This window comes from Spea bombifrons, chromosome 3 (genome assembly GCF_027358695.1).
Source record: "Spea bombifrons isolate aSpeBom1 chromosome 3, aSpeBom1.2.pri, whole genome shotgun sequence".
Taxonomy (NCBI): domain Eukaryota; kingdom Metazoa; phylum Chordata; class Amphibia; order Anura; family Pelobatidae; genus Spea; species Spea bombifrons.
In genome coordinates this window covers 1,776,630-1,914,911 of record NC_071089.1, presented here as the reverse complement: position 1 = coordinate 1,914,911, position 138,282 = coordinate 1,776,630, and the positions used below count along the sequence as shown (strand labels likewise).

At 45.4% G+C, this 138,282-nt stretch overlaps 1 protein-coding gene and 1 non-coding gene across 2 annotated transcripts; both read right to left on the bottom strand.

Annotated features, from left to right (window-relative positions):
* Positions 1-29,020: 29,020 nt before the first annotated feature.
* On the bottom strand, positions 29,021-81,131 carry ZFAND3 (zinc finger AN1-type containing 3). The gene is made up of 6 exons (XM_053459834.1): positions 80,813-81,131; positions 59,307-59,347; positions 44,287-44,466; positions 40,094-40,159; positions 34,449-34,616; positions 29,021-29,561 (listed from the first exon to the last, which is right to left on the bottom strand). The coding sequence occupies exons 1-6, from the start codon at positions 80,881-80,883 to the stop codon at positions 29,407-29,409; spliced, it is 681 nt and encodes a 226-aa protein (XP_053315809.1). The 5' UTR covers positions 80,884-81,131; the 3' UTR covers positions 29,021-29,406.
* LOC128488265 (U5 spliceosomal RNA) lies at positions 62,833-62,949 on the bottom strand. The gene has a single exon (XR_008353693.1). It is a non-coding gene; the product is annotated as a U5 spliceosomal RNA (small nuclear RNA).
* Positions 81,132-138,282: the final 57,151 nt, after the last annotated feature.

The window sequence follows — 138,282 nt, the reverse complement described above, 5'->3', positions numbered from 1 at the left end:
CAAAAAGAGTGATTCTTCAAATACTTTCCCCGCCGGTCTGTAGAGCGAGGAGACCGTTCTGAGCCGACCGCCTTCTCTTAATCGTCGCTTCCGGGAAACTCCGCTAATAATTTAAAAACTTTTACAAATCCCAACTTTTTGTGAATATTTTCTCATTTTAGTTGCACTTTCGTAAGCATTATGTATTTTATTAAAACATTATTATTATTAGAATTATTATTATTAGAATTATTATTATTATTATTAGACTATTATCGTTTTTAACAAACTTACCGGTTACCTTCAGCTTGCGTGCAAAGAAATGCAGCGGAAACGCGTTCTTTCTACAAATAAAATGATGAAAAACATTTGTAAATTATTTTATTACAAAAGTTTCTTTTCTCTCGCGTTCTTCCTCACTGTGGCCCCCACAGGCGTCCCGGGGAGCTTTCTAAACAAGACTCTTATAATATATAACCGGTCGTCATGGAAACATACATTTAAATATACACTTAATCGAGTCACTTGCATTCAAGCAGGGACATCAGCCATAACATACAGAGTGGGTGTTTTTTTTTTTTACTGTCCCTTTAAAAGATGGCGGATTAACTAAATACCGGCCTGCATTTCATTAGTATTTGGAATCTCTTGTGATGTGAAAAATACCCACAAACAATAATTCTCCCCCCAATGCATGAAAGCAGGTGTTTCGCAGATTCTGACCCGAAGAAATGGAATCTTTGTGAATCGGGAATACTCGCGGGACCGACACAATGGAGACGGAGGAATGAATCGTCAGCGAGCGGCTGATACAATCTGGCGCCAGCCGCATGGCGTTCGCTTCTTAATGTCACCGCGGTAATTATCAGGACCTGCAGGTCTTAATGAAAATACTGATTACTCGCTTATTATCCCCATTACGGAGTCACTTTTATGAGTTTTGGCAAAAACTACGTGCCGCAAAACCGATGTAATAATATGTTCCGGAACATTCGCTGTTGGATGCCGATGATGGATTGCATCGAGATCGGGCGATACAAATAAACTCCCAAATCTATAAAATTTACATTTTCTGTTATTAGAATTAAAGTTTTTCCCCCAGTCTGCTTTTTTTTTGGGGGGTACGAAGCGGTCTTGGCCGTAAAGGCATCAGACCAAGTTGCTCGGCGGAATTTTATGATCATAATTAGTGTTGTCGCCATAGCAACCGACAAAATGTGTCGGTTCCTTAAATGTGCTGGCAACAAGCTCCCGGGTGTGAAAGGATGCATTTCATTTGTCGGGACCCTCACGCTGATCAGCCCCAGGACGGGCCCACTTTTAACCCTTTAGACAAATCGAGAACAAAATGGAGCCGCATGGAATTTATGGAGGGATTTTTCTGATGTTTTTCCAGCCAAGAACATTCTATCCTCTGAGATCTCTTTAAAGTCGCTCTCCCGGTTTGATTTATTATCTGTCCCGAGCGCGGCTATTTTTATCCTACATTTTTATGAGATGACGCGGCCTCGTCTCGCAAAACGACTTCTCGCTGTGACCCCAATAAGACCTAAAACAATATCCCGTTATATTTTTGGGCCGTCGCATTCCGCCGTTCGTCTTATCGCTTTATTCTTTTTTTTTTGTTGAATTGCTGACTTAAGTTTTTCCTCCGAGTTTCGAATATTTTGACGGCCGCTCCGAAAACCTTCTCCCGCCCAACGCGTTCCGGTGAAAAAAACGGATTTTGCTCCATTAAATTATGGGTAAAATAATGAATGTATTTCCACGAGGAGTGACGCCATGAAAGGCCAGCAGTAGCCGATTCTTTGGGTTTTTGGAAAGGGCGAGGGAGAAGGTGAGCGTGGATGTGCGACAGGTCTGAGGTCAGGGCAGGACGCAAGATTTGAAAAGAACCAACAAAATATCAAAATCAGAGGCTATTTTGGAGTTAAAAAAGGACCCCCCCCCTATTTAGAGACACAAATGGAGATCCCTTTTTTCTGGGGGAGTTGGGAATCGGTGTTGGGGCGCGATGGGCGCGTAAAGGCCAGTTTTGGGCCATTGGTGATTCCTACACATTGAACCCCCAACTTTTCCCGTACCCACCGAGTGGAAAAATTGGCCAAATGGATAAATTGCTGTCCGTCTTTGTTCTCCAGTTTTGATGAAGACAAACGAAGAGCCTCCTATGAAAGTTCCTTTATGTTTTATTCTACCCAGAAACAAAAAGAGATATCCCCGTAAAGAACATTCCAGCATTCCGACGCCCGACACCCCGGAACACAGACCCCCCCAAAAAATAATTCTTAATACCAAGCTTTTTCAGCGTGAGGATCGGCCCCCGTTCCGCGTTAGATCGCCGTTCTCGCTGTAATTACCACTTTCTTCCACTAGAGGGTAATGAATCACAATCATTTTTTTTTTTTTTTAATATTAAACCGAAAAATTAACTCCGTGACATTTGTTGCGGTTTTTATGAATTTTTTGGCAATTCTCATGAAAAGAAAAACTATTAATCAGAGATTTAATATCGTCAAGTTTTAGGGCAGTTTATTACTTTCAGCGGATAATGCGATTTCATGAGATTTTTTTGCGTGTAATCTATGTGAGCTCCGATTGACCTCCCTGCTTCACCCGTTCCTTACTAAATCTGCAAGGTTTCTGTGCGGCTGCGGAGGTCGGAGCTGAAAGGCAGGAGGGTCAAACAGGGAGTATAAAGGCTACAAATTCTGTCATTTGGGCCTCCCCGGGGGCTTTTAAACCCACAATACCCCCGAATTAGATGTAAAGCTGGTATGTAGACGGCCCCCAGCCTTAACTCGATAAGACTTTACAATGATTTGTTGGGTCCAATCGGATAATAAAGGGGGCATCGAGCAGCCAGATGGCTTTTCCCGGAAAATGACATCAGACGTCTCAATTAAATGACCATTAAACTATTACACGGAATTCCTGGCTGGCCCGCGGGCCCCGAGGGCCGGAGTTGTGCAGCTCTCCCTTAGCTCTTCTAGGGCGGGATGCCTGGGAGCGCTCCCTCTTCTAGGGGAGTGACTTTGTAAAGAGGCAGGGCTAGCCATGTGAGGGGTGGGGTTAATTTATAAAGGGGTGTGGCTTGCTGACAGCCTTCAGTAGGTGGGGAGCGGGAAGGAGATTCGGGAGGAGAGGCCATCTATCTGGAAATCGTCCAAAGGAGAGCAGATGCCCAGTGGGATACAAAGTAACTGAAGTCGCGGCACAAGTCAGGTTCCAGAACTGGAGATCAAACAACGGCAAAAAAGCATGAAAGTTGACCGGTGGAACGGAAAGCCGAGCGCCAGCCTTGTGGTCATCTACATAAATTATTCCTGACATCAGCACAAGACCTCGTCCTGTCTTCTTTGTTAAAAATTAAAACCAAAATATTAAAAAAGCAAAAACCCCCCCAGAAACTGTAATATCTGCGAGTTGTGATTTGCTTGTTTAATGGAGTCATCCGATTGGCCGGTCACCTCGCTGATTAATAAGTCATATTTAGACATCGTGGTTATTCCGGCTGCGGGTCGGAGATAACGGGGTCGGTAAACATCTGGGAGCCCCTTCTATCCCCGTTACACGAGTCACGGGACCGAGCGACTGACGGCAGCTTTATAAATCATTTATCGCGCCTTCGTTTCCGAATCCCTTCCATTGTTTTATTTGCTTTGCTGATTCGTTCGGAATGTTGATCATCGGCGTCAAAGGCAGACGAGAGATACGCCGGGGGGGGGGGCGTCCTCCTGGGTCCGACAGCCCAAGAAACGCACAAAACACTCACTCCAGATGATAACAATCCCATCCCCCCCCAAAAAAAAATAAATCAAAGAAATGAGAAATCCTAAAAATAAACAAAACTCTAAAATTTCCCGTTTGATTAACGTAAAAAATGTGTAAGAATTTGTAAAATACGCAAATCCGGCGACATTAAGTTCCGTGAAGATTCTAAGAAAAACCCCTCGTGAGATGCATTTATGTCATAATCACTAACCTGATACGGATAGGAGGTGCATCCTTGGACAAAAATACCCTCAAAGGGGCAAAAAAAAAGCTCTGAAGGGGTCAGGATCGTACGAATAATAAAAGAGAAGGAAGAATTGAAATTCTGGTAAACAGAAAACAAAGAATCCCCGGCCGGGGCGGAGGGGTCGGACCGGTGAAATCATCCCTTTATTCCTCACCGAATTTGTTTTCCTGTCTTACGCCCCCTCCCGGTGATTTCCCCCACGGCTCGCGGACCCCGTATACCCCTAACGAAGTTTGGATCCCACCTCTCCCCTTAGCTTTCAGCCTGACCGGAAACATCGTCGCTACGCACGCCCTTTAACCCCCTCCAGCCCCACTTTGGGGCTGAGGTAGCTTGGAGGCCGAGATGTCTTTTTCGAGCACCCAGAGTAGTCCAGGGTTCACCTTCACACCCCTGCACTATTGCGCATGAAGAGCACTAATGCCCCGCTACAGAGCACCATTTATTTCACTACTTGCCCGTTGACCCTGAATCCGGCGACAGGGATCTGGCGGGAGACGTTATTTATTAATTCTCACGATTTGCACGTTTCTATGGATACGCGCGACCAATAATTTCACGGCTTTATTAAAAAACAGCGAGAGCAGCGAGTCACCAATCAGTGATTCCTTCCCAGTTCAGCGACACCGGGGGGGGGGGAAGCAGCCGGTAACGGAAAACGCGCCCCCTGCTTTCCCAAACTGCCAAAGGCCTCCTTAAAACGTAACGTCCAGGAACGAGGCTTCTGTCTTTCCGGATAGTTTTATTTATTTCCTCGCAGCCCGGGGATATTTCACAGATTTAATGTATATAATATGATAATGTCTGTATCTGGCGTTTGCTGCAGTATTTATCAGCAGCATAAAAATGATCAGGAAAGAGCTCAATACGTAAAGGACAGGAGGGAAATTATTTCAAAGGAGGAAAAAGTTACAACAAGAAGCCGGAATCTAACACTAGAGAGTCAGAGACTGAGATGGAACGGAAGGAAGTTTTACTTTACTGAGAGGGTGGTAGATATGCGGAACAGCCTCCCAGCAGAGGTGGTAGAAGGTAATACAGTGAGGGGATTAAACACGCATGGGATAGACATACGGCTCCTGAATCTAAGACGAGACCAACGACTGATTAAGGCCTGAGGAGAAACGGGCGACTAGCCGGGGGCCGGATGGGGGCCGGACACTCTGTAGCGTTCGGCGGTTGGTGTTTTCGGTATGGAGCGGAGGGGGGGGTGAGCGGCGCCGGCTCTCTCTGTAGCTTTTCTATCAATGAGACGCAAAACTCATTTTCTGACAGCAACCGAGACGCCGTCCTCCTGAATCGCTTTACAGCACAGGTTCGTTGCTCGGGAGGCGGCCGTTCCCGCTTGGTGTTAATAATGTCGGCTGATGCTTTATGGCGATGCTAATGAAGTCCGTTCCTCCATAGACTTTCATTACTCAGAGAGTCCGATTGGGTGATTAAGACTGAGCCATTCTATTGTTCCCCACAGGCAGTATGATAAGGAGTCGCGGTGTTTAGTAGATCGGGGCTCAGATAACAGAGCGAGAATCATACAAACGGCTGATATGCGGCTGCCTGAAAACTTTATATTATGGGGCAAAAACTGTAACTGGGGTAACAAAAACTGGTAAAAAACTGTGGGGGGTCCCCTTTAACAAAGGCCATCCGAGTTAGCTCTTTAAAAAAGCTTTTTCCTATTTTTAATAAAACTTGACATTTTCATAAAAGCATTTATTTTCATTGTGATTTGGGTAAGCCAAAAAGTGGATTTTTGGGATAAATATATTAATTGTTCATCTTTTGTAATCGCATGAAGTTTCTGCTTCCTGTCGTCTCCGAATCAAAACTCCACCTGACTTTATGGATTTGCTGCTGCAGAGCTTTCACACAGAGGTCCAAAAGAGGGAATTCCCAGGACACAAAGTGTGAAGATTGCGCTTTAACGGTTTATCGGAACGTAGAAGATTTAAATCCATTTTCTGAGCTTTTTTGGATAAAATCCACCGGCGGCGATTTGCAAAAAACATCATTTGTGACGCGTCCATCGATCTGTCCGCTGCTTTACGGCGGTTTCATCTCTAATTAAAGTGAAATGAGATAAAATGAGAAATTCCTCTTTCTCGATAGTTTTCTCGTAACAGACGCCGCCGACATATTAACTAATCGGCAAAATATCATCAAAACAAATTATAACCCCATTTATGTCTAAATTATACTTCAATTGCACTTTTTCATAAAATTAAGACTTTCTCATCTAAGCCGCCAGATGCCACGAGATGAAACGTCTGTAAACTGCGGCGTCCGGTGAGGGAGGACTCTGTCTGACGGAGATTCAGCGTTTGTCTTTAGCTGACGAGTAAAGGGTTAATTGGTGTTTTTTTATAATAATGTTGCTTTAAACTGCCCAGGGCAGCCTCCGGAACACACGGATTTGGTACGTATATATATCAAACCTAAAGAATAAATGGTGCTGTTATGGGAAGGGGGGGGTCACTGTCAGGGGGGGGGTGATTGGAGTATAATGGGGGGGGGGTTCTGTGTTACTTGTGATGTTAATTCTGACAATGACTTTATTGTGTTAATAACTTATTGTGTTTGTTTCCCAGACATATTTCCCCCCAGCCCCCCCCCAGTGATGCACCTGTGCCCGCTCATCCCGAGACTGGGGGTAAAACCCTAAGAATCTGCCTGTTAACCTCCGAGACCCTGAGATACCGGGGTGAAATCCCAGAGAATCTGCAAATTTACCCTGGGACCCCGAGACCGGGGCAAACCTGGTATAGATGGATATTGGGGGTGACAGACGGATAATTATTATTATTATTAATTATTCCGCCGTCCCGACAAGAAATGGAAATCGTAACACGGAACGGAGCGACTTTTTCCGCTTTATGTCCCTTTTGAAATTTAAGTCAATTCTTTAAATATTCCAGCAGTTTTTTTTTCTCTCCGCAGGAATAATAAACGTTCGGAGGATCCGGGGCGTTCAGCGGAGGCTATTTCTGGAAACGTTAATATTCAGACTTTTATCTCGCCGGAGCCCTGGAATCCCAGCCGCGATCCCCGTCACAAGCGCCGCGCAAATCTTATAGCTAGAAATGCTAATTATTGCAAATATTAACTTATTATGTGCCGCCTTTAAATATATCTAACGGGGTGCGGGGGAGGGGGTAAGCAAAAAAACCTTCAAATAAGTATATTTCAGGATATCGCGTTCCTTTGTAACTCTGCTGGGCCCATTAAACGCATCGCTAATTCCAGTGAAATAAATCCTTCTGTCTTCTGTAAAATCATCTGTTTCGTTTTTTATTAGACGTCATTAAAACTGAAATAACAAGAATTCAGCATATCTGCCAACAGTCCTGGTTTCCAGGCACTGTCACTTGTTGCTGCCCCACCACCCCACGTTTATGGGCGGTGGGGGTCAGTTGGGCAATCCCCTGATCTGTAATATCAATGGGGGGTCAGCACTGTTGCCATTGCAGCTCCTACATGGCCTCCCTGATGCGTTTTAAGGCTGAATGCCCTAAGAATTTTTATAGAATATAGAAACCCAGAACCCACTGGCAGATCGGCCCCATCCGGCCCCCGTCTAGTCGCCCGTTTCTCCTGCTGTAAAGACCCAAACCTTAATCAGTCGTTGGTCTCGTCTTAGATTCAGGAGCCGTATGTCTATCCCATGCATGTTTAATCCCCTCACTGTATTACCCTCTACCACCTCTGCCGGGAGGCGGTTCCACTTATCTACCACCCTCTCAGTCTTAGATTCAGGAGCCGGCGCACGTCCGTCTCTGAGATACGCCAGCGTTCTATCATCGGTGCAGAGATCCGGAAACAGTTTAACTCAGAAAGCCGAAAGTGAAAAAAGAATCTCAATTCCTCGAAGCCGCTTCTCTCTTTTGCCGCTTCAGTAACCCCGCGGCGGCCGTTCCTCTCCTGGTAACCTCGTGAAATCATTCTAATCCTGTTATTCCGGGGTGATTTACGCGCCCGGACCCCGTGTATTCTTTTCGCACGCAAACACTTATTGTGTTTTCTTGGCCGGATCGCACGCTATTATCTTTCCGTTTGAGACACGGCGGTCTCTTTATCAGCGCTCGAGGCCGTACATTTGTAAAAGCTGTAAGCGAATCCACCGAATAGGACGTTTCTCCTTCTTTATTATTTCTGTGAAGGATCGTTACTGAAGGGTTGAGTCTCATGGAGGCTGAAGAGAAAATTGAGATAAAATCAAGATGAAAGAGCATTTAATCGCACGAGTGACGCCCTCGCCTCGCACGGACGCTTTTATCGATTTGCGGTATTTAAAAAAAAAAAAAATCCCCCAAAAAAGGAAGACAAGCGACGAGAAAATCACCATCATTCTTTCTTTCTGCAAACGATTTATTAGGAGAGCATTCTGTCGTCAGGGAGCCCTGATAAGAGACGGCGGAAATATCTGGCAATCGGCGCTGCGGATTCTGCTGAATGATTATTTCTCGTTCCCGACCCTTTTGTACGCGGAGAAAAGAATCCCGAGGACGGGAGATAACGGATGAGCTGGATGTTAATCTAAAGGTAATGAGTCCGCGACTCGAAGGTCTCTCTATCAGAGCGGGACGGGAAAGGTTACCCAGAGGGTGCGTTCTGAGATCCGTTGGTTCCAATAATTTCCCGCACTGGCGGAGATTCTGATTTAATGCCCCCGGGTTCCTTGAAAGAGCCGTTCTTCTGACAGGGAACGAGCTGCCGGCGGCGGCCTAACGCCGGTCACTCAATAATGAAAGACCCCTGTAAAGGGTTTCTTACCACTTATTGTTAATATTTAATGCGCCCACCTCCAGACTCTTATCCTCCGTAGTGCTGGAGGAGATCTCTGGGCCTATGGGACCCCGGGGTTTATATCTGGCCCCCCTCCCTGTTGGTTTTGGGAGAAAATAATAAAATAACCCGAGTTCTGCCCCCCTGGGCCGTCACGTCAGAGATCAGCCGCTTCCTCCTAACAAGACGTCTGCTCTTTCTTTTGACCTCTGGGGATGTCCGCCTCTTATCTTTAACCTCGAGGACTGAAACGAAAGGTTTGCCTGCGCTGACCGCGTCTTCTTAGCTGACTCTGATCGCTATTCTGGAGCAACGTCAAGCAACTTTGAGACTCAGGCTCTGGAGCAGAGAGAGCAGAACGGGAAATTCCAACGGACCCAACGAAGAATCCAGTTTGTGACAAATACCCCAGGAAGACAACAAAGCTCGGAAAACTCTTTATGTGAAATGTAGCAGGTTAACCATCGGAGTATCAAGTAACTTAGTATCAGATCTCAGTGTCTGTGAATCACTTCTCGTCAGAACCTGTAACGGCAGCTGGGGAAGTCCATTCAATTCACGAGAGATGGGGGCACAGAGTGCGAGACGTCCTTCTGCAGATAGGGAGCTCCTCATGTAGACAGAGAAACTTCCAGCTTCATGAACAGAAAGCCTCGTCTAGAACTCTGGATAGGAAGCTCCAGCTCGCTCTGCTCCCCCGTTCTCCTTCTACTGACTAACGTCTAGGGCTAGCAACATATCCTCATGGGGGTGATTTGTCTCCACATTCCAAAGTTTTACGTTACTTGAGAGAGTGGCAGATAAATGGAACAGCCTCCCAGCAGAGGTGGTAGAGGGTAATACAGCGAGGGTATTAAACATGCATGGGATAGACATACGGCTCCTGAATCTAAGACGAGACCAACGACTTATTAAGGTTTGAGTCTTTACAGCAGGAGAAACCGGCGACTGGACGGGGGCCGGATGGGGCCGATCTGCCGGCAGGTTCCGGGTTTCCATGCGGTGCGTTTTTGCTTACTGGGTTCCTGCCAATCCTTTACAGCTCCCCAAATCAATGAATTAAAACTCTGTTTATCCGGACAATGGCGAGAGCCTCACTCACAACCTAATATTTCCCCAAACGGTCGCTCTGAGCGCGCGCTGCTTAATGAAGTCATTATTCACGCCGGTAACGGCGCCGTTCGGGGGTAACGCGCTTGTTCGGATCCTCAGAGCAGGTACTTTATGACCTTTGCGCCTGGGTTTCGGAGAGCTGCGGTTAATTGCCTATCCGTGTTCTGCATTTCCGTGAATTGTCTCTCGCGCGGCACTCGAAGTCTCCGCTCCATGAATAAGTCATGGTATTGACATCGGCATTAATAACCGGTTAGGTTTCTCCTCGCCGTGCACCGAACATCTTATCATACATTCCATATTAATGTTTTATTTACCCAACTGCTGCTCGCAGCCCATTCTCCCCTTATAAATAATAACCCTACAGAGAAACTTCTGAAAGAACGCAGCGCAGGCGATGCTTCCTTCCCTCTCGCTATAAGCTGCAGCCTTAGAAATAAACATTAGTTTCAGATTTTGTGTTATTGCCAAAAAAATCCCCAACAATCTCCATCAACTGAAATGCGAGGCCAACGGCGCCAAACGCATTCTTCAGCCGCCAGGAGTCCTGTCCGCGGGGTCCGGTTGGAACCCCTCCAGGTAGAAGATGAACGGACCGAGGATGATCCAGGGAAAGTGGCCTCGCGTTTTCTTGGGTCCGGCCCCACTGGGGACTGAAGATCCAGTCCTGCTTTTGGTAGCTGCCTCTGCTTCCGGCTCTACCTGCATCCGGAGACTTTTGATATTTCTGCTTGTTGGATTTGACCCTTGGGGTGAACTTTGACGCTGGACTAGCTTTGCCTCTTTGTGCTGCGTTCGATTTCGATCACCTGGATTTTGACCCATTTGGCTTCGACTTCTCTTCTGGATCATCCCCCTGGTAAAGTGCTAAAGACCCCCTCTGCAGTCTGCACTCGCTACAGACCCCACCTGCAGTCTGCTCGTCCCTTCCAGTCCTGCAGACTCCTTGGTGCCCTAAAGCTAGATGGCGAAGGCCATCTGATCCGTCACCCGGCCCCTGACAGCCTGAGGTCTGATCGAGTCAAAACACAAGGCTTGTTTTCTATGATATTTCACTCATCTCTGGGCGAGTCCCGACCTGGACCTTCTTTGCTCTCTTGTGCTTAAAGGGTCACAAACCAGATCCCTACTGGCGAAGGTCCATGATGGTCTGAGGATATGCCTTGGCCTGGGGACCAGAACTGGCACAAATCCCACCCTTCACAGGCACCATTTTGAGTTTGGATTCACTTGACACTTCACACACAAAAAACACTACAGTGGAGCTGGGCCCGCGAAGCCTCGGTTTTGGTGGGAAGAGCGCGTTGTGCCCTTCGGCCGCCATTCCTTCCTGAAGACCTCAGCAAGCCTCCTCTTTGGGGAGATCCTAAAAGATCCAGACCCTCCGTAGGCTTAGGTCTGGGAGGAAGGTAGCGGGCTGCATATCCCCTTGTAGGAGCGCGGCCTCAGAAGACGAAGGTTGAGGACCTGGTGTCTACTGTTGGAGGGCCAACCATGACTGGGAAGCATGGAAAACATGTCTGGGGTTCTTTCATGGAGAGGAAACTTGTCTCACGTTCTGGCCGGGCCTTGTGGTGCGTTACTACCGACGCCAAAAGTGTTAATAAAAAGAAAAATTACCACGTTAGGTGACACAAAAAACGTATCTCAGATGACGCTGGAGATAAAACTGGATGTAGAGCAGAGGGGAATTTAGCAATGCAAATATTCCGCGTGTATCCGGCGGGAATCGCCTTAACTTTATGGATCCGAATAAACAATGAACTTTGGGGTTGGAGATTTATACAATAACGTGTCATCCGGGTGACACACTTACCATCTGAAGAGCTTCTGGTACGCGGATAATTACACCAACCGAGCATGGAATTATGCGCAGGAATAAAAAGGCTCCCTCTGTAATACTCAATCATCATTAGGTCCACAAAGTACGGCGAACAATGGTGATATCTGACTCGGGGAGAGAGAAACACAATTAGCCGGTTATTAATACTCAGGATATCCAGAGAGCGACGAGCAGCGCTAAATCCAGAATCCCTTTCTGACAAAGACAAAGAGGCGCCGGGCTGGATAAATTTCCCCCGAGAGCCTCATTCATTCGCATCGTTTCATGTATAAGTTTTTAATGTTCTGCTTTGCTGCAACTTCTAAAAAGGAACGTTTTATCTGCCCCACGGAGAGGCAGAGTCGTGTGAATAGGAATACACAAGCCGAACGGGCGGATTTATCTCCATATCTTATGGGAAAATCCTTTCCAGGGATCTTCGAGGAAATAACAGCGATTTAGGAAGACGTGAGATCCATAACCGATTAATAGAAACAGTCAGACTGCACTCAACACAGTGAATGGCGGTCAAGACGAGACCAACAACTGATTTGGGTCATTACACCATAGAGTAACACACACTCTTACACCGTACACTCACACACATACTAACACCATATCCTTACACACACTCATACACCATACAGTTACACACACTCTTACACCGTACACTCACACACATACTAATACCTTATAGTAACACACACTCTCACACCATACCCTCACACACATACTAACACCATACAGTAACACACACTCTTACACCATACACTCACACACATACTAACACCATACACTTACACACTCTCACACCATACACTCACACACATACTAACACCATACACTCACACACTCATACACCATACACTCACACACATACTAACACCATACAGTAACACACACTCTTACACCATACACTCACGCACACTCTTACACCATACAGTTACACACACTCATACACCATACACTCACACACATACTAACACCATACAGTAACACACACTCTAACACCGTACACTCACACACATGCTAACACCTTATAGTAACACACACTCTTACACCATACACTCACACACATACTAACACCATACAATAACACACACTCTAACACCGTACACTCACACACATGCTAACACCTTATAGTAACACACACTCTTACACCATACACTCACACACATACTAACACCATACAGTAACACACACTCTTACACCATACACTCACACACATACTAACACCTTATAGTAACACACACTCTTACACCATACACTCACACACATACTAACACCATACAGTAACACACACTCTTACACCATACACTCACACACACACTTACACCATACACTCACACACATACTAACACCATAAAGTAACACACACTCTAACACCATACCCTCACACACATACTAACACCATACACTCACACACATACTAACACCTTATAGTAACACACACTCTAACACCATACACTCACACACATACTAACACCATACAGTAACACACACTCTCACACCATACACTCACACACATACTAACACCATACACTCACACACATACTAACACCATACACTCACACACATACTAACACCATATCCTTACACACACAGACAAACACAACAGAAGATTCTAGGTTTCTATGTCAAGGTTAAGCTGTAGAGGGATGATGGGAGATGGAGATCAGGGGTAGCTGCTCATTGTGGGCCAGATGTCTCCATCTGAACGCATACTCAGCAGGTTTCATAGTTTCCGTGGATGGTGGGAATTGTAATCCGAGGAAAGATGGTGGACCGGATGGATGAACAGAGAATCCCTGCGTAGAAAACGTTGCCTCCACTGAATTGGACAGTTTTGTGATTGCGCAATACGTTCAGTGTCTAATTCACTAAACCACGTCCGTACGTGGATCCCGCAAAACAAAAATCACACGAGACGAGGAAAGAGGAATGCGGCTGTCTCGCTCCCCGCTCTCCGAACTCTATATTCAGCTCATCGATCCTCGGCGTAATCAAATTACCTTTGCGGTCAATAAAGATGTTTTATCCTCTTGGGACAAAGTTAAGATCCGCTTTGTTTCCCTGCTTTTTAATGGTTTAGCGAGGCGTTCCGCGTCCTACTTTTCACGCAGATCTCTGGAAGACCAAACGTGTGAAGACAAGACCGTTGAGTCATTAGGTGACTTAGTATCCTTTTCGTTTAATAAATTAATTGACAAGAGGAATAATAGAAACTATTAATTGGAATGGATTTGGGTAACATCAGTTTTTGTTCTTTTTGGTTTGTTGAAACATTCCATATAAATTATTAAGTTCTACCAAACAGAAACAGAATCTATGCATTCTTCCTGATCGTAAACGTTTTTCTCTCACTGAGAGATCTCCGAAAGATGTTTATGTTCCTTGAATGTCTCATCGCTGCTGTGCCTGAAAATTCCCGGAACGTCTAATCATCGGTAACTCTCCGTGTTTCACAATCTATAAACTTTGCTGTTCTTTCTGGCTGTCCATGGTCCTGACTGTCTGTCCAGAGCGGTTGCTGAAAGTTCTCTGTGGCTGTCCATGGTCCTGACTGTCTATCCAGAGCGGTTGATGAACGTTCTTCGCGGCTGTCCATGGTCCTAACTGTCTGTCCAGAGCGGTTGCTGAACGTTCTTGGTGGCTGTCCATGGTCCTGACTGTCTGTCCAGAGCGGTTGCTGAACGTTCTTCGCGGCTGTCCATGGTCCTGACTGTCTCGTTGCTACACTTCCTGAACGTTCTCGGTAACTCTCCGTGTTCTAGAATGTTTAAACATTGCTGTTCCCAAAGTTCTCTAACTGTCCGTGGCCCTGATTGTCCCTGAATGTTCTCTGTAAATGATGCATTATTATTTATTGTTTGATATAGCACCCTCAGAGTCCGCAGCGCTGTACAAAGGGTTACATTAACGCTGCTCCCAGTGACGCGCATGAATGACGGTGATCCATTTCTGGGAGCTCAGCAGAGACGCAGAACATTCACGCACCTGAGCCGCATAGAACAACAGAAAGAGGAAGAGAATACCGCGGCCGGCGCTGGACGAGGTCCAAATGCTGCCCGTGGAGACCCCGATAAATTGTGAACCCCAGAGTTTTTATTTATTTTGGAGTAGGAGGGGTTAAAATGCTCCATTTGTGTTGAGTTGAGTAGTTTGGCTCCTATCTGTCAGTAGAGAGGAGCTGGGTGACCGGGTTGATGAGGAGGCACCATCTGCATTCACCGGAACCTCATGAACGTGGATTTGTTTCTGGTCTCTGTCGGCTCAGACCTTTTAGAAAAAAAAAACCCAACAAAAACGCTCTTTGTTTCAGGGAGTAAGCAGGATTTTGGGGAGGAAAGCGATCTTCTAATGGTCTCCGGCTCGGAATCGGCACAATAAGGAAAGTCGGACTTTGTCTGGAAAGCGGCCGTTAATGGATGTTTTGTTTGTAACTAAAAAGAAGGCTCTGCTCGGGATGTTATTCGCAGAGTTTTTATTATTATTATTATTATTATTATTATTATTTAGGAGCAGATCTTTTATTCCATATTTTAAGGAAAATCTACTTGGACTTTTCTCCTCTTTTTCTTTCATTTGATGTTAAATCATTTTCATGTCAGAATAGAATTTAAAGTCCGGATAACCGAGCCGGGCGGAGGGGGCCGACGCGCTTCGCAGATACGATGGGGGGGCTCGTTTTCCGGGGTATAAATCTCACTTACGCTCTTTTCCTTCTCTATTTTTCCCGTTTTAGAGACTTTCACACCTGACAGACGCGGGAAATCAGCGGCCTGAGAGTCGTTTTACGGCGCGTTTGCTGTTCATATTCCAATTGTCTGCAGGTAATTTCGCAGTTCACCTGATCGCAGCCCAGACAGGCGAAGGCAGAGATGACCCCCCCCGTTACACAGACTGCGGGGGCGACCTCTGCGGCCCCCGCCGGCCGGACGGCAAGCACCGAATCATGTTCCTTTCGGGTCACAAGTTTTCTTTTTAATGCAATTGGGATTTCCATCTAAATCATTAGAGCCGGAGAGCGGAGAGCGACCGGCAGCGCCCGACAGCAAAGCATTCTGATCCTCGCTCCGCTTAAACGAGGAGCTCCCAACATTTTATCACCAAATCAGAATAAAAATACATTTTGATAAAATGTTCTTTTTACCCCAGTTTTAGTTTCAACCAATTAAGGGCAGCTGATTTTCATTGGTTGATGCCAGGCGAGCAATAAAGTCCTTTCATTCTACCACCCTCTCAGTAAAGTACAAATTCGCCTCATACTAATGGCGTTTCCTGCACCGATTGGTTTACTGAGAGGGTAGTAGATAAGTGGAACAGCCTCCCAGCAGAAGTGGTAGAGGGTAATACAGTGAGGGTATTAAACATGCATGGGATAGACATACGGCTCCTGAATCTAAGACGAGACCAACGACTGATTAAGGTTTGAGTCTTTACAGTAGGAGAAACGGGCGACTGGACGGGGGCCGGATGGGGGCCGATCTGCCCGCGGGTTCTGGGTTTCTGTGTATGGGGGGCCGATGTGGTCTCTCAGAACGCGTTGAGTTTCACTGAGTCCGACTAAAGCAGGATTCATAGTAAATCTATCCAAATATCCATTTAACGAGGAACCCGGGGGGGGGGTAGGGGGGTTCTTTAAATACTTCCAGCCAAAGAATTAAATAAAACTAATTATTAAAATGTTGATTTTTAGTAAATATTTAACTTGTTTCTCTACTTTGTTATTTTTCCCTTTTTTGTAAAAAAAATAAAATAATGCAGTTTATTTTATTTTCCAAATCTGTATGAATTATTTCCTGTTTTTATTATCACTGGGATGGAAGAATAAATTAGCGATGAAACCCCCGACTTTGGGCAGAAATCCCAGAAAATTCTTTATGCGACTTTCATTTCTTGGAAGAATCTCCCGCTTCTGAGAAAACGCAGCTAAAAAATGCACCGAAAGCCCTGTGATTGACAGCTGCTGACGTCAGATGCCCCGGACGTCACCCGGGGGGGCGGCTGGGAATACCGACAAATACCCCAGTAACAGAGGCAGAAGGTGGGGGGGTGGGGTCTGTTTACCCCCAACAATGGGGCAAAAAGATGACTTGCTGCTTTCTTCTGTTTAGATTTGCAAGGCATGCTGGGCCGGGGTATTTGCCGAGATCGCCCCCCCCCCGGGGTATAATCAGTGAAGGCGCGGGGGGGGCTTCTTGCCACTACTGGCGTGGAAGCTGGAAAGAAAGGATCAGAGTTACCGAGCCAGGACCCTCCGTCCGGCAGCCGGCAGTCGGAGGAGCAGAGATATTTATCACTAAAAGAATCGCCGATTCGCAAATTATCGAGAAAAACCTCATTTAAAGCATAAAAGTGACCTGCGGCTCCTGCGCGGCTCCTGTGACTCCGGACGGACGCCCGGCGCATGACTTCTCTTCTCGTTATTTTGGCTGAGAACGTCTGGCCATAGCAAAAAAAACATCAGATTTGTCTAAATCTATCCCGAGGGTCTGCAAAAAACAACAATTTTAGAGAAAAGAATCATAATAAATACGGGGGGGGGAGGGGCGAGCGCCAGAAACATCCCGAATAACCTAGAAGTTACTGGAAAGCGAGAGAAGTCGCCGGGCCGCCTGCTCTCTGGATGTTATCCGTTAGGATGCTATATTTGTCTTCTTTCTTTGGGCTTTTGGTCTACAGAGAAGCTGCAGTTTGACGGTGAATCCGGTCTCGTCTTAGATTCAGGAGCCGTATGTCTATCCCATGCATGTTTAATACCCTCACTGTATTACCCTCTACCACTTCTGCTGGGACGCTGATCCACTTATCTACCACCATCTCAGTAACGATTCTAAATCTGCTTGCTCTTCACATTGGCCCAAAGAGGACGCTCTCTCTAGCGGTGCGTCTCGTAGCCGACGGCGATCCCATCCGTCTTCATTACCGGCTCCTCGCAGCACGACCGGCGCTGAGGACAGGCACTTTATTGGTTGCGAAACCTCTCGGTATAAATCATCCAAGGTGATCCGGAGTATAAACCGTCAGCGCTCCGTTCATCACGAAAACGGCTGGAAAGCACGCGGCGCCGTCACAAATCTTCCGGATGTTTTGTTTAATGCATGCGCGGCTCCGGAGAGATAATTATCCATCATCCAGAGATATGACACAACGCGCGTTTTCACTAACAGGGTCCGGGGGGGGGCGCATATCGAAGTATAAAAGACTGCAGTTCATAACAAAAAAACATTCCGGAAAAATGGCCGTTCCAACCCAAAATATAATAATCTCCAAAAACAGTGCAAAACGAAACAAAGTAACCGTAATACATCGCGCCGAGACTTCTTAATAATGAGGATTCCGAAAACAAAAGAACCCCCCCGCCCCCCCCGTTCCCCCCAGGAGTCAAAGTCATTTTGTGCTGTTTATGGAAATAAAAATCAAAGAGAATTAATGAGAAATTTCACCCGAAGAAAAAAAACCTCAATTTTTATCTTGCTGGAACAACAAGGGAAGTTGATTAGCGTAAAATAATTGGTTATCGCGCCCTCAATAATTATGGCGGTCAGTGTGAGAAACGCTCGAGGCCGGGAGATAACTGCAGATTGATGTCATTACGGCTCTTACATCATCGCTAATGTGTAACGAAATGAAATATCAGACGACTGGTGAGAAGCATCGAAGTAACACCACGTTAACCCGGCCCCGGGGAGCAGTGACCGGCCCCTGTATAATGTATAGATAAATCAGTGACCGGCCCCTGTATAATGTATAGATAAATCAGTGACCGGCCCCTGTATAATGTATAGATAAATCAGCGACCGGCCCCGGTATAATGTATAGATAAATCAGTGGCCGGCCCCCTGTATAATGTATAGATAAATCAGTGACCGGCCCCCTGTATAATGTATAGATAAATCAGTGACCGGCCCCGGTATAATGTATAGATAAATCAGCGACCGGCCCCCTGTATAATGTATAGATAAATCAGTGACCGGCCCCCTGTATAATGTATAGATAAATCAGCGACCGGCCCCCTGTATAATGTATAGATAAATCAGTGACCGGCCCCTGTATAATGTATAGATAAATCAGTGACCGGCCCCCTGTATAATGTATAGATAAATCAGTGACCGGCCCCCTGTATAATGTATAGATAAATCAGTGACCGGCCCCTGTATAATGTATAGATAAATCAGTGACCGGCCCCCTGTATAATGTATAGATAAATCAGTGACCGGCCCCTGTATAATGTATAGATAAATCAGTGACCGGCCCCCTGTATAATGTATAGATAAATCAGTGACCGGCCCCTGTATAATGTATAGGTAAATCAGTGGCCGGCCCCTGTCTGATCGCGGCTGCTGTGTTGGATCTGATCGGAGCCGGTAGATGAGATCCGGATTATTATAAATGTTTCATTTCTTGCATCCCCCCCCCATCTTCAGTCCCAAAATCCTGCTAATTTATGTTATTTTTATTTCGCCTGTAAATTTGTGGATCCAACGAATGTCGTCAGAAAAACATCATCAAGAAGAACAGCAAAAAAGTTACAAAACCTTCTTTGCCGCCAATCGCTAATCGTCATCAACGCAGCGAAGCCCCTCCCCCTCCTGCCTCCAGCGCATGATTTACGAGACTTTTGGGGAAAAAAAAGTTACAATAAAAAAAGAGTCAAAACAGCAGAACTTGAAGGGAGATTTCAATAGTTTAAACATTGAGATACAATAACTCATACAGAAACAATCACTACTGAGAGGGTAGTAGATAAGTGGAACGGCCTCCCAGCAGAGGTGGTAGAGGGTAATACAGTGAGGGGATTAAACATGCATGGGATAGACATACGGCTCCTGAATCTAAGACGAGACCAACGACTGTTAGTTTCGGTCTTTACAGCAGGAGAAATGGGCAGATTAGACGGGGGCTGGATGGGGGCCGATCTGCTGGCAGTCTTGACTTCCGCAACCAGATGTGGGACAGATAGTGAAACCCAGAGCCACCCCATTCATACAGTATTTTCACCCTTTTTAACCCCTTAAAGCATGTAAATGAATGGGCTTTGTCGTGAAGGGGTTAAACACAAAAAAATTAAGTAAAATTAAACTAAAACCAGGAAAGGAGTTATTTATATAAACGGAAGTGGAGAATTATTATTCTTTACCATTTACGCTCAATCACAATTCATTAAGTCTGCGATCCGCAAATAAACGAATCACCAGCGACGGAGATAAACGACCGGGACCGCCGCGGAAATATCTACCGCCGCGGAAAACTTCAAAGTCCCAAAGTTGATTTATTTTAAGTATTTTTAATACTTTCAAAGACATCAATCAAGGAAATGGAATTACGCGGCTGCTATTAGCCAAACGTCGTGAAAGAAAGTTAATTAGTGGCGTTAACGAAAAAGAAAACTCTTCGCAAGGTGAATTCACAGATTTCAGGGGCGGAAAATATTTCATTCGGCATCAAAATCCCAAACCCTAAAAATGAATAAATAAAATAAAAAGCAAACGGGTACGGAAGATGTATTTATCATAACACACGGCCGGCGTTATAAGCGGACACTTTAGGAGCGGATAAGCCGCTTTGGGACCGGTGCAGGACTCAGGACGGAGGTTAGAGAAGTTCTTAGAATGTTCGCATTTGCAGGCAGGTTTCTTAACCCCTTAACGACAATGCATTGTGAGCCTGTACATGTCATGAAGGGGTTAAACCTGTTTTTGTATTTATTTATAGGTAAAGGGTATTTGTTCCTCTATTAGAATGCGACATTCCCTGCCTCCCTTACTAATGTGCTGTCCAATTTCTGCTTTTCAGCCCCAAAAACAAATTCTCTGTTTTCTAATAGAATTTTGGAGGAAACTGAGCTAATTCTTTCAGGCCTATGGGGGGCTCCGACTCATTTCGCACGACTCCAATGATAAATGAGACTTCTACCCGATTTTTATTTCAGGGAAGGATTTGGGGATTCAGCAGGATGAGAGATAAGTTACAAACGCGTTCAATGCAGAAGAGTAGGTGGAACAGCAGCTTTAATGTTTCTATGATGTACCCCACGGTGAAAAGACTTCCAGAACCTTCAGCAACGCTGCACGGGCTACTTACAATCGTCCATTAAAATAACATGAAATAGATGAGAAATCCAGCGCAGACGGGGTTAATGCTGTAAATGACTATTGGAGCTGGAAGAGGCGTATTTTTCATGGAATCTCTTTATAGGCGTACAGAGGCCCTTTATCACTCCCATCACTCCTGTGTTCCAATGGCCCTTTATCACTCCCATCACTCCCGTGTTCCAATGGCCCTTTATCACTCCCATCACTCCCGTGTTCCAATGGCCCTTTATCACTCCCATCACTCCTGTGTTCCAATGGCCCTTTATCACTCCCATCACTCCTGGGTTCCAATGGCCCTTTATCACTCCCATCACTCCTGTGTTCCAATGGCCCTTTATCACTCCCATCACTCCCGTGTTCCAGTGGCCCTTTATCACTCCCATCACTCCCGTGTTCCAATGGCCCTTTATCACTCCCATCACTCCTGTGTTCCAATGGCCCTTTATCACTCCCATCACTCCTGGGTTCCAATGGCCCTTTATCACTCCCATCACTCCTGTGTTCCAATGGCCCTTTATCACTCCCATCACTCCTGTGTTCCAATGGCCCTTTATCACTCCCATCACTCCCGTGTTCCAATGGCCCTTTATCACTCCCATCACTCCCGTGTTCCAATGGCTCTTTATCACTCCCATCACTCCCGTGTTCCAATGGCTCTTTATCACTCCCATCACTCCTGTGTTCCAATGGCCCTTTATCACTCCCATCACTCCTGGGTTCCAATGGCCCTTTATCACTCCCATCACTCCTGGGTTCCAATGGCCCTTTATCACTCCCATCACTCCTGGGTTCCAATGGCACGTTTTGTTTGCTGAGCTGAGTTTAAGTTTAAAAGGATAATTGATGGTTAGAACCCTTTTTGTAATTTTGTTACAGCCAGAAATGTCCTTGTTTTCCATGAAATCAGCTGAGTGACCCCAAACCTTTGAAGGCTGCTGTTTGTTTGTTGAGTATAAGCAGGATGGGGTGTCGGGAATCTGAAAATAAAACCAACAGAAATGTTCTTTATGGCGTTTATGAAGCAGCGAGTTTTCCTGGAGTTGATCCGGATCTCGTTGTTTATCTCTGCCGGCTGAAGCTGTAAATACGACTCGGTTTGAGGATTAATAATCCGACCGCGACTATCGGCTCTGAAACGTCTCTGCTCACCGCGTGGCACGGAGTCCTGGGGGGGGGTCACTTGTCTTTTTGTTTCCTGCTCGATGTTTTTTAATTAGTGGGACTTCATCCGCGTCACTGGAAGCCCCCAGATAAGAGCGGAGGCTGGTAATCGTCGCAGATCGAGGTCCCGCTTGATTCCGCGTCTGAGCTAATCCTCACCGGCGGTAACCGGAATCTTTTTATCATCAATGTGGAACAAAAGCCCCAAATCTACCCCGGGTAACAAGGGCAAGTTCCACGACTCTGTAAACTTATCTCGCTGATTTATCTATACATTATACAGGGGGGCGGTCACTGATTTATCTATACATTATACAGGGGCCGGTCACTGATTTATCTATACATTATACAGGGGCCGGTCGCTGATTTATCTATACATTATACAGGGGCCGGTCACTGATTTATCTATACATTATACAGGGGGCCAGCTCACTGATTTATCTATACATTATACAGGGGCCGGTCACTGATTTATCTATACATTATACAGGGGCCGGTCACTGATTTATCTATACATTATACAGGGGCCGGTCACTGATTTATCTATACATTATACAGGGGCCGGTCACTGATTATTTTGTTATTTTGTAACTAAAGGGTTAAATCAGAACCCATTGAGTCCCAATTCCTTTGATGAACCTCTTTATCGATCACCTGCAATTACATTTCATCTCCGTGGAAACGGGTGTGTTTTTAATATCTGGGGTTCGTTTAATGTGATTTGGGGGATAAATGGATGCGCTGGAGTATTTTGAAATGACCCAAAACACTGCAGGTTTGTGGCCGGCTGGGGGTATTGGGACTGGGTGAGGGGCAGAATCCGTTAAGCACCTGAGTCACGTCCATCTCTTGTATCTGTAGCGGTTTGCCCCGAGTCTTGAGGTGAATGAGCAGATTCTCTGGGTTTTTACCAAATCACGGAGCCGACTCCTTCGTATTCTCATCTGAATTAATAAACTTTCAGCGCCCCGATTGGTGTTTTTCTCCCTGCTTTATCACAGCTGGAACCCCTGCTTGAACACAGGTGACTCCATTCATATCTTTTACCTTCTCACAAGTCATGGTTTCCATAACGACCGTCATTAGAACCTCTCGGTGCCTTCCTTAGCGACTCCCTGCCATAAGATCTGTGACAGGCTTTTAAAAGCAAATATTTACAGTTTACCAAAATGTATCTTTTTTTCTTCTAGACGCCTATAAATCGATTGAAAAACGTTGATTGGGGTGGAATAACGCAGACACTGAACCGGCTCCTGCAGAAACTCCCCGGGTTTAGTTCTTTGCCGGGAATCGATCCCTTTAGAGATATGACCAGCGGGGCTTCCGCTATCCGGCCCACGTATTGCGGCATAAAGTAGGGGAATACATCCCGTGTTTAGGTCTCTAACTCCTTCATTCATACAAATAGAAACACGGAATTCTCCGGCACATGAGACCTATTCAGCACATTCCAAGATAAGTGGAGCAGCCTCCCAGCAGAGGTGGTAGAGGGTAATACAGTGAGGGTATTAAACATGCATGGGACAGACATACGGCTCCTGAATCTAAGACGAGACCAACGACTGATTAAGGTTTGAGTCTTTACTAGACGGGGGCCGGATGGGAAATTTATGGAAATTGTGTAAATAGAACCCTCCGGGCCGTCTGTGAATCTCGAGCTGATTGGAGAGATTAGCTGGGAGTTTAAGAAGTAATTATGCGGAATTTTGCGCTCTCGCTTTATCTTCCGACAGCTTTTATCTTCATAGTTTTTAGCAGAGCTTCCAAACCAACAGGTGCCCCCCCCCCCCGGGACATGGGGGGATGAGTTTATCTTTACAAGGACCCGGCCGGAGCAGAGGACAGGCGAGGAGCCGGTGGCTCCGCGAGATATTCCTGCCTCACGCCGCTCGATTAGAAACACTTTCCCAGCTAAAGATACACCGGCTCAAAGCGTTCGCTTCTCTCCACGGAAACGATGTATTTTGTGGCCCGTGCCGAGTAATATAATCGTTCCGCTAATACTTTAAGCTTCACAACACGGCGGCCCCGACTCAGACGGGGCGTTTTCATGAAAATAAGCATTTCACAGATTTAATGCCAAAAAAGCATTAAAAAAATATATAAACCCATCTACATGCCATGTATATACAGGATATATGATATACCGGTATATGATATATAAGATATATATATATATATATATGATCTGCTTCGCCCCCTGCGTTCACCACGTATAACAATGAAAATATTTTTTTATAATTTACATGAAATTGCATTACGGCAGCGATGCTCCTCTTCACCGGTTGGAGGTGACTTTGCAGCAGCTGTAAAGCGAGCCCGCTGACCGCACACAAAGTACAGAGCCGATCGCACGTCCGTCCAAACTACATCCCGTGGTATGAAGTCACGGAATATGCAGGTTTACAATTAAAAGCCATTTTAAGCAAATTTAAAAAAAAAAAAAAAAAAACTAAATTTCAGCAAAATGTGTCATTATGTCAGAAATGTATTTTTATTTTTTCCTTGGATGGGATCTTTATTTCTCACCCCAACTCCTCGTGCTGATATCGGTACAGAATGTGTCTATTAAAAATATTTCACGTGGATTTATCTTTATACACGAGTGATTATTACGACACTATTAATGATAACTATTACTACACTATTACAAATTAATAACTATTATTACACTATTATCAGTTAACGATAACTTATTATTGCACTCTTATAAATTAGTGATCATTATTACTACACTATTATATATTAACACAAGCTTATTACACTCTTATAAATTAATGGTCACTATTACTGCACTATTATATATTAACAATAACTTCACACTATAATAAATGAACGATAACTATAACTACACTATTACAAGTTAGTAATTAATATTACTACACTATTACAAATCATCACTATTACTGCACTATGACAATTTAACAACTATTACTACACTATTACAAATTAATAACTATTATTGCACTATTATAAGTTAGTGATCATTATTACTAAACTATTAATATATTAACACAAACTTATTACACTCTTATAAATTAATGGTCACTATTACTGCACTATTATATATTAACAATAACTTCACACTATAATAAATGAACGATAACTATAAATACACTATTACAAGTTAGTAATTAATATTACTACACTATTACAAATTATCACTATTACTGCACTATGACAATTTAACAACTAATATTACTACACTATTACAAATTAATAACTATTATTGCACTATTATAAATTTGTGATCATTATTACTAAACTATTATATATCAACAAACTTATTACACTCTTATAAATTAAAGATCACTATTACTACACTATTATATATTAACAATAACTTCACACTATTATAAATGAACGATAACTATAACTACACTATTACAAGTTAGTAATTAATACACTATTACAAATTAACCATCACTATTACTGCACTATGACAATTTAACAACTAATATTACTACACTGTTACAATTTAATAACTAATATTATTGCACTATTATAAATTTGTGATCATTATTACTAAACTATTATATATCAACACAAACTTATTACACTCTTATAAATTAACGATCACTATTAGTGCACTATGACAAATTAACGAGAACTATTACTGCACTATTACAAATTAACAATCACTATTAGTGCACTATTACAAATTCACAATAACTATTACTACACTATTACAAATTAACTAATATTACTGCACTATTACAAATTAACGATAACTATGACTACACTATTACAAATTAACAATCACTATTACTGCACTATTACAAATTATCACTATTACTGCACTATTACAAATTAACAACTAATATTACTGCACTATTACAAATTAATGATAACTATTACTACACTATTACAAATTAATAACTAATATTATTGCACTATTATAAATTTGTGATCATTATTACTAAACTATTATATATCAACACAAACTTATTACACTCTTATAAATTAATGATCACTATTAGCGCACTATTACAAATTAACGATAACTATTAGTGCACTATTACAAACAACTATTACAAGTTAATAACTATTACTGCACTATTACAAATTAACAATTAGTATTTCTACTCTATTACAAAGTAACGATAACTATTACTACACTATTACAAGTTATTAACTATTACTGCAGTATTACAAACAACTATTACTGCACTATTACAAATTAACGATAACTATTAGTGCACGATTACAAATTAACAAATAATATTACTACACTATTACAAGTTAATAATTATTACTGCACTATTACAAATTAACGATTACTATTACTACCCTATTACAAATTAACAATTAGTATTACTACCCTATTACACATTAACGATAACTATTAGTGCACTATTACAAACAATTACTATTATTACTCCACTATTACAAACCAACAATCACTATTACTACACTATTACAAATTAACTATTACTATTACTATTACAAATGAACAATTAGTATTACTGCACTATTACAGATTAACAAAAAGTATTACTACACTATTACAAGTTAATAACTAATGACTACACTATTACAAATTAATGATAACTATTATTACTGCACTAATATATTAACAATAACTTATTACACAATTATAAATGAATGATCACTATTATTGCACTATTATAAACGAATGATCACTATTACACTATTCTAAATGTATTATCACTATTATTACACTATTATAAATGTATGATCACTATTATTACACTATTATAAATGAATGATCACTATTATTGCACTATTATAAATGAATGATCACTATTATTACACTATTATAAGTGAATGATCACTATTATTACACAATTATAAATGCATGATCACTATTATTACACTATTATAAATGAATGATCACTATTATTGCACTATTATAAATGAATGATCACTATTATTACACTATTATAAATGATCACTATTATTGCACTATTATAAATGAATGATCACTATTATAAATGTATGATCACTATTATAAATGATCACTATTATTGCACTATTACAAATGAATGATCACTATTTTTGCACTATTATAAATGAATGGTCACTATTATTGCACCATTTTAAATAAGCTCCCCCAGTGCTCCTAAGACGGCTGGCTCACATGACTTCCCTACAAATATCTGTGCAACAAAAATAACAACTGAAAAGAAATCTAAAGAGTTCACATTATATCCAAATTTTCTGCCCCCAAAAAATGACTTTTAAATTCTTTACAAGTTCCCTTTTCTCTTTAATTTTCACTTTCACGCTGAATCCACACTTGGTTGATGGTTCCAAAATTTCGACAACTTGAAATTATTGTTACAAAAGGTAAAAAACATAGGAAAAAAATATTAACAGCAAATCAGGAAGGAGTTCAAACTTTAATCTGATTGGTTTAATTTTTTTTTCAGCAGGAAGGAAAAAAAAAAAAAAAGAATAAAGTTACAGGATTCTTGAATATTTATACAATGTTAAACTAAAACAGCTCTATGCTACATGTGATAAGTAAATCTAGAACAAAAATGGTTAAATAAGATCTCTCAAGATATAAGAACTTAAACTTTTTTTTTTTTTACTCCGAACGTCACAGAACAGATACTGCAAAGGAACAACCCCAGCGAATAAATCAGCAACGTATCGCAAAGTGTCCATAACGCACGTCGCTGCATAGTCCTCTCGGCGACCCCATGGCAACCCCTGCGGCCAATAAGGAGAAGACCCTTCTCTGCTTTTTGTTAACGAGGGAATTGTCTTTAGTGTCGGAATTTCGAGGTTATTCAGAATGTTAGCGTAAGGTACAGGTTGGTGCGAGGGGTATTTAAGGATCTTTTGGGTTATTTGCGCGATGGAAAGATCACAGAAGATCCTCGGATCTTCTTTCACTGTTGGGGGAAGGTCGATACCTGAAAGAAACAAGAGGCTGGAAGGGTTGTTCATCACGTCTACGTCAGCGGGCACCGTTATTACCGTCCGTTACAGATACATCTCGTCGGTCGCGAAAAATGTCCCGCTTCTGGACAGTCGACGTTCTCGCAGATTTAGTCCAAAGTATCTGCGCTGTTTGTTCCCACCGAGGTTCTCCAGATCTTAGCAAACTCCAAACGGCGAAGAGCCGGGGTTTATTTCATCTTTCCGGCTAATGAAGGATAAAAGAGGAAAAGCCCCCAAAACTACGTGTATTAAAGCAGGAGCCCAAAGAGCTCTGTTCACCTGGAGAAGCTTGAGGAATATCACCCGCTACGAACGTTCTCTTATGAACCTTTAAGATACAAAACACAAGTGAGCAGCTTAGGATACATTGTATAACCCTTGGAGCTTTCACACATCGTGAAACCTACATTTACCTTCTCCCTGCACTTACAGAAACCCTGTAGGTGGATGATCTCCCGCTGTTATCTGTTTGGCCACCGTTCCCGACGTCACACGGGCCAACATTTTTCTGATCCCACCTCCGCCAACCCCCCAGGCTGCATAGAGACGAGGCTGATAGCCCTTTAATTTTTACATACATATATATATATATATATATATATTATTTAGACAAACGGGGTAACGCTTAGAGGATAAAAAAAAAAAAATAATCAGGAGAAAGCTCATCTGGTCGTTCCACAACATGGTTCCATCTGCTACAAAAATGTCCTTTTTTTGCCCCAATATACAGCTACAGACCGCCGGTCTGTGAATTAGCCTTGTCTGACCGGATAGAGAGCCCATCACGCGGCAAATTGCAAACGAAAGCCAATCAGGTTAAAGTCGGAGAGGAGCGTGCAGCTAATCCTCACATGTGCTTATTCAGAACCAACACGTTTTGCCCACGGCTTCCGCGTGAAGTATCGAGTATACTCCGTCCAAAAGCCTTCGGCGTTAACGAGCCGGCGATTCCCGGATCCTTCCGTGCTAGAAGTAACCTGATAGGAGACTGGGAGGAAGTTCTGACCAGTCAGATCCCTGAAGCAGTGGAAATAAGACAGAGTCCAACCAAGGAAGGATACGGCTCACTAAATGTATCGTTATAGAAAAAAAAAAAACAACTGAATGATTCTGGGGTGAAACCAGCCTGTCTGAGCGTTTACGTTCATAATTTATTATTGTTATTAGAAGTTACACCAAACAAGGAAGGGAAGGTGACGATTTATTGAGATAAATGACCATTTGGATAACGGAGTCACATTTTCAGTGGAACGGACAACAAAAAAAGTTGAATTACCCTCCGACAAGCCGGACGGAGGGTATCGCACCTCTCGGCCAACTGCCAACCAACCCTTGAATTTAAAAAAGTACCTACATTTTTTTTCCCCCGAAAAAGAAAATAATGGAAAAAAACAAAAGTCCACAAAAAACCCCCAAAAACCTGATTGGCTGTAGTCTGTGACTTGCCCGATAGTGACGGCCCGGTTGTTTTGTCCTAAATAAGGCTAACATTAGTGAAATAAGAGAGCGCGTGGCACTCAGGAGCAGCCCTCGCCGATGCGCTGGCAGGACCGGCCCACTTTCCGGTCCAGTTTCACCATTTTCATGATGGCCTCCTCGCGCCCGCGGCCCATGTGGTCAAACGTGCAGTCGTGCTGTTCCGGGAGGCGATGCAACATACAGAACACGTAACCTGCGCGGAGACAAAGAGAGAGAGCGCTACAGAGAATCATACAACACAAGATCGTCGCGGTCCCCGGCCCGGGGGCGACGCGGAAACCGACGCTCTTATCCACAAATTAAAACTGTACATAAAGATTGGATTTTTGGCAAAACTGATTATAAAGCTCTATTACTTGAAAGGGGAGTAATAAAAACTGTTGAAATCATAAAAGTTCAACAAACATAACCGGAATGGGCCTTGTTTATTGGTGCACATCTTTGGAAAGTGAAGCGAGGAAGTTTTAGTTTATGGAGAGGGTGGTGGATAAGTGGAACAGCCTCCCAGCAGAGGTGGTAGAGGGTAATACAGCAAGGGTATTAAACATGCATGGGATAGACATACGGCTCCTGAATCTAAGACGAGACCGACGACTGATTAAGGTTTGAGTCGTTACAGCAGGGGAAACGGGCGACTAGACGGGGCCCGGCAGTTTGGGGGGGGGGTTAGGCGAGAATGGATTTGCTATAAACGATTGGAATTTATTAAGGACCCCCCCATTACAGAGGCTCCTGTTTCGAGGTCGTTGGTTGCTGACATTTATCTGCTCGGCGGCCTCTTCTCCGGTACATTAAATTATTTTGTCGACGTGAAGTTCTTAATCATTAAACCCATTTCTGGGGCTATTAGAGTCTTTCCGCGATGCGTTATATATTTTTATATATTTATATATATTTATATAGTCTGTGGAGGGTCGCTGGTTTCAGCGGTGATGTCAACAACCAAATCTTCAGGCCTTTTTTTGTTTTTGGGGAGGGGGTTATGATATTAATATAACTGCGGCATTTGTTTTTTGGGGGCATTTCCCGGTTTATAATCTCCATAGTTGTTTAATGAATTTCGCTATTCTTCCAATTTTCAGCATTAAGCAGTGAGAAGTACCGAGCCGCGTTATTAGAGATTTATATAGCACCACCATATTCCGCAGAGCAGTACAACCGCACATCTTACATGCTGTTTAACACTCAAAACTATTAAAAGCCCTCTCTTTATCTCAATTTTTCCTATAAATGACATAAATTATCTGCAGTCCTGGAGCCGCCGTCGCTGTCAGTCAGGTGATATTTTGGGTGACTTTCCCGGCTCAAACACCACACGGAGCTGACGCTTTATGGCAATGCTAATGAAGTCTGTTCCTCCATAGACTTTCATTAGTCAGAGAGCCTGGCTGGGTGATTAAGACTGAGCCATTCTATTGTTCCCCACAGGCAGTATGATAAGGAGTCGGGGGGTTTAGTAGATCAGATAACAGAGCGGGAATCATACAAACGGCTGATATGCAGCTGCCTGAAAACTTTATATTATGGGGGGGGGGGAATGAAGGTTCGACCAGTTATTTTGTTTGTTAGGAAGTGAATGTCGTTTGACGGAATGGCTGTCATGGGACACGCGGGAGAAAATGAAATCTACTTTACTGATTGCGAGCCGATTAAATGCTTTAATGAAATCGCGTTATCCGGGTACCCGGGGCAAATTCTAAGAAACATCCGCAAGTTAAAGGAAAAAAAAAAAAAGTGAAAAAAAGAAAAGCAAAACAAAACACACTGAAAACGCGGAGAATTCGTTATAAGACGCTGAAGCGTGAGATACTCTGCGGGTTTATTCACTTAAACAGGAGCTTCCCACAGAGCTCACCCTGCGCGGCACGTCACGAAGGGCCGACCTCGGACAGCCTCTCCTCCAGGAAGGGAAAGTATCCGAGCACACAACAGCCCGGATCGAGTATCGGGACTCGCTGCAGAACCTCACAAGGCTCGGTCCGGGGACCAACGCGTTTGCATTAAATATGTTTCTAGAAGCAGGTGACCGTTCTCCTCCCTAAACCCCCAGACATGCGCTGCATCGTGTAACGAGAAGTAACAGAAGCCGGCCGGTCATTTTATGTCTCATTCATGCTCCTTGTCACTTACAAACTGCATTAAAAAGGGTTATTTGAGATACTAGAGCTGCCTAGCAACAGAGACTCATCGTTCGTTCCAAACTCCTCCTCTACGTATCGCATCACAGCAGTCTGCCCGCCCACAACCACTCCCAGTCCACTTTAAGCCAACGGACCTTCAAGCAAACGCCCCTTCTGTGATGTCAGAGCAGTTCCGAGGGGACACATGGAGCGGCCCTCATTCATATTTTTTGGCAGGAAACACTTCGGTCACATGACGGAAAAGCAGGCTACGGAATAAACGAGAGCTCCTCGCTTAATTGGGTTTTTTTGTGTGTTTTGGATAAAAAGCAGGAAGGATCGGGGGAGGGGACTCGGTGGGTTCAGGTCTTGTTTGAACTTAAATTACTTTATTAACATGTAGGAAACAAGCAAAAATACATCAGACAAGACCGGCCGAAGCGCTAACTGCGCATGGACTACTTCATTTATTAACTAAAAAATAATAATTAAACCGGTTTCATTCATAAAAATACATGATTTAAATTTGCTGGATGTTGGTATAATAACCAGGTACAGCGTGGACAGGTAGGTACAAGGTGCGGGGGCAGATGGGCAGGTACATGGGGCAGGTACACGGGGCAGGTGGGCAACTGCTCCACATACACAACGTTCCGCACGTTCCACATAACCTCGGCAGACTTTTCCTGGATCCACGTCTTTCGCGACAAGCGTTATGCCGAAGCTTTAACCCCCCACGTGCCGGCAGGATAAAGAAATCTGGGCAGCAAAGGGTGCGCGCGGCTCAGCACGTTTGCCCCAAAAAGCGGCTCCTGAACGATTATCTATTTGTCTCACCAATCCCAGCCGGCCGGCCGAGGACGCGCAGAACTCAGCTTACAAATTGCTGTTTTGAAGATCAAAGGCAGGCGAGGATTGGTGTGCGTGCGCGGCCGAGGAGATCGGCATTTAATGAATTTTCTTTTTCCTCCCCTGTGTGGGTTTGTCGGCGCTCCCGCGGCGGGCTCCGGGGCAGAAATCGGTGCGGGGGAGACGGGGGGCTCGGTGACTGCGGCTCTCCGTGCCTCGGCTTTAATTGGCGCCTCATTAAAAAGTAATGAAAATGACATCTTCTGTTCCCGGCGCTCGAGGCGCCGAACGCTACAAAGGGGGCCGCGCTCCTCGCCACTCCACCAATTTACGCGGCGACGGCTCGTAAGCGTTATTTATGAGCTGTGCTTAATAACTGGTCGGAAAAAAAAACGACTAAAAAGCCCCCGGCCCGGGGCGGCCCCTCCGATGGTGAGAAAACACACAAACCGACGCGTTTTCATTCGCTTTCCTTTCCAAAGGCGGCTTTTTTTCCGCCGCTCTCCCCTTTTCTTTTCCTCGTTAAATGTCACCGAACCTCACCGCCGCTCTCTTTACAGCTCATTTGAAGCGATAAGGGGGAGTCCTCGAGGGGTTAATCGGCAGAATCCTCCGCACCCTAATAACCGGACCGCTCCGCGTTCTAGAATCATCCGGCATTCCTGCTCTAGAGCCGGCAGCGATTGACGAAGAGCATCGCGAGGGGACATCTCTGTGGCCCCCAGAAACCCGGATATAAAGGCGCCCACAATCTCATCTCACATGTCATTAAGGGGTTAATTAGAAAGATGGGTCTAATATAACTTAAAGCAATTGCTATATGTAGATGGAATGTCAGGAACATTGTACTGGTTGCCATGGTGACTGCTCCAAATTAAGAGTTCAATGCAACAGAAACCAACACTGAACGTGACAGCGATGCAAACGCGGGAGCTGGAAGCTGCAGCCCCTCTGCTGATACCAGACTGTCTGTCTCTCTCCTCGTAACTCGTTTTATTTCCAGAAATACTCATCGCGGTCGTTTAGCCGGGAGCCGGGATCGTATTAACGAGGCGCTGGAATGCCTTCTTTCATTTGCTATGTTTATATCTATAACGATATATATGGTGCCACCATATTCCGCAGCGCAGTACAATGAGATATATAAACGGGTGAGTGAGGGGAGTCGGAGCTTCCGAGGCTGGCCGAGGGAGCTTTGATTTACAAAGAGAGCGAGAGTGAGAGTGAGAGAGATCGATCATCTGCGACTCAGAGGCAGACGGAGGAGAGTATTTGGAGGGTATTTGGGGGAAACTCCGGACCCAGTGTGCGGACCGGAGGGGAATCGCTTCCAACCTGCAGCTTCCCTCACCAGAAACACTCGAATTTTACTGACACGGGAAACACAACGATACTAAAATATTCATCTTATACCAAAAATCAATACCCGTTCCTAAAGGGGGAGTCCCACGACTAGTAATATAACCCCCCCCGTGCGATATACTGTAATATAACCCCTAGGCGCTATATACAGTAATACAACCCCCCCAGGCGCTATATACAGTAATATAACCTCCCCAGGTGCTATATACAGTAATATAACCCCCCAGCCCTATATATAATAATAACCTCATATCTGCAGACCTAGAGACGCCGTTGCTGTCAGTCATGTGATATTTTAGGTGACTTTCCCGGCTCAAACACCACACTGAGCTGATGCTTTATGGCGATGCTAATGAAGTCCCTTCCTCCATAGACTTTCATTAGTCAGAGTCCGGCTGGGTGATTAAAACTGAGCCATTCTATTCTCCCCCACAGGCAGTATGATAAGGAGTCGGGGTGTTTAGTAGATCGGAGATCAGATAACAGAGCGAGAATCATACAAATGGCTGATATGCAGGAGCCTGAAGACATATGGGGCAAAAAACTACAACTGAAGTTGGAAATGATCGATTGCTTTCTTTTTCAGGCTTAGAAACAAAAACCCCATAACCTTAAATAAAAAATAATTAAAAAAAATTATAAACTGAATCCGGAATATATTTGTGTTGTCCCCCCCGTTACCCTTTCAGCTCCTGATGCCCCCCTGGCCGGGTTATCCAGTAAGTCCCGCCCCCCGATCATTGACTCACCGCAGCGGCACGATCCCAGCTCCTGCTGCACCAGCTCCAATTTCATCTGGCAGCGGAAGCAGCGGCGCCGGCTCTTCTGTTTGGACCGGCTGCTGCTGTCGGGTCTGTCGCCGTCGTCAAGTAATCGGGGCCGCTTGGTAGGGGAAGGGTCGTCTTCTGACTGGGAATCTGGAACGGGACGACACTTGGATAATTATACATCTGACAACCAAAAAACATCTTTATAAAATAAATGAGCAATTCATTATTTATATATATGCTTCAAAAGTTTGGGGTCACAGCTGTTTTCATGGAATACGAGGGCATTTCTGTCTGTAACATAATCACAAAAGGGTTCTAACCATCAATTATCCTTTTAAACTTAAACTTGGATCAGCGAACACAACGTGCCATTGGAACCCAGGAGTGATGGGAGTGATAAAGGGCCATTGGAACCCAGGAGTGATGGGAGTGATAAAGGGCCATTGGAACCCAGGAGTGATGGGAAAGATAAAGGGCCATTGGAACACAGGAGTGATGGGAGTGATAAAGGGCCATTGGAACCCTGGAGTGATGAGAGTGATAAAGGGCCATTGGAACCCAGGAGTGATGAGAGTGATAAAGGGCCATTGGAACACAGGAGTGATGGGAGTGATAAAGGGCCATTGGAACACAGGAGTGATGGGAGTGATAAAGGGCCATTGGAACACAGGAGTGATGAGAGTGATAAAGGGCCATTGGAACCCAGGAGTGATGGGAGTGATAAAGGGCCATGGGAACACAGGAGTGATGGGAGTGATAAAGGGCCATGGGAACACAGGAGTGATGGGAGTGATAAAGGGCCATTGGAACACAGGAGTGATGGGAGTGATAAAGGGTCTCTGTACGCCTATGAAGAGATTCCATTAAAAATCAACCTTTTCCAGCTACAATAATCATTTACAGCATTAACCCCGTCTGCGCCTGGATTTCTGATGCATTTCATGTTATTGTAATGGACAAAACTGCCCCCCGTGACGTCCAGAAAATCTATAATGGCGCGTGTGCTTAATGTACATTTCTCATTGGTGTTGGGGGAGCGGGGTGGAGATGCGCGCGTTGGGGACGCCACGCCGGGGGCTGTTGTTTCTGAAACACGCCTAACAAAATGTTCCCCGCAGGGCACGGAGGAGGACGGAAAGTCCCATAAATAATGCGGGGCGGGATAGGAAACGGCATCATCGCGGCTTATTGCTTTATAGGGGCCTGGCGGTTCCAGCTAGCCAGAGCGCACGCTCCTCAGGGGAGTGGCAGAGCAGGGCGAGTCGTGCAATGAGTGTGGGTGTGTCTAAAAAAAAAACAAAAAAAAAAAAAAAACATACACCCACAACCCAGAAAATCACACAGAGGTTCTGGGCAACAGCCAGAAAGTTCCCAAGTATGATGCGCTAATGACCCACTACAAGGCCTGCTCTGGGCTGGATGATGGGAACTGCAGTGAAAAAGGAAGCCCGCTAGGTGGACGCCTCGAACGGACAACTCGAGGCCAACTCATTTATTAAATCCTATTTCTGCAGTTTCCCGATGTGAGTGGAGGAGGGTAAATGTATCGGTGAGGAGGGGTAATTAGACAATCACAGGCTGAAAGCCCCGCTATGACAACTAACCTCTCTCTGCTCAGGTGACAAAACCACCATCTATACCCCCGCCCCCCCACTGAAAAATGATAGGAACCCAGAACCTTCTGGCGGATCGGACCCCCTCAGCCCGTCTCGTTGCGCAGACGCCGTTAGATCTCATAACTTCATTACATTTTCAGGATTTTTATTTATTTCTGTGACGGGGGGGGTTAAGGGGGGGTATGCGGAGCAGTTTTTCGCGGGCCCCCTGAAGACGCGGGCGTGGAGAAGAATGGGAAGACGGTAATTAACATTTACAGAATTTATTCTCGTGCCACGAAGATGGCAAATGACGGAATTTGTATTCAAAGCAGACTCATTAGCGAGATGAGACGCTGGAGAAGATGCGGCTCGAAAATGTTACCGAGACGAGTCAAGAGCCGCTGACCCCGAGCCGAACGCGATTCCGCGGATCCATGCGGCCGGACACGGGGCGATGGTTAACACTTAGACTGCTGCGACCCATTCACTTAGAAAGCCACCAACCAAGAAAAAGCAACGCGATGTGATTCAGAGCCACTGGCAGACAAAGAGTTAAAATGCATACAACAAGCCTATGGTTTAACAGCCCCGTCTACTTAAAGGGGGCCATCAAAACTGTTATTTTTATCGTACACCATTTAAAAAAAATCTGCGTTTTTGTATTATGCGGAAACTAAAATTAGCCCCGTAATATAATGTTTTCTTTTTTACCCCAGTTGTAGTTTTTGCCCCGTAATATAAAGTTTTCAGGCAGCCGCATATCAGCCGTTTGTATGATTCTCGCTCTGTTATCTGATCCCTGATCTACTAAACACCCCGACTCCTTATCATACTGCCTGTGTGGGGAACAATAGAATGGCTCAGTCTTAATCACCCAATCGGACTCTCTGACTAATGAAAGTCTATGGAGGAACCTCCGAAGCAATTAGGAGGGTTTATGGCGGACGCTTCTGATGTTAATGCACTGCGGCCCCCGGCTTTTCCCCGTTTCTCCTGCTGCAACGACTCAAACCTTAATCAGTCGTTGGTCTCATCTTAGATTCAGGAGCCGTATGTCTATCCCATGCATGTTCACTGTGGTTCCCTCTACCACCTCTGCTGGGAGGCTGTCCACTCATCTACCACCTTCCCAGTAGAGTAAAACTTCCTAACACCACACCTAAGCCTCGGTACCAATAAAAGACGGGCATAAGAAACCGTATGGGTGGCTTCATCGGTGAGGACCCCCGCTCTACCTCTGCGCAGCTCTCCCCGCATTTACATTTCGTGGCGGATTAATTTTTATGTCTGGAAGTTTGAGACTCATTAAGTCTCCCGGCAGACAATCAATGCTTTCTACACCCCGCCGGGTGTTTGTGAACCGGGTTATGGGAAAATAACGAGATAAAGAGATTGCAATCAATACCTGACCAGATTATTAACCCCCCTGCGTCCAGAAACACAACAAACAAAAAAAAAAGAACCAGAAACAGGAAGTTTCATTAAATAGAATGTTGGGAACGCAGACACGGGGGCTACTTCTGCGTATGCTGGTTGGGGTGGCTTTATTGCCCCTGCAAATTCCACCGATCAGCTGCCAGCCACAGGAGGGGCAACATAACGGGGAGGAACAAGTCTTGAAACCAGCACAAGATGGCTGCCCCACCAAGTATCTGGGGTTGTGTCGAGAAGCCGATCTTTTATTTACGGATAAGACTATTCGCGTGATAAAAGGGAGGCAGATTCCGTAGTTTGGCCGCGCGGGGGGCTCACGGACCCGGATCCTCTCTTGCGCCCGCTGACAGTATACACGGCAGAGACAATCACCCTTCTTTCATCCGCTAATAGAATCAGAATGCTGAGTACAGATGATTGCAATTATAACGGTGATGTGAATGGATAATGTATGTAAATGGCAGTGATTACCCCCCCCCCCCACGGGGGGGCTGCGAGGCGACGAAGCCAAAGGTGACCTCCGCTCAAACTTTTGTCTGGAGGTCCTGGTGGTCAGAGCTTTACTGATTTTACATTCCGGGGACAAGGTACGTATGTTTGAATACATGCGAGCATCAATGTATATGTAATGATGAATGAGTGCGCGTGCGAATGAATGCCGGCGTGTGCGAATGAATGCCGGCGCGGGAACGTGGAGGAAGAGAGGAGACAGATACAGGAAAGCTAAGGTGCACAATGACTCCCATCACTGATGGCCCTGCACCGGCACTAGTTTACTAGGCTGGGGTGGCTCCGGCAGCAGGTCTCGGAGCCCCTGGAGTACAAGGAGTTAAGGCTAACACTAAAAGCTTAAAAACATTTAAGACCTAACAGGGCCGGTAACATAACATGAAAAGGCGACCCCCCCTTGGAGCGCTCCTTTAATACCCCCGGCAGGGGAAGGTTCTCCGAGCGGGGCAGACTGATAAAAAAACAACAAAAAAAACATGCTATGAGAATGTGTATCGCTGCACGCGTGCATTAGATAAGCATCCTGAAATGGAACGGGAAGCAGGCTGCGCATGTGCCGAGCCAGTCCTGTACTTTATTTTAAGGTCATTTGTAACGATACACACGAGCGCCAGGGTCGCCCCGGCCGAGGATTTGGCAGAACGTCACATTATCCCAAAACGGCCATTAAAATAATGGAATAAACTCACTGAGAGCAGCCAAGTATCTGCCTGGTGATACGCACAGCTAAGTGCTCGCTACTGATGCTTTTTATGGGAGGTATCGCGCAGGCACAAGCTAGGCAGATTTATCGCTCTGATCTTTTGGTACCGGTTTAAAAGGTTGCGGGAGCCAAAACTCGGGGGGGGGGGGTATATGCCTAAAATCCAGAATCTTCTAATTCAGTAAATATGGTTACAGTGTGAGGGCCGCCGCTCTTTCGCGGAGGCCAGAAATGGTTTTAGGGTCAGTATCTCCCAGGAGCGCAGCGCTCCAATCATGTGACCCTTCCTATGAATTCTCTATATTGCTGGTTGGCGGGATATAAAGAGTTAACTACATTCCATTAAAGTTGCTGTTCCACTTAGACACCCCCCCCAATTTTCCCTGCTTTTGTATTCATATTATAATAAACTTATTTCCGTTGTAAATCATTGTCCTGTTTTCCTGCAGTTTCTTGTTAAAAAGCGGACCCTCTTAGTTTGTCCCCTCTGCCCTGCCTGCCTGCCTGCCAATCACTCAGCACAGAGCGGGCGTTTGCTTCAACGTCTATTAGTTTAAGGTCTGGGAGCGTTTGCTTCAACGTTTGCTTCAACGTCTATTAATTTCGAGGTCTGGGAGCGGTTGCCGGATGTCAGACTGCTGTGATGTAATGCATAGGGGAACGCTTTGGAACAATGACACGTCTCTATTGCTAAGCAGCTCCGGTATCTCGATAAACTTTGTAACGCAGCTTTTAAATGACCGAGATCAATGCGTAGAAAAAAATAACGGACAGATATGGTACCGGGGCTCCAGGGGAATTCTCTCTTTTTGAGGACCGCATAGAGCAGGGGTTCTCAAACTGCGGCCCTCCAGCTGCTGCAGGACTACATCTCCCATACTCCTCAGCCAGCCCCTTAGCTGAAGGAGCATTATGGGAGATGTAGTCCTGCAGCAGCTGGAGGGCCGCAGTTTGAGAACCCCTGGCATAGAGTTTTACTTAATTGTTTCTACTTTACTTTTTATTAACTTTATTTTATACACAAAATATTTATACAATTGTAATATATAAAATAAAATTATGTACTTTTTATATAATATATAAAAATAATAGTATTACTATAGTAAATATTTTTCATTATGTTGTATTATACGGACCCTGCTTTACAGGTGTAGAAGAAACGCAGTCCATACTGCCAGGCAGATTGGTTGGACGCGCATGCGCAAAACGCATTCCAGACTGGCAGGAGTCTTGTGACATGGGGGGGGTGTCAGATGTTAACAAAAAATGTGTTAACCATGAAAATTTATATTTAGAAGAGAAATAAAACTGGCGGCTAACGAGTAAAAAAAAAAAAAAAAAAAAAAAAAAAAAAAACACTTTTCAGAATGGGTTGTTACCTGAGTCGCAGGATCTTTTGGCTGGCGTAGATAAGGAGACGTGAGAGGGTCCTGTGCAGGCCCCACCTGGAAAGGGAGAAAAATATTAGCACACATTTTTTTCAACCCTCCCATCCCTAAAAAAAAAAAAAAAAAAAGGAGGGGGGATATATATATATTGGAATTGTAAAAAACCTTATCCTATTTTGGATAATGTGACGAACGCCTGCCCTGCACTCAGCATGTATGATAAAACCTCACGTGCTTTCTGCAGCCTCCTGACGCTGTGCAGACGCATTCATCACAGATTATTATTCACATTCTCACGGATTGGATTCATTCGCCAGCGCAGGACAGAGAATTAAAACCCCTCGTGGCAGTTGCTAAGGCGCTGATAAAATAATGATTTTTATGGACTCGAGCTGCTTTTTGATATGGAAAGTCACGGCTTTGGTAAAACGCATAATATATTTTATTAATAACAGCCACATAGATTTAACGCGGTTGCGAAACCACGCAGGAGCCGCCGGGAACCGGGAGCACAGCTGCTGAACGTGGAGCCTGCGGCCGGCGCCGGGGGGAGAGCGGAGGTCGCGGAGCTCACGCAAAACTCGCATTTAACGGTATTTGTCAAATTATGGATTTATTCCCAGGGTAAAGACATTGGAAACGAGAGGCACTGAATCTGATGACTTTTGTTAACCAACATTTATATAGCACCAACACGTGCCGTAGTGCTGTACAACGGGTGGATAGCACTAACGCTGCTACGCTGCCGAACGTAACTTTTTACCGACTAAAGAAGACGTCCGATTGTTTAAAGTAATGCGTTTGGATTGAGCCGTCCGGCTGGCGGTACTCGTTATTAATGATCCTGCGGCGAGGCGCGCCGGGCCTTCCCTAAAGACAGACGGATTCATTCTTCACCGGAGAAATTAAAAAAACGGCTTCAACAGAGGCGGGATCCGACCCCCTGGAGCATTAACGCGGTCCTAGAGAGAGCCGCCAAAATTACCATATCCGCCTAACGGCGGGCCCTCGCTCTACGCCAGGTGTGCTCCCAAAATCCTAGCGCTACAAGCCTGTCAATCATCTCTAAAAGCGGGAAAACGTAAAGTAAAAAAACAGAACACGACCCATATAATACGATACCCCTCTTTCCTCCCCTGATGCCCCTCTCTCCCCCCTGATCCCCCTCTTTTCTAGGAGGTCAGAGTGTTTGCTGGGTATGAGGGGATCGCAGGGTTCTACAGCCCTAAAAGCCCCGATAATGTGTATAGAAACCGCAGGAAACGGCTTTAGAAATTAAACGGGGTAAATAAACCCCATTATTCTTCTTCTAAATGCCCCATTCAGATACCCGGGGATAGGTACAAAGTTGAATAAAAAAGTCTGGGGTAAAGCTTTAAAAGTAACCCTCTTTGGCCCTTCGTGGGGTAACTGTCTCAGCGGGCCGACACACAATTTGTTTGGGAGGATTAAATAACGGTCTCACAGGAAGTGAACAGGGAGTGGGAGGGACTGAGACCATCATAGGGGGAGGGGACAGGGAGTGGGCGGAGCTTCCCCAACAGAACGCAGAGGACAGGGAGGCTACATTTATTATGTGGATTCCATGCAGCATTAGTCTGAGATTGCAAAAACATTAACCCATTCCTGTTAATCCCAGTTACAGCAACACACCGGCCCCTGCATAATGTATAGTGATATCTGCGAGCCGGCCCCTGTATAATGTATAGTGAAATCCACACGCGGGGCCCTGCATAATGTATAGGGAAATCGGCACCCCGGCCGCTGTATAATGTATAGTGATATCGGCGAGCCAGCCCCTGTATAATGTATAGTGAAATCCACACGCGGGCCCCTGCATAATGTATAGTGAAATTGGCACCCTGGCCGCTGTATATTGTATAGTTAAATTGGAAAACCGGCCCCTCCCTGTACAATGTATTGATAAATTGGCGAGCCAGCCCGTGTAGCGTGTCGTTACATCGGTGACGGTTACGTGACGGCTGTCGTCCCGCGGTGCGTTGGAACAGAAGCCGTCTCTTTTAATCCCCGTTACATTAGCGTGCGGACGGCTCTCCCACCCGGGACCTGCGCAGCCCGCAGCCTCTCTCCTCCGTGGCAGTATTCAGTAATGAGCGCTGGCCGGCATCCAGCCGATCCCCCGCTCCTCCGGCACGTCCGCGCTCTCTGGAGAGCTTGTTAAGCCGGCGGGCCGGCTCGATGACTTCGGGGATGCGCTGCGGATGGGTTGAGATTAATGGATACCCCGGTAACCGCCTGCGTGCTGCAGCTTTGATAATTGGGACGGCTTTTGAAACAAGCAGACAAATTAAGGTTGCTGTTTAACATGTCAGGCGCCGGGTAACTTATTCCGCGCGAGGTTCCCATAGCAGCCGCTAAGACCTCTGCAAGTAACGTCACGCCAAGAACACGGGATGAGCTGCAAAAACAACACGCACCGGGTTTTAAGGCTTAGCCAGAGAAACGGCTTCCATTCGTAGGAACACCCGGGACGGCGGCTCGCTTGTGATATTTGGGGTCACTATTTCGATTGCACGATTTGATCTATACATTGTGCAAGAAAAGGCACCGATCAGGAGATTTTGTTTAAAAGTGTTCTTTCATTAACCCCTTAAGGACAATGGGCGGTCCCTAAACTCATTGAAAACAGTGCATTTTGAGCCTGTACGGGCTTTGTCATCAAGGGGTTAAATTCTGCATAAAACCGCGGGTGACGCTGAACATCTAAACGCCTCCCAGAAAAGATTTGTTAATTATGTAAAATTTGGCCTCGCTCATAATATTTCAGGGAAAGCTTAACTGTCGCATGACACGAAAAGAGGCACTGATACGTTGTTGCCATAGACACAGAAAAGGCTGTGTGATTAAACCGTTGCTGAGACGTATAGGATGCTCGTATTTTCTTTTGGTAAGTAACAGAATCCGGTTGAAGGTTGCCGCTCACGGTCCGACTCGAGGACCCAGCGATGTCCAGGAGCCGCCAGACCACAACCCCCATCATCTTCAGCCACCCGCTGAGACCCATTCTGCGCAGAGTCAAAGGATCTGGGCTCTCCAGCGCCACCCGGTTCGCAATCAGACAAAGGTTCTGCCGAGATTTTAGGATCAGTATTGGGTCCTCGTAGTCCCTCTGACCGGACGTAATGAGAGCGAGGGGAGACAAACTGTAAAATACATCGAGGATTGCGCCGTCTCCCTTCCTGTTCTGCTCCTGGACCTGCGCCGGTCTGCCCGTTCCTCGTGTTATCCGTTATTTGCCCCCCCCCTCCGTATAACCCCTGGCCCAGCAGGACGAGTAATCAAGAACATTGCGGTCAAGCCAATCGAGGAGATCACCGTGGTCCCTGCAGGCGAATACGCAAAGATTTCTACATATTAACAAGAACAGCCATGAGCAGCGAAGGGCCAGGGGAGACGTGATGTAAAGGACTGAAAACGTAGTAGACTCCATGAACAGACATCCGGCAGTGAAGGTAGCCTGTAAGGTCTGGCATGCGCTTAAAGCTCTCCTAAATAATTCATGGTGACAGGCCGGGCTGCTGCCTCTTGTCATGTAATAGGCCGATATAAATACCCCCCACAGCTGCAAAGGTCCTGATGTTGGGTACGATTTCTCGAACGGTCCGTACGGCACCCGCCGCCAGCCGTCCACTCGGCCCTAACGAGATCAAAGGAAAACGGGACCCCAGATGCTCTGCAATAACTCTCTCCGGTATCCATGCGCGACATTGCACGGGGCGCTGCAGATTTATAGGGCTCTCAGAATTCTCTTAATTAACATGACATTTACATAACAGCAGCTCGTTAATTCCAGGCTACAGGCACCGAGGGCTAATTAGTAATGCATTACCCCTTCTCAAACAGGTTGTCAGATTTGTTCCATCATCAACATCATCATCGCGAGCGCGTTCACCATTTACCTATCCGGCAGCTAATGCCTCCGATTAACCCTTCCTCTGCCAGAGACCGCCTCCGGTTCCTCTGCCCAATCAGCACGCTGCGGCAGTAACCCCGCTTCCGCCGGGCGCAATGAATATAAACAGCCTAGAACCTCTAGGACTTTTAAACAGGCATGTCGGAATATACGTCTATATACCCAAAGCTGGTTACCCCCGTGTAACTGCCCCCCTTGGGGTTTTGGGGGTATGTCGCGGGGTCCGAACGCACGCCCCGTAGGCACTTACATTCGTCTTTGCTGGAGGAAGCTACATTCAGGTCTGCGGGGAGCTGCTGGGTGGGATTAACAGTCGGAGGGGGTATCGAGGTATTGCCGTTGTCGCTGTCTGTCTCACTGGGGAACAAATCTGATTGGCTGGTGCCTGTGCTGGGGGTGGGGTCCTCATCTGGCTGCTTCTTCTGGAAATCTACAAAACAAAGAGGTGAGATCTGGTTAGAAACATAGACCCTGTCGGCAAATCGGCCCCATTCGGCCCCATATAGCCTGATGTAACAACTCATACCTTAGTCTCGTCTTAGATTAAGGAGCCATAACGCCTATCCCATGCATGTTTAATGCCCTCACTGTATTACCCTCTGCCACTTCTGCTGGGAGGCTGTCCCACTTATCTACTCTTACAGAACAGAACCTTGCAGCAAATCTCTCCATCACCCGCCAAAGCCCAGATATCTGTACCGTATCAGAGAAACATTTTCGGTAACTATCCATTTCTGGACGAGAGCCATCTTTATTAAAAGTAGCAGCCGTTAATGAACCGGCTCCACGCTTCCAACGGAGGCCACGAACATTCTTTTAACAAATCATTTCCGCGTTACCGGCCCCGAGCAGATCCGCCATTATCAGTTTATAGAAACACCAGCAATGCCCGTTTCCCCTTCCGCCGACGGGATGCCCCCCGGAACGCCAGCGATCCAATCAGCTAACAGACTCCGGATTTCCCTGCTGCAGAGCATCAGACGACGCGGGGTTAAAATAATAAAACGGAACGTCTCGGGGCTGCCGATCGGCGGAGAATTTAAAGTCACTTAAACTAAACTACGTGCAATTAGCGGGAGGAGAAGTGCGGCTCCAACAGCTCGCGGTGAGACGGAAAAGCCGCCGTCTCCGAAGCGCGCCGGTATCACAGTGCGAGCCCAGCCCGTGCCGGGGCAGTAAAACGACTGCCCAGAGTCCATATCTGCGCCGGGGGCTTGGGGTCCCCCCCGTCCTCCACGCTGTAGCTCTGCGGGAAGGGGAACCTGTAATTAGGGCCGTATCAGGCCCTGCACGGGCAGTCTGTAATTGGTTCAAGGAAGCTTGTGATACAATGTTCATAGATTAAAGAATAAGAGGCCTCGGAGGTCCCTTCCTCAAATGTCTGCTCCTGGACCCCTGTACACAGAAAGGAATAAAAGTCTCTAGATATCTTTCAGAAGCCAAGAATCTCAAAGCCTTTCAACAAGATGTTAGCCGTCTCTCAGAGGTCTCTCGGTGGATGTGGAGAAAGTCTACAGATATTTGGTATCGGAGATGAAGACTCCGCGATCAGCACTAAGATTTTTTCTTCCTATAGAAAGGGAAGTTCAAAAACTTTTCCCCAGAAAATCAGGAGACCCTTCGTGTTCCGGGGCTATTATAGTTTTATACAGACATCAAAAACGCTGCAGGAAGAGTGGCCACCGCCCAGGAGAAGACAATTTACTCTGCAGTGGCCACATGGACTCGCCGGGTTTTCTAAGGGTTAATCCCGAGCAGGGGGGGGATCGGACACGTCTCCGCGTGTATTTTGGTTGGAGGGATTAAGGGTCGGACTGCGCTAAACCCTTTTGTCTCTCCGCCCTGTATCTGCGGGAGAAGCACTGAACCTGCGCGATGGTTGGGTTATCATGGCGGTTCCCTCTTGGCTGATCGCAGTCTGAGTCTTGGGAGAGTCGTGGGCTGAGTGAAGAACGTTACTTAGAGCGTCTGAAGTGTGGAGAGTTAGGGCCAAGTGCGACACCGAGGCAGCTAAGTGGGGCTGTTGGGTTGATTGACCAATTCTCCGCACGGATGGAGATCAGACATTGGGGGAGAATAACCAGAAGTCTAGGAGATGTGGAGCTTAAGGTATCGGACATCATGCAGAATGCGGCTTCGGAGAGACTAGGCCGGGGGGTGAGTTAGAGGGTAAGAGGTCACAAAAGGAGAGGTAGCAGAGTCCTTGGCACAGAGGAGGTACCGGATATTCGTTATCCAAGGGAGGAGGTGCAGAGAGATTTAGAGGATCACCAATGGAGGGCAGTAGGGGAAGCGAGCCAGGAGGGGATACTAAAGCCGTAACGCGAGAGAGAGCGGTGACGGATGTCACACGGATGAAAGGCTCGCAGGAGAAGCGCCGCAGTAACTTTCCAGAGGATAAGTAAGGAGAAGTGACCTTTACCTTCAGCAGCGGGGAGATCGATAGTCATTCTGGCGAGGGCTGTCTCGGTAGAGAGTTACGGATGGAAACCAGATTGTAAAGAGAGTTAGAGGGAGGAAAACGAGTTAGGCGACCGAAGATTAAATGTTCCAGTGGTTTAGAGGCCAGGTGGGGATGGGAGACGGGGCGGCGGGGCGAGACGGGGCAGATTGGGGATGGGGCGGTGGGGGGAGACGGGTCGGCAGGAGATGGGGGGTCTGGGCGGCAGAGGGGAGATGTAGGCTCCCTCGAAGGTTTCTTTTAAACGGGTGACATGGCAAGATGTCTAAAGGTGGAGCTGAAGAGGCCGGTGGAAAGAAAGAGGTTAAAAAGCTGGGTTGGGGCAGGTTGACGGGCACTTCGAGGAGCGGGATGAGCAAAAGAGGATATCACGAACCTTCTTTGGGGTGACCGGAATAAGGGCGTTGAGGGTGGCTGATGACAAGGAGAGGGGCTGAGGTGGCGATTAAATGGCTTCATTGGGGTGGATGTGATCTCTGATACCCCTTAACCCTTTCACCATCAGACTGAGTAATGCGGATTTCTGATCCGTGGAATGGAAGCAGGAATCCGGCCCCCCGTCGGCCAGGTCTGCGGCATTTCTCTGCTACGAAGGACTAGCCTGTCAGGGAACATCCTTCATCCGGAGCTCGCCGCCGCGCATGAGGAAGGCCTCGACAATCCACCGAGAGAAATTTCCATACGCTCGTGTATCAAAGTATCAAAGTGTCAGGAAGCCGACTCCGAAACCGAAACCGACCCATATTTATGAACCCAAAAGGTCAAACGCTGAGACAATCTTTTCCGAGGACTCGGAGGGTAAAATAACCGCAGAGCCATTAAACATCTGGCGTGGGGCGGAGGAGCCGCGCAGGGACATGCCACAAACCGAAAAAGGACACAAAGATTACCGGCCACCCTGTAAAAACGCGCCCAAAACGGTCTAAAAACCATCTGCATCGTACCCCTCTCACAGGGGGGGGGGGGCTGCTGGGGCAACACATTAAAGCCGCGGCTCGGGATCCCACAGATCTCTTCATTACAGGCAGCGAGTTGAGGTCTCAGAATGGCTGCAATCCTTCATTATACATATATTTATGGACAATGCATTGCAGAAAGAGTTGTGTATGCATGGAATAGCTGTCCGGCAGAGGCCGGCAGGATAAACACATAATACTCTTTTTTATAAAGACCCAGGCTGACAGGACAGGCCACCATCTACGGGGTTAAACCAGGCTTCTCTGAACAAACAGGGGCTGGCATTTAAACAATATTTACGCATCGCTATGGGAACGCGCGGCAGAAAGGGCGACATTCACCAGCACTGCGTTTAGTGAATGAAGCCCCTCTCCGGACGCACAATGCCCCCCCCTGTGTGAGGTAGACTCATCTGTGGGTTAAAATACATGACAGGAGGTAATTAGAGATTAACCCCTTCTACAAATTAACCCAGAAAACGCCAGCAGGATATTGAAAAGGCCCAGTGCTTATCTGCAAAAGCAATATCCACATGGAACCGGGACCTTTAAACATTAACCCTCTCAGTTCACACAGTTTCAGCTGGCATTGCGATGGAAATGCTAGATACGTAAAGACCCACGGCGCCCCCCCCCCGAGTATCTGCCACGCGGCCCAAAACCCTACACAGGGCCGGCCCACGGACCCCGGAATAAGCGGCTGTACCCAATATAATGCCGCTTCGCGGGGTCATTTAGTGAGAGTAGACTTTATTACCGAACATTACATCAAATAACTCCATCCAAGTAAAATAACAGGACAGGTTTTCTCAGGCTGGGGGCCCCAAATTCAGCGCCCGGAATTCAGACAGCGATACGGGGGGAATCTGTAGTAGTAACCGGACCATCGCAGCGTGATGGATCATTATCTGCTTATTTAGTGGACGTGCCCCCATGTTAAAGGGTCACTCCAGCCACCAAAGCAAATATCAGCTCCACGGCCCCTTTAAATTTTAATGCGGCCCATTTTGTAAATGCATAGGGGGGGCTCTGCAGAATCCCCCTCCCAATACACATTGGGAAGGATTTTTTTTTTTTTTTTTTAAATAGAATGTGCCGTCCTACTACTTAGAGGTCACAAAAGTCCCTTTGTTCCGGGGAAATGGTGAACGTCAGTCACCAAATCCATTTCACCTCCTAGTAAAAAGCATCTACATATACATAAATATAATGAAAAGAAAAATGTAAAGAGGGGGCTGGGGGGCGAGTCAGTAATTAAGTGAATCCTATGGGGCAGGGGGGTTATTGGATCTATACAGCGAGAACTTCCACCCCCTCCGGGCAAAACAAATCAATCTGGCACGAGCATCCACTGCAGATTTTACATGCGAGATGTAAAGTTTAGGGAGATATCTGCGGCCCCCGGGGCCCCCAACGCTCATCATCTAAATTAATTGGAAGAACGTAGATATAAGCATGTTTCGGATTAACTCACTCAGTGCCAGGAGGGCGACTCAAATACATTTATTAACCCATTAACATTCTTCACGGCCGCCGTGTCCTCGATGCTCAGACGCGCCGGTAAACAGGATCTAAAGTCTTTCTACAAGCGCCGGATCGCAGCGGCGTCCGCAGGCATTCCAGGCAAGCAACGGGGCTGGAAAACCCGATTAAACCGGCATTAGGTTAACGGCTTCAGGAGCCGGCGGTCCCGTAACCGACGAGGTGCATCAACTCTGACCGGAGCTCTGCTCCAAGGAACAAAAACCAGGGAACTCGCGCACCAACCGGCCCCCCGGTGAGCCTGCGGCGGAGGCAAAGGAATGCTTAAGATAAAGATTAGTAAGGATGGAGCGGAACCGCGGAAGCTCTGACTGCGCGAGTATACTGAGTGTATACGGGCGGCCCAGAGACTGAGCGTACACGCGGGCGGCCCAGAGAGTGTATACACATCACAGGTTTAGTAATTGTAACAATGTTACTGATGACCACGTGCAGCGCTGGTCTCATATCGCAGTACACCACTCAGCCCGACAGAGGGCAGCGCCGCGCTCTATATGCACTCGCTGGCCCCTATATTAGGTACACGTTGCTAGTACCGGGTCGGACCCCCTTTTGCCTTCATTCTTCTTGGCAGAATTTCTACAAGGTGCCGGAAACATTCCTCAGAGATTTCGCTCCGTATGGACGCGATGACATCACGCGGTCGCTGCAGATTTGTCGGCTGCTCATCCATGATGCGAATCTCCTGTCCTCCACATCCCAGAGGTGTCTGTTGGATTGAGATCCGGTGACTGCGGAGGCCGTCGGAGTTCAGTGACCTCGTCGTCATGTCAAAGAAACCAGTGTGAGATGATGTGATTTGTGACGCGGTGCATTATCCTGCTGGAAGCGGCCATCAGAAGATGGGGACGCTGCGGTCACAAAGGGATGGACACGGCCAGCAACAACACTCAGGTGGGCTGTCGCAATGTTTAAACAATGCTCGATTGGTACTAAGGGGCCCAAAGTGTGCCAAGAAAATGCCCCCCCCACCATTACACCCCCAGCGACCTGACCCGGAATGTCTCAGCCGGAATCGAGACTCATCAGACTCGGCATCGTTCTTCAGTCTTCCATTGTCCGATTTTGGTGATTCTGTGCGAATCGTAGCCTCAGTTTTTTGTTCTTAGCTGACAGGAGCGGCCCCCGGCGGGGTCTTCTGCTGCTGGAGTCCATCGGCTTCAAGGTTGGACGTGTTGTGCGTTCAGAGATGGGATTCTGCAGACCTTGGGTGTAACGAGGGGTTAATTGGGTTACTGTCACCTTTCTGTCATCAGGAACCAGTCTGCCCGTTCTCTGCTCCGGCACCAACGAGGCATTCCCGTCACGCAGCCGCCGCTCACCGGATATTCTCTCTCGGAGCGTTCTCAGTAAACCCTAGAGACGGTTTGGGTGAAAATCCCGGCAGATCAGCAGTTTCTGAAATACTAAGAAGTCACTGAAATCCCCTTTCTGCCCCATTCTGATGCTCAGTTGTCTTGACCGCGTCTACCTGCCGAAATGCATTGAGTGCTGCGATGTGATTGGCTGATTAACTATTTCTATTAACCTGTCCATCCCTGCAAGAAAGCGACGGCCTGCAGACAAAACGCTCTGTAAACGAAGCTCAATAAACGCATTCCCCGCCTGGCTCGGTCCCTACGCGGCACTCAGCTACGCGGCACTCAGCTACGCGACTCCTGGCACATCGACGGCCCTCGGCCTCTTCTGGGCCACAGAAACCATGACAAATCCGACCAAATCCACAACTGTGCAAACAGAAACCCAGAACGTCCCAGCAGATCGGCCCCCCGGCGGCCCCCGTATAGTCGCCCGTTTCTCCTGCTGTAACGACTCAAACCTTAATCAGTCGTTGGTCTCGTCTTAGATTCAGGAGCCGTATGTCTATCCCGCGCATGTTTAATACCCTCACTGTATTACCCTCTACCACCTCTGCTGGGAGGCTGCTCCACTTTTCCACTACCCTCTCAAAGTAAAACTTCCTTACATTCTATCTAAAAGCAGCGGATTGATTGCCTTGGATGATGTCAGCGATGAGATCAAAGTGTAGCTTTAAACATTACATAAACAAGTTTAAAAGGAATTAACTGCCCCCCCCCACGAGCACTGAAATCCCTCTCCCACCTTAAATTAGCGCCATTAATATTCATGCGCAGATGGCGCGTCTGCCGAGATCTCAAGGCCTCAAGGTGTTTGTGAAAATCGTGCAAACCTACTAAGCATTAACCCGCCGTTGCCCTGACTGTAGCGCCGACATATACTTGGCGTTGCACAATGGGTGCATTTATCGGGGTGCGGAGGACAGTCACAGTATGTACAGCATAGGGGGGGTTACTACAGGAATCACGGGACAGACGTAGCGTCCAAGGGGTTAAAGGGGCCCTGGCTTTCGCTCTCTTTATTTGCCCCTGCGTGATAATTACCCGGGAGGAGAGCGGAGTCCGGGGCAGCCGCCGCAGTACACGCAACTCACAGCAAATTAACTTCATTTCTTGCTACGGCTTTAACAACCCGGCAGCTCGGCGGCGGATCGATAGATTTCATTATCTGACGGGAGGAGAACTCTCCGCCAGAACACAGGGGGACGCCCGGGGGGGGGGGGGGATACACGCTGCCAGAGCCCCCTGTCTGACACCTGTGTCCGCGCCGGGGATAAACTACTCCTTGAGGATATACACCCCACCCCCCCAAGCACTGTATACAGTAATATAACCCTCCCTAGCTCTGTATATATTAATTCAACCCCCCCCCGGTGCTTTATATGGTAATACAACCCCCCCCATGTGCTGTACACTTTCCTGGCTTAAACACCGCACTGAGCTGATGCTTTATGGCGATGCTAATGAAGTCCCTTCCTCCATAGACTTTCATTAGTCAGAGAGTCTGAATGGGTGATTAGGACTATGTCACCCTATAGTTTCCTATAGGCAGTATGATAAGGAGCGGAGGGGTTTGTCTAGCGTATAACAGAATGTCTGAAAACATTACATTATGGGGCAAAAACTACAGCCGGTATAAAAAACAAACGGCGTAATATTTGTGAAAAAAATGTAATCTGATTCTTGGAATAAAAAATTACTTTGATTTGAGAAGCCATTTTTTCCATGTTTAGTCCGGCAGCTCAAACTATTTCCGTGACGCTTCCCGCATGCGCAGCTGGTTATGTTGGGACCCCCTGTGCCGTCCCCGGGTCCGTTAGGTGGAGCCGGTGTTGCGGAATACACTTTCTCCAATTAACTGCCCATCTGCTATCTAAGGGTTTAGCAAATCCAGCCCTAAACACGAGCCGGCACATTACATTCTCACTCCATCATCCCGCTATCGGTGTGAAGGGAAGCCGTTACCGCCGCGCTAATTAATAGGAAATTGCAATTAAATGACACGGGTGTAATAACCGTTACACGCAACACCGCAGTAAATCACGTATGTGTTCTCTTCCCCGCAAACAGGAGCCTCGCAGCGTCCACGGGAAATAAATCAGCCGCCGCGTCCGGCTTATCCGCCGGAACCAACCTCGCTGGAAACTAGAATCCCACGCGCTGTGTATCGGGAGCAGGAGGTCAGCGTCGGGACTACAACAAGGTTATGAAGTAACTGCCCGCAGGAAACAATAGAATGGCTCGGTTTTAATCACCCAGCCGGACTAATGAAACCCATGGAGGAACGGACTGCATCAGCTCAGTGTGGTATCCTGGGGGGGGAGGAGGCCTTTACCACTGTATACAGCTCGGGGGGAGGGGTTTATATTACTGTATACAGCGCTGGGGGTTATATTACTGTATACAGCGCTGGGGGTTATATTACTGTATACAGCGCTGGGGGGTTATATTACTGTATACAGCGCTGGGGGGTATATTACTGTATACAGCGCTGGGGGGTATATTACTGTATACAGCGCTGGGGGGTATATTACTGTATACAGCGCTGGGGGGTATATTACTGTATACAGCGCTGGGGGTTATATTACTGTATACAGCGCTGGGGGGTTATATTACTGTATACAGCGCTGGGGGTTATATTACTGTATACAGCGCTGGGGGGTTATATTACTGTATACAGCGCTGGGGGGTTATATTACTGTATACAGAGCTGGGGGTTTTATTACTGTATACAGCGCTGGGGGGTATTACTGTATACAGCGCTGGGGGGTATTACTGTATACAGCGCTGGGGGGTATATTACTGTATACAGCGCTGGGGGGTATATTACTGTATACAGCGCTGGGGGGTATATTACTGTATACAGCGCTGGGGGTTATATTACTGTATACAGCGCTGGGGGGTTATATTACTGTATACAGCGCTGGGGGTTATATTACTGTATACAGTGCTGGGGGGTTATATTACTGTATACAGCGCTGGGGGTATATTACTGTATACAGCGCTGGGGGGTATATTACTGTATACAGTGCTGGGGGTTATATTACTGTATACAGCGCTGGGGGGTTATATTACTGTATACAGCGCTGGGGGTTATATTACTGTATACAGCGCTGCGGGTTATATTACTGTATACAGCGCTGGGGGTTATATTACTGTATACAGCGCTGGGGGGTTATATTACTGTATACAGCGCTGGGGGGTTATATTACTGTATACAGCGCTGGTGGGTTATATTACTGTATACAGCGCTGGGGGGTTATATTACTGTATGCAGCGCTGGGGGGGTTATATTACTGTATACAGCGCTGGGGGTTATATTACTGTATACAGCGCTGGGGGTTATATTACTGTATACAGTGCTGGGGGTTATATTACTGTATACAGTGCTGGGGGTTATATTACTGTATACAGCGCTGGGGGTTATATTACTGTATACAGCGCTGGGGGTTATATTACTGTATACAGCGCTGGGGGTTATATTACTGTATACAGCGCTGGGGGTTTATATTACTGTATACAGCGCTGGGGGGTATATTACTGTATACAGCGCTGGGGGTTATATTACTGTATACAGCGCTGGGGGGTTATATTACTGTATACAGTGCTGGGGGTTATATTACTGTATACAGCGCCGGGGGTTATATTACTGTATACAGCGCTGGGGGTTATATTACTGTATACAGCGCTGGGGGTTATTACTGTATACAGCGCTGGGAGTTATATTACTGTATACAGTGCTGGGGGTTATATTACTGTATACAGCGCTGGGGGTTATATTACTGTATACAGCGCTGGGGGTTATATTACTGTATACAGCGCGGGGGGTTATATTACTGTATACAGCGCTGGGGGGTTATATTACTGTATACAGCGCTGGGGGGTATATTACTGTATACAGCGCTGGGGGGTTATATTACTGTATACAGCGCGGGGGGGTTATATTACTGTATACAGCGCTGGGGGGTATATTACTGTATACAGCGCTGGGGTTATATTACTGTATACAGCGCTGGGGGGGGGTTATATTACTGTATACAGCGCTGGGGGTTATATTACTGTATACAGTGCCGGGGGTTATATTACTGTATACAGCGCTGGGGGTTATATTACTGTATACAGCGCTGGGGGTTATATTACTGTATACAGCGCTGCGGGTTATATTACTGTATACAGCGCTGGGGGTTATATTACTGTATACAGCGCTGGGGGTTATATTACTGTATACAGCGCTGGGGGGTATATTACTGTATACAGCGCTGGGGGGTATATTACTGTATACAGCGCGGGGGGGTTATATTACTGTATACAGCGCTGGGGGGTATATTACTGTATACAGCGCTGGGGGTTACAAGTAACAATCCGTCGGCTGCGCTGGATCCTCAGCGCGTTTTCATTGTCTCTTTAACCTTGAATTCCCTTTCAAAGCCACGGCATCCGACCCCCAGCGGAGACCGGCGCGGGACGTCCTCTACCGCGGTCAGAAAAGGTGGGACGGCCGGAGGGGTTGGTACCGCGGCAAACAGCTGGACGTGTCGGCTTCTGACCCGCGAGAGGAAATCGTTTATGCTCAGAGACTCCCGGGGAGAGGAGCGCGCGGGGAAGATCAGAGCGCCTGCTTCATGAGCGCGGCGTGATTAGAGTGCCAGAGAGTGTCGGGAATGAGACCCGGGGTCGCTGCGAGACGTGCCGGCAGCTCTGATGGAAGTGCGAGAGAGTGCCGCATAACAACCCCCACAGAGCTCTAAGGGCTGAGAGCGGATCAGAGCTTCCTATCCAGTGTACATGGAACCGCGTCTCGCGCATGGACATCACACGGACGGTAACACCGACTGACCAGCAAGAAGCACAAGCTGCGGAGAGAGGCAGCCGATGACGAAGTTATGTAGCGGCAGCGCGGAGAAGCATGCGCGGCCGACGGGGTAGGGAAGGAAGAGCCGCGGGGGTCCAGGACCGGGGATTTTAAACAGACCGCCCAATAACGAGAGAGCCGTGGAGAGAGTCGAGCGTCAGCTCCTTGACTTCACTTCCATCCCCAGTGAGCTTCTTCCGCGGGGCTGCCCTGCGTAATGGATAGTTTATAAATTATACAGGGCCAGCTCTGCCGCTCGCTGGAGGAACCCGACAGTCATAACTCTCCCTTTAGTGAATGAAGCCCATTATTCCGCACACACTGAAATCAGCGGATTCTAAGCTGCAAAAAAAGCCTGAAAATTGTCTAAGAACGAAAAACTAATTGTTAAAGAATCCCGCGGCCCCCCTACCGCCCCAGCCGGCCCCCTACCGCCCCAACGAGCGAGCTTTGACCGGCAGTCATAGTCCCGCTGTGCTCGCTGGGTGAATGCCGCGCGTATCTAAACGGTTAATAAACCAATGAATTGAAACATCGTCCTCGCGTGATTCCATAACGACATTCTAATAACGGGAAAACTAATCAGAAATCATTCTCAGGGGACACGGCCCGGGGGCCAACAAATACAATCAACATACATCACGGAGAGACATTTAAATCCATAAAGGGTTAATAAAAGGACGGGAGGGAATTTATTTCAAAGAAGGAGAAAAATTACAACAAGAGAGCGGAATCCAACGCTAGAGAGTCAGAGACCGAGATGGAACGGAAGGGAGTTTTACTGAAAGGGTGGGAGGTAAGCGGAACAGCCTCCCAGCAGAAGTGGTAGAGGGTAATACAGTGAGGGTATTAAACATGCATACGGCTGAATCTAAGAACGTTCGCGCTTTCACCTAATAAATGGTTATTAAAACGTTAAATATATAAATATTTTTATATATAAAAATATTGCATTCTTTCTCTAGGTTTACAAAAAAAAAGCTTCAGGATATTTAAATGGAAACTTATTTTCCAGGGAAGTTTTATCGGAAGCCGCTAAGCCTCTGCTTTTACGGATTGAAAAGGAAATGTATGCAAATACTCTAAATTACGGCAAATTAATTGGGAAAATGAATCATTTGAGTTATTCTCGCATTTTTCCGCGCTCTCAGTCGGCCTATTTTCTGCCCAAAATCCTCAAAAACCGACAACATTAATAAATGCGAAAAAAAAGATAACTTAAGAGGAAAAAACAAATGAATCGGAAGGCGCTCGCCACCGCTTTCTGGCCGCCTTTCATCATCTCGGGTGCAAAGAGATCGCTGAAAAGGTCGCGGAATTAGTAGAGCGTCTTTAGACTGTTCCAGAGATTTCTACGTGGAACCGGGACAGGCGGACAGGGGGAGAAGGTCACAGGGAAGCGGCAAACCTTAATCAGTCGTCAGTCTCGTCTCAGGAGCCGTATGTCTATCCCATGCATGTTTAATACCCACTACCACCTCTGCTGGGAGATGGAAGCAGCACAGAGCTCCTGTGATGGGATTTCTGTGTAATGCTGTTGGGTCGGAGGGGGTTAAACCCAGGGGGTTTGCGGACCCACTCACAGACTCCATGTATTATTGAAGAGCCGCTCTCTCTATAAGCACTTGTTGTAATTGGAGAGGCAGAGGCAGGTCCCCGGAGCGCGCGGCTCATTAAACTCCCGAAAACACAATATAACGAGCTGCACGGAAAACACAAGTTAAGCATGCGCCGCACGGACCGGCAATTAGACAGCGATACGGAGTACAGCCCGCGGGGACCGGCGCACCGGAGGTCGATCCGTGTGCCTGTGTATAGTAAAGAACACATCAGACACGCGATCACGGAACCGCGACAACCGAGGAAAACACGCTCCGGCGCCAATTAATAGCTGGAGATACCCAGACAGCGCATGCACGGAATAAAGAGAACCGTGATAGAAGCTTCGCCTGTCCAATAATAATAATAATAAATAATAATAATAATACATTAGTAATATAATAAATAGTATTCTTATTACTAGTATTGTATTATATTAATATTGATATATTATTATTTATTATATTACCGCTATATTATAATAGTAGTAATAATAATAAGAAGAATACAGCGGTGATCTCAATAATAATAATGGTATTATTACATTAATAACCGGTATTATATATTATTAATATTTATTATGACACCACTATATTATTATAATAGTAGTAAGAAAATAATAATAATAATAATAATAATAAAATACACTGGTTTCATTCACTGTTGGGTTGCGCTGTTTATGATGTACTATGATGTCATTTTGTGACATCACGGCAGGTGATTTGGTGGATTTATGCCGTGATCCAGGGTTTTTTAGACTCCCATAAATTAAATAACGGGTTCTTTCACTAGAAGCCAGAGCAAGAAAGGATCCACAACCAATCAGCCGCCTAAGAACATGAATATGGAACGCTCTTTGCGTTTCTCGTCGGCCGGCAGTCGCTGGGGGATTAAGTGGATTTTTAGCCGTTGGAGAAAGCAGGAGGCGACTGCTTAGTAAATGTGCTTTAAACTCAAACACTTGCGCCACTCGGCAGACATGCCCCTAACACCCAAATCAGATGTTAGCGTTTGTCTAAAAGTCACTCGAAGACTCCCCAACGGGCAGAGGGGCGAGAAAACCTCCCGCCATCGGATAAGCGGGATTTATCCGGCGTAGAAGTGACCTTTCTCCTGCGAGTTCTTGTAAATACAGCGGAAATGTCACGATAATGTCACGCCGGAGGCTAATATTGTGCGGGGGGGGGGGCAGGTGTACGGACGAGCCATTAAGTTGTTATACAAAGCTAAATGCCCCCTGATCTCACACCTGTGGCGAAGTACAACGCCGACAAACGGGAGATTGTGGATTTATACAGGTGGACGGGGCCTCAGATCACAATCAGGTTCCGCGTCACGGAATCACAATCAGGACGTACGGAGCGCAACTTACCCAAGAAAGCGGCGGGGGGGGGGTATTAGAGGCTAAAGGGAAAGGGCTATAGTAACCGGATAGGTGCCAGTTAGCCAGGGCTCTGATTGGTGGAGGGTGTGGGGACCTGGAGGTGACCCTTGGCCACGGGCGGGATTGGAAAGTTGCCCTTCGCTACTAGCGGGTTCGGGAAGCGGCCCTCGGCCACGGGGTGCAGACAAACACTTGAAATCAACGTCAGGTTAGTGGGAAGGTGAGTTTTAGGTCTTGGGGTGGCTGGGGGTCCCTTGTGATGACCTAAAGCCCAAAGTGCCGAATTAGGAGTGAGTCAAAACTCTGGCCGCTGGGGGCCACAGACATCAGGTTTCAAGATGCCCAAAATATTTCACCGCCGCGCCCTGATAGCATTCCAAAAAGCCGGAGACGACGCGGCACAGAACTGGTTAAAACGGCGGAAGAGCCGCATCCGGGAGCGATCCGCATGCCGAGGCTCTGCGTGCAGACCGTTTTATTCCATCCCGACTGTTTTCAGAGATCGGCGGCTGAGTAATGATATTCCTTTTGCTTCTTGTTACTGGAAATTGCCTAGCGGCGGCCCCCGACTCCCCCGAATAACGCAGTAAAAGTCATAGAACCCCCCCAATCCAATTCTCCGCCGCGACACCGGAAACGTTTGACTATTTTCGGGCAGAATTTGCATTTTAACGGGCAGGATTTTAAGGGGCGCACTTTTTGATATTTTGCAATAATTTCCGTCATAAATAAAACATTATAAAGCCATAAAACTCCTAAAACCGATATTAAAACATCCCGCCTGCCGCAGGAACGCGAGTCAGTAACGCACGGCAAATGAAGACGGCTTTATATCCGAAATTAACAAGAATTTCTTCCTCCGAAGAGGTTTCTAACGAGTTTAACGCCACGCGGGAAACATGGCTTCATCCGAAAACCGCCAGGAACCACGCAAAGGTTTGGAATGTTTTGGGCGTAAAGGCCGGGGGATTGGGCAAAAAATGGAACCCCTTTTGTCCTACTAATACCCCGGGGTACCTGCCCCAGGCTGGTCTATTTACTGTAGGCGGTCCCATTGTACAGCGCTGCGGAATATGATGGTGCCATAAATATATATATAAATCAATAATAATTCTTACCTGCAAAGCATTTGGAGCAGAGATTCATCGTCTTACTGGACCTGGAGCACAAAGAGAGGAAACGAGATTAATGTCTGAAAAATAAAGATCCGTTTCAAACCAACAAGGATCAGGAAGAACTCGACCATCCCCCGCCCGCTGCGAGAGCGCCCACCACCCGCCGTCAGAGCGAGAGCACCCGCCACTCACTGCCAGAGCGAGAGCGCCCGCCCCAAAACCCGCCATCAGAGCGAGAGCGCCCGCCACCCACTGCCAGAGCAAGAGCGCCCGTCCGACACCCGCCATCAGAGCGAGAGCGCCCGGCCACCCACTGCCAGAGCGAGAGCGCCCGCCCGACACCAGAGCGAGAGCGCCCGCCACCCACTGCCAGAGCGAGAGCGCCCGCCCGACACCCGCCATCAGAGCGAGAGCGCCCGCCACCCACTGCCAGAGCGAGAGCGCCCGCCATCCACTGCCAGAGAGAGAGAGAGCCCGCCCGACACCCGCCGTCAGAGCGAGAGCGCCCGGCCACCCGCCCGACACCCACTGCCAGAGCGCCCGCCACCCACTGCCAGAGCGAGAGCGCCCTGCCCGCCACCCACTGCCAGAGCGAGAGCGCCCTGCCCGCCACCCACTGCCAGAGCGAGAGCGCCCGCCCGACACCAGAGCGAGAGCGCCCGCCACCCACTGCCAGAGCGAGAGCGCCCGCCCGACACCCGCCATCAGAGCGAGAGCGCCCGCCACCCACTGCCAGAGCGAGAGCGCCCGCCATCCACTGCCAGAGAGAGAGAGAGCCCGCCCGACACCCGCCGTCAGAGCGAGAGCGCCCGGCCACGCGCCCGACACCCACTGCCAGAGCGAGAGCGCCCGCCACCCACTGCCAGAGCGAGAGCGCCCGCCACCCACTGCCAGAGCGAGAGCGCCCGGCCACCCACTGCCAGAGCGAGAGCGCCCTGCCCGCCACCCACTGCCAGAGCGAGAGCGCCCGGCCACCCACCGTCAAATACAAGGAAGAGACACCAGTTTTGAGAGTGACGTCAGGGACTCGCATTCTGACTATTCCCGAAATCTACTCCGCACCTGCGCGGAGCAGAGCCAGGGGGTTTGGTACGCGGACGCACTACTCTCCCCGTATCATATACCCCTGCCCGCGGCCCGAACCGCGCGAGGACCCTTATACCCAGCGGCACAAAACTACCTGTCGCCAGCCAAAAATGCTAAATAAAATAATTACGCGGATCCTGTATTCACCGATTCTCATTTTTGTTTTTAGCTTCCCGATTTTCGCTTTTCTTGGCAGGGATTGCTGGGCCGCGGCCAACGCTGCGGATTGCCAGATGTTGGTGAATCGGGAACATCAGGGGCTGTGAGCCCGTTCTGGAGAGGATAATTGCTTTTAACCCTTTAATGCCGGAAGAAAATCCTCCAATCTGGTTATACATCCGAGACCTCACACCACCGGGGGGGGGGTGTTTAGGGTTAATATCGCCGAGTGCGGCCGTGTCCGGAGGTCAGGGGAGGACGTTACATTGTGTCGCACCGTTTGGTAACGTCAGTGTCAGTTGTTTAACTTTACAGTGACAGCCCAGTAGTTTAAGGCTGCTGCACCCCTCATACCCTCCTGGAACTGCTGCCCCTTCCCTATAACCCCAGAACGGTCAGCATCACCCCCCCCCAATCACAAAGCAGAACAATCAGCAAAAAGCAATGTATTAAAAATCCCTATATTTATTTACACACACACATAAAAACGCACACACATACACTACCATTCAAAAGTTTGGGCTGTAATAATTACAAAAAGGGTTTCTAACCATCAGTTATCCTTTTAAACTTAAACTCAGATCAGCGAACAAAACGTGCCATTGGAACACAGGAGTGATGGGAGTGATAAAGGGCCATTGGAAACCAGGAGTGATGGGAGTGATAAAGGGCCATTGGAAACCAGGAGTGATGGGAGTGATAAAGGGCCATTGGAACACAGGAGTGACGGGAGTGATAAAGGGCCATTGGAACACAGGAGTGATGGGAGTGATAAAGGGCCATTGGGACACAGGAGTGATGGGAGTGATAAAGGGCCATTGGAGCACAGGAGTGATGGGAGTGATAAAGGGCCATTGGAACACAGGAGTAATGGGAGTGATAAAGGGCCATTGGAACACAGGAGTGATAAAGGGCCATTGGGACACAGGATTGATGGGAGTGATAAAGGGCCACTGGAACCCAGGAGTGATGGGAGTGATAAAGGGCCACTGGAACCCAGGAGTGATAAAGGGCTAATGCGCGCCCATTAAGAGATTACATTAAAAAAAAAAAAAAAAATCAGCTGTTTCCAGCTACAATAGTCATTTACAGCATTAACCCCGTCTGCGCTGGATTTCTGATCCTATTCATGTTATTTTAATGGACAAAATGTGCTTTTCTGTATAAAAAAAAAAAAAAAAAGAAATTCTGAAAAATGTAGAAAAAAAAATGTAGTTATTTTGTTACGTTGCATTTCATGAAATAAAAGCACAGCTTATTCAGTAAAGAAACGTAATTTGCTTTTTAAAGCTATTTTTTTTTTCGCAAATGGGACGAGGTCTGTATATAAATACATTTCAAATATACGTGAGAACCGGTAACCCCGCCCCCTCAAACCCCACAAAATAAACGAAGAAAATTTTTGTCTTAAGCAGCATCGCCAGCGCCAACATTTTGCACCTAAGATTATAAAAAGTACCTAACAAAATTGTTTTTGTATTAAAACTGCGGCGGGAAGAAAACGCACAAAATCTCGGACAGTTCACCATACGGCCTTGCGACGAACGAGCAAAAGGCTCACTAACGGCAGCGCACGGACGACCGGACTCCCCAGCACCGCCACAAAGAAGGAGCGCAGCACGGCATCGGAGCGGCAAAAGTCAATCCAAACACGGCAGACTAGACACTTTGCCAAAACTGAAGTCTGCAACCTGATCTTTCCACACGCATAGAGCTTCCCAACTCGTGTCGGAAAGCTTTTAAACAAATAGCAAAAAAGCTATGATCACTGAACGTACGGAGGGCGCATTAGTCCTTTCCATGCTGAAAACCGGCCCCTTAAGCGTGTGGTGAGTACTTTTTCCAGATGTTTCACTATTGATATTTGAGGAAATGAATAATACGACTGCACATGTGAGGAACAGAGATCTCAATGTTAAACATTTAAGGACAGTTGTTTTTTTTTTTTGGTTTGTTTATTATCATAAAGAACAATTGGGAATATGCTTGAAAGCATATGTACAGGCTTATTTGCATACAGTCTGGAGGGCGTGGTCTAACTCTGCCTCGTTAAAGCATTTCTACAACCCCAAACAGTACATAGCATGACACAGGCAGGATATTTTGCGCTTCTGGATGCGACGCAGCCCTTAGCCAGGACGAAGCTTGCGACTAAAGCAAGCAATCTTTTGGATATATTGTTAACAACAGCAAAGAAGCCAAGCAAATGCCAAGCATCAAAAAATTGATTAACCCCTTAATGACAAAGCCCATACATGTACAGACTCAAAATTCATTGTTTTCAATGGGCTTAGGAACCACCCATTGTCCTTAAGGGGTTAAGACTCACAGTCATTCCTCCCCACGGAAACCTTTAGTAAAAGGCGAAAGATTTATTCGGTCTGAAGAGAAACCAGAGTATACCCAAGCATGCCGCAGGGCAACGGCCCGGCCACAGGCAGTGCTCCTCGAGGTTAAGGTGTGTTTAATTAATCCCACCCAGCTCTTGCCTGATCATTGGAACCTTTAACACATGCGCTGTAGTATGCGATGGCGCTATATATCTATATCAATCAGTAATATCACAAATTGTACAGCGCTGCAGCATATAATGGCGCTATTTACATGAAAAAGAACACATTGTACAGCGCTACAGTATATGATGTTGCTATATATATGCCTAACATCAGACACTGTACAGCGCCGTAGCATTTGATGGCGCTATATAAATCAGTAGCATCACACATTGTACTGCGCTGCAGCATATAATGGCGCTATTTAAATTAATAGGAACACATTGTACAGCGCTGCAGCATATGATGGCGCTATATCAATCAGTATATATCAATCAGTAATATCACACATCCTTCCCTTCATTCTCAGCTTGGTGTTATTATAATGAATATATCCTGCGGCCGGCTAACATTATCCTTTTATGAAATGGTGGAAAACTGTAGCAAATAACTTCCAAAATACTTTAATAATCTATCTATGCTGGAAGAAAAGCTGAAAAAAGTGAATACATTTCTGCACAAAAACCTACAGAAAAAATACAGAGCGATGCGTTGGTGGAAGAAGCCCCAAAAATCAGGTTTTGGCTAAATTTATAGAGATTGGCGGCCAAATAGCTGCCCCCTGATTGCCCAGCGATCCCAGTGAAACCCCCCGGGCTGTCTGCTTTCCAGAAATATATATCTGTTTGGGTGATAAATGCTTCCAACGGCCATGATTCCCATTTCTAATCAGCAAAATAACCATAAAACCTGCAAAAAAAAGCAGCGAGTAACAATGTATCCCTCGTAATGTCTGCCCCATTACTGCCAGAAAGTGAATAGAATTCCGTCTCCTGTGTATCAGGTGCTTCCCAAATCAGGACGCCTCAAATACTACATCTTGGGAGAATTCACTTTAACAACAATTAACTGAACAATAAACGGATCGGCTCCCTAATTCCCTGCAAACGAACAAATAACAAGAAAATAATAATCCTCACAGCGCCCAGCAATAGACTCCGATCCGGCCGGAAAACACCTTAAAGGTTTCTTCTATCTTTACTGGATTTTTATTTTGTATCAAAAGTGTTTTTGTAACATTGCAAACGTACAAAACCTCTATCGTTTCATGACCTTGAGAGCACGGAACACTTGATGCAGCAGAGGTGATGTCACAATGCCCCGATGATGTCATGTCTTCATTGTGACATCACAGGTGCAGTACACAGATACAGCACATCACAGAGCAGAAGGACACTTCTACTGTAGACTCCTAACAGAGAAGATGCGGATCGTAGTAGCTTTGCTATTTGCTATTTGCTGTTTGACTTCTGAGACTTTTCCTGTTCCGCGCCCGAAAGGTAAAGAATCCGAATAACTCGAGATCCGGATAAATCTGGGGAATATCGGCTTTCTGGGTTCTGGGTTCCCGGTGACCGCAGCAGATCAGCGGCAAATCTTTCCATGAACTATTTCTTGCTAGCGGTTATATTGTTGAGTACAAACAGCGGTATAATTCTCTTTGTATCAGTAGCTGCCGGAATCGCTGCCCTGCAGCTGCACTCGAGGCGGTTTGGTAGAAAAAATATCAGTTAAATCCGTTACAAATCCAATGAAAACCGGGCTCTTCACCTTACACCGGACAGCATATGATATTTAGAAATGTTTTTGGGACACAGAGGAATTGCGCGTCTCTTCCCGAGGTTCCTATGAATGAAGAAGTTCGTTGGCCGTTGATGACCCCGGTGTTGTTTTTTTTTGCAGGGACCGACGGGAATTTCCAGCCACGAGAATCCAAGCCAACATCTAATGGTAAGATACAGACGCCTCTCAGATGGGCATCCGTGCTTCAGAAGCGTGTGATCCGTGTTATGTGTGTATGTGTACGATGCACACGCATGATATAATTACCCGTAAGAAAGATGAAATGTGGAATATTAGATAAGAGAGGTTACAGTATCCGCTCCTCATGTAACTGTCATTTGGGGCTGGCTTTATCTGTAACTCGGGGATAATAGAAAGATATTGTATAGAGAACATGCAGCTAACGCTCCTTTTTCCTGTTTTTGTCACAAAGGATCTCTGGCGATCGGAGGATTCCGTTCACTGATTACACGAATGGCGCAATCAGGTACGCTATGTGTTTTCTTTTAACATTAATGATAACCGTATGGAATAGCAAACTACACAATAATAGCAAATGCTCTCATAGTGGAGTAACTGGACCCGGAAAAAGAAACGCGTCATTTCTAACTCCTCTACACTAAGATAGAAGCGCAGCGTTAGAGATAAAAGACGTTCTATTAATGCCTTCGGGGAGAGGAAGGTCTGGAAGCGACAATGTGTCCTACTTTCAGAAGAGGACAGAAATGACCATTTTCTCGGATCTCGTTTAGTAGCAGATCTTATTTTTCTTTAAGCTTTAATATAGAAATCTGTCTGTGTGTTATATAAATATGTATTTATCTCCACATTCTTCTCGTGCTAAGAAATATTTTTGCTCTCTCTACAGTTTATTCACGACCGGTGTTGAGGATCGTGCAGAACGCATTCTTCTGTGTTACATGCGCGACGGTCGCCGGACTGGTGGTCTATTTCTACGTAAAGTAAGTTATACAAATTGTTGGAAATTCAAATGTTGCGGAGAGACATCCAACGCAACGCACTATATAAAAAAATGACCAAACAGCATGTATACTATACACGGGGAGAAACACCCCGATGCTGCTGGAATCCATTTCTTCCTTAACGGGGTTTATTATTCTTATTTTAGGTTTCGCCGTTGTAGACAACAAAAAAACATTTCTGAACGGTATGCAGGAGAAACTGGACTGAGACCACCGGATGAAGAGTCCCTCCGCTTCTTAACTTCCTTGGGTAACATATATCAACAATAATGAATAATAGAAAGAGTATAAGTTTATTTTGACCGTATGATGTCATCAAACTTGGACTTTTAAAATTCATTGCTGGAACTTAACTCACCCGTCTTAAAAAGAAATGATTTCACAATATAAATAGAATATCAATTATTTGCTACTGTTAAAAAAAATGAAAAATAAGGTTGAAAGTCACATTATAGGAAAGATTTCTTTGAAACTTGGGAATCATAGGGTTTTTACGGTTTTTTATGTACACGTTGTCATGGGACTATCTATAACATATTAACCGATTTGCTTTCTTTTATTTTTTGTTTTTTTCTAGTAAGTCCATCAATTTCCAGTCTCCAAGAACAGGAGAGTGAAGAAAGCATTGAAAGGAAACCTAAAACATCCAGCAGTTTCTTTCAGAACTTGATGGCATTGTCAGGAAAAGAGCACACTGACAGAAGGAAAAAGAAGATTTATGATGAAGAGAAGGGTGGAGAGGAGAGTGAAGAGGAGGAATGGGAGAGAATGAAGAGAAAGAAGTCCTATAAGGAAAAGGAGGACTATAAAGAAAAGGAGGAATGTGAGACAATGGAGACAGAAAAGGAGAGGAAGAAAAGGGAGAAAAGGGAGAGAAAAGAGGAAAAGGCGGACAGGAAGGAAAGAGAAAAATGGAAGAGAAAAGATGAAAAGGAGGAAAAGAAGTACGGGAGGAAAAGGGAGGAAAGGGAGAGAAAAGATGAAAAGGAGGAAAAGAAGGAAAAGGAGAAATGGGAGAGAAAGGATAAGAAGGAGGAAAAGAAGGAAAAGGAGAAAAAGGAGAGAAGGGATAAAAAGGAGGAGAAGAAAGAAAAGGAAAAAAAGGAGAAAAGGGAGGGGAAGGACAAAAAGAAGGAAATGAAGGAAAAAGAGAGAAGGGAGAAAAAGAAGAAAATGAAGGAAAAGAAGGAAAAGGAGAAAAAGGAGAGAAAGGAGCAAATGGAGAAAAAGAAGGTAGTGAAGGAAAAAGAGAAAAGGGAGAAAAAACATACAATGAAGGAAAAGAAAAAAAGGGAGAAAAAGGAGAAAAAGGAGCGAATGGAGAAAAGGAAAAAAGAGCTGAAAGAAAAAAGCATCAAAGAGATGAAAAAGATGCGAAAGAAGGTGAAAGCAGAATCTAAGAAAGCCAAAGCCAAACTTCAACGCGAAAAGCGGAAATTGAAGTCAAAGGCAAAAATGAAAATGAAGAAAATGAAGAAAATGAAGAAACCTAAATTGAACGTCGCAAAAAAACTGAAAAAATTTAGGAAATGAAAGTCATGGAGGGCAAAGCAAGCAGACTCTAAACTTGACTATGGTTTCCTAATCATCAAGGAAGCCAGAATCTCGTTTTAATGATGCCCGGCCCACATGCCAACTCTTCATTTCACTTCATTTACCCCCTTTCTCCAGTTGGATAATTCTCCACGAACTCTTCATTTCACTTGATTCACCCCCTTTCTCCGGTTGGATAATTCTCCATGAACTCTCCATTTCACTTGATTCACCCCATTTCTCCGGTTGGATAATTCTCCATGAACTCTCGGACTGCTATCATTTGGAGAGTTTTCTATCCCAGCAGCGCTCCCTAAGCCGACCTCCTTCCATTCGCTCGATAATCTTGTATGTGGATCCGGATCGCCTGCTTTCACACAATCTGAATAAATCACATCCACTGAAACTCTCTGTTCTGGGTTTTACTCAACACTTCATAGAAAGCAATTAATTTCGTCCGGCACGATCTCTGCTTCATAAACCTGAGTTAAATTATAATAAATACCGTATATTCCGGCGTATAAGACGACTGGGCGTATAAGACGACCCCCAACTTTTACAGTCCAAATATAGAGTTTGGACTATACTCGCCGTATAAGACTACCCCTCTACCCAGCGTACAACAACCAGCCAATCACGGCAAGCGATGTACCTTACCGGTGATTTGCTGGTTGATTTGCTGACATATACATACATGCACTGCCCTTACACACACACACACACACACACACACACACACACACACACACACACATATATATAATATATATATCTATATATATATCTACACATATGCCTGTCCATACATACACATTTATACACTGCCCTCACCACACACATGTATATGTATATGTATATGTATATATATATATATATATATATATATATATATATATATATATATATATAATATATATATATATACACACACACACACACACGTGTGTGTGTATATGTATATATATATATACACCAGTGTGTGTGTGTGTGTGTGTATATATATATATATATATATATATATATATATATATATATATATATATATATATATATATATATATATATATATATATATATATATATATATATATTTCTCCCCCCTTTGTCCCTTTCTCCCCATCTCTTACCTTATCTTCTGTCTTCTTTCTTCCATGCAGTTGTGGGAGCCCGATGTCTGGCACTTCAGACCTCGGCTTCCCTGCTCTCTAATCACTACGCGCCGGCAATTAAAGCCGGGCGCCGGGACATGACGGCATCCCTGCGCTCGGCATCAATAGCCGGCGCGTAGTGATTAGAGAGATTGGTGGCTTTGTGGGAACCTCCGGCTTGGTAAGTACCCGGCGTATAAGACGACCCCCCACTTTTAAGAAGATTTTTTGGGGTTAAAAAGTCGTCTTATACGCCGGAATATACGGTAGTTTTTTAAAATTATCCCTTAACCGGCTTCCAAAATGTCCCCGCTACTGCTGGGTCTATAACCACCTGGCTGAGATTTTGGTCTGTATTGTTAGCGCTTCTGCTTTACGCCAAGTGGTTAAGTACCAGAGGGTATAAACCATCCGGCCCCGGGGCATTATCTGTTCTACTTTATTTATTTAGCAGATCTGGCACTTTGTCCTCTTTCAGCCAATCATATGTTTGCTGCCAGCTTTTCTGTAGAATGAATTAGCAAACCTGCAGCCGTGAGTGAATTATTGGTAAATACCAAGAAAAAATATTTAGAATGTCTGCCTTCTCCTGATCTTCACGAACCGGATCACCAACAACCTCCTTCGTTTGCCCCTCAGCACCAGCTGCATAAAGGCCGTCGTGTAATATATAGTTTGAATGCCGTGTTATAAACAGAGTATTCCTCATTTAAAAACATATTCCGCAGGCCATTTCGTTTCAATCTAACACCAGAGGGTCAGAGGCTGAGATGGAGCGGAAGAAAGATTTGCTTTACTGAGAGGGGGGTAGATAAATGGAATAATTGGATCGGCCCCATCCGGCCCCCGTTTCTCCGGCTGTAAAGACTCAAACCTTAATCAGTCGTTGGTCTCGTCTTAGATTCAGGAGCGGTATGTCTATCCCATGCATGCCCCCCCCCACAGTATTACCCTCTACCACCTCTGCTGGGAGGCTGTTCCACTTATCCACCATCCTCTCAGTAAAGTAATACTACCTTCCATTCCATCTCAGCTTCCGATCCTCTAGTGTTAGATTCCGGTCTCTTGTTGTAACTTTTCTCCTCCTTTGAAAGAAATTCCTTCCCCGTCCTTTTTAACCCCTTTATGTATTTAAACGTCTCTCCCACCCCACCGTCTCTCCCCATTTAACGCACCTCCTCAGATCTATTATTTACCCCCGAGCCGGAGACCGGGTTAAAATAAGCCGGTAAACAAGGATCTAAAGCACCTGATATTCTGTGGCGATGGCCGTTAGGACGAAGGCTTTGCTCGGCTCTGGCGGACTCCGGAGCGAGACGCCGTATTATTCTAGTACTATCTGAATGGCGAGCCGGCGCAGAGCGCAGCCGCGAGGGCCGAGCGAAAGGCCACGCATTGTTCTCTCCGCTTCTCGGAATCTTTACCCAACACCAAAGAATCTCCCATCGGCAGCGGCCGATCGGCTTTGTTGCAGCGTATTGTTTGCCAAAAGAAAGATATCTATAGAAATACAGAAATACAGAAATATAGACACAGCAAACCGCTAACCTTTAGGGAACAAAAGGAAGCGGCTCCTGGGGGACGGGGGGACGGCGCGGCCGGTCGGAGGCGACGGTGTGGGAGAGTTAAAAGATTCCGCCGATACGTTTGTGTGGGGGGGGGGCTGCGTCACCAACGTACCCCACGGCGCAGCCACCGGACGGACCCCCGGATCACCCTCTGCTTACAAACCCCATACACGGAAACAATGAAACGCGGCGTGCGCCGGGAAGGAGCCTGAAACCTTATCGTACGCGGCTGGAAGGATGAAACGGCTGGAGGATGATGAGAATGGTAGTCCGAAAAGAGGCAGAGAGAAGATTCACACAAAAAAAAAACCTCCTTGTGGATCCCGGACAGCACAGGGGTTTTAGTTGGAGATTCGTTCTCAGGTGAGCGGCTCAGCTTCCTAAAAGTACCCCGACCCCTTGGAGCTCCCCCTGGAGGAAAGGCTGGGCCCTTCACCCACACATTATATTACCTATACATCACACGGGGCATCACAGCCGCCACTTCCTCGTTTAGTGAATAAACTTGGTGTTTTGGTGCAGTTACGGTTTTGAAGGTTTGGCAGTCAGCCCCGTCCAAACGAGCTCATTAACGGATGGAGACCGCGGAGCTGTCCAGCCAACCCCCCACCCCACAAATGAATCAAAAATGAGACAAAAAGCTGAATTTTCATCCAAAATATGTGGGTCTACATTCACTCACGCCCCCCCGGTATTAAATCATTGAAAGACCCAAAGCTTTTACCCCCCGGCAGATCAAGCGTCTCCCCGCAGAGCGGATACAATTAAAATGACAAAAACCCAGATTCAGAACACGCTCTGGAATTGTATAAGCCCAGGCAGGGGCCGACGGCCCGCCATGAAAAGTAAAGGACTGAAATCCACGCGAGGAGGGATCGCTGTGCCGCGGAGCCACGTTACACTTCAGAGCGCGCAGCGGCCAATTAACGGCAACGGAAAGAAACCCATTAACAGGGGGGGGGGGCGATAATTACAGACTTTATTTTAATAGTTTCCCCTGAAAAACCAGGTAAAGGTGGGAGACGGCGCTACAATTTATTATTTTGCCTCTTGGGTACAAACTGTGCCCATGGGGTATAATCAGGAGAGGGGTATCAGCCCAGAATTTCTGGTGAAATTTGGTTGTTGAAAAAATATGAAAAATAAAAAAATTATAAAAAAAAGGGAGGGAAAAGCTTTACATGTCTGGTCCTTTTAAAAATAAAAAATAAAAAAAAATAAAAAAAGATTCCCCTAAAAAAAATTATAAAAAAAAAAAGGTAGAAGAAAAAGCCAGACGCACTAAACTCTCCTCGAGTGTCCTCGTCACGTCAGGTCCCTCCAAAAATCCGACGTGGTTTGAAGCATCGCTGGGTCGGCTCTCGAGCTGCATACGATGCCAACGATTTCTGCAGATCGGTTCATGAGCCGATTCCAGATTATATGATCAGCAGAGGCGGGCGGCCCGGGGGTCCGGCAGAAACCGAACTGTATCCGACGGCACGAGACGCTTCTCCGACCGGCCCCCCAACACAGTATCTACGTCTGTATCAGTAGAAGTAGGGGGTCCTCGTGTCACCAGCGCAAGCCCAGAGACAGTAATAGTGACAATAGATTGTAAGCTCACGAGAACAGTACCCGCTTCCCCTTCTGTGCCAGCATGTGTTTACGCGCGTTAACGTCCTTGCCATTTTAAATTGTCTTTGTTAAACGTATTCACCATCCCCGATTGTAACATCGCTACGGACTGTGCTGGCGCCATATAAACCCAACGGCGAATATTCTGTTAGCCTTCCAGGCCAAAACTTATAAACACGGAACCATGTATCGTCCATCACCTACGGCGCGCCCGACCTCCCCCCGCTGGCTGCAACTGCCCTGCGGAGCCTGAAGGACAGCCAACACCGGCTTCAATACAGTCCGTGAACCCAGGGACACCCATGCAAAACTTTATGTAAGAGATGGTAGATAAGTGGAACAGCTTCCCAGCAGAAGTGGTAGAGGCTAATACAGAGAGAGAAGGTAAACATGCATGGGGTAGGCATACGGCTCATAGTAACATAGTAACATAGTTCATAAGGTTGAAAAAAGACCAAAGTCCATCAAGTTCAACCTATATACATATTGTGTCCCTACCGTGTTGATCCAGAGGAAGGCAAAAAACCCTTATGAAGCAGATGCCAATTGCCCCATACCAGGGGGAAAATTCCTTCCCGACTCCAAATATGGCAATCAGAATAAATCCCTGGATCAACGTTCTGTCCCTATTAATCTAATATCCATAACTTGTTATATTATTGCTTTCAAGAAACACGTCCAGGCTCCTTTTAAACTCTTTTATTGAGTTTACCATTACCACTTCCTCTGGCAGAGAGTTCCATAGTCTCACCGCTCTTACTGTAAAGAACCCCCGTCTGTGCTGGTGTAGAAACCTTCTTTCCTCCAGCCGTAGAGGATGTCCCCTTGTTATAGATACAGTCCTGGGTATAAATAGGTCCTGGGAGTGATCTCTGTACTGTCCCCTTATATATTTATACATAGTTATTAAGTCCCCCCTAAGCCGTCTTTTCTCCAAACTAAATAACCCTAATTCTGATAATCTTTCTGGGTACTGCAGTCCTTCCATTCCCCTTATTACTCTGGTTGCCCGTCTTTGAACCCTCTCCAGCTCCACTATATCTTTCTTGTACACTGGTGCCCAGTACTGTACACAGTATTCCATGTGTGGTCTGACTAGTGACTTGTACAATGGTAGAATTATTTCCTTGTCATGGGCATCCATGCCCCTTTTGATGCACCCCATGATTTTATTTGCCTTAGCAGCAGCTGCCCGACACTGGTCGCTACAGGTAAATTTACTGTTAACCAAGACTCCTAAGTCCTTTTCCATGTCAGTCGTCCCCAGTGTTTTCCCATTTAATACATATTCCCAGCCTGGATTTTTCTTCCCCATGTGCATAACCTTACATTTATCCGTGTTGAACCTCATCTGCCACATCCCAGCCCAAGCCTCCAACCTATGCAGATCCATTTGTAATCGTGCCCTGTCCTCTATTGTGTTAGCCACGCTACAGAGCTTAGTATCGTCTGCAAAGATTGATACTTTACTATACAATCCCTCTACAAGGTCATTAATAAATATATTAAAAAGAATAGGACCCAAAACTGACCCCTGTGGTACCCCACTAGTCACCCACTCAGAGTATGTACCATTAATAACCACCCTCTGTTTCCTATCACTGAGCCAGTTACTTACCCCCATACACACATTCTGCCCCAGCCCAAGCATTCTCATTTTATGTTCCAGCCTTTTATGTGGCACCGTATCAAAGGCTTTGGAAAAATCAAGATATACGACATCCAGCGATTCACCCCGATCCAGTCCTGAGCTCACCTCCTCATAAAAGCTGATCAGGTTAGTTTGACAGGACCGGTCCCTTGTAAACCCAATGCTGATATGGAGTCATACATTTATTTTCATTGAGATACTCCAAAATAGCATCTCTTAGGAAACCCTCAATCAGTTTACATACAACAGAAGTTAAACTAACAGGCCTATAATTCCCCGGGTCACTTTTTGTCCCCTTTTTGAATATTGGCACAACATTTGCAATGCGCCAGTCCTGGGGAACAGACCCGGTCACTATAGAGTCCTTGAATATTAGAAATAGGGGTCTGTCTATTACATGACTTAACTCCCTTAGAACGCGGGGGTGAATGCCATCTGGACCTGGTGATTTGTCTATTTTGATTTTTTTTAGGCGGCACTGCACTTCTTCCTGGGTTAGACAGGCGACATGTACTGGGGCATTTATCTCATCCTGCTGTATATTACCTGGCATTTCATTTTCCTCTGTGAATACAGCAGAGAAGAATATATTTAATAGATTCGCTTTTTCCTGATCCCCGTCTATAACGTCTCCCTCATTACTTTTTAAGGGGCCGACACTTTCATTTTTAACCTTTTTACTATTTATATAGTTAAAGAACATTTTGGGGTTTGTTTTACTCTCTTTGGCAATGAGTCTTTCTGTCGCCACTTTTGCTGCTTTTATCTGAAACGCCTTTCTCTGGAGCATCACCTGCAGGGTAAGAGCTGGGGAGGGATTAGAGCGCCGCCGAGCACCAAGCCCCCCCCGCGCGTTATCTGCATAGTGAAGAGAGTTCAAGAAAGCATTTAATTGCCGAGGCGAGCTGATTATAAGCAGGTATCTCGCTGCACATCAAGCCTCCGCACCTCAAACACAGAAAGAAATAATTGGAGCTTAAAGATGCAGCCGCTGCGAGCTTGAAAGGCTCCTCGCGTTCACTTCAGTAATCTTCACAAGTTCGGGGAGGAAAAAATAAATCACTTCATTCTCCGGAAAATTGTTTCTAATTGTCTGAGGTTGTTTAAAATTAGTTTGAAAAGAGTAAAAATAGATGGGATAAAGTTATTTTATTTAAATTTGACAGTTTCATGTGGGCGAGGAGGTGACCGACAGGCACCATCGCCGTGCCCGCTGCCGACGGGGGCCAAGACAGCTGCCCGCGTGTTTAACAATGTATTTAAGGTATTTAATGAAGAATTATCGCCTCCTTTCATCTCGACAGCTCACAGAAAGAAAAGACCAGCGGAAGGCGTTAATCCCCCTCCCCCATCTCTTAAATAGTACCCTATAGGGCAGTACTTTTAATACTTTAGGGGTTTGGGGATGGAGGGGTTACAATTTTTACATGTAGGGCTGGGGCAACGGTACGTAAGGGATTTTAGATTATATATTTTTTTTTTGTTCTACAATATAATATATAACTAGAAACAGTAACAGTAATATATGCCGGTGATGTCACAATGACATGACTGAGCTAACAATTTTATTTTTCATTTTTATTTATATTTCAGTAAAAAAAAAAAAAAAAAAAAAAAAAAAAATTCTCTTGGCGAGAAGCTTTGTTGCTCACTCTCTCCGCTCTGATCTCCCCTGCGCTGATCACACTGTCACCCAGAAGCTGGGCTCCATAGCCGTCACTGCTGATCGCAATGCTCGGGATCAGACAGCAGGGGGAGTCTCTCCAACGACCGTCTGATGTCCCCGCTGCTGTTTAAACGCACAAGTACGCTCTAAAGGTGATCTCGTCACACCTTCTGAGGACGTATCTGTATGTCCACGGAGAAAAGGGGTCAAGAAACCGTAAAACAAACAGATACTAATTCTGCACATTTCAAGAAGAAAAGAAACAAAAACATGGAGGGCTGAATTTGGTTTAACCGAAAACCGTAGAATGGAAAACGGAGATGCGCTTTATTGTAAGGAAATGGAGATCTCAATAGTATCCAAAGGTTATTACAATACAGGTTCCCCCCTACAATTACAGACTTTATAGACAGTTGTGTCCCAACATACATTTCTAGAGATGTCATGAAGCCAAAGGGAACCAACACTTTACAAAGTAACCAACTGGATAAAGAAGGATCTCCCGCCATTTATTTTTAATTCCTAGCATTAGGAATTTCAGAAATATTTTACTCTAATTTTTACCCCAGTTGTAGGCAGCTGCATATCAGCCATTTGTATGATTCTCGATCTGTTATCTGATCCCCGATCTACTAACCCCCCCGACTCCTTATCATACTGCCTGTGGGGAACAATAGAATGGCTCAGTCCTACTTACTCCATCAGACTATCTGACTAACGAAAGTCTATGGAGGAACGGACTTCATTAGCATCGCCATAAAGCGTCAGCTCAGTGTGGGGTTTGAGCCGGGAAAGTCAACCAAAATATCACATGACTGACAGCAACGGCATCTCCAGGTCTGCAAATAAAGGGGGTTTATCGTTTATGGAGAAATGAGATAAAATTGTTGACGCCAACAGTATGGGGGGGGGGTTATTGCGGTATACAGCACGAGGGAAAGGGATATATTACTGTATACAGCACCAGGGTGGGGGGTATATTACTGTATACAGAGCCAGTGTGTTAGATGGCAGATATTATAAACGTTACCTGTAAATTAACCCTTTGCGTGTCCTAATGTACCAATAATACCGTGTTTTATAGTCTCCACACACATGAACCCCCTGCCTCCACTCCAACCGTTCTACTGAAGCACAAGCCATTTGCGGTTTATTTCAGGGACGCTGAGGGATCAGAGACTGCGCTCCCCGGAGTCTTTATATATTTTTAGCTTCTGTACACAAACGGTGTTTCATCCTCCTTCACCTTGTGTGATTCTCCTGCCTGGAAATTGCCAGAGAACGGAATTCCCGGGGCGGCTCGCGTGGACAGAGCGAGAAACCCACACGCGCAATACGTGAACGCGTTAACCTTGACTGTATCCGGGACAGGCTCCCTAATTCAAGGGTCCAATTGTTTGTATTAAAGGGGCAGTCTAATGCCCCCAAAGCTTGTTTAAAGCGCTCTGAGAGTAACTAACCGCATGAGGGCTGTAATGCATGTTCTTCAGAACAAAATCTGAGGCAGCCAATCATTGGCAGTAAAGCAATCCCATTGAAACCAGCTTGCCCACTCACTTGCCCCACATGCTCACAGGAGTATAAGGAGACCTTCTAAGCAATGGCGCTTATTGGCTTTAGGCAGTAAAATGAATTTAGTCCCCTTTAAGTAGCGTTATAAGGCGTATGACAGCAGAAGAACGAGCATTAAACTCCCCACAGCATTCTTCTACGGTTGGGGTATCGGGGGCTTTAAGCTGTCCCTTTAACCAGGGGTCAAAAATTTTGATTTGGGCTGCAACTAGCGATTATTTTCATAATCAATTTGTTGGCTGATTATTTTTTCGATTAATCGGATAAAAAAAAAAAAAATTATACGCAAGTTTTTCATTTATTTAAAACAACGTAATGAACTCAGTGTTAGAAACAAATTTCAGAATAAGAAACTTAAACATTTACATTAACCCTTTAAACAATCGCCTTCTTATTGCACTGGACGGGCCGAGTGGTTCTTACCTGCAGTCGCTTTCACTTTCTACGTAATAATAAAAGCTAGACCCAAACACAATATTTCTCAAACTAGGCTTTAATATCTAAAAAAGCTTTAGTATTAAATATAATTTATATGTAAACTATTTTCATATTTAATAAAAACTATGAGGGAGAAAAATGCATTTCTTGTTTTTATTTTCCTTTTTTGCCCAGTTATGCCCATCTGCCCCAAGGCTTCCCCCTCTCCCTCCCTCCCTCACCTCATGGAGACCAACCACGCCGGTGCTTATCTTTTGCATTACGCGACTCCACCGGGAGGCCTCACGGCGCTCGCTACATCACTCCCCACAGGAAAGCGTAGGGCGCCGGATTCATGGTGGCACTCCAGGGTTTGACGAGCCCTGACTTTAGCTACAGACAGGGCCGGCTCAACAATTTAACAGGGCCGGCTGAGACCTTCCTCTAGAAGTAGCTCCTTAGGGTCGGCTGTTCCTACTGGACAACAAAGGCAGGGAGATTATGCTTTGACTCTTCTGTTAACTCACAGTTTAGTGCATAATGCCCCAACAGGAGTGCCTCATTTACTTAAATCACTTTTGGCTTATTTCACCAGGACCGTCTACCCTGTTGCAGATTTTTGTACGATGTAGATTGTTAATATCGCTAATAAAAATACAGATTCCTGAGGTACCCCAAACCAGTAATAAGACCACCTGAATACACATCATGACTTCCTATTACCGTTACACGGACTGCATTAGCCACACTATTAGGCGATCGCGGAACTCTCTGGCGGCTGAGTACTTAGAACGGGGAGCGGTCATCACATAATAGGCAGCTTCATAAAGAATACAAAAAGGGGAGCAAACAGCATAAAAAAAGCATTTTAACCCAAGCAATTGAAAAGTTTCTCCAGAGAAGAGTCTCCTTGGGATAAAACACGGTGCGGTCCCATCGGTTCGGCTCCTTGATAGCCATGAGAAATGACATATGGGCATGCGCTGAATTCTCGCTTTGTTTTGCTTCCACAAAATACCGGATATAAAAAATATATAAATACTGGATTTATAAAAAGTATAAAGCAACCTTAAGCTTAAAACCGAGTCAAAGAGAATCCAATAGACATTTTTCTTCTACTAAGAATATTAGGAACCATCTCCGGTTACGTCCAAACACTCACGGCAACACCTGGTAAGACTTGTGTGCTACAAAGTAACACAATGCTCCGCTCGCTCTACTAAATATACTTTTCTACCAAAATAAAAGCCTTTGGTGTAAAGTTTCTGGGGTTTTTTTTTTTTGATAGGTAAAATGACCGTCTGCCGTCATGTGACAAGAAAGGAAGGTTCTTCCAGCAGCCGAGGGATTCTCCATGTCTCCGGAGCCGGTGCTGTGACACGTTTACAAGTCTAGAATCTCTACTCTAATCCTCATAAAGGACACCCAGGAACGCCACATTCCTAGGCCTAACGCCAGACTCGACACTCCTCGCGGCGGACGCATCCACCCCGCTAACAACCTGCTTCCCAGACACTTAAATGCACCGAGTCTGACAAGTCTGCTCACCCGTACCCAGCTATCATGTGTCGGAGGCTTTAATGCAATGACATCACCTCAGATATCAACATGAATAGAGATCCTCGGCCACATAACTGGGCAGGACTGCACACGGCGTGTCGGCCAACAATCCCGTAACAAGAGACGGCAGGCTCTGGATGCTTCTGTCTTTATACAGAACCAGAGAAAACAAACAAACCATTGTGCAGCCGCTCAGTCGCCACCTACCAGGGCAACAGGGGGAGCCATAGAGCAACCACCACGACAGGTCATTCCAGGAGCTTGGCTCACCACACAATCTGATAATATGCCCAGGGTTACCTGTAGAAATCTGAAAAGGTTTTACTGGCGCTGTACATGATCATCTATGACATCATCTATGACCGCATCCTCATCACTTCTTTACAAGCTCTTAATGACATTTAAAGGAACACCTCAGCCTCGAAGTCGAACCGAGATCTGAACTGCCCTCTGTATCAGTAGGAAGTTACATCGCTTATGTTGAACTCACATGCGCAGGAAGTGTACTTACATATACCGTACTTCCTGTATGAACAGAAACAAGCAGGGGAGGAGGAAAGAGATGTAAATGAGGAAAAGGAACAAATCTGCATAAATTAGAATACATTATATACAGCTGCATCACAATACGGACACAGTTACAGTTGCGCCTCGCCCAGAATAATAAGAGGTCTTCTCTTTAGATGGAATTATTCCACCTAAAGAAGAGATCTCCGAGGTCCCGAAATCTGGTGAAACTTTATACCTTTTATTATTCCAATGAAATGTATCAAGTAGAACTTCAGTGCAAAACAAAAGTCTGGTCCTTCCTGATGTCATCATCATCATCACTGCCCATATCAGAAGCATAAGCTTCACCAAAACACATCTGCATTATTTCTTTCACTAAAGGTAACTTTATTCATAATATTTAACAAATCTGTGCATAGAATACAGGAGGAAAAATAAACGTAAAAAAAAAATGCAGTTCCCATATATTCACGGCTTCTGCTGCACCATTATACGGATACCATCAGGATATTTTCCCGGAGAGACCAACCCTTCTATAAGGCTGCTTTTCTTTCTTTCTGCAATAATCAGGGCTGCTTAGCTTTTAAACCCAGTAGAGGGCATGAGAGTTCACCTCAAACTGACATGCCTTCACCAATAACTCGCAAAATTAAAGTCTCACGACCTCACAAGCAACTCGCTGCTTAGTGAACCTGTGTCAAGGTTCGGAAAGTCACGGTGCGAAGGTATGTGGCTCAAGACAAGGGTAACCTGGGTGCCCGCGGCCAATCACAACAGCCCCGGCACACAAGGTAACCTGGGCCCCCGCGGCCAATCACAACAGCCCCAGCACCGGTAGCTTCCAGTTGCAGGCCCAAACAGGTGGGAAGCTTTCAACCAGCCCAACGAGGCCAAAGATAACCCAGACGCCATTTATGTAGAGTTTGCAGGAATATTTATAAATGTAACACTTAAGAGCAGGTAATGGTTTACCCGTTTAACCGCTAGGTAACTAAATGTATAGAACACAATATGGGCGGAGCTGCAGTTTGCCAGCCCACCCACAGCACCTATAGAGACGGCAGAATAGTAAAAATGACTGATGATCCGCAGACTAAGGAAGCCGCGCATGGGAGGGGCTTGGGACAACCAATGGGATATTAGCATTAGAGATGCTGTTAAAGGGTGTGGGGGTGATTACCAACTGTGCAGAAAATACCCAAATTAACGAGGATTAGTCAATTTAACTAACCGAGGCCTGCATCGGGGTGAATGCGGGATCGCCGGCCTATATGCCCCAATCCCCAGAACATGTATGATTTCATTAATCAGTAGTATGAAGTATCCAGTGAGCAGCCTTTCTACCACCAACACGGCTCAGCGCACATATAATAAAAACAATGCAGAGAATACGGTGATAATGAAATACGGTATAAAGAGAAGATGCCCCATGACAGGTGTAGGGGGGGGGGGAAGGAATGTACCACCAGTGGCACGGGCGGGTGAAGCCGGCACTGCTGGTGATAGGGTCTGCAGCGCCTCATTCAGCTCGACCCCAGGCAGTGTTACTGGGGTACCTACAATGTAATTGGGGTGCATTAGGCCCTGCCCCATCCCCCACACAGTGTTAGTGGGGGTGCATTAGGCCCTGCCCCGTGTTATGGGGGAGTGCATTAGGCCCTGCCCCCAACAAGGTGTTTTGGGGGGGGTTCATTAGGTCCTGCCCCATCAGTGTTATTGGGGTGCATTAGGCCCTGCCCCCAGTAAGGTGTTATGGAGGGGGTGCATTAGGCCCTGCCTTCATCCCCCACACAGTTATTAGGGTGCAGCTCACCTCACTAAGCAAAGCATTAACGGGGTGAATCCCCCCCGCTCTGTATCCCCAATCAGTACATCAAACGGATACAGTTCCCTGCCCCCCTCCCCATTGCCCCGGCCCTCTTACCCCCAGAATCCGCAGGGGCACCGTGGGGGGAGGCTGGGGGGCTTGCTGCGCTCGCTACCGGCGTCTCCCATGTCTGAGGCGGTGAAGCTGACTCCCTGCTCCGCTGACTGGCCCGGGGCCCCCCAGTGCTCTCAGGCCCGGGCGGCTCACTGTGAGGGACAGGCCGAGGGCAGACTCCGGGCTCCGAATCCAGGCCGGTCAGCTGGAGCGTACCAAATCATCAAGGAGGGAGGCTGAGAAGGGCAGAGGTAAGAGTGTGAGCGAGAGACGCACCCTGGTAACTCGAACGGCGTCTGCACCTCTCAGAACGGTTCGAGAATCCTCGCAGGCACGGAACGTACTGACATTATTGCACCTGTGCCAGGTTCAAGGTTAGACTCTCGTGAATTCCCCCCCTGAATTCTGAGTGGTTTGATCCACTCCAGAACCTTGGTTCAGGCGGACCTGAAATCAGCTGGGAGTGGATGAAACCACCGCGCATCACTGCGGGGGGAGCCATTCGCTACAGTGCTCAATACCGCAATTCTGAGGCTACCGTCGCAGAAATGCGCAGCGATGAGGACGTGGATTAGTGAGGTGGGATTTATAAAGGATGTCAGAGAATTGCTATTTCTGTAAGTACGTGGATCACCCCCACTGGCAGTGGTTTGGGCCGGAGAGGGGGCTGTTTGGCTGAGGTTGGAATTAAGCCAGAGACGGGGCTGGATGTAAGCGAAAGGCGGCGACGCTGATACTGCTGCCGCTATTACCCCATCACCACTACCTGCACTACCACTATTACCCCCATCACCACTACCTGCACTACCACTATTACCCCCACCATAACCACACTGTTGCTACCACTGTCACCACTATTACCACCACTGCCCTCATCATCATCAAAGTCATCATCACCACTGATGCTACACTGCCACCTGTACCATAACCACCACCATCGCTATTATTATCTTTTATTTATGTAGCGCCAACAATCTACGCAGCGCTTCGTACAATCCATATATTACAGGGATCTGACAAGACGAGAATTGACAGACTGAGACAAACCGATACGTTAGGTGGGGAGCTCGGCTCGCAAGCTTACTATCTTGAGGACTACAAGTACTACTACCACCACCACAACCTGTGACTCTTATACCACCACACCTTGCACCCTCTCCACCTGGTCCACACAATGAACCGCCGGCAGCTAGACCCCTGACACAGACTCTATTGGAACGGTCCAGTTGGCGGGTGTACTGTGAAGCTTTGGTCCCTCTGAAACATTTATTGAAATCTCTGCTGCAGATCCAGCGGCTACCTGCCCCCGGCATCCGCCACTAAGACGTCCGACATGGGTCACTGCTGAGCGCTTCCTGACCCTGTGGGGTTGCGAGTGCTTCATTTTTGCGAGTTCCAATGTGAGTTGGCTTCAGTAAATGTGAGTTGCACTTAAGTGAATAGACCCAATTTCAAGCCGCAGGATGAGATAAATGCAACGAGGGGCCCTGAAATGAAGATCCCTGGGCCGAGCTGACCTTGGTTTAGCTGGGTCTGGCAGGAGGAATGAAGTTAGCGGCATGTAGGCAGCACCGGTCCCAATACACGCTGCTATCTGCCAGCCTCTCTGTGTATATCGCTATCCAGCTGCTCCTCCATGTTTCTATTCCGCACCCTTCCTGCCATGCACACATCGCTATCCAGCAGCCCACCTTCCCCACACTCCTCCCTGTACCAATTGGCAGCAGCAGCCTCTGCCACCACATACACAACAATACCTGGCAGCCCCTGCTGCAAACCAAGATACCCTGCGTTCCCTCTCCTCCTTGTACACATAAGGACGGGATTAGTTATACGGGGGGGAGAGTATATAATATATAATATGAGGAATATACAGGGATATAACGGGTTATAAGGACGGGATTAGTTATACGGCAGGAGAGTATATAATATATAATATGATGAGTATACAGGGATATAACGGGTTATAAGGACGGGATTAGTTATACGGGGGAGAGTATATAATATATAATATGAGGAATATACAGGATATAACGGGTTATAAGGACGGGATTAGTTATACGGCCGGAGAGTATGTAATATATAATATGAGGAATATACAGGATATAACGGGTTATAAGGACGGGATTAGTTAAACTGGCGGAGAGTATATAATATATAATATGAGGAATATACAGGGATATAACGGGTTATAAGGACGGGATTAGTTATACGGCCGGAGAGTATATAATATATAATATGAAGAATATACAGGGATATAACGGGTTATAAGGACGGGATTAGTTATACGGGAGAGAGTATATAATATATAATATGAGGAATATACAGGATATAACGGGTTATAAGGACGGGATTAGTTATATGGCCGGAGAGTATATAATATATAATACGAGCAATATACAGGGATATAACGGGTTATAAGGACGGGATTAGTTATACGGGGGGAGAGTATATAATATATAATATGAGGGATATACAGGATATAACGGGTTATAAGGACGGGATTAGTTATACGGGGGGAGAGTATATAATATATAATATGAGGAATATACAGGGATATAACGGGTTATAAGGACGGGATTAGTTATACGGCCGGAGAGTATATAATATATAATATGAGGAGTATACAGGGATATAACGGGTTATAAGGACGGGATTAGTTATACGGGGGGAGAGTATATAATATATAATATGAGGAATATACAGGGATATAACGGGTTATAAGGATGGGATTAGTTATACGGCCGGAGAGTATATAATATATAATATGAGGAGTATACAGGGATATAACGGGTTATAAGGACGGGATTAGTTATACGGAGAGTATATAATATATAATATGAGGAATATACAGGGATATAACGGGTTATAAGGACGGGATTAGTTATACGGGGGGAGAGTATATAATATATAATATGAGGAATATACAGGGATATAACGGGTTATAAGGACGGGATTAGTTATACGGGGGGAGAGTGTATAATATATAATATGAGGGATATACAGGATATAACGGGTTATAAGGACGGGATTAGTTATACGGGGGGAGAGTATATAATATATAATATGAGGAATATACAGGGATATAACGGGTTATAAGGACGGGATTAGTTATACGGGGGGAGAGTATATAATATATAATATGAGGAATATACAGGATATAACGGGTTATACGGACGGGATTAGTTATACGGGGAGAGTATATAATATATAATATGAGGAATATACAGGATATAACGGGTTATAAGGACGGGATTAGTTATACGGCCGGAGAGTATATAATATATAATATGAGGAATATACAGGATATAAGGACGGGATTAGTTATACGGCCGGAGAGTATATAATATATAATATGAGGAATAAACAGGATATAACGGGTTATAAGGACGGGATTAGTTATACGGGGGAGAGTATATAATATATAATATGAGGAATATACAGGATATAACGGGTTATAAGGACGGGATTAGTTATACGGCCGGAGAGTATATAATATATAATATGAGGAATATACAGGATATAACGGGTTATAAGGACGGGATTAGTTATACGGGGGGAGAGTATATAATATATAATATGAGGAATATACAGGATATAACGGGTTATAAGGACGGGATTAGTTATACGGCCGGAGAGTATATAATATATAATATGAGGAATATACAGGATATAACGGGTTATAAGGACGGGATTAGTTATACGGGGGGGAGAGTATATAATATATAATATGAGGAATATACAGGGATATAACGGGTTATAAGGACGGGATTAGTTATACGGGGGGAGAGTGTATAATATATAATATGAGGAATATACAGGATATAACGGGTTATAAGGACGGGATTAGTTATACGGGGGGAGAGTATATAATATATAATATGAGGAATATACAGGATATAACGGGTTATAAGGACGGGATTAGTTATACGGCCGGAGAGTATATAATATATAATATGAGGAATATACAGGATATAACGGGTTATAAGGACGGGATTAGTTATACGGGGGGGAGAGTATATAATATATAATATGAGGAATATACAGGGATATAACGGGTTATAAGGACGGGATTAGTTATACGGGGGGAGAGTGTATAATATATAATATGAGGAATATACAGGATATAACGGGTTATAAGGACGGGATTAGTTATACGGGGGGAGAGTATATAATATATAATATGAGGAATATACAGGGATATAACGGGTTATAAGGACGGGATTAATTATACTTTTATGTGGGTTTTTTTGCTTCTTTTGGATGAGCAGCAAAGGGCAGAACATGATGGACTTTGGTCTTTTTTCAACCCAAATTACTGTGTACTCTCTGTTTCTCCCAGGTGTATTTTTCGGCTTTATGATTGTTAAACTTTTTGAGATAACTTTAATAAATACAGAAAGATAATTTGTTTGAATGTCTCACCTAAAGCTACAAAAGAGACATCATCAAATCTGTTTAAACGAGCAAGAAATTTCACGGGAAGAATATCAGTTTCCTCTACTTCTAAATAAGCGCATTTGTCTCTTCTCAGCTGGGTGATATTCATTTTATTCACAATCAATTAATAGGCTATTTAAAAAAAATACTTTACACTCACAGCATACATACATATTCTACAAATACAGTATGAAGCGTTTTATATTTAAAGAGAATTTTTTCAGCTAAATCCAGGATTCCGATGATTCTGTCAGAGACAATGCAGCTTCTTTGTATAATAAAGTGAATGTATTTATTAAAATCAGATAAAATCCTTTGATTTTTAATAAGTGCGTCCCGTGCCGGCCCTCACCTTGGACTATGTGCCAGTCCTGACCTGACGTAAAGAACTTTACCTGTCTTAAGCGTCATCCGTAAGGATTTATCGTGACACATATGTTGGGGGGGGGGTCAAAAAGATGTGACAGCCGTGAAAGCGAGAAACTTTTCGCAACACGTTTTCGGGAGATGCGACAATCGCAGCGTGAAGCAGATGTGAGAACGAGGGTGCCGCGCGAAGCAGCGCATCTCATGTATAAACATTTACTGGGTTTTTGTGCCAGAAAGAGCTGACAAAGTTTACTGCAGCGTCCAATATCCGCGTTGGGATTGTAGCTGCTTAAACGGAATGGAAGGAAGTTTTGCTTTACTGAGAGGGTGGTGGATAAGGGGAGACGCCTCCCAGCAGAGGTGGTAGGGTTATGGTATGTCTAAGCCAAGACCCAGGACTGATTAAAGTGTGAGACGTTACAGACACACAGACGTTTAATGAAATAAGGATCAGCGTCTTATGTGTCCTGGCGGTTAGAGTCACCGGCAGTCTCATCAGAATTACTGTCGGCGACCAGCTCTGCCTATCGTAACTGAAAGAAGGCAAAGTATCTACACAATATACATATATATACCGTATATAGTAACTTTATCCTGTATTTCTACCCTTCCTGCAAGTTCTCACCTACCCCTGATCCTCGGCTATATTTTAAGATGATTCCCCTCCCCCCTATCTTTGCAAAGGCTGCGAGAACCAATCAGCAACAGCCAGCAACTTAACAAATGCAAAGACATAACGTCATGGGGAGGAATAACTATGTAATTGCTGGGAAGAGGAAGATGGCTGCTCCCATGGTATAAGGTGGAATGGTAAGTTCACCTTCTGCAAGCATATTATTTCTTGGATAAAATGTCCCTTCGCGTTAAGAGCTTGTTACAGAGTCACCGCACCCAAGGCGTAATTCTATTAATATTCCTTTACCAGACGTTCTCAATGACACAGAACCCAACCCCAAACCCCATCAGCTCGGGGAGGACACAGAACCCAAACCCCAAACCCCATCAGCTCGGGGAGGACACAGAACCCAACCCCAAACCCCATCAGCTCGGGGAGGACACAGAACCCAAACCCCAAACCCCATCAGCTCGGGGAGGACACAGAACCCAACCCCAAACCCCATCAGCTCCGGGAGTACACAGAACCCAACCCCAAACCCCATCAGCTCGGGGGGGGACACAGAACCCAACCCCAAACCCCATCAGCTCGGGGAGGACACAGAACCCAACCCCAAACCCCATCAGCTTGGGGAGGACACAGAACCCAACCCCAAACCCCATCAGCTTGGGGAGGACACAGAACCCGACCCCAAACCCCATCAGCTCGGGGAGGACACAGAACCCAACCCCAAACCCCATCAGCTCGGGGAGGACACAGAACCCAACCCCAAACCCCATCAGCTCGGGGAGGACACAGAACCCAACCCCAAACCCCATCAGCTCGGGGGGGGGGACACAGAACCCAACCCCAAACCCCATCACTCAGGGAGGACACAGAACCCGACCCCAAACCCCATCAGCTCGGGGAGGACACAGAACCCGACCCCAAACCCCATCAGCTCGGGGGGGGGACACAGAACCCAACCCCAAACCCCATCACTCAGGGAGGACACAGAACCCAACCCCAAACCCCATCAGCTCGGGGAGGACACAGAACCCAACCCCAAACCCCATCAGCCCGGGGGGGACACAGAACCCAACCCCAAACCCCATCAGCTCGGGGGGGACACAGAACCCCAAACCCCATCAGCTCGGGGAGGACACAGAACCCAACCCCATCAGCTCGGGGAGGACACAGAACCCAAACCCCATCAGCTCGGGGAGAACACAGAACCCAAATCCCTCCTCGGGGAGGATTAAGGGATACAATGGGTTTCCCCCACCTGTGTTATCCCCCCTGTAGTGCGGGGGCCGTCGGGGCAGACAGGTCTGTGCCTGATCGTCTCTCTGAAGGCCGGAGCTGCAGCCGCATTCAGTCTCTGGGGCCGGTTACACAATAAACACACAATATAAAATATTACCGGCTCACGGGATCAGGAACGTCACATGAATCTCCAATAAAGAGTTCCAAAACATTTTTATATAACGGAATACTTTTTTGTATAAATTGCCCCCAGACCCCCCAACCCAGAGTTCCACGAGAATGTCTGTCGCTGCCCAGGGACAGGAGGTCCGGGGCAACTCCCGTTAACCTGCCCCTGTCACAGAGCCGGCCTCGCTTCCTGAGACTGCAGCCTAATCCTCGTTTACACGGAAAATTAACTTAAATGCACACGGCTCCTCCGCAAACGTGACGTGGGGGCCGAACAAAAGACAAGTGTCCAATTAAAACCTCATTAGAGTCTGGATAGAAATGGATAACGAGGCACACTAAAATGTGCCTAACGCGGTTAACGAGGTGTTCTAAGCGTATATCGGAGTGAAATCGAACAAGTGGCGCATTTCCCCCTTTAAACGACATATTCCTCCGACACGTTTTTGAAGCGCGGTTTCATTCTTCTTATAAATTTGCCAAATTGCTGCAATTACTTTGTGCCGCGGATCTTACGGAAGACGAGGGCTCTCTCCTCTTATAACATTTTATCGACGACACTACCATTCGTTTTTCTTTCTCGCTGGGCGCGTTGTAACTTCGTTAATTAAGATTCCGCCGGAGTCCACTTGAAGAGTACAATTGTTTTCCTGACTTTGTATTTTATACTTCAGAAGAATTTTGGTATCCTTATTTCAAAAGAATGTCGGGAAATTTCCAATTCGGCTTGTGAACAGAATCAGAAATTCAATGGGGGAAACACAGACCGAGGCATTAGATACAACGTGTCCGTAACCCACTACTCAACAATTCAGTTCCCAAGCATTATTATTTATTGTTTGTTATAGCGCCACCATATTCCGTAGCGCTGCTCCCCAACCTCGTAAACGCGTTTCACACATCTTACGCTAAAATGTTATTTTTAAATTTGAAATCAGAACAGATCAAAGCAAACTCCAGGCAGCCAAGTGACATCAAAGAAACCGAACAAATAGCTTCTGTTAAGCTAAAGTAGCCACATGAATGTGTCCAGATCCACTCGATACAAACCGAAACTCATACAAGTCAAAATACAACCTTTAAAGTCCTACGCATTACCATCATACTAATGTAACTGCTCTTTGGCAGAGAGGTGTGAGTACTAATTTCATATCTGTAAATATTGTATACATTTAAATATAGTAATATACATTCAATTTAATAATTGAATCATCATAATATCTGCAAAAAAAGAACCCCTGAATTAGTTCTTTAAAAAGAGGCGCATTAAAGCAAAACATATCATTTGTATAATTAACCAGCTAAATTTAATATTATCGTCCAAAATGCAGGTAGTGCTGTCTGGTGCTGGAAATGCAGATTTTAAAGCTGATTTTGTAAAATTGTGGGTGCAGGAGTGCATGGCCCCCCCGGTAGCCATGTACACTAATGTTCAAAAGTTTGGGGTCACCTAGAAAAGTCCTTGTTTTTGAAAGAAAACCACACTTTGTCCATTAAAATAACATGAAATGGATGCGAAATCCAGTGCAGACGGGGTTAATGTTGCAAATGGAATCCCTTCATAGGCGTACAGAGGCCCTTTATCACTCCCATCACTCCTGTGTTCCAATGGCCCTTTATCACTCCCATCACTCCTGTGTTCCAATGGCCCTTTATCACTCCCATCACTCCTGTGTTCCAATGGCACGTTGTGCTCGCTGATCCAAGTTTAAGTTTAAAAGGGTAATTGATGATTAGAAAACCCTTTTTGCGATTATGTAACAGCCAGAAATTTCTTTGTTTTCCATGAAAACAGGTGAGTGACCCCAAACTTTTGAGCAGTCATGCATGTAGCCTTCATGTCTGTTAGCTTAATGCCAGAGAAAACAGGGTCATGGAGAGGGATTTAACATTTTAAACATCTTTTCTTCAATACATATCCAATATACAGTTGGCTAACAGAATAGGATTTACATATATCACGTTAGCAATGATGGCACAGAATACCAAAAGTACTTTATAAATAACTCTTGCAGTGCAGGTACATATTTTATTTAATCTATTGAAGAAAGGGTTAAAACTGGTCACAAAAGCCATCACTGGCGATCATTAGTTAAATTTCCTTCTGCTAGATGAAAAAGCTGAACTAGATCCCAGATCTAATACCGTATTTGCTCGATTATAAGACGACCCCCCAAAATCTGGGGTGGGGGTGGAGAGACAAGAGGATCCAGGTCCCCTGCATCGCTGCGGAGGACCTGGATCTTAGTCTCATAGTCAGACCTAGTTAAGGTCAGATTATAAAACGACCCCGATTATAAAACGAGGGGAATTTCTCAGAGTGAGATGTTGCCGGTGTCACTCGTGAGCCGGGGGTCCATGTCTGGAAGATCTTCACTCTACGGGAGGCTCGACTAACAGCGGGGCGATAAGTAGAAATCCATAACACATAATGATGGACGTGGGACGGTGAACGTTACTGACCTCCTCAAACCGTCTTTAGAACTTTGGCCAAAAGAAACGGCCCATCAGACAAACGGCCCATCAGACAAACGGCCCATCAGACAAACGGCCCATCGGACAAACGGCCCATCAGACAAACGGCCCATCGGACAAACGGCCCATCAGAGGAGCCGCCCCGACCTCTGACCCACCAACGAAAACGATATAAATCCATCCCATACTAAATTCTGTAGAATTCGGCCCAAAGTGCCTTGTTGTGAGAATGATACATTTTTACAGCATTGTTAATTGCTGTCCTTCGACTTCATCCCCCTTCGCTTTTTTCCCAACCAAAACCCCTTTGGCGCCATTTTCTCTGTAATTAAGAGGAAAAATGTCTCGGACTGAAATGTGTCTACAAAGATATGCGAGAACATCTCGCTTTTAATATTTAATGAGCTGCCACGTCTGCTCCTTTGTTAATTATCTACATTTTAATAGATCTTCTTGAAACTCTGTGATTATCTTTCTATTTTTGGCTTAACCGAGTGGTAATGACAATTATCGCGCTATATAAATATTGGCGTCAAACTGAAATATATTTCTACCTATTTACAGGCGCAATGAATAGAATTATTTATATATAATGTGTGAAATATATAATGTACGGAATATATAATGTACGGAATATATAACAAGTGAAATATATAATGTGCAGAATATATAACAAGTGAAATATATAATGTACGGAATATATAATGTACGGAATATATAATGTGCGGAATAAATAAGTGAAATATATAACGTGCGGAATATTAACAGCAAAATTGATAAAAAACTTTTACAAGTGACTTATAATCTTCAGTGGAAAGCAACTTAAATTGCGACTGATTTGCAGGATAAAAATTCAGAAAGAGATCTCAATAGATCCGGCTTGGGGGAGATGAGGGAGAGACATTTAAATACATAAAGGGATTTAATAAAGGACGGGAGAAAAGTTGCAACAAGAGACCGGAATCTAACACTAGAGGATCAGAGACTGAGTGGGAATAGAAGTTAGTTTTACTTTACTGAGAGAGTGGTAGATGAGTGGAACAGCCTCCCAGCAGAGGTGGTAGAGGGTAATACAGTGAGGGTATTAAACATACATGGGATAGACATACGGCTCCTGAATCTAAGACGAGACCAACGACTGATTAAGGTTTGAGGAGAAACAGAAAGACTAGACGGGGGCCGGATGGGGCCATCTGCCGGCAGGCTCGGCTTTCACGATTTCTCTTTTTTGGGGTGAGCCGGCTTTATAGGATCAATACAGTTAAGGCCGGGGCTGGCAAATACATTTAATTTCTGGTAACTTTTCAATGTTTTTGTTCCCAAAATCTGGCCGCGGCTCTGAAGTCGGCAGGTGAGGCGTCACGAGGATCCTCTTTAAGAGCTTTTCCTCTCGTCGGGTCGATTGGCTTCCAGAATGCCAAAATATCAGAGAAGTGGCAATCTATAAAAGGGGTTCTTCATCTGATTGAATTAATGACGGCGTTCTGTGCCAGCCTGGGGAGATGGCGCACCTCGGGGGAAACGATCTGCTGGAGGAGAATCAGACGCTCTGTTTATTTGCTCCGGAGCCGTTTCCAGCGAGTTCGGGGAGGGGGATTCCGGTTACAAATTTCACCCTGAATTAAAAGGAAGCAAAAATCAGACTTAATTTATTGAATTAAGACAGATTCCGTTTTTAGTATCTTTAATAAACCCACATGGGGGGGACGGGGCTGTCAGCATCCCCTCTTCTCATTGGGAAAGTGTGCAACATTGTTCCTGGCTGAGGGGTTAAAAGAAGGTGAGAAAGGGGGTTTCCCTTTTTGAAGTTTGGTGCAGCTCGAGCTTTCCTGCCCATCCCCCCATTAAATGGTTTTAGTCGATAATTCAGGTTCTAGGGTTTTGGTTGTCCCCTCTTATTGCCATAGCAGCGGTGTTTGCTCTGGCCAGTGCTTATCCAGTTTTCGAACCAAGTGCTCTTCCAGAAGGACCTGGGGAGGAATATGCGGAGGACGGCTCATGACATCAGAGCGACTCTCTAAGTCACATTTACCGGGTCATAAAGCTCTGTAGCTGGCGGGTTTTTAGGGTATTTCACCGCTCCTGGGGTCTAACCAATAAAATCCGAGACTGTTGTGTCTTTATCTGTAATCTACGGCGGGGTTTTGGGTTCTTTACGGCCAAGCTGGTGAAACGTGTCTGGCACCGCCAGGAATTCACTGCTTGGATTTAAAAAGCACCCCCATTTCCAATTATTATCTTCTTTAATTAAAGAGTTAAAAGCCCTCGTTTTGTAGAGGTTGCTGTTTTTCATCACTCTTCGCTGAGCGCTTAACTGGAAAAACCACAAAATATCACAGAATGTTTTTTTTTCTTATTGTTTCCTAAAATAAACTCGCTATCGATCGCCTTCACCGACACCGGAGAAAAAGCCCCAAATCCGCCGTGAACGTTTCTATTTCAGCCGACAGCGGGGCTTCTGTGCAAAGTAAACCGGCCTCGGAATCCCCCATCCTCCGATACAAACATTTGGTAACAAAGCGAGATTTATGTTCTTTAAAAGAGTTTCTCCCACCATTTATTTTATCGCTGCTGTAAAATTACATGACTGACAGCAACCGCGGCTCCAGATCTGCAGATAAAGGGAGATTATTGGGGCAAAATGGGATAAAACTGACCAACATTACTGTATACAGCGCTGGGGGTTATATTACTGTATACAGCGCTGGGGGTTATATTACTGTATACATTGCTGGGGGGGGTTATTACTGTATACAGCGCTGTGGGTTATATTACTGTATACAGCGCTGGGGGGGTTATATTACTGTATACAGCGCTGTGGGTTATATTACTGTATACAGCGCTGGGGGGTTATATTACTGTATACAGCGCTGGGGGGTTATATTACTGTATACAGCGCTGTGGGTTATATTACTGTATACAGCGCTGGGGGGTTATATTACTGTATACAGCGCTGGGGGTTATATTACTGTATACAGTGCTGGGGGGTTATTAGTGTATACAGCGCTGGGGGTTATATTACTGTATACAGCGCTGGGGGTTATATTACTGTATACAGCGCTGGGGGTTATATTACTGTATACAGCGCTGGGGGGTTATATTACTGTATACAGCGCTGGGGGTTATATTACTGTATGCAGTGCTGGGGGGTTATATTACTGTATACAGTGCTGGGGGTTATATTACTGTATACAGCGCTGGGGGGTTATATTACTGTATACAGCGCTGGGGGTTATATTACTGTATACAGCGCTGGAGGTTATATTACTGTATACAGCGCTGGGGGTTATATTACTGTATACAGCGCTGGGTGTTATGTTACTGTATACAGCGCTGGGGGTTATATTACTGTATACAGCGCTGGGGGTTATATTACTGTATACAGCGCTGGGGGTTATATTACTGTATACAGCGCTGGGGGGTTATATTACTGTATACAGTGCTGGGGGTTATATTACTGTATACAGCGCTGGGGGGTTATATTACTGTATACAGCGCTGGGGGTTATATTACTGTATACAGCGCCGGGGGTTATACTGATGTTTTGTTGATTTGTTTTGTCCAATTGTGGTGTGTTACTTTTAATAAAAGTGTGGTTAACACACCAAAATTGGACAAAAAATATAATAACAACATTATTACATTTTTTGTAGAATTTTGGTGTGTAACTTACTTTTAATAAAAGTGTGGGATTTTTTGTTATTTTTAAAGGTGAGGGGGGGGTCAGTTTTCGGCTAAGTGAACCCTGAATTTTCGGTTTTGGTCCAGAATTTTCATTTTAGTGCATCCCTAGAATAAATAGAACTATTTTATTTTTACTTATCCAGAATCCTGAATTTGTAGTCACAAAACTTTCTAGGCCCAGAAATCAGTGAGAGGAAAAGTAGAGGTTTTGTGTCATTTACTTTATTTTAATCTGCATATTTTATTAAAGGCCAGATTTTCTCACGGTGAAAAATGAACGCGGCCCGCGCACGCATACAATTCTGATGAAGCGGCCCACTGCAGAAAAAACTTGGACACCCCTGTCCTAGATGGTGCTAATGGAATCTTTTAAAGGGTGCATTAGTTTTGATCGATTCTTATTAATTTATTACCATTCTCCATACGTTGAGGATCCGTATCCCTGGCGGGGGTCAGCGAGCCAATAGTTCTGAATACGCAGCAAAGAAAAGGGCAATAAAGGAGGCTCCATGAAGAGTTTTCTGCGTGGGTGAAATCTCAGTGAGAAAAACCCTCGAGATAAAATACCTTCTGCAAATCAGATGAAGCCTGCAGTGGCCTCTGGAACCGGAGATTCAATAATAAATCAACAAAGACATCAAAATCCGGAACGATTACTTAGACTGTTATTGGCGTTAAACCTCTAGTTTCTATGACGACGCACAAATTAAGCTTTTTGCGCGGCATCACGTGACTCGTGTCAGGTATTTACATAAATGAGTAGTAAACTGCCCTAAAGTGCCTCACCTGCTGCGTATCTCAGTATTGAGTAATAACCGTAACGTTACCCAGCAAAATAAAGTCGGTTACACGGGGCAGCCAGATTTCAGAAAGTACCCCGGGGGAGTTAAACAAATTGCTCGTTGTCTCCAAGTTAGCAGCAGGCCATTTGCCCAGGCCATGGGGCAGATGACAGAGAATCTACCCTGACTCACAGGGCTACGCGAAGCAACCTCTCTGCGGAAGCTCTGTCTCGGTCCACGGAGAGTCTGGTAATGCGGAGAGATCCAACATGGCGGCCCTCTGTTACAGGGTCACCGTATCCAAGTCCCTCATACGGAGCTCCTGCTATCCACGGATCAGTCAGACCACCATTCACAGTAAAACAAGAACTTTATTTACAAACACACAGAACTTTATATATAACCTCAATTCTATCAACATTCCTTTACCAGACGTTCTCAATACACACAGAACCCCAAACCCCATCAGCTCGGGGAGGACACAGAACCCAACTCCAACCCCCATCAGCTCGGGGAGGACACAGAACCCAACCCCAAACCCCATCAGCTCGGGAAGGACACAGGCAATGGATCCAGTACGGGGATAATTTATACAATGGTTTCCCCCACCTGTGTTATCCCCCCTGTAGTGCGGGGGGCCGTCAGGGCAGACAGGGCTGTGCTGGCCGATTAAGAGCCCCAGCCGGATTACATGATTGCCCCTTCGAAGGGCCGGAGCTGCAGCCGCATTCAGTCTCTGGGGCCGGCTATAACTTAAAAACATCCAAAAAAATATTATCGGGCCACGAGATCAGAAACAGGACACAGACGCTCCATGACCCGGCTAAACCGCACGCCAATCCCCAACACAGACCCCCAAAACCCCCTTGCACAATGAAACACTTTGTGCAAACTGCCCCCAGACAACCTGACCCAGAGTTCCACAAGAATGTCCGCCTCTGCCCGGGACAGGAGGTCCGAGGCAACTCCAGTTAACCTGCCCCTGTCACAGAAAGTCTCTGTAATGCCTACAAAGGACCACAGGAAAGTCAACTGGGATTTGGTCCAATTCAATACAAAGCAAATCTGAGACGCTCACCAAGAACTGCTTCATGGCCTGTCCAACAGGGCCGTCTCCCGCTCAGGAGCGTCTGAAGCTTTAGCTCTCCTGAGTCATTATGGTCCAAAGCTAAAACAGCGGAGCTCTTTAGATCCATTAAGTGCCCGTGATCCACGTGTAGAAATACAGTGGAGCTCCTGGAACACATAATACGTTACCCTAAAGAAAAGAATTGGCGATGGGGTCTAGAATTAACCCAGAACCAGCCGGCAGATCGGCCCCATCCGGCCCCCGTCTAGTCGCCCGTTTCTCCTGCTGTAAAGACTCAAACCTTAATCAGTCGTTGGTCCCGTCTTAGATTCAGGAGCCGTATGTCTATCCCATGCATGTTTAATACCCTCACTGTATTAGGTCCAAAAGAAAATTAACTTTTTTTGCCCAGCTTTTTCTAGAACGTCTCCGCTAAGAAGGTTCTGTTTACCGTGTTCCATGGGAAGAGTCTTGGTACAAATTACCGGTTCTGTCGTCAAAATACAATATTAGCCATTAATCCTCGGGAACCCAAATCTACAGATCCCCAGCGAGCGCCAACAGATTTACGTGTAAGAGACGCCAGAGACGTACAGCGCTGTTCCTGGGAGCTGACAATCTATCGGCAGCAGTCTCCAGAAAGACGTTCCGTGTACAGCACAGACCGCGGAAGAAGGGCACCGCTATCTCCATCAATGACTGAATTAAGTTTGAGAACAAAAGCAGTCGTTCCTCGCCCTCCCGTGAAGCCGGAGAACATCACTCCCGGCCTGGCTGCGCCCAAACTTCATCCTAAGACGATCGCGTTCTCACAAAAGAAGCTTTATCACCGAGGACTTCCATTACGAGTCGGGTCAATAAGGTTGGCGAAAACGCTACGGATCCGGCGTAATACGCGTTTTCTGCTCGGGAAATCTTACAAGCCAACGATGAAACGACCAAAGATTGCCAAATTCTTTTTTTTTTTTTAAATACACCCTTTGTTTGCCGGAGTGGAGATCAATGACCGCATCAAACCTTTGCCTTCTCCTCCGTACATTTATAAGATTAAAACATAGCGTGGAGCAAAGTCGCTCATTTCGGCCACTTAACCCGCAATATGGACCACAGTACTTTGTTTTTTACTTAAAACGACATGAAATAAGCTTTGGCCCTGTGTTCTCGCGTAGATTTCCTTCCCCTTTGATGAATGCAAAATACATTCCCTTCACTTCGGCTCAAATTAAAGGTCCCCGTTCAGTCCGCTCTCCGCTCTCCGCGTCGATATCGCGAGCAGATCTCCATTTCCTCTCCATTGTTCCACCGGCTCTAGAACTCACCGGCTGTTACAAAGTGTCCTCACAGCCAGGGTTTAAGGTCACAATTCTACAGTAAAAAAAAATAGAGGTTGGCGGAATATTAACGACGGAGCACAACGTATTTCTCCCATCCGTCAGATGAATGCACGGCCGAGCCGCCAGATATAAGATGTCCTTGTAATAAACGCCTTCAAGGCTGCGCAAAAAATAAGAGCTCAATCATATCGTAATTAAGTGCAAATACAAGGGAGAGAGATGAACGAGGCCACGTATTCTCCTAATTATCCTAATACTGCGACTGGCGGCAATAACGCTACAGACGTTACACGATATGGACAAAAGTATTGGGACGCCTGACCGTTACATCACAGGGACTTTGATGACATCACATTCTATATACATAGACATTAATATAAAGTTGCCCCCCCCCTTGCGGCTATAACGGCTTCCACTCTTCTGTGACGATTTCCACAAGATTTTGGGGACTTTCTGTGGGAATTTTTGCCCATTCTTCCAGTAGAGCGCCTGTGACACTGACGTTGGACGAGACGCCCGGCTCACAATCTGCGTTACGGTTCATCCCAATCGTGTTCGATGAGGTTGAGGTCGGGGCTTTGTGCGGCCGGTCAAGTTCTTGGTTGATTTCTTGGCCGATTTCCTTTAAAGTTTCCGGGTAATCGACCCCAAAATATTCCGTAAGTTGGGCCGTAACTTTGTATCTGGTGCTCAGCAGCGTCCGGCTCTAGGCATCTTCATAAAGGCTGCCGCTGCTGTTGGTCTCGTCTTAGATTCAGGAGCCGTATGTCTATCCCATGCATGTTTAATACCCTCACTGTATTACCCTCTACCACTTCTGCTGGGAGGCTGCTCCACTTATCCTCTACTCTCTCAGCAAAGTAAAATTCTCAGTCATACATGATGTTTTCGCTCTGATTTACTCCGATTTCCAGTCTGTCGCTAAGCCCCCCGCGCCGTAAGATCTTATTTAAGAATGAAATCCCTGTTGAAATGTTTGGGGAACGCGATCCGCCGCGGAGAAACCTTCTGTCATCTCAAAGTCACAGAAATCCAGGAGGGGGAGAGCGGCTGTCAGCGACAAGACAGCAACCGCCGGCTTCTCATTAGAATTAAGTACAGGTTCTGATTACCTCCCCGACGTAACCAGAGAGAAATAATATGTTTACGGCTGGAAATGAAATCGCCTCCGATCTCCCGGGGCTCCGGGCTGCGCATCCACCGGCTTCTGGGTTTCATCCAAACCCTTCAAATACTAGAACGTTCCACGGGGGGTGTTTGGGGACAAATCACACAAATGCACCTGCTGGGGGGGGCTTAAAATAAAGAAAAGAAACCCAGAACCTGCTGGCAGATCGGCCCCCATCCGGCCCCCGTCTAGTCGCCCGTTTTTTCCTGCTGTAACGACGCAAACCTTAATCAGTCGTTGGTCTCGTCTTAGATTCAGGAGCCGTATGCCTATCCCATGCATGTTTAATACCCTCACTGTATTACCCTCTACCACTTCTGCTGGGAGGCTGCTCCACATATCTACCACCCTCCCAGTAAAGTAAAACTTTTTTAGTTTTAGATTAAAGACTCTCTTCCCTCCTGTACCTCCTGTTTCTACCCTATGCCTTTCTCTCTCTACCATATTGTAGGTATGAAAGTATTCTAATTAAACCACTCAGTTCACTGCTTAGTAAATATTGACCTACAAGATCACGCGGGGTCTTTTAAGTCACCTGGATCAGTGAATGGCCCCTCTGGACGCCCCCGGAAGGTTATTGATCATGCAATTTGCCTCCAGTCCTCTCACGTTGAAACTCTTGTTTTTTTCCTCATATTGATCAGCGAAGTGCAGCGTTTGGAGCCGCCGAGTACTTTCTATAAACATAAAAAAGGCTTTTTGGGTGGAAAGCGATCAGACATCAAACGGCGGGCGGCTGCACTTCACGCGGATTTGGCTCTTTGCGTGAGGCTTTCCACTTTACTTTATTATCTGCTAATAAAATCAACGGAAAGTCACCTTGTCGCGTGGTTGTTACGCGGATCTGCGCAGGTTCAACATCACGGGGATTTGTTTAAACAAAAAATATCCGACACCCTGCGGAGGTATTCCCCCAGGGGCAGAACGCGGGCGCGTGGATGCGGGATACGCATTCATTAACATTATTATTATTATTCCCGGGGCAGATGTGGGGTTCACCCCGGGTTTATTCAGAGAAAGGAATTTCATATCTTCGCCCTTTGGGGTACGCGGGGGCTGCCTTCATCTGTTAGCGTGTGAGAGGATGCTGTGCGCGTGTTACTGCATGGCATTAGACTGCGCGTGTGTTTATTACAGTGTTACATGCAGTGCGCGCGGTGTAGTGTTATACGCGGTGTTTATTACAGCGTTACATGCAGTGCGTGCGGTGTAGCGTTATACGCGGTGTTTATTACAGCGTTACATGCAGTGCGTGCGGTGTAGTGTTATACGCGGTGTTTATTACAGCGTTACATGCAGTGCGCGCGGTGTAGTGTTATACGCAGTGTTTATTACAGTGTTACATGCAGTGCGCGCGGTGTAGTGTTATACGCGGTGTTTATTACAGCGTTACATGCAGTGCGCACGGTGTAGTGTTATTCGCGGTGTTTATTACAGTGTTACATGCAGTGCGCGCGGTGTAGTGTTATACGCGGTGTTTATTACAGCGTTACATGCAGTGTGCGCGGTGTTGCGTTATAAGCGGTGTTTTTTATTACAGCGTTACATGCAGTGCGCGCGGTGTTGCGTTATACGCGGTGTTTATTATTACAGCGTTACATGCAGTGCGCGCGGTGTTGCGTTATACGCGGTGTTTATTATTACAGCGTTACATGCAGTGCGCGCGGTGTAGTGTTATACGCAGTGTTTATTACAGCGTTACATGCAGTGCGTGCGGTGTAGTGTTATACGCGGTGTTTATTACAGCGTTACATGCAGTGCGCGCGGTGTAGTGTTATACGCTGTGTTTATTACAGCGTTACATGCAGTGCGCGCGGTGTTGCGTTATACGCGGTGTTTATTATTACAGCGTTACATGCAGCGTGCGCGCGGTGTAGTGTTATACGCGGTGTTTATTACAGCGTTACATGCAGTGCGTGCGGTGTAGTGTTATACGCTGTGTTTATTACAGCGTTACATGCAGTGCGCGCGGTGTAGTGTTATACGCGGTGTTTATTACAGCGTTACATGCAGTGCGCGCGGTGTAGTGTTATATGCAGTGTTTATTACAGCGTTACATGCAGTGCGCGGGGTGTAATGTTATACGCGGTGTTTATTACAGCGTTACATGCAGTGCGTGCGGTGTAGTGTTATACGCGGTGCTTATTACAGCGTTACATGCAGTGCGCGCGGTGTAGTGTTATATGCAGTGTTTATTACAGCGTTACATGCAGTGCGCGGGGTGTAGTGTTATACGCGGTGTTTATTACAGCGTTACATGCAGTGTTTTTACTGAGAGGGTGGTAGATATGTGGAGCAGCCTCCCAGCAGAAGTGGTAGAGGGTAATACAGTGGGGGTATTAAACATGCACGGGAGTGCGCGCGGTGTAGTGTTATATGCGGTGTTTATTACAGCGTTACATGCAGTGCGCGCGGTGTAGTGTTATACGCGGTGTTTATTACAGCGTTACATACAGTGCGCGCGGTGTAGTGTTATACGCGGTGTTTATTACAGCGTTACATGCAGTGCGCGCGGTGTAGTGTTATACGCGGTGTTTATTACAGCGTTACATGCAGTGCGGGCGGTGTAGTGTTACACGCGGTGTTTATTACAGCGTTACATGCAGTGCGCGCGGTGTAGTGTTATACGCTGTGTTTATTACAGCGTTACATGCAGTGCGGGCGGTGTAGTGTTATACGCGGTGTTTATTACAGCGTTACATGCAGTGCGCGCGGTGTAGTGTTATACGCGGTGTTTATTACAGCGTTACATGCAGTGCGCGGTGTAGTGTTATACGCGGTGTTTATTACAGCGTTACATGCAGTGCGCGGGGTGTAGTGTTTTACGCGGTGTTTATTACAGCGTTACATGCAGTGCGCGCGGTGTTTATTACAGCGTTACATGCAGTGCTCGCGGTGTAGTGTTTTACGCGGTGTTTATTACAGCGTTACATGCAGTGCACGCGGTGTAGTGTTATACGCGGTGATTATTACAGCGTTACATGCAGTGTGCGCGGTGTAGTGTTATACGCGGTGTTCATTACAGCGTTACATGCAGTGCGCGCGGTGTAGTGTTATACGTGGTGTTTATTACAGCGTTACATGCAGTGCGCGCGGTGTAGTGTTATACGCGGTGTTTATTACAGCGTTACATGCAGTGCGCGCGGTGTAGTGTTATACGCGGTGTTTATTACAGCGTTACATGCAGTGCGGGCGGTGTAGTGTTACACGCGGTGTTTATTACAGCGTTACATGCAGTGCGCGCGGTGTAGTGTTATACGCGGTGTTTATTACAGCGTTACATGCAGTGCGCGCGGTGTAGTGTTATACGCGGTGTTTATTACAGCGTTACATGCAGTGCGCGCGGTGTAGTGTTATACGCTGTGTTTATTACAGCGTTACATGCAGTGCGGGCGGTGTAGTGTTATACGCGGTGTTTATTACAGCGTTACATGCAGTGCGTGCGGTGTAGTGTTATACGCGGTGTTTATTACAGCGTTACATGCAGTGCGCGGTGTAGTGTTATACGCGGTGTTTATTACAGCGTTACATGCAGTGCGCGGGGTGTAGTGTTTTACGCGGTGTTTATTACAGCGTTACATGCAGTGCGCGCGGTGTTTATTACAGCGTTACATGCAGTGCTCGCGGTGTAGTGTTTTACGCGGTGTTTATTACAGCGTTACATGCAGTGCACGCGGTGTAGTGTTATACGCGGTGATTATTACAGCGTTACATGCAGTGTGCGCGGTGTAGTGTTATACGCGGTGTTCATTACAGCGTTACATGCAGTGCGCGCGGTGTAGTGTTATACGCGGTGTTCATTACAGCGTTACATGCAGTGCGCGCGGTGTAGTGTTATACGTGGTGTTTATTACAGCGTTACATGCAGTGCGCGCGGTGTAGTGTTATACGCGGTGTTTATTACAGCGTTACATGCAGTGCGCGCGGTGTAGTGTTATACGCGGTGTTTATTACAGCGTTACATGCAGTGCGGGCGGTGTAGTGTTACACGCGGTGTTTATTACAGCGTTACATGCAGTGCGCGCGGTGTAGTGTTATACGCGGTGTTTATTACAGCGTTACATGCAGTGCGCGCGGTGTAGTGTTATACATGGTGTTTATTACAGCGTTACATGCAGTGCGCACGGTGTAGTGTTACACGCGGTGTTTATTGTAGTGTTCCAGGCACTCACATCCCGTGTCTTCCGCCGTATGTCTGCTGCGGGGGGGGGGCGTTGAGTCACAGGGTCACTGCTTCATCCTGCGAGAATGGTGAGGTGACATCATGTGAACAGCGTGGTGACATCACATGAGGCTCCGCCCACTATCTGTCATAGATATGAGTCTTCAAACCCACCCTCCTGTTCTTCCAACCGGTAATGACATCACTTCCATTTGCCCCAGCTGGGGTTGATCCTCTGATCCTGAGGGGGGTGAAACATCCATGCAGGTCCGGGTTGATCTCCATCGCGGCCCCCGTGTGATATCCGTGCGATGCTCTGCAGCGAGGTGCGTCTTCATGTATGTCAGGCAGGTGACCCAGCCCCCTTCTGAGGCCGGCCTTATCTGTCCCCGCCTCCTGTCACACCCACCAACACAGGTGTTCTGATTTGGGGGTGTGGTTAAGGGCTCTATGTCTCTTTTCCACTAACCGTTGGCTCAGCCACCCCTGGGGCCCCTGTGCATGATTTATACAGCGCCTCAAATAATCATGGAGGTATACACGGCGCTTTATTTCCAATTACCAATGTATATTTAAATCACCTCACTGTAGCCTCTACCACTTCTGCTGGGAGGCTGTTCCACTTATCTCAGCCTCTGACCCTCTAGTTTGACATCAGTGTGGGGCAGATACACGGCGTCGCACCGGCGGATTATATCCGATGTACGGATGATATGACGATATGCTCGGGCTTTGCTCACATTGTATGATAAAGCATCACAAACCGTTCCTAATACCCCCGAAGGGCAGTTACAGGAGAGCGTCGCCGCAGCTCGGCGGTCTCTAGGACAGAATCTCCTTGACGGTTGCGTCCCGCGGGAGTCCGGAGTATCTGCTGTTTGCACAGCTGCTCCAGATAGCCGCGAACGGCGGCCCCGGACGTCTCATTTAATGAGAGGGGAGAGAGAGACGCCGCGCATGTATTCATCATCCAGACAGAACAAACACTGGAGCTGAGCGGCAGCGCCCTGCCCGGACCACGACAATAAAACGCTTTATAACACGAAACCTCACAGCTGCCGCAGCTTTTCACCCCCAGTCTCAGGGTCTCGGGGTAAATGGGCAGATTCTCAGAGTTTTTACCCCAGGTCGGGGTGAATGGGGCAGATTCTCGGGGTCTCTGATTTATTGATATCTGAGCGTCCTGATTGGTGCTTTTCTCCCTGCTATATATCGCAGTTGGAATCCCTGCTTGAATACAGGTGACTCCCTGTCTAGACAGCCGAGCGCCACAAACCGGCCCCCAAGTACAGCAACGTCCGCATGACCCCCAGTCACTGGTTTCGGGGGATCCCGGGGTGTCGCTGGATAGCTCGGGGCACATAGATTGTCTGGTCCAAGAAGCCCCCCGAGCCGTAACAGGTCAAACTTCCCCGGGCAGAGGATCCATAGCCACGGCTGCTGAACCCCGGTCTGAGGACGCTGATAGAAACAGGGGTCCCCCTTGGTTGCCCCACCAAGTACCCCACAGATCCACGAAAAAAGCGCAGGGGGGCGTCTGGGATATCTAGGGTGAAAGGTCGGCAGGCAAAGTTAACCCCTGAGAATCTGCCCCTCCCCCGAGATTCTGAGACCCGCTTTCATTGGTTAGCGCAGATAGACAATTTTTATTCCGTGTGTTTTTAATACTTTCAAGGAGCCCCAAACGTGGTGATTTCAGGATAAACGCAGGAATCGCGCTTCGAGGCGGAGAGCAGAGCGGCGGCCGGGAGTCTCTGCGATAATTAGAGGCTGAATAATTGGTTAATTACGCCTTATTTAAAGAACTATTGAAAACTTGCCCGGATTTCACGGAAATCGCTGCTTCTTTTGCAAATTGTTTGATTTCCTTGGGGTTTTTTGCCGCTTAAACGTCTAATGGAGAGAGAGAGCGGAGAGAGGGAGCGGGGGTCGGGGTATTATTACTGCGCGGCGTCACCGGCAGAGCTGGTCAGGGCTTCCAATCCATCGCTGGTGCTTTATGTCCCACTAATTACATACATAGAGTTTGTAACGTATGATTGTGGTAGATCAGTGGAACAGCCTCTCAGCATAAGTGGAATTTACTAAAAAATCTGATGCATTTCCGTGGCCGACATTCATTGAGTGAGATGTAGATTCCCCGAAAACTATCAAAGCCTCGGTGGTCCCTTCTACAGATGTAACTTGAAAGCTTTGGTGGGCCCGCGTCTGAACTTTAGTCACAATGAGATATCCGTGACGGATACGATAATATCTGCGAATGACTTCTGGAGTCTTCTGGAGACTTTTTTCTCCCCAAAAAAGTTTTGTAACATTTTGTCCAAAAAGATAATTAAATTTAAATTAGTATTTTTTCGGGTCTCGTAAAAAACAACTAGACATCCGTTTGTCCAATCAGCTCACGCCTGTCACATCATGCTGCGGGCTCGTCCAATGGCTGTGCTGCATCTTAGAGCCCGGTGATGAAGAGAGGATATATAAGAGCAGAGCGGGCCGGGGATCCGTTCGTTTCACTGCTCGATGTGACGCTGCTGCGCGGTTTACAGAGTGAGACTCGGTGAGCCTCGGCCGGCCGTTCCTCGCGGTGTCCGTTAATTAAGAGAATTACTCCAATTCATTCATTTAATGAACATCATTTAACCCTTCCACTACCATCCTTAACCCTATAACGCTAAGCTCATTTTGACCCTTTTCCTTCCATCCATTGGTCTCAAATTCCCTGTTCAATGTCTTCTATGTTTATTTCTTGTTTCCACGGCAACTGAATAGACGAACGGGATTTCCAAAAATGAAAATGTTGGACGAATTTTTTATTGAATACGAAGAAAATGCTCCCCCCCCCCCAAAATGAACACAAACTTTCCGCCCGCGGCCCAGTCTAAATAAAATAATCAGGAAATCAAACAGAACGTTCCAAACGATCCTCAAAATGCTTATTCTTCATCGAATTCTGCATTTGGAGCCTCGTGAAGCCGAAGACCTGAGTGCCTTATTGTAATTCGGCTATTCCGAGCGTCAGTGAGAAGAGATTATTGTTACAGCGGCCCCAAGACACGACTGTCGCCCCGCACATTCTGAACTCTTCCAGCTAGCAAACAGTTAATTTCTGCCGCCCCCCCTCCCCCCATTTTCATCGAATTGAGTTTTTTCCTTCGTTGGCGGGTAAACCCATCATCCGCGCATCGACCGCCCGAGCCAAACGCCCAGAGGTGAAGCCTCGTTAATGATTGATTGGCGCCCGGTGACTTCCTTACGCTCCCCATCGATGAATATTTACATAATGATGAACAAAGCTTCTCCGCGTCTGTAACGGGCGGACGGCGCCGGCCGCGTCATAAAGCAGATATACCCCTGAGAAAAAAAATGGCTACAATGCGGGACCGCCGCTTTAAACCGCCGCCGGCAGCCGGATTTGTATTTGAGGAGACGGCAGATACTTTGTAGCAAGGCGTTTGTTTATTGTTTATCGTAAACGGTCGGCTCGTTAACAAAGCGTCAGCGCGAAACATTCGGCGTTCATCACAGCGGGACTGATCGCTCGGCGCGGCCGTTAGACGCACAATGTCGTTTAATTAGAGGTTATAAGGAGGGATTAATAAACTCCTTCGCTTCGGGGGGGGGTAACGCACTTTAACCCTCTGTTTGGGGCTCTTGTGAGCGAGAAAACAAACAGAAAGGGAGAATCCGGAATCTTCTGCCTTAAATGCCGGCGAATCGCGATGCTCTGCGGCTGCCGCGGGGCTCGCTGGCACCTTTTTATCCTCATTTCCGCTTGAATTATAGAATTGCCCCCCTGGCAGCTCTGTGGCTAACGTTAGGCTGACACGTTAGCCCCACCTGGCATGTAATGGCTGGACACGGCTCGCTCCTGTCCAAGGTTTTTGGAAGAGGGCTGGGGGGCCGACGTACAGCGTCATAGAGCCCAACATCCTCGCAGCTATTCCCTTCGCTTGCAGGAGAAATGGAAATAGCCGTATTAGTCCGGGGAGGAATAATCCTGCGGATCCCGAGGCTGCCCCTGCGGGAGACACAGAAGGGGGTCTCTCATACATACTGATTGCTTATTTAATCTGTAAAGGCATCACTTGGGATTTGGGTACCGAATCGGCTGTAAAGTGGAGGATTTGGGGAAAGTGACGGTTTCTGGGTTTCTGCGTTTCTGTGATGCGTGTTTAGCATCGGCTGTGCATGATGGGAGTTTATGCCCCAGAGGTTACTTATCCGGCCAATGTGAGTGCAGCAGACGCTCGGGACGGGGGTCAGGCGCGGATCTCATTAAACGTCCTCGCCTCTCGCACCTCGATATTCTGTGTCTCCCGCAGAAAGGGTTTTCCTGCGTTATTTGGTGTTTGATGATGTCATTTGCGCTCTGACACCGACCAGGACTTATAACTCACATCAATTTACACCCGAGACACCAGGAGACGTCTTAAATCATCCTCATGCGGGGGCTGAGACAATGTAACGATCATATAACGCGACCCCATACTGCGCAGTGCTACATAGGAACGCAGACTTTGTCGGGAGGCTGTTCCACGTATCAACCACATCCTAAACGGTCTCTCCTTCTGACACAGCTAGAGACCCCCATGTGCTCCTGATCATTAGACATTAGACCTCGCAGAACTTCCGGAAGAAACGTCTCCTTTATAATTGGAGATCCGGTTACATTCTGGCGGCCGATTAATGGAATTTATCCCGAGATCGAGAGAAACGCAGAACGTTTAAAGCCCCCGCAGAACGTTTAAAGCCCCCATAACGGAGCCTCGAGTCAAAGCTCAGAAGTCTCTTCATCCGGATCCGTCCATATAATGGGAAGGAGTAAAGAGAGAGGAGAAAAGCGTTGTTTTTGGCACTTTCCCTTTTTTTGGTACTTTCCCTTTTTTTTGGTACTTTCCCTTTTTTTTGGTACTTTCCCTTTAATAATGTGCATTTCTTCGGTGTTTCAGAATCGGTTCCAACGCCGCTTCGCTCTCCCCGTCACTGAAATGAATAAACAATATGATCTGTATTTGTTGAACCTGCGCGGCGTCCCAGACACCCTCCGGCTCGTTAGCGCTGTCTGTCTGCACATTATTCAGCCGATTATTAATAGTGCATAAGGAGCCGTTTGAAAACTGTTTAATGCTGCGTTATTATCGTATCGCATTTGCCCCCGTCTGCAGCTGGCTGGATCCCGGCACCGACGCGGCAGGTGGAGAGCCGAGTGCTGCTGGGGGGGGTGTTAGGGGGGGGCTGGGGTTATTGGGGGTCCTGCCGCCGCCGCCATCTCTGATTACTTTACTTTTCAAGGAAACTTGCACCAAAATGCGCATAATTGGGGTTTTTAACGTGTAGAAAAAAGCTTTAGAATGTACCGGCTTTGTGCAGGTGGCAGAGAGAGGCAGGCAAGCTCTCTACTGATACTCCCATGATGCAGTGCGAGGGCCGAGGATGGACAAGCATCACAGGAGTTAAAGTGCATGCGCACAGAAGCTGCAGCGTGCGAGGCTTGAGTGCAGAAGCTGCTCTACCACCCCGGGGCAAACGCTTGGTTAATGCAGGAGCCCCTTAAACAAAGACAATAGCCCCCCTTTTCCCCATCCCTGTGCATTATGGGCTGGGGGGGGTAATTAAATCAAGTAGCAGATTAGTGTGAGTGAATGCATGCTTTTTTGGGTTGGGTTTAGTGAATTTGCATATTTTTGGCGACTTGCAGGAACTCGCCCTTTACTGGCTGGACTTCGACGCGGATGTCAGGACTGGAAAGCCATATTTCGTGATAGGTGTAAGGTATGCCACTTTTATGCACATAATCATCGTCTGTTGCCACGGAAACCCATGAATACAAAATAGTACAGCGAAGGCCAACACAACTAAAATGTTCAATGAAAAATGAAAGCCAATGACAATGGATACAGATGAGACTCTGCACTGCGTTTGAGCGAAAGAATGAAGCGAGAACCAATTAAAAAAAATTAAAAGCTGAAGGAAAATAATAAATACATGGATTTAAAAATAATTTTATTTTGGGCTACTTCAGTGATTTAAAAAATGATAATTGATGGAAAAATAATAAATGGAATACAATAGATACATTTTTTTTGGGGGGGGTGTAATATTTATTTGCAGCTCGATTATTCATCAATAAACCCTTTATGTTGCTAGAAAATTGAATATAAAAGCATATTGCACTTTAAAATATGGACTGTAAATAAATCAACGTATAAAAAAACTCCATTTACAAAATAACCTGAAAAAAAGAATGAAAATATCAGAATTAGCTGAAATGTAACCCCAAATGCGTAACCTTATTCTTTTTCGCTCTGTGATCCACGGCCTGGACCCGTTTGTGATCCGGAGAATCCGAGATCTTTTTTTACACGAATCCCGAGAATTCAGGGGACGCCGGATTCAGAACTCGAAGGCAGCAGCAGGAATATCATTTAGCGCTGGAAGCTTTCAACGCTTCACGCTTTTTTGTTTAGATTTTAGGCTGTAATTAAAATGAAGAATTCTGAACAGCTTGGGGGATTAATGGAGGAACAGAAAACAAGAAAGCAGAACACGGCGTAAAACACTCGGCAGCCACGAGCAGATGGCAATTTATATTATTTACATTTTTTTTTTTGCATTTGGTGATGTTTCTGTACACTTTATACGCCGAGACAGCAAATTCCGAAGGCCTTTACATCGCATCCAGGATCGTCCTCCCTGAGTGAGCGGGGATTACTGCCGTTAAGGACGTGTTGTTGTTGTTGTTTACAGGTTGTGTACACAATTGTCATTTCCGAATACATTTAATACGGAGCAGCCAATCGGTGGCAGGAAAGCACTCTCTTTGCAATCAGTGGGGTCACTTTCCACTAACGCACACAGAGGTCCGACACAGGGGTCCAACAATGGTCAAACACATCGCTTGCACAGAAAATAGCTGGGGGGGCCAAATCAGGGCCACCCAAGACACCAAAACCATGCCCACATCCGTTATACTATATCATGATTAACACATTCACTCTCTCGTGTTCTCTCACACGGGGCCGCCATCAGAGGGGTCCAACTATTACGATTGTAAGGGGCCAAGCACATGATCCCGATACTACAGGTGACCACCCATTAGAAGGGGCCAGAACCCTCACTGGTCTCCAGTGATTCCTCAGTGACATCGGCGTGCTGGAACTGGGCACGATTTTCCCAGATGATCCCGGAGCGACAGCACGGAGGCTGAAAAATTCTGCAGTCTGCGAAAAAAAACAAATTACAATTTAAAATGAGACCCCCAGTGACATCTTTTTCCCAAACAACTTGTCAGTGCCCCCCAAATAGCTTGCCTTTGCCATATTAGCCCCTAAACATCTTGTCAGTACCAAAAAAGATGAATAGAAGAGAAAGTCCTGGTCATCTCGGGGGGGGGCATTTGTTCTGTAGGAGGCCTCAACTCTCCTACCTCCTCCTCTGACTGCTTCCTTGTCTCTGTCTCATTTCCCACAGCTATGTGTCTCCTGCCTTTTATTGTTCTTCTTTCTTCTGTCTTCCCAGTGCAAAAGAGCTTCTGGGTACACCCTCTCCCCTGATTGGAGGAACGAGGGAAAGGCTGTCCCCATGGCGCGGCGCTTTGGCGAAGATAGAAGACATGGGAGAAGTGGACGAAGAAACCAAACAGAAGACAGAAGCTGGAGGCAAGAATCATGCAGATAGATTCATGGAGAAAGAGAGGTGCAGAAACGTTTCTCCTTCTGCATGAATCTTTGCCAAAACAACATGCCATGGGGTGCAAATGGCTGCCCCTCTCAACGTGCCACCTGGGTCCCATGGGCTATGTAAGGGCCGACTACGGGGCAAATTCATTCAGTTAGGAGATTCTACAGAAAACAGTTCAAAAGGACCTCTCAGCATTAACGTAAATACGATGGCTGGAGAGTCCTTTTAACATCGCCAAGCTCGGGAACGGAGAACCCGCCATTTGCCATCGGCAGCAACTGTCGATGGATTATTCCTCTCTGCCAAGGGCCCGCAGCCTAGGGGACCTACAGACACCCAGCACACACAGGCAGGTGACAGCAGCGGCTAGCGGCCCAGACCTCTGTTCTGTGAATACGCCTTTCAGCCGCCCCGCTGAGGATTTCGGTAGCTCGTATAATGATTTATATAATAAAGTTGGCTCCGGTTCTAATACAATTCAATTTTCCAAGTTAAAAACCGCTTGACGGAGAGAAATTATAGATTCATTAAAGGTTCCTTATGTCACTAATGGCTTTCTAGATGGGATTTTGTGAAGTGCGTCTTGGACGAGAGTCCCCGTCTCTTAAAACAGGACCTCGGTTTTAGGAATCGGCCGCAGAAGAAAAGAAGCAGCGGAGCTCTTAGGCGAACGCCACAATTCTCACTTCAGTAATGGAAGGCGTCTATCGCGCAGGGCTGAGATTCTGGCTCAGAAACCACATTATTTCACTTAATTTCCAATTGAGAAGTGAGACTTTGCCTCGCTGTTAAATTATCTTTTTTCCTTGCGGATTTAAAGGACTTTGCTGGAGACGGCCGGGAATCGCTCAGGCGCAGCAGGAGGCAGAAGATACAACGGAATTAATAAAGAGATCCGTTGTCTTACATTTACAGATTATGGCTCCAAAGGGTGAGACCTGACAAATGACCCCAAAACACCCTGTCCTCTCCAGCACCAATTCATCAAAAAGATCCTGTATAAAAAAAAAAAAAGCCCATAAAGGATCAGAGAAAGGCTCCAGTCAGGGTGTGACAGATGCCTAATACCCTTCTTACTCTGGACACCTAGTGGCAATGTGCGGAATTGCAATTAGTCTTAAAGCCATACCCGTAGCCTGAAGGGTAAATCCAGAGACACTGACGGGTCAGCGGGTCACATAACGCAGTTACATTGTCCCCCCCAGAGGTAGTTTCTCCTAATACCCTTTTTGTGCCGTATCATGCTGATCGTGATCATTCACTTATTTTTAAGGGCCCCATGTTTCTCCCCAAAGTACCCCAATACAACCAACCAGTTTTCCTGCCCACGCTTGGGTTAACGAGGTGGCTCCCTAATTATATAAACACGGATATCGCAAGCTGCAGGTTACGTCTTCATGCTCACGCACCATATTCAGCCACGCACTCCCAACCCCCGACCAGCCGCTGGAGCTCTGGGCAGCCAGCAGGTGCAATCGGCCGGCACTGGAGGTCGTTTGAGATGTTGGCAGGCATGGCATGGGTTTCGTTGGAAGATACATCTGATTCACCACGAGACCCTCTGTATTATACCTCCCCCGGGTTAGCCCCCCCATATTAAATTTTTTTACAAAAGATCATGGCATTTGTTAGATCTTTGTTAGATCAGGTTTGATCAACTGTTTTTTTCGTTAGATCTACTCTAAAATAGGCAATATTAACAATCTTTTTCAGGGGGGGCTAACCCGTAGCCAGCCCCCCCTCAACAAAAATTTCAACAAAATGTTACTGATTATGATAGCTCTACGTTAGATCAGGTTTGATCAGACAAAATTTTTGTTAGATCTAGTCTAATTACTGAGATATTGCATATTTAATGAGGGGGGGCTGGCCCCCCCTCAACTGAAATTTGGATTTTTTTTAATGGATCTTGGTAGATATTCGTTAGATCAGGTTAGATCAACAGTTTTTTTCGTTAGATCAACCACGCAGGAGGCGGTATTCACAATCCTATTTTGTGTGCGGGGGATGGGTACACATACGGTCTGGCCCCCCCTCAACTGAAATTTGGATTTTTTTAATGGATCTTGGTAGATATTCGTTAGATCAGGTTAGATCAACAGATGTTTTCGTTAGATCTACCACGCAGGAGGCGGTATTCACAATCCTATTTTGTGTGCGGGGGATGGGTACACATACGGTCTGGCCCCCCCTCAACTGAAATTAGGATTTTTTTTAATGGATCTTGGTAGATATTCGTTAGATCAGGTTAGATCAACAGATTTTTTCGTTAGATCTACCACGCAGGAGGCGGTATTCACAATCCTATTTTGTGTGCGGGGGATGGGTACACATACGGTCTGGCCCCCCCTCAACTGAAATTTGGAATTTTTTTTATGGATCTTGGTAGATATTCGTTAGATCAGGTTAGATCAACAGTTTTTTTCGTTAGATCTACCACGCAGGAGGCGGTATTCACAATCCTATTTTGTGTGCGGGGGATGGGTACACATACGGTCTGGCCCCCCCTCAACTGAAATTTGGATTTTTTTTTATGGATCTTGGTAGATATTCGTTAGATCAGGTTAGATCAACAGTTTTTTTTGTTAGATCTACCACGCAGGAGGCGGTATTCAAAATCCTATTTTGTGTGCGGGTAATGGGTATACATAGGGGCTGGCCCCCCCTCAACTGAAATTTGGATTTTTTTTAATGGATCTTGGTAGATATTCGTTAGATCAGGTTAGATCAACTGTTTTTTTCGTTAGATCAACCACGCAGGAGGCGGTATTCACAATCCTATTTTGTGTGCGGGGGATGGGTACACATACGGTCTGGCCCCCCCTCAACTGAAATTTGGATTTTTTTAATGGATCTTGGTAGATATTCGTTAGATCAGGTTAGATCAACAGATTTTTTCGTTAGATCTACCACGCAGGAGGCGGTATTCACAATCCTATTTTGTGTGCGGGGGATGGGTACACATACGGTCTGGCCCCCCCTCAACTGAAATTAGGATTTTTTTTAATGGATCTTGGTAGATATTCGTTAGATCAGGTTAGATCAACAGATTTTTTCGTTAGATCTACCACGCAGGAGGCGGTATTCACAATCCTATTTTGTGTGCGGGGGATGGGTACACATACGGTCTGGCCCCCCCTCAACTGAAATTTGGATTTTTTTTTATGGATCTTGGTAGATATTCGTTAGATCAGGTTAGATCAACAGTTTTTTTCGTTAGATCTACCACGCAGGAGGCGGTATTCACAATCCTATTTTGTGTGCGGGGGATGGGTACACATACGGTCTGGCCCCCCCTCAACTGAAATTTGGATTTTTTTTTATGGATCTTGGTAGATATTCGTTAGATCAGGTTAGATCAACAGTTTTTTTTGTTAGATCTACCACGCAGGAGGCGGTATTCAAAATCCTATTTTGTGTGCGGGTAATGGGTATACATAGGGGCTGGCCCCCCCTCAACTGAAATTTGGATTTTTTTTAATGGATCTTGGTAGATATTCGTTAGATCAGGTTAGATCAACTGTTTTTTTCGTTAGATCAACCACGCAGGAGGCGGTATTCACAATCCTATTTTGTGTGCGGGGGATGGGTACACATACGGTCTGGCCCCCCCTCAACTGAAATTTTGATTTTTTTTAATGGATCTTGGTAGATATTCGTTAGATCAGGTTAGATCAACAGATTTTTTCGTTAGATCTACCACGCAGGAGGCGGTATTCACAATCCTATTTTGTGTGCGGGGGATGGGTACACATACGGTCTGGCCCCCCCTCAACTGAAATTTGGATTTTTTTTTTATGGATTTTGGTAGATATTCGTTAGATCAGGTTAGATCAACAGTTTTTTTCGTTAGATCTATCTACTCACAATCTTCCTTTGATTCTTTTGATCAAGCCACAGGTGCATACCTCTCAACTGTCTCGATTAATGCAGTACAGTCACGATTTGGAGGCTCTGTCCCGCTGAGCTCTACCTCTGTTCCATGGAATTCGGGATTCAGAATCCTGCGGGTCCTGATCTAGTTCTCTGGTGCCTGGGTCACCAGAAAACGACTACTGGACATGCTCAGCATTGTACGCATGCGCAGTAACACTGCCAGCTTCAGTGACAGCACTAGCGCGCAGTTGGGAGGTATGAGGCGATGTCATAAATAACAGACTCCACAGACACATTTAAAACACATTTTTCTCCGAATTTAGGCATTTTCTTGCAGTTTGCCTAACACAATGTATAGATAACTTTCAATATTGTTTTATTCTCTGCATTCACAGTATAAGCAATGTTTAGGTGATGCAGTTGCTTTAATATTGGTGAACTAACGTGGCTGAGGTCAGCATATGTCCAGCCTGAAGATATTAGTGACATTTGAATAATGCTGTGTATGACATCTTCTTTGATTGGATAATAATTTCCCTCCAGTCATAACAGTTGTTAAAGAAACACATCCTGTGTGACCACTAACTCAATGTTAAGGTGGGTATTGGTTTACTGTATATGGGATACAGGGCCGGCCCGACAATGGAGCCAAGTGGGGCAACCGCTCCAGGCGGCACTTTTGAAGGGGCGGCACTTGACCGCCCCAAGCCCTTTTTTTTTTTTTTTTTTTTTTTTTTTTAAAGCGAAAGAGAGGGGCGCCGAGTGGTTTTCGCTCGGCGCCCCTCTCTCTCTCCTCTGCGGCGAGTCTCCCTGTTCGTTCTCGGTGCCGGCTTATAATGCTGAGTGCCGGAAGATTTCCGGCGCTCAGCATTACAAGCCGGCACCGAGACCGAACAGGGAGACTCGCCGCAGGACTGCTGAAAGGTAAGTACAAGAGGGCAGGGGCGGGGGCGGCAGGGACGATAAGGGAAGGGGGGGGCGGCATTTTAAAATTCGCCCCAGGCGGCATTTTGCCTTGGGCCAGCCCTGATGGGATATATATATATATATATATATATATATATATATATATATATATATATATACTACTTTCAGTGTATAATTTCCATTGTATAATTTCAGTGTATAATTTCAAGGAGGCCATTACATTTCATGTTGTAGAAGAAAAGACAATTTTTGGGAGGTATACGATGATATGGTGCGCACTGTAAAAACTGTTGACCCAAACAAAGTATGTGGACTTTCAGAGGTAGTTGTATATGTTAAGGTGTAGCTTTTTCTGTTAACATAACAGATGTAACAAATTATGTAAGACATAGTTTTAAACACACTTTATAAAGTTAATCTAAGGTCATTCATAGACCATTTTCATATAAATGCAATCAACATGCTACAATGGGATGTAAATGTGGCCCACACCTCTTAATTGAGCTACATGTTGGTTTACATACACCAAAACTATGTTTTTCTGATTTTCCAAATTAGATAGGATTTGTACACTATGGGCATTTATTATGGATGTTCAAGATGTTTCATGTTTCCATTTTTAGACATTGTTGTAAAAGCACTGCACATTTTTTTCTACAGTATTTACTTAGTTGTGTTTTAGACCATGCAAATAACTTCAATATTTAGTTTTATTATACTAAGTAAACTGTTTATTAAAAAAACCCCAGAAAACTGATCCTTTTTGTTTAGGTCTGTGTACATGCATTTTTTCAGCCCCTATGTATACCCATTACCCGCACACAAAATAGGATTGTGAATACCGCCTCCTGCGTGGTAGATCTAATGAAAAAAACTGTTGATCTAACCTGATCTAACGAATATCTACCAAGATCCATTAAAAAAAATCCAAATTTCAGTTGAGGGGGGCCAGACCGTATGTGTACCCATCCCCCGCACACAAAATAGGATTGTGAATACCGCCTCCTGCGTGGTTGATCTAACGAAAAAAACAGTTGATCTAACCTGATCTAACGAATATCTACCAAGATCCATTAAAAAAAATCCAAATTTCAGTTGAGGGGGGGCCAGACCGTATGTGTACCCATCCCCCGCACACAAAATAGGATTGTGAATACCGCCTCCTGCGTGGTTGATCTAACGAAAAAAACTGTTGATCTAACCGGATCTAACGAATATCTACCAAAATCCATTAAAAAAAATCCAAATTTCAGTTGAGGGGGGGCCAGACCGTATGTGTACCCATCCCCCGCACACAAAATAGGATTGTGAATACCGCCTCCTGCGTGGTAGATCTAACGAAAAAATCTGTTGATCTAACCTGATCTAACGAATATCTACCAAGATCCATAAAAAAAATCCAAATTTCAGTTGAGGGGGGGCCAGCCCCTATGTACACCCATTACCCGCACACAAAATAGGATTGTGAATACCGCCTCCTGCGTGGTAGATCTAACGAAAAAAACTGTTGATCTAACCTGATCTAACGAATATCTACCAAGATCCATTAAAAAAAATCCAAATTTCAGTTGAGGGGGGCCAGACCGTATGTGTACCCATCCCCCGCACACAAAATAGGATTGTGAATACCGCCTCCTGCGTGGTAGATCTAACGAAAAAAACTGTTGATCTAACCTGATCTAACGAATATCTACCAAGATCCATAAAAAAAATCCAAATTTCAGTTGAGGGGGGGCCAGACCGTATGTGTACCCATCCCCCGCACACAAAATAGGATTGTGAATACCGCCTCCTGCGTGGTAGATCTAACGAAAAAATCTGTTGATCTAACCTGATCTAACGAATATCTACCAAGATCCATTAAAAAAAAATCAAAATTTCAGTTGAGGGGGGGCCAGACCGTATGTGTACCCATCCCCCGCACACAAAATAGGATTGTGAATACCGCCTCCTGCGTGGTAGATCTAACGAAAAAATCTGTTGATCTAACCTGATCTAACGAATATCTACCAAGATCCATTAAAAAAAATCAAAATTTCAGTTGAGGGGGGGCCAGACCGTATGTGTACCCATCCCCCGCACACAAAATAGGATTGTGAATACCGCCTCCTGCGTGGTTGATCTAACGAAAAAAACAGTTGATCTAACCTGATCTAACGAATATCTACCAAGATCCATTAAAAAAAATCCAAATTTCAGTTGAGGGGGGGCCAGCCCCTATGTATACCCATTACCCGCACACAAAATAGGATTTTGAATACCGCCTCCTGCGTGGTAGATCTAACAAAAAAAACTGTTGATCTAACCTGATCTAACGAATATCTACCAAGATCCATAAAAAAAAAATCCAAATTTCAGTTGAGGGGGGGCCAGACCGTATGTGTACCCATCCCCCGCACACAAAATAGGATTGTGAATACCGCCTCCTGCGTGGTAGATCTAACGAAAAAAACTGTTGATCTAACCTGATCTAACGAATATCTACCAAGATCCATAAAAAAAAATCCAAATTTCAGTTGAGGGGGGGCCAGACCGTATGTGTACCCATCCCCCGCACACAAAATAGGATTGTGAATACCGCCTCCTGCGTGGTAGATCTAACGAAAAAATCTGTTGATCTAACCTGATCTAACGAATATCTACCAAGATCCATTAAAAAAAATCCAAATTTCAGTTGAGGGGGGGCCAGACCGTATGTGTACCCATCCCCCGCACACAAAATAGGATTGTGAATACCGCCTCCTGCGTGGTTGATCTAACGAAAAAAACAGTTGATCTAACCTGATCTAACGAATATCTACCAAGATCCATTAAAAAAAATCCAAATTTCAGTTGAGGGGGGGGCCAGCCCCTATGTATACCCATTACCCGCACACAAAATAGGATTTTGAATACCGCCTCCTGCGTGGTAGATCTAACAAAAAAAACTGTTGATCTAACCTGATCTAACGAATATCTACCAAGATCCATAAAAAAAAATCCAAATTTCAGTTGAGGGGGGGCCAGACCGTATGTGTACCCATCCCCCGCACACAAAATAGGATTGTGAATACCGCCTCCTGCGTGGTAGATCTAACGAAAAAAACTGTTGATCTAACCTGATCTAACGAATATCTACCAAGATCCATTAAAAAAAATCCAAATTTCAGTTGAGGGGGGGCCAGACCGTATGTGTACCCATCCCCCGCACACAAAATAGGATTGTGAATACCGCCTCCTGCGTGGTAGATCTAACGAAAAAATCTGTTGATCTAACCTGATCTAACGAATATCTACCAAGATCCATTAAAAAAAATCCAAATTTCAGTTGAGGGGGGGCCAGACCGTATGTGTACCCATCCCCCGCACACAAAATAGGATTGTGAATACCGCCTCCTGCGTGGTTGATCTAACGAAAAAAACAGTTGATCTAACCTGATCTAACGAATATCTACCAAGATCCATTAAAAAAAATCCAAATTTCAGTTGAGGGGGGGGCCAGCCCCTATGTATACCCATTACCCGCACACAAAATAGGATTTTGAATACCGCCTCCTGCGTGGTAGATCTAACAAAAAAAACTGTTGATCTAACCTGATCTAACGAATATCTACCAAGATCCATAAAAAAAAATCCAAATTTCAGTTGAGGGGGGGCCAGACCGTATGTGTACCCATCCCCCGCACACAAAATAGGATTGTGAATACCGCCTCCTGCGTGGTAGATCTAACGAAAAAAACTGTTGATCTAACCTGATCTAACGAATATCTACCAAGATCCATAAAAAAAATCCAAATTTCAGTTGAGGGGGGGCCAGACCGTATGTGTACCCATCCCCCGCACACAAAATAGGATTGTGAATACCGCCTCCTGCGTGGTAGATCTAACGAAAAAAACTGTTGATCTAACCTGATCTAACGAATATCTACCAAGATCCATTAAAAAAAATCCAAATTTCAGTTGAGGGGGGGCCAGCCCCCCCTCATTAAATATGCAATATCTCAGTAATTAGACTAGATCTAACAAAAATTTTGTCTGATCAAACCTGATCTAACGTAGAGCTATCATAATCAGTAACATTTTGTTGAAATTTTTGTTGAGGGGGGGCTGGCTACGGGTTAGCCCCCCCTGAAAAAGATTGTTAATATTGCCTATTTTAGAGTAGATCTAACGAAAAAAACAGTTGATCAAACCTGATCTAACAAAGATCTAACAAATGCCATGATCTTTTGTAAAAAAATTTAATATGGGGGGGCTAACCCGGGGGAGGTTGTATTATACGATCTCTGGGAAGAATCCGCCATATAATCCCACGGCAGCTTTAAGGTATCACACAGCTGGCACATTTTCATATTAATTTATTTTGATATATGCAAATAACAAAAAACTAGCCGAGCGCGGATTTACAGGATCTGCGCTAAACTGCATTTAATTAAACGATAAAGCAAATATCCGAAGAATCGGCCGATCTGCGGAGGATGGGCTGTGTTTCCCAACGACGTGGATTCTCGGCATTTTAGTTTCCCCCCAAAAAATAGACCGATCGGTCGCCTCCGAAACGATTCCTTCTGTAGAGTCACCTGATGAGGTTTGTCTTTCGTTTTACAAACACATTTATTAGAATTCCGGGATCGCCATGACTCTGGACCCGGAATCTGCGTCCCGATATCCCCGCCGGATTCTGTATTAATCTCTGCCATTGCCATCTACAGATTATTTTGGGATAGAGGCGAATATATCCCCCTCTCTGTCGTGAAATGTATGTTTGTGTCTACACCGCATAGCAGGAATACAGTGCGCCTTGTGGGAGCCCAGACTGGGGGTCACTTCGTGCTCGGGGGTCCCTTCTTCTGCAGCAAGAGCATTGGCAGAAACAAAGATAGATTCCATTATGGGCATCAGCTTCCCAATTATTGTTATGTGAGGGAATCGGCCAATAACAAACTGCTTTATCGGTCACATGTTGGAGTGGATGCTGCATGGCTCTCCTCTGGTGAGTAACAGACTTACCGGCTCAGGATCCAGCAGACAGCAGCTGCCGGAGCAGAGATACTCTGCCTGTAGGGGCTGGGATCTGTGTTTATGGGTGTCAGTGTGTATGAAGGTGTTTGTGTGTATGAATGTGGGGTATCTGTGCATGAATGTATGCGAGTGTGTGTGTTTTTATCCTGCCTTATCTGGTGGGTACCTGGTTATGTGTGGACGGTCTATTAGCATTGGCCGTCACTCCCTTCCTGTCCTATGGTTCGTGCGCATTTATAGACTATCGGCCCGGGGACACGTGTCAGGATCCCGCGCATGCACCACCATTAGTCACACATTCTATAGAACTGGTTAATCGCATTAAATGAGTTTCAAAGTGCGGCGACAGGCGCTAACAACACATTTCTTCCTTTTCGGATCCTCAGCCGGCGGGAGATACTTGTATTTCCCAATAAAGATGGCAGCTCCAATTACTTGGTTAATTTCAGTGACATTAATAGCGCTCATTAACATTGTTGTGACATTTCCTTACATGTCACCTGCTCCCTGTGCGAGAAGGAGATGTTAAAGTGATTAAATCAGTAGGAAGAATGGAATATTGTCCAAAAATAAAGCTGGGTTTTACTATGTGGGGGCCCTGCTAGTTTTTCTAGCTACTAGGAGATTTACCTTACTGAGAGGGTGGTAGATAAGTGGAACAGCATCCCGGCAGAAGTGGTAGAGGGTAATGCAGTGAGGGTATTAAACATGCATGGGATAGACATACGGCTCCTGAAGACGAGACCAACGACTGATTAAGGACGGGTTCTGCATCGAAGGGTTAAGCGTCCGTCACACAGAAAGTCCTGGAATGTTTATGTTTCTAGCAGCCCCCCCCATTTGTACGGGATATTAATTAATGAATGCTGGCTCTGCCACAGGCTGCCACCAACGCCTTAAACTAAAGGTTCCTGTAACCGACCAATTAAACGCGTCAGATGAAACATTTCCTTTAGAACGCCATTTTTTTTTTAATCATATAATGCGCGCTTTGAAAATGGCGCCTAGCGCAGCATGTCAGATATTTGTCTAATAAGCAGAATAAAAATAGAGGCGAGACGATCAGCGGAGGAGCCCCTCAGGACGCGAGGAAACGCTGAGGCGCGAGGAAGCTTCCCGACTTCGCCTGACAGGATGAGCGAGACGTTACAAGCCGTGTTACAAGCCGTGTCACCCGTCACGCGGCTCAAACCGCTCGCTTTCCCGCCTCATTAAAATAACATCGCTCTCGTTTCTGGGGGCCAAACTTATAAAAGAGATAAAAACTTCGGGATTTCGGCGGCTCCAAACTTCACTCGTTCTTTTCGCACGAGGAAACTTTCCTCTTTTATCCCGCGTGAGGCTTTCAGGTGATGGAGGGGGGGGACGCATTTTGTGTTACGAATCATACTAACTTATTATAAATATTAAATATAAATACCGCATTGTTTCTTGTTGTTTTTTAAAAGGTTTTCTGCGGTTGGATGAAATAATCATGGAGTTTCTTTTACGGAGGTCTGACTGAGCAGAACGGGTGAGGAGAAGAAAAGGGGTTCAACAAAGAAGGAGGAGAAAAGTTACAACAAGAGACCGGTAACACTTTTTACCCCTCCACCCCACCCCAAGCATCAGACACAACTCATGTTGAGGTGAAAAACCTAAAAACGTTGTTTTTGGGGTCATCCTGGGGTATCGATGGATAGCCCGGGGTCACAAGATAATTAGGTCCAAAAAGCAACTTGATACATGGACCGGGCCCGAGCGGTAGCAGTTTGAAGGTTCCCCGGCACAGTCCACAAACCAACCGGACGGAGGCTCCATAGCCGTGGCTGCTAAACTGGGGTTCCCAAGGTGCTCCCCCCCCAACTACCTCTCGTCTGAGCCCCACCACATGCTGTATATTTATGCAAAAGAGCGCTCTGGTAGGGGCCAAGATATTTGGGGTTAAAAAGTCCGGCGGGCATTCCTGCGGATCGTAGCCGACAAACAGCTCCAGAGATACAGGGTGAGGGGAATAAAGATCCGATGGATCCGGGTGACACGCAGGTGGGATTATACTCCGGGGCACAACTAAAACAGTCAAACACAACTGAAGAAGGGGTAAAAAGCCCTCTGTGGCCCTGGTCCCGGGACAGCCTCCTTTCTAGCTAGCTTTATCTTGGCTGTCGGGAGCGGGTTTTGTGACAGAAGACAGAATAAAGAAGAAGGAAGACATGGTGGACACTTACAGTGGTCCGTGGCGGACATTTTAATGATGTTCTATGGACCTTACGACACTGATGTCCTTTCACGGACGCTTTGCCTATTCCTGGCAGAGAAGGTAGAGAGACATCGAGAGAGCGTGAGAGAGCGTGAGAGAGCGTGAGAAGTGAGTGAGGATCACCCTCCGAGTATTCCCATTACTGAATAAAATGCAGCTATCAGGAAGGAGATTCTCCCCCCCCCCCGTAATCTTTTGCCCAAAGACGTTTCCTTTGTGTGTTTTTCGGATATTTATTTTGCGCCGTACAATGCAGCCGCTGCCGTCAGACAGCCAATTCCGTAACTGGACGGCGACCAGGATTTCTCTGAATAACAAATGAAATTTTGAAAAGGTTACTTCATGCAGTAAAGGTGTCCGTGTCATTTCAGGGAGGCCGCGCGCCGCAGACTCACATCTGTCTGATGCTTTTGCTACAGAATAAAATCAAATATCCCCCCCCCCCGCATCTGCCTCCATTGTACGCCACCTGGGAGCGCCTTTCATGCCATCTGACACCCGACAAAGAGCTCTGAAGATCAGCTACAGATGTTCCAAAATGCTTCCGAGCCTCCTCGCCGTGTACGACATCACTTTCGCCGCGCCTCCGGTAGTCCGCGGCTGGTTTTACTGATTTTAGATATTTCTTTTGGGCCTCGATCTGTATATTTTTGCTCTCCGGCTCCGATAAAGATTTTTTTTGCAGTAAAGGAATCATAAAGCGAAATAGAAAACGAAATGCGCGGCGATTATTGCGGCCGCACAGAGTTTAGCGGGAGATTAAAATCAGAGAAAATGCATTTCATTCTCCCCTCTGTGCGGCGAATTAAAATGTCACTCTGACACTATGTGTCTCTCCGAGCCACGTTCGGAATTTGTGACAGACGCGGCCCGGGATGAATAATTCACGCAAACAGCTCCGGGTCGCCTGGTTTTACCCCCCCCCATCTTTTAGGCTGTAATATGTTGCATCACTTCTGATGTCATAAACCCCTCTCTTCCTGCGAATACCCTGTATGCTGTCGGCTGGTATCTACGGACGTAAAGATCATTAAACCTTTACTTATTTATTGAGTCTGCAATGAAGCTGACGCGTTATTTTCAGAGTTTTATATTTCTCTTGAGAATTTGGTTTAATTCTGGTTTCCAAAAAAAATTTATCTATTCGCGTCGGCGAAAAATGTCTTAGAAAATCAGGCAGAATCATCAAGAACATTGCTCTCCCCTTTGGCATACAGAGGGTTAAGGGCACTTTGTATAAGTAGCTGCAAGAAACGTATCTATAGGGGACCTGCATTAAATTCGTAGGTTTGAAATTTCTACTTTTGAATTTAGAAACATCAGGTTCTTTCTGCGATCCGGAAAATGCATTTAATTAATTTATTTATATTTATATTTATTTTTTTTATTGCTCCAATTAAATTTTAATATCTGTGGAAATCACCCCAGATCCGAAGGTTCCGGTAAATGCATTTCAAATGGATCCTCATTTCATAAAATTCTTTAAGAAAACCACAAATACTTTTCAAAAAAATGAACATGATATACGTTGCATGGATGATGATGGCGTGTCTTCGCGTGATATTCCATACAAATACCCCCAAAACAACTTCCCGGCAAATATCCATGGACATATCTTATTGGAAAATACACAACCTTACATTTATTGATGTTACATTTTATCTACTTATGTAGAAACGTAACTCATGTTATACATCATGCTGTGTCCTCCAGGTTCCACTAAACGTTTATTTAGGAAAAGCCAATGTTTTTATTAACAATACTGCGTAACCCCGTATGCCGATATGTGCTGCGGATAATTAACCCTTCCATTAGCAGACATAAGCAGTTTCAGAGAATTAACCCCTCTATTACCAGGCATAAGCCGTTCCAGATAATTAACCCTTCTATTACCAGACATGAGGAGTTTCAGAGAATTATCCCCTTTATTACCAGATATGAGCAGTTTAAGGGAATTAACCCATTATTACCAAACATGAGCTGTTTCAGATAATTAACCCTTCTATTACCAGACAGGAGCAGTCTCAGAGAATTAACCCCTTTATTGCCAGACATGAGCAGTTTCAGAGATTTAACTCATCTATTACCATGCATTACACATACAGTCACACAATAGGACACAGTCACATACACATCACACACACATCACACACACAGTGGTTTTCCTACGTAGTGCTGGCTGCAGCTTACGCCGAGCTCCCTGCGAGGGAGAGACTCAGCCAAGAGGCTTCTGAACTCTCAGCTAATCAGGAAAGTAGAGAGACCTCCTTCGCTTAGAGCTCTCATTCCGGGAAAGTGCGTTGTCCTGGTTTGAGGCTGCGCAGGACCCGGGGCGTAAGGTCCCATTGCAGGGCTGTCCTGGTCACCCTAGTTATGCAAATATTATGGGTGCAGCAATCCTAACTTCGTGTTCTGAGGTTTTTTCTGCATGGTTTTTCTCCCCACTAGTTATCACTCTCCTATCGTTAAGTTGCTGATTGTTGCTGATTGGCAGACCCTTTAGCTCTGTGTATGCCTGTTGCCTAAACTGTGAAGGGGACAGTTTCAGGGGAATGGGGTAATAAAGGCCGTTCCTGCCCTCCGAGCGTGACAGCAGTGCTGCAGTTCACAGTATTATTCCCTGTACTTTTCGCAGGTGGTATAATAGCGTTACGCCTTACTACGGATATAAATGTTATTCCCCCCGATAATGTTCCAGAATCCGGCGCTCTGTAGTGTTTGGAGAATAAAGGACTTTGTTACTTTCATAAACACAGTTATTGTGCTGGTAAATGTAGCTTGACGCTCTAAACGTTATTACCGTCGGCTGAGCTTAGTGAGTGTTTGTAGAGTAACAGTAACGTCGCGCGGGCCATTATCTGATTGTTCTGTGAAGGAGGTGAGTGAATGAATCTCTGCGTTTATTGGATGAGGGCCATTACTCTAACAGGGGCGCCTCGTTGGGTAACTCAGATCCCGCGTGCTTATAGCTGTCTGGCGGGAACATTGCTAACATTTTTCACCATAAACCAAATTATTTTATGAACGTAAAGTCATGTGACGCTAAGCGTAATATCTAAAACGCCAGGGTAACGTTACAAATATTTGGGTAATATTAATAATTTCTGGGTAAAGTTACAAATATTTGGGTAATATTAATAATATCTGGGTAATATTATAAATATTTGGGTAATATTAATAATATATGGGTAATATTATAAATATTTGGGTAATATTAATCATTTCTGGGTAACGTTACAAATATTTGGGTAATATTAATAATATTTGGGTAATATTATAAATAGTTGGGTAATATTAATAATATCTGGGTAATATTATAAATAGTTAGGTAATATTAATAATGTCTGGGTAATATTATAAATAGTTGGGTAATATTAATAATATCTGGGTAATATTATAAATATTTGGGTAATATTAATAATGTCTGGGTAATATTATAAATAGTTAGGTAATATTAATAATGTCTGGGTAATATTATAAATAGTTAGGTTATATTAATAATATCTGGGTAATATTATAAATAGTTGGGTAATATTAATAATATCTGGGTAATATTATAAATATTTGGGTAATATTAATAATGTCTGGGTAATATTATAAATAGTTAGGTAATATTAATAATGTCTGGGTAATATTATAAATAGTTAGGTTATATTAATAATATCTGGGTAATATTATAAATAGTTGGGTAATATTAATAATATCTGGGTAATATTATAAATATTTGGGTAATATTAATAATATCTGGGTAATATTATAAATAGTTGGGTAATATTAATAATATCTGGGTAATATTATAAATAGTTGGGTAATATTAATAATATCTGGGTAATATTATAAATAGTTGGGTAATATTAATAATATCTGGGTAATATTATAAATAGTTAGGTAATATTAATAATGTCTGGGTAATATTATAAATAGTTAGGTAATATTAATAATGTCTGGGTAATATTATAAATAGTTGGGTAATATTAATAATATCTGGGTAATATTATAAATATTTGGGTAATATTAATAATATCTGGGTAATATTATAAATAGTTGGGTAATATTAATAATATCTGGGTAATATTATAAATAGTTGGGTAATATTACCGTAATAATATCTGGGTAACTTTGCCGGGTGTGCGCTGACCTCTTGCTTTGTTCTGTGTAGACTGCGGTCGTTTCAGCAGCACCCTGGAATCTGAATGTATATAAACCTTTTAGGGCGCGCCCCCCATTCTGTATTATTGTATATATATATATATTTAGGCACACCTGGGGACTCGCTCCTTCTCCGGGTCTCCGGGGCCACTGCTGAGAACCTTTGGGCTTGCGGGAGCAGTGTCTAGGTACGTCCCACTCTCGGCAGACTTCACCACTTTTTGAACATGCGCCACCCAATCACCATTTATCCTGTACTTTTTTTTAGCTTGTGGTGGGAAATCAACTGAATTCACTGATATTTATAAAAAAAAAAAAGATATAAAATAAATTATATAAAGACAGACATATTTATTAAAATCCCAGCAATTTGGCCAGTATCAGAATTCCTCTGTCTCATCAAACACGTGTGCTTTTCATGTTCATTCACTGCTTTTCACATAAATCAAATGAATTACATTCATTCGCTCGTCACTGAATTCATCACCGTCATTCTTTACCGGATTAACTCCTGCGTCCTATTATTGGAAAATATTATTATTATACTTATTATTATTTTGGGATTATCGGCCTCTGATTTTAGTGGAAGGCAATGAAGCGTTAAAGAACTATGCAACTTTTCTCCTGATCTTCACATTCCATATGAAGAAGAGACTTCTGAGGTCCCAAAAGCTAATCTTTTTTTCGATGTAGCCCAATAAAAGTAACTAAATTCAACTAAAGACTCGATCCACAACTGATATCTCACAACATGTTACAGTAATTGTAGAGATAAGAGTTGGATAAATAATAAAAAATATTAAAAATAAGGGAAGAAACTGTTTATTTCACGATCCCCCCCCCCAGGCTGTACTTTGGCAGGGAAGTAATATGACTGCTCCCGCCGGTCCTGTTTTCCTAGCTTTATTTATATATTATACAATTTCCTTTTTATGTCGAAGACGTCTGGGATTTATAAACACGCCATCCCAACGCGTTTATCCCTCCCCGATTCCCGGCATTGGAAAGAACATCCCCTTAACAGGCACTTAACGTGGAAACTGTATCCGCGCTCCATGCCGTGATAACAACGATCGCAGGAAAGCTTGGCTAACGTAATAACGGGCGTCGGATGAGACCGCTGGCGCTCCCCGGGGCGTAACGTATACGCCGATGGGGACCGCGTTAGCGAGAAGATCCCGGATTAGCGTTAAATAATTGTCTCTAAACGATAAATCGAATTTCTACCCAAAACAGACGCCGGGATCGGCTATCCATAACGGGCGTTCGGCTCGGTGCTGTGGGACGGATCGCTCGGATTAATATCCGGCTCGGGGGGTGTTGTGGAAGGAGCCCCGATCTCCCTCCGCTCCCAGCTGAGACAGACACCTTCTAAATGTCAGCTCTCACAAACATCTGGCGCATCATCAGCCACCTCTTCAGCGTGACTTACAGCACAACAATGAGACGAGCGGCAGACAGTAATACCCACTCATTAACCCTTCCGGGGACGGGAGGACAGCTTTAGCACTTTTATCAGGAAAGGCTAAGGGATCACAATACGTACGGCATGGAGGAGAAAGAAGAACGAAAAGGGATAGAAGAAAAAATTAAACACATAAAGGGGTTAATAAAGGACGGAGGGGAATTTGTTTCAAAAGAGGAGAAAAATTACAACAAGAGAGCGTAATCCAACACTAGAGAGTCAGAGACTGAGATGGAACGGAAGGGAGTTTTACTTTACTGAGAGGGTGGTAGATAAGGGGAACAGCCACCCAGCAGGGGGCTAATAGAGTAAAAAAATCTATGTTTCTATATGGGAATTGCACAACAAGGATCCAGTCATTTACAGGCAGCCAAATAAAAGTCAAGGCCGCATCTTAGTTTAGATACAAAGTTTCATATGGAAATTTAAAAGATTGTGGCCCAAATCGTTCCCACGGTAACAGCTCAGGTGATTACGGCCGGGACTTCCCTGGATCCACAACAGTCGATAGGATTTGTTTTGCTTTTCCTTTTGTAAAAAGAAGTGATTTTATGAAAAAAGCTAAGGGGTTAATCTGAAAAGCGGGCATCAAGAAGAAACAATCGAGTAATTCATTGGCTATTGCAGTTAAAAGGAGGGCGATATAAAAAAAAAAATTAACCCCAGGGGAGTCCTGGCACTTTCTGGCTGGGACGGGTGAGGTAAAGCCACTTACACAAACTTACACACACATGTAACACACATTTACACATACGCAGTTATGCTAACACACACAGCCTCTAACACACGCACTCATGCTAACACATTCATAACATACACACACTTATTACACACTCATATTAACACACACATCATTTATACATACACACTCGTGCTAACACACACATATTTACACACTCATGCTAACACATTCATGCCAACAGACACACTTATACATACACACACTTACACACTCATATTAACACATACACATCATTTATACATACACACTCATGCTAACACACCACAATTTGCGCACTCATTCTATCACATTCACAATAACTCCCTCCTTAATGACCTTATCGTTTCTCTCACTCGCTCCCTACTGCTCTCACTCACGTGAAGTCGCGTAATATCACGCAATTGCCCCCCCCCCGGCCAGCCTGGACCCGTTTTGCCCTTACTTTAACCGCTGATGGTATGAGGGGATCGCAGGGTTCTACCACCCAACAGCCCCGATAATGTGTATAGAAACAGCAGGAAACGGCTTTATAAATTAAACGGGGTAAATAAAAGCCATTAATAAATAAAGTGCCCTCTACCTGCCCGGCACTAAAACCCACATTACCTCCAATCTGAAATAATGAGCCGCGCCGAGCTCAGCAGAACCAAACCTTTTCCCTCTTATTTTAAATGAAAGCCTTTGTCCTGATTTGACTTATTTTTTCCTCTGAGTAATAACTTTAAAACCACTTTAAAGTCTATTTATTCAGTTTATTTGTCTTTGGTGCTTAATCCTGCGTTTTCTTTCCTGCTCGGAAGCGTCCGCCGCATATTGCTCTGAGCTGCTGACATAAACAGACTTTTTTTTTCATAACCAAATAAAATATAACCTGGGTCAGCAGATTAAATCGCGAGCCGCGTCCGCAGGGCGTCCTGAAACTTCCCCCGAAACAGATGGCGTCTCAATCCGCGCCGAGTCCGCAGTCCCGCGATGGTCCGGGGTATCTCTCATAAGGCAGCCTCGCCCTTACAAAAAATTACTGCAGTTTTTCTGAAGTAATACTGCAGTTTTTTTGGACATGAAAAAACTGCAATACTGCACTTTTACTGCAGTATTACTGCATTTGTACTTCACTGTACTGCATTATTACTGCACATTTACTGCCCTTTTTTTTTTTACTGCAATTATACTGCATTGTACTTCAATGTACTGCAGCTTTATTGCATTTGTACTTCCGTACATAAATAACTGCAGTACAGTGAAGTACAAATGCAGTAATACTGCAGTAAATGTGCAGTATTGCAGTTTTTTCATGTCCAAAAAACTGCAGTATTACTTCAGAAAAACTGCAGTAATTTTTTCGTAAGGGCGGGCTTTGCGTTTACCTCTGAGCCTCAAATAATGTGGGGTTTGTCCGTGTCAGACAGACAGAAATCAGACATTTGATCCATACGTTCTGCAGGTTGCTGCCTACAACATGCGTTTCTGTCACAATTCCTACCACCTCTGCTGGAAACCCACTCCATTCATGCATGCAGTACTGGATTATCCATTAGCCACACACATGCGTCTTGGAGCACCTGAGGTCTGGGAACCATACCTGGGAAGTCTCCGGGTTTTGCCCAGAGCAGCACTTCTCCGGGCCGACATCTGAATCCTCTGGGTAGCGGGAGCGGGGTCCTGACACCCCCAACTCCCCGCCTATTTCCCCTTTAAATGAGGGTGTTTCCCGCAACACCAGCGGAAACGCCCCCGACATCAGCGGGACCGCCCACAAACATCAGCGGGACCGCCCACAAACATCAGCGGGACCGCCCACAAACATCAGCGGGAACGTCATCCCGCAAAGCTAGGTTCTGGGTAGCTGGAGCCCAGGTATGCTGGGGGGGACTCATGATGCTTTAACCCCTTCACGACCAGGTCATGAAAAGATGGCCTTTCAGGACCCATGACGTACCTCGTCGGTTAAAAACAGCTCCCACATGGCCGCGACCTCAGGGTCACCGCTGTGGCTGACAGATCCATGACCCGAGTGATCACTCTACAGGTTCAAACTCTAAGAGGTTTTTTGTTTTTTTTATATTACCTTTTTAGCTTATATTGTATGTTTAGTTGGGAGTTTGTTAGAAAGATTTAGGTAGGGGTTAAAACATTTAAAAATAAATACAAATAAAAAAAATGTGAAAACTTAAATGGAAATGATGAAGGAATATAAACTGCAGAATTATTCTTATCCGCCATAAAATTCTATGTTTTTGTTTTATGAAGTCCGGTTAAGGCTGGAGGGCAGACTTTTTGTGACGGATCAGCTATTTATCTGATCATAAAGGACATCTAGACGGAACCCCCGATTATTGGCAAAGTATTCCGACTCAGCAATATATCCGCACGTTTTTTCATTCCTACCAGCGTTTTGGGTCCCAATGGCGGAAACGTTAGGAACGGAGGCGGTAAATACTACTTTGGAAGCCGGAACAAGGCTAGATTGGCAGCCCCTAACTAAAGCACTTTATTTGCCCCCCTTTCACGGCATATCCCCATAAAACACACAAACCCATGGCCGTCCTGACCTAAGGGGTTAAACTCTTTTGGATCAGCGCAGTGCCCTTTGTTTCACATCCCGGCGGGTTTTACGACTCGTTTGTAGAGTTTTAATTTCTAGGACTCATTTAACTCTCATTCAATATTAAAATGCAATATCAGTAAAAGGACTTTTATAAGGTCCTAATTAAAATGCATCTAAAATAAAAATGTCGACGCGCCGGTGCGAGATATCAGAGCGCCCCCCGTAATCACCCAGCAAATAAAAAAGTTTATAAAAGTTCTGTTTTCCTGAACCTACCTCCTAGAGCAGCAAGAATTCTGCATTTCCCGTGGCTTAGGATATTATTTATTCATTTAAGCCAAAATTCACTGCTACATTTATCCAAAAAATAACTGCCCCCCCCGCTACATACAGACGACTTTTTGTCCTTAACTCCTCTCTTTGGACATTAAAGTTTTTAAAATCTCCAAGTTTGTCTAAATTGGAAGGATTTATATCATCATTTTTCGTGATTTTGGGGCATTTGATCGCCTGCGATACTCTCTCGATAAAGTCTAAGAGCTGAACCGTTGGGTGGTATCTCGGGTCTCGACTCACTACTTAAAAGTGTTCCTTTTGCTTATTTTGGTCATATTCAAGGCCGGTTTGGCTTTGTCGAGTTGGCCGGGGCCCCCTTAGGTCCAGCAGTCCCTGATGACGAAGGTGCGGCTGAAGGCTGGATGTTTTTATGATCCCGCGCATATTCTCACTGGCCACATGCTGCAGCACCCTGTCTGCCAATGGACCAGCGTAGTGGGGTGGAAAAAGCTTGTGAACCTTCAGATGTAATAAGTGGTTGACCTTTCTGGGGGCGGCAGTAACCCCGATCCAATAAATTCCTATAGTTGTGGGTCAGATCTGCTCAGTGGTCAGGAGGACCGTGTTCTTGGGATGTCTGGTGGGACTCCTTCTCTGGAGGTCATGGTAGAGATTCTCCATCAGATTGTTGAGACTTTTCGTGCTTTGGGGTCTTTGTCTGTTGATCTCTCAGCTTCTGTTGAGGCTTAGAGACGAACTCACATTCTTCTGCAAAATGTCTTGATAAACCTTTGAAGAGAGCAAACTGCCCAGACCTGCAACAAAGCAACCCCAAACCATGAGGTCCTCTCCACCGTACCATGTACCTTTTGGGATGAGGTTCTAAAGTTCAATGCCTGGTTTTCTCTTCCAAACACAAAGCCGTGGTTTCATCCGTCCACAGAATATTACGCTGTGATCTGTCGAGGACGTCACATGAGCAGCCATGGCTCTTGTTGGACATCAATGGCTTCCTCTGTGATGTCCTCCCATGGACAAAGTTCTCGTTCATTGGTTTCTCACATGGTAGATTTTTCTGGAAGGTATGGTTTTTTTTTTTCTTGGTCTTTTCTAACAGGGAGGGGGCATCTTTGTTTTGCCAAAATGCTATTTGGAACAAATTGCAAGAAATTCATAAAAGGATGCGGGGGGGGGTGTCTTTTAATAATCCAGAACCGGAAGATTACTGCGGCGGGGCGTCTGCGCCCTCCGTCCAACGATTAACTACAAATGTATCATTTGGAAAACAGTCGGCCGTTCTGTCAGAAAGCCATTAGCATAATAAGCAGCGGATTTACTACCAAGGAACCCAAATCCACTAATTGACTTCAATGGGCGGCCAGAAAATTCACCGGATTTTACTCACAGCCTGAAGATTAACAATAAAAAAAAAAGCTCCTCACCTTTAACACGGAAAAAGGGAAAAATATTTACGCTTCTCGAAATTAAATGGTAATTTTCGCTAAATCCAGATAAAGCTTTTTCCGTAGCCACGGCGGGATGGACATCACGTGGAGAAACAAAACGTTGGCGGTATTACAACATAGATTGAGAGAGCTCGGATCTCGGTACTGTCCTTTGTCAGTCCAGGCGGCTCAATCATACATCAGATAAATAAACTGTCAGAAACGTACATTTTATAGTTCATCAAATAAATGTTTCTACATTACATTATATATATATATACACACATCTTATAGCTTCATTTTCCCATGATCTGCTTGATTATTCCTCCCCAGTACCTTATCTCTCTCCTATTGTTAAAGAGAAAGTCCCATGGAAAAAACAATATTCCTTGAACTCTGTGTTCAGTAATCACCCCGCACTTTATGGCGATGCTAATGAAGTCCGTTCCTCCATTGACGTTCATTAGTCAGAGAGTCCAGCTGGGTGATTAAGACTGAGCCATTCTATTGCTCCCCACAGCCAGTATGATAAGGAGTCGGGGGGGTTGTCTAGTAGATTGAGGCTCAGATAACAGACCTATAAATGGCAACTGGAAACGGGCGGACATTTTATTATTAAGTATTATTGTTATTTTTACCATCAGATTCTTATATATTTTATATTTTTCTCTCTCCGTTTTGACTTCTAATTCGTTAAAATTCTGGTCTGCGCCAAATGAAAGAAAGAAATTCAGCTGATCAAACCCACTGCCTGCAGCCGACCGGCAGCAAAACCGTAACCAAAACTGTCACAGAACTCCCTTTAAACTCCCGGCTCCAAAGATTTTCGCTGACGCCGTGAAATGTATTTCGAGTTTACGAGCCGAATGCCAACTCAGGCCTCAAGAATAAAATTTGAGTTTTTTGACTGCAGCGTCCCATGTGGGCTTTTCTCAGAAAAATGGGCTCAGAATCAGACTAAAGTTTAAATTCTAAACAAATTACAGATTCGTTCTAATTACCCGTGATAAATTCTAATGTAAACATGCGCGGGATAGACATACGAATAAATACATGGAGCAGCCTCCCAGCAGAGGTGGTAGAGGGTAATACAGTGAGGGTATTAAACCTGCATGGGATAGACATACGGCTCCTGAATCTAAGACGAGACCAACGACTGATTAAGGTTTGAGTCGTTACAGCAGGAGAAACGAGTGACTAGACGGGGGCCGGATGGGGGCCGCTCTGCCATTAAACTCCATGTTTCTATGTGTACAGAGCATGGAGAATATGTTTATGGTTCCATATTCAGGTTTCAGTAGGCACCTGACCAAATCAAGCCCCCAACCTGGAGACGTCCCACACGGATTGATTGTCGTTTTGTTACATTGATTAAAAAAAAAAACCTGCCCCAACCAAGAGTCCAAGAGAATTTTCCACAGTTTTGGGGGCAGGGAGGAGGCCTCTATTTAGATATCGCTAAGTGTGACACCAAAAAGCGATACTACATCTTCCATGTTGGTCATGTCCACCACTACTATGGACCAACATAATGGTGTCCTACTCTTTTGTGGGTTCACCTCTATGTTCCTCCAAGTTTCGACTTCTCCAAAGCTTGTAAAGGACATTTGGTTAAATGCCGAAGACTTCTCCGGACCTTCTGATAGATCCTGGTCTCCACGTGAAACACTTAGCCAAGCGCCAAGCGTCTCCTTCCCTCAGAAAAGACATCAATTCCACCGAACCTTCTCTACTTAGTCAACAGCTTCATTAATGGTCAACCCTTAACTAAAAACAGATTATTAACTGAATGAACGTGGATACGAATCTGGAATCATAACTCTTTATCTTTATGTTGGGTCCTCATTTTTTTGCCCCATCGTTGCATTGGGTCCCATCTTCTCCCCTCTCACTATCAGTTCCCATTTTTTTCCCCTTTCCCTCTTCTTTTCACCCATAACAAATGTCATTTTAGTCGTCCTTTACACATTCAGCTTACCAGTTCGCTAATTAAAAATAATAAGAAGAAAGCCACGCACTTGGGCACAGTCACTTTCATACATTTTTAATGCTATTTGAGTTTTTGTTCCTGAAATAAGGCAGCGCATCCAGGCCGACGCCGTTATCCGGCTGTAATTGGATTCCTTCATTTGCCTACAAAAGCCACTCGGGGTTAATTCCGTCTGAGAAATGACCAGACGAAGACTTCGTACCTCAAAGATCAAATCGATGCCAAACTATATCTTTTTTTTGTTATTACGCCTGAGCTTTTTTTTTTTTTTTTTTTTATCTCGCTCAAAATTAATTAAATTAGAAGCGAAATCTCAAAAACAAAAACCCTAAAAAACAAAACCCAAAACAGTTTTTCTTGGACCTTGGAGAGCTGTCTAGTGTTTAATGAGCAGCCTGCGTCTGAGCGAATCGATGCTATGTATCCATTACCGACACACGAGAAGAATATCGGGGAAATGGAAACGTTCATTCGTTAAAGCAACGACCTTGAAAATCTTAATCAAATTATTTTCAGATTTAGCCAAATGTTTCCTGCAGGTTATCGGCAGATAATTCCATATGATGTCATCAACGAGTGACGTCGCCCTTTTGGCTTCCATTGTGTTTTTAATCAACGAAAAATTCCAACAATAATGGAAAAAAAGGAGTTATAATTAAATATGGAGCTTTATGTGATAAATGAGAGGGAGAGCCAACTGGAACGTAAACTGTTTTTAATTGAGATATAAAGTTATTTTATGTTTGTGCCATACAGAAAAAATAGATTTTATATGATCTAAATAATTATTTTTGTGGGGGGGTCAAACTGTATCGGTGGGCAGATGAGGGCCATGATTGATGTCTCTTCGTCCAGTTATTGCTTCGTAACATTGTTTTGGTTACAGTTACTTTAAATCATTAAAAATAAAATGCTAAAAATAGCGGTGTAACCAAAAACCCCCAAATCAAACTTTTCGTTAATATCACAATCCAGGGGATTGTTCTGTTAATTCGTTTTTTTTAGATTATTTTTTATGTTTATATTTTTATGGTTTTCTGAACACAGGAACGGGCGAATATTCGTGGAATGGGAAGAACCCCCCCCCTCAAAGATGAAGGCGAAGAGTTGGCCGGCGCCCAAGTCTAGTTTTTGTCCCAGTTATAAAATAGGATAAAATATTTGGAAAAGGCACAAAAGAGTAAACGAACATTCTGGTCCTACTCGATGCTTGAGGATGTTTTGGCCAGAAAAGGCGCACCTTGCACATCATTCAGGAAGGGGGAAAAGGCCGAGGCCAGCAAAAGCCCCCCTGCTCTCATTCCCACTGATCCCGTTGTCGTTACAGACTCTATAGCGTTAGGTTTTCTCCAAAGTCCTTTGAAATGAATATAAAATAGGAGACACCCGGGGACAGACCTGCCTAAGCATTGGGTGCATCCAAATCCGTGCCCCCCGGCCAGCAGGGGGTACCCCCAAGCTACAGCCCGTGAATGGGGGTCCATTAGATTTTTTTCTTTAAAATGTTTAATTCCATCGGCGCGTTGATCGTTGATTCGTCGTCCAGATTCTGCGCCGTAATTTCATTTTAGACGAACTCCTGCGTTCTTCACCTCTAAACCCGGATCTTATCCACTTTAATGTTTAATTTACACGCTTCTGAGACTCTCGCGGCCAAACCTTTTATCGATTCCACCTGCGCGACGGACAATACGAGACGCCCCGATCTAGATGAAGGTAAGGCGTTAACCGCGAGCGACTTCCTTCTGCCTTTTAGATCCGCGTTTTGTACGCCGGGTTTCTGCGGGGGTTTCTCGCGGCAGCGTCCTCTCTATTTCTTTGTAAAGAGACGTTCTATGTCATCACCAGAAGGCCATAAATCTAAAAAACTCTCAGATAAAAAAAAGAAGCCGGAGATCGATTTCCTTCCAGGTCGGGTTATAGATCAATGTGCCCCGCGATCACTCGCTTACCGATACGCTTACAGCAGGATGATTTCTCCACAATGTACGGGCGCTGTTACTTTGTTACTCCATCAGTTAAAGTTAAACGGGAAATTGGATACATTTTTATCACTAGATTCAGATTAAATACATTTTCATAAATATGTTGTCTTATTTACCCCGGTTGTAGTTTTTGCCCCATATATTTTCAGGCAGCCACTTTCTTATCTGAGCCACGATCTACTAACCCCCCCCAACTCCTTATCATACTGCCTGTGGGGAACAATAGAATGGCTCAGTCTTAATCAGCCAGCAGGACTCTCTGATTAATGAAAGTCTATGGAGGAAGGGACTTCATTAGCATCGCCATAAAGCATCCGCTCAGTGTGGTGTTTGAGCCGGGAAAATCACATGACTGACAGCGACGGCGGCTCCAGCTCTGCAGATAAAGGGACAGCAGAGTACAGACACGAGTGAAGACGGCAGAGTTTGTCTCTCTTTCTGTAGGACGTTGTGCGGAGTCAGACAGGTATTTACTAAGAAATAGAACGGCTGAGTGATGCGTCCTGCGTGGGAAACGGGCTGCCTAAATATCTCCGAATGGGCAGAATGACATTACTCTGACAATGCAAAAGGAACAAAAAAGTGCAGTTTGGCCGTCAATAAAAGTAATTTCTGCAAATGGGTATTTCAGGATTAAGTTGTTTTTAAGAGAATAGAATCTTGCAGACCCTGAGAAACGCTCCTCCGGTCTCTGCTTTCACGGCCATTAACATTCCGCATGCTTATTCTGACATTAAATTCTGGGCAAAAAAAAAATAAAACATGAATCATAGAAAATCATTTATGGTAGCTGAGTGTTTTTTCTCAGAATTTGCATTAAAAAAAATGATCAATAATTTTATGACATCACAATCTTTATCGGAGAAAATACAAATTATTGCCAGATACCCACCGGGCACCCAGTAATAAAAAAAAAATATTAGCAAAAAGGTAAAAAGAACTCAATATGAATTCCATAGAATGTTATTACTTCTATGTATGTAATTTAGACTTTGTATTACAAATCTTCATTTTGTGATGTCATCACAGGTGGCGATGTCATTCCTCAATTTTTTTTAAATTCGATCCTTAGGTTTAACTCGTGACCGGTCTGCTCTGAATTTAAGTTGGATAATTATCTGATAAAAAGGAAATGAAGAGAATGAGATCGAAACGCGAAGGCGTCCCTCCCGGCAGATGAGAGGGGAAGGCACTGTGGGCACTGTGGGCACTCGCAGGACCTCGCAGAGAATTTCACGTTCATTCATCTTACAATCTCTGCTGAATTAGTACGGGTTTTACAGAGATTTGAATAAAAAAGGATAATGAAAATCTATCAAATTCACCCAGGGCTACCGTCAGCTTTATTTACCGCTCTGTACTGTGGACAGATAGATAGAGAGATAAATAATAGATAGATGGATGGATAGATGGATAGATAATAGAGCGATAGATAATAGTGAGATAGATAGATAAATAAATAATAGATAGACGGGTGTATATATATATATATATATATATATATATACAGGGGAGGGCTGGCAGCCTAAGGCCTGGGGGGCAAGTCAAGTGAAGTGGCTCCGCCCCCTCGCACTCACCTTTCACCCCTCACGCTGCTCCCATCACTATGCGGCCATCAGACTGCTGGAAATCCGATCTAAACGGCCGCTGGGTGCTGAT

Excerpts from the sequence above, each read along its gene's own strand:
- ZFAND3 (XM_053459834.1), bottom strand. The coding sequence starts at position 80,883 with ATGGGAGACGCCGGTAGCGAGCGCAGCAAGCCCCCCAGCCTCCCCCCA. Across the intron at positions 40,160-44,286 it reads TTCCTCCAGCAAAGACGAAT|GTGGGGCCTGCACAGGACCC; the intron begins GTAAGTGCCTAC and ends CTCCCTTTCCAG. Across the intron at positions 29,562-34,448 it reads GCTGGGATCGTGCCGCTGCG|GTTACGTGTTCTGTATGTTG; the intron begins GTGAGTCAATGA and ends GTCTCCGCGCAG.